The 144,179-nt window shown below is 43.5% G+C and overlaps 3 protein-coding genes across 3 annotated transcripts; all 3 read left to right on the plus strand.

Annotated features, from left to right (window-relative positions):
- Positions 1-48,425: 48,425 nt before the first annotated feature.
- LOC115077511 (vomeronasal type-2 receptor 26-like) lies at positions 48,426-95,656 on the plus strand. The gene is made up of 5 exons (XM_029579802.1): positions 48,426-48,716; positions 65,132-65,953; positions 69,918-70,145; positions 83,259-83,382; positions 94,740-95,656. Exons 1-5 carry the CDS (start codon positions 48,426-48,428, stop codon positions 95,654-95,656), a joined length of 2,382 nt encoding a protein of 793 aa, XP_029435662.1.
- Positions 95,657-111,857: 16,201 nt separating this feature from the next.
- On the plus strand, positions 111,858-118,178 carry LOC115077512 (olfactory receptor 13F1-like). Its single transcript, XM_029579804.1, has 2 exons — positions 111,858-111,943; positions 117,233-118,178. The coding sequence occupies exons 1-2, from the start codon at positions 111,858-111,860 to the stop codon at positions 118,176-118,178; spliced, it is 1,032 nt and encodes a 343-aa protein (XP_029435664.1).
- A 21,646-nt stretch (positions 118,179-139,824) lies between these two features.
- LOC115077513 (olfactory receptor 5V1-like) lies at positions 139,825-140,751 on the plus strand. The gene has a single exon (XM_029579805.1). The coding sequence runs from the start codon at positions 139,825-139,827 to the stop codon at positions 140,749-140,751; it is 927 nt and encodes a 308-aa protein (XP_029435665.1).
- The last annotated feature ends 3,428 nt before the right edge of the window (positions 140,752-144,179 follow it).

A 144,179-nucleotide genomic window follows, 5' to 3' on the forward strand; every position in this document is an offset into this window, starting at 1 on the left:
CTGCATATAGAACCATGAAATGCTGCTAAATGTTAATAAAATCCTAACTTGAATTTATTTATTTTGTTGTTTTTCTTCTTTTATATAATTGACCACAATGAGGGAGATCTCTGCTTCTTTTGACTTACATTATCCAAACCAAAGGGAAAAAAAAATAAAACTCTGGGGAATAACTGGAAATTAAATGCATGCAATACAGGCCAGCAAGGGAGAGGGGAGCTAGTGAGGGCAGTGCCACTTTCTGTAGCTCTATCACGTGCTTCCCTTCATCCTGCACCTGCACCTCCATCCCTCTCACTTGCTGCAGAGCTTCCCCCACCCCTCACTCATCTCCCGTCCCTCATTCACTGCACCCCCTCACTCACACGAGAGCAGAAAGAAAACATGAGAAAGCTGTAATACTAACGGAGGATATTCACAAAACTGCTATGAAACGGGAGGTGCTATTGCTAGGGGATTTCAATCTGGCAGGTGTTAATTGAGACATGCTGGCCATGCTGTCTGCTATAAGCACAGAGATCCTGGATTCTCTGCAGGGAGAATGTTTCCATCATTTGCTTATGGAACCCACATAGGAGGGACAATTCTGATGCTTACCAGTGGGGACAGTGTTTCTAATGTTGTAATGGATGATCTTCTGGGATCCCATGATTACCGGATCATGTGGTCCAATATTAGAGGAGGATACAGGGAACTGCAGGCCACTTAGTCCAACCTCTGTGGTGATCAAATTAATGGAATCACTGCTAAATCACAGGAAATGCCATTTCTGGAATCAAATGGCTTGCAAGATCACAGGCAGCATGGTTTTCCCAAAGGAAGGTCTTCTCAGATGATTCTGATCCATTTCTTTGATTGAGTGACCAGAAAGCTGCTTCAGAGGAAAGCACTAGATATTACATACTTGGATTTCAGTAAGGCCTCCACATAGTTCAATGTAAGTGATTTAAAAATAAACGGATCATGCTGGTATGGCCCTAAAGGGACTGATCAGTTCAGAACCTGGTTGAGCGAGAGGGTGGACAAAGAGTACAAGTAAACTCATTCAGGGCTCCTTGCTCCTCCACCTAATTTGGTTCTCAGCTCTTCCCCCAGTGATGTCAACAGGGGGTACAGGCTAGGGAGGGTCCTTTCTATATTGGCACTGCGTGGAGATTTTTCACAGAGCTCATAGTTAATTGATATTTCGGAATTAGAAACACTCCCCTCCCCCCCCGCCACTTGGGATTGGGGATGAGTCTCCTCCAGTTGGAAGGATACAGGTGCTTCCCTGGAGGGTGTACCCAACCCTGGAGTTGCAGTGGGCTTTACAGGAGACTCTGTGCCTGAGCCTTCTTTTCCTTCCCTGGTGGGTGATCGCTGCAATCCCTGTGTCCCTGGTCCATGGAAAGGAGTGATCAGGGGTGGAAAAGATAAAGGCAAGCCACATTCTAGGGTAAATCCTCAGAGGGCGGGCAGGCTTTGAATTCTAAGAGACAGGCTGCACGTGTGGGCCGGAGCAGTAAAGGGGGGAAGCCCCCCCCCCCCCCCCCCCTTATGCACAGTGTACAAATGTAAGCAAGCAGCATTTGGGTGTTGTGGGTGGGAGATATTTTCAATATGTAGCTAGTTTGATAGCATTACCATTGAAACAAATATTTAATCGATTTTCCTGCTGTGCCCAGCCAGGTTTTTTTTTGTTAACTGGCATAACTGCAGTTTTGGTTTTTTTTTTATTGAACTCACTGTCTCTCTGTGCTCTTTTAATCCAAGACGGCATTGCACAGTAACAGTGGGCACTGGGTAGTTTTTGCAGTCTCACGTATACTGGGACAGCGGTGGTCTCGGAAGGCAAATCCCCAGTGGGCCTCTTTTGTAGTTAGTTAAAACTTTGTTGTGTGCACATACATTACATTAGTGCACATCAAGGCACTGTGCCCGTGGGCAGCCAGTTTTGCAGACTCACGTATATTGGGAGAGCACTGCTCTCTGAAGCCAAATCCCCAGTGGGCCTCTTTTGTAGTTACCACTTTGTTGTGTGCACACACATTACACTAGTGCACATCAAGGCACTGTGCCAGTGTGCCTGTGGGCAGCCAGTTTTGCAGACTCAAGAACATTGGGCAGCAGTGGTCTGTAAAGCCAAATCCCCAGTGGACCTCTTTTGTAGCTACAAGCTTGGTGTGTGCACATACATTACATTAGTGCACATCAAGGCACTGTGCCTGTTTTGCAACATTTGGAATGTAAGAACATAAAAAGCTAACTTCAGATGTTTGTAGCTTGCATAGTTCATATGCTCAATAGTTTTCCTGACATTCTTAATATGGACCATGTTCCTGAAATCTTTCTTAGGTGCCAACAGTAATGTTTCTAATACTATAGAAAACTGGTGGTAGTTGCACTCTAGTTCATTCTCTATCTTCCCATAGTTTACAAAGGCACTATGTAAATCACAAAGTCAACATAGGTTGATATTGTAGATTTGGACTTGAGTAGCTATTTTCTTATTTCTGAGAGCTCTTCATGTTCCTTTGTAATCAGCTGAAGTGCATAAGTACAGTTAATAGCTTCTGGGTATTCACAAATAATCTCCACATCAGTTCTTGCTTCACAAATGTCAGTCTGTATTGCTCTAAAAGCATCCTCTGTTGAATTATCTTTCAGAAATGAAAAAGATGCCATTTTCTTCTGGCAGTAAACCAGTTCAAGAAGAAGTGACAGATCAAACAACAACATACCAGCACAAAGGAAATCCTCGAATGCTGTGGCTGTCCATCCAGGCCTTATGTCCCTAAAAAGGCTTGACCTCTAGCCTCGATTGCTGTGCCTGTCCATCCAGGCCTTATGTACCTACGTGGGCTTGACCTCTAACCTCGAATGCTGTGCCTTTTCATCCAGGCCTTATGTCCCTATGTGGGCTTGACCTTTATCCTTGAATGCTGTGCATGTCTGTCCAGGCTTTATGTCCTTAAAAGGTCTTGACTTCAATCCTCAAATGCTGTGTCTGTCCATCCAGGCCTTATGCCCCTACGTGGGCTTGACCTCTATCCTCGATAGCTGTGCCAGTCCATCCAGGCCTTATGTCCCTTCATGTATGAAGTTGTTCAGATGTAAACCAGAGTGAAGGCTCCCCGCTATACTTCGGTATATAAAAGAATCTAAATAAATGTCCCTTCATGGGCTTGACCTCTATCCTCGATTGTTGTGCCTGTCTGTCCAGGCCTTATGTCCCTATCTGGGCTTGACTTCTATACTCGAATGCTGTGCCTCTCCATCTAGGCTTTATGTCCCTAAGAGGGCTTGACCTCTATCCTCGATTGCTGTGCCTGTCCATCCAGGCCTTATGTCGCTAAAAGGGATTGACCTCTAATACTGTGCCTGACCATCCTGGAGCCCTTTCCTGCTCAAAGGAAAGGGAACTCTCCCCGGGGTAGCTGGCCAGCCTATCTCTTAGTACCTGTTGACCCATGTTAAACCTCTGTTCACAGTGAGACCTCCTCCACGTCGCCATGCTTTGAAGGCTCGTGTTCCACTCTAGGGGCCAACCTATTTTAGGGAGCCCTTTCCTGCTCAAAGGAAAGGGAACTCTCCCCTGGGCCAGCCTGTCTTTCCCCAATGAAAACCACAGGGACCTGACTACCTCAGCTCTTCTAGCTTGTCTTGCCCCTATCAAAACCACAGGGACCAGGCTACCTCCTCTCTACCAACCTGTCTTGCCCCTATCATTTTTCTGTGACTCTGCCTTGCTGCTATACACCAGATGACTCACTCAACTCCTTGTGGTGTTCTTGCCACTCTCATGGTTCCTCAGTGTGTTGGTGCTAGTCTTTCTGCTTGCTATGTTCCCCCTTCATTGTGCTGTAGGATGTTGATGCCACTTGTCTTGCCACTCTGTCTGTCGTGCTGCCTTCACGGGTTCATGCATCTGTTATCGGTGCTCTCTTTTGAAGCTGTGGTGTGTTTTTGACACTGTCGCTGCTGCTTTGCGCCTCTGTTAAAGCACTCTTGCCCCTTTAAAGTGCCTTAGGCTATTCATGCCACTTTGGTGCCACTTTGACACAGTCTAAGTACCTTGGAGCTCTTTTCTAGTTCTGATGATTGCTCCTCAGAAGTTTAATCAGATTTGATAAGAAAACTCCAATTCTGCAGCCAAAAATAGGCTGCAAATACTTCCCCCATTGACTTTAATGGGAAATCAGAAAACAAATAAAACATATCAACAAATTGGTTTCATAGAAACATTGAAACATATAGAAACATAGAAATGATGGCAGAAGAAGACCAAACGGCCCATCCAGTCTGCCCAGCAAGCTTCACACATTTTTTTCTCTCATACTTATCATTTTCTCTTAACTCTTGGTTCTATTTCCCTTCCACCCCCACCATTAATGTAGAGAGCAGTGATGGAGCTGCATTCAAGTGAAATACCTAGCTTGATTAGTTAGGGGTAGTAGGGGTAGTAACTGCTGCAATAAGCAAGCTACACCCATGTTTATTCCCTTTACCCAGACTATGTCATACAGCCCCTATTGGTTGTTTTTCTTCTCTCCTGCCGTTGAAGCGGAGAGCCATGCTGGTTATGCATTGAAAGTGAAGTATCAGGCCCTTTTGGTTTAGGGTAGTAACCGCCGTAACAAGCCAGCTACTCCCTGCTTTGTGAGTGCGAATCCTTTTTTTTTTTTTTTTCTTCTCCCCTGCAGTTGAAGCTATTCTGGATATGCGTGAAGCCTCAGCTTTTCTTATACCCCTGCTGTTGAAGCAGAGAGCTATGCTGGAAATGCTTGATGTATCAGCCTCTCCCATGCCATGAAGCAGAGAGCCATGCTGGATATGCATCGAAAGCGAAGTATCAGGCACATTTGGTTTGGGGTAGTAACCGCCGTAATAAGCCAGCTACTCCCCGCTTTGTGAGTGCGAACCCTCTTTTCTTCTCCCCTGCCGTTGAAGCAGAGAACTATGCTGTATATGCTTGGAAAGTGAAGTATTAGGCTTATTTGGTTTGGGGTAGTAACCGCCGTAACAAGCCAGCTACTCCCCTCTTTGTGATAGCAAATCCTTTTTTCCACATTTCCTCTTGCCGTTGAAGCTTAGAGCGATGTTGGAGTCACAGTAAGCATCTGTATGTTTATTTAATAAGGGTATTGTCTCCGGGCAGTAGCCATCTTTCTGGTGAGCCACCCACTCTACATTGGCGGTCTCTTGACTTTATGGATCCACAGTGTTTATCCCACGCCCCTTTGAAGTCCCTCACAGTTCTGGTCTTCACCACTTCCTCCGGAAGGGCATTCCAGGCATCCACCACCCTCTCCGTGAAGAAATACTTCCTGACATTGGTTCTGAATCTTCCTCCCTGGAGCTTCAAATCGTGACCCCTGGTTCTGCTGATTTTCTTCCTACGGAAAAGGTTTGTCGTTGTCTTTGGATCATTAAAACCTTTCAAGTATCTGAAAGTCTGTATCATATCACCTCTGCTCCTCCTCTCCTCCAGGGTGTACATATTTAGATTCTTCAATCTCTCCTCGTACGTCATCCGATGAAGATCCTCCACTTTCCTGGTCGCCCTTCTCTGTACCGCTTCCATCTTGTCTTTGTCTTTTTGAAGATACGGTCTCCAGAACTGAACACAGTACTCCAGGTGAGGCCTCACCAATGACCTGTACAGGGGAATAATCACTTCCCTTTTCTTACTCGATATTCCTCTCTCTATGCAGCCCAGCATTCTTCTGGCTTTTGCTATCGCCTTGTCGCATTGTTTCGCAGACTTCATATCATTAGATACTATCACCCCAAGGTCCCTCTCCTGCTCCGTGCACATCAGCCTTCCCCCCCCCATCGAATACATTTCATTCGGATTTCCACTCCCCATATGCATGACTTTGCATTTCTTTGCATTGAATCTCAGCTGCCATGTCTTCGACCACTCTTCCAGTTTCCTTAGATCCCGTCTCATTCTCTCCACTCCTTCCGGCATGTCCACTCTGTTGCAGATCTTAGTGTCATCCGCAAAAAGACAAACCTTACCTTCAATCCCGTCCGCAATGTCGCTCACAAAGATATTGAACAGGACCGGTCCCAACACCGATCCTTGCGGTACACCACTTATAACCGCTCTCTTCTCAGAGAAGGTTCCATTTACCATCACACATTGTCTTCTGTCCGTCAACCAATTTGCAATCCAGGTCACCACATCGGCACTCACTCCCAAGCTTCTCGTTTTATTCACCAGTCTCCTGTGCGGAACTGTATCAAAAGCTTTGCTGAAATCCAAGTATATGATATCGAGTGCTCTTCCTTGATCCAATTCCTTGGTTACCCAGTCAAAAAAGTCAATCAGATTTGTCTGACAGGATCTTCCCCTGGTGAATCCATGTTGCCTCTGGTCCATCGATTCTCCGGACTGTAGATTGTTCACTATTCTCTCTTTCAGCAGTGATTCCATTACTTTTCCCACCACCGAAGTGAGGCTAACTGGTCTGTAGTTTCCAGCCTCCTCCCTGTTGCCACTCTTGTGAAGCGGGACCACCACCGCTCTTCTCCAATCACTCGGCACCACTCCCGTTTCTAGGGATCTATTGAACAGGTCACACAGTGGAGCCGCCAGAACATCTCTGAGCTCCCTCAATATCCTTGGATGAATACCATCAGGCCCCATGGCTTTGTCCACTTTCAGGTTCTTTAGCTCTTCCCACACATTTTCTACTGTGAAAGGATTTTCATCTATTCCACTTCCCTCCAGTTTCTTGTTGTGTAGAGATGGTCCTTCTCCAGGGTCTTCTTTAGTGAACACAGAGCTGAAGTATTCGTTTAATATTTCTGCCATTTCTTCGTCACTTTCCACACATTGATCATTACCACCTTTCAATTTTGCTATACCACTTTGGACCTTTCTCTTTTCGCTGATGTATCTGAAAAATGTTTTGTCACCATTTTTTATCTCCTTGGCAATCCTCTCTTCCGCTTGACTTTTTGCCAACTTGATTAATTTCTTTGTCTCCCTCAGTTGATTCAAATATGCTTCTTTGTGCTCCTCCCTTTGGGATCTTTTATATATCTTGAATGCTGTTCTTTTAGCTTTAATTTTGTCAGCCACCTCCTTTGAGAACCAGATAGGTTTCAGTTTCCTTTTGCTTTTCTTTACATTTCTAACATATAGAGCAGTTGCCTTGGTGATTGCTCCTTTTAGATTGGTCCACTGCTGATCCACATCTCTCTCGTTCTCCCATCCTTTTAGTTCTTCCTCCAGGTACTTACCCATTTCCTCAAAGTCTGTGTTTTTGAACTGTAAAACTCGGGTCTTTGTGGTTCTTTTCCCTATTCTTTTATTGATATTAAACCATACCGTTTGATGGTCACTGCTGCTGAGGTGGGCTCCCACCTGGACATCTGAGACATTATCTGTATTAGTGAGCACTAAGTTTCCCCCCCTATGAAACTAATACAATTAATTTGGGTCCTGGCGAAATGAATACCGAATAGCAACAAATTGTTTCCTTCTGCACATCCCTAGCCCCTGTCACATGGTAAGGGCAAAGGGCCACTGGTGCCACTTTGAATACTGGCAGTTGATGGTCCTGGGAGATGGAGATCGCTCTGAGTTGTCTGGTCCCCCACTGGATCACCAGGGATATTGAGTGAGTCTTGGGGGTTTGGGAGGGCAGGGGGATTTCCATTTGGTTAAATGTGAAGGATTGGGGTGTTCTTTTTTTTTTTTTTCTTAGATGTGTAGTTCTTGAAAAATAAAAAAAAACCCAATATTTTTTTTCCCCAAAATGCAATGAAATGGAAATGTTGTCCTTATTTCCTATTTCATTGCAAACAACTGCACATCTCTAGTCTTGTTATTAGCCTGTAATCAATAAGGGATTCTCTTGAGGCACATCTGTCTACTACTTTACTTTCTATTTTGAGGGTCTGTACTTTGTGATCGTTGTTTGTCTATGGGTTGTGCAGTGTCCTGTGCATTCTTCAAAACCTTCAGTATGCTGCATTACTATGATGATTTTCTGTTTGTTGGGCCAAGTCAGTCGGAGTTATGCAATTCTTGTTGACTGGTTTTATGTGGATGGTGAGTTTATTTGGTATTCCTATAGTTAATGAGAAGACAGAGGGACCAGTGGACAGGCTCACTTTTTTGGGCATAGAATTAGATTCTGTTTGTATTGTTTCTTGTTTAGCAGCTGAGAAAGTATGGAAGTTACATGATCTGGTTCAGCCTATGTGTCTTTCCAAAAAAATAACCTTCTGCCAAATTCAGTCGTTAATTGGTTTCTAGAATTTTGGTTGTCGTATCATTTCTATGGGAACAGTGTTTATCAGACAGCTATCAGCAGTCACAGTGGGGATTAATGAGGATCATAATTTTATCAGGGTGACAAGGAGAATTAGGGATGAGTTGGGTGTTTGGTCAGCATTTCTGGAATCTTTCAATGTTGTTTGCATAATGCATGAGGACTTGGTATCCAACTGGGTTATTGAACTTTACATGGATGCAAATGGGGCTTTTGGTTTTGGAGTATATTTTATGGGAAAGTGGTGCATGGAACCTTGGGTGGTTGAGTTGATGGAAACAGAGATCACGCAGAATATAACATTCTTGGAGTTGTTTCCCATCGTGGTAGCCTTGACTATCTGGGTGATCGACCAGGATGAGAAGGTTGCTTTCTGGTGTGATACTTTAGAGGTAGTTCAAGTTATTAATAGGCAATCAGCCAAATGTGAGCATGTTTCAGCATTGTTGTTAACCCCTTCATTTTTTTGAAGGGGTTAATAAACTTGTGGATAAAGATGAACCGGTAGATGTAGTGTATTTGGATTTTCAGAAGGTGTTTGGCAAAGTCCCTCATGAGAGACTTCTAAGAAAACTAAAAAGTCATGGGATAGAAGGTGATGCCCTTTCGTGGATTACAAACTGGTCAAAAGACAGGAAACCGAGAGTAGGATTAAATGGTCAATTTTCTCAGTGGAAAAGAGTAAACAGTGGAGTGTACTTGGAACAGTGCTTTTCAATATATATATAAATGATCTGGAAAGGAATATGACGAGTGAGGTTATCAAAGTTGCAGTTGATACAAAATTATTCAGAGTAGTTAAATCACAAGCAGATTGTGATACGTCATGCAAGTGGCAGATACAATTTAATGTGGACAAGTGCAAGGTGTTGCATATAGGGAAAAATAACCCTTACTGTAATTACACGATGTTAGGTTCCATATTAGGAGCTACCACCCAGGAAAAAATTCTAGGCATCATAGTGGTACTTTAAAATCATCGGCTCAGTGGCTTAAGCAGTCAAAAAAGCAAACAGAATGTTAGGAATTATTAGGATGGGAATGGTTAATAGAAAATGTCATAATGCCTCTATATTGCTCCATGGTGAGACTGCACCTTGAATTCTGAGTACAATTTTGGTCGCCACATCTCAAAAAAGATATAGTTGCGATGGAGAAGGTACAGAGAAGGGCAACCAAAATGATAAAGGGGATGGAACAGCTCCCCTATGAGGAAAGGCTGAAGAGGTTAGGGCTATTCAGCTTGGAGAAGAGAAGGCTGAGGGGGGATATGATCGAGGTCTTTAAGATCATGAGAGGTCTTGAACAAGTAGATGTGAATCTGTTATTTACACTTTCGAATAATAGAAGGACGGGGGCATTCCATGAAGTTAGCAAGTAACACATTTAAGACTAATCGGAGAAAATTATTTTTCACTCAACGCACAATAAAGCTCTGGAATTTGTTGCCAGAGGATGTGGTTAGTGATGTTAGTGTAGCTGGGTTCAAAAAAGGTTTGGATAAGTTCTTGGAGGAGAAGACCATTAATTGCTATTAATCAAGTTAACTTAGGGAATAGCCACTGCAATTAATTGCATCAGTAGCATGGGATCTTCTTAGTGTTGTTGCGGGCGGAGGTGCTGCCTCACATTTTTTGCAGTTTGTTGGATGGTGTGGTGGGCCTGTTAGCATAGCTGATATTGTTCAGTATATTTTATGGGCTAGGCAGAGTGGTTTTTCCATGTCCATTGTTATATCTTACATTGCAGGTTTTTTCTTCTTTCAAAAGCTGGGTGGTTGGGGTAACCCAGCTTTGAGTTTAGTAGTGTGTTAGGAGGATGGGCTAAGGGTCATGGTCGTGTAAATGACAAAAGGTATCTTATCAAGTATTCAGAGCTGGGAGTTATTTCAAGGCAGCTGGGTGTAGTGTGTTGGTCAGAATATGAAGTTTTGCTTTTCTGGGTAGCTTTCATTTTTGCCTTCTTTGGGTCCATGAGTAGGGGAATTAGTTGTGGATTTCAAGGAAAATGCAAACGAAAAGGGACACAGTTAATTTGTGGATATATAGGTATTGCATGCATTCTTGTATTCATAAGCCTAAAGTGCATCAAAGGGGCCAGGGTCATGTGGTTACATTGGTACCTTCAACAGATGTTCTATCTTGACCAGTTTGTTGTACACAGGCTTTTGCGATTGTGAGTCTGTTGGTAGGTGGTTCATTTTCGGTGCACACTGATGGGTCTCCCTTAACCAGGTTCTAATTTGCAAGAGTGCTGTGATTGATAGTTTTGAGCTTGGAATGGAATTCAGAACATAAGAACATAAGAATATTAGAACAGAGGAAATTGCCATGCTGGGTTGGACCAAGGGTCCATAAAGCCCAGCAACCTATTTCCAACATAAGGCAAACCAGGCTACAAGAACCTGGCTGTACCCAAATACTAAGAAGATCTCATGTTACTGATGCTAGTAATAGCATAGGCCATTCCCCATGTCAATTTGATTAATAGCAGTTAATAGACTTCTACTCCAAGAACTTATCCAAACCTTTTTTTAAGCCCAGCTACATTAACTGCACTAACCACATCCTTTTGCAACAAATTCCAGAACTTAATTGCGTGTTGAGTGAAAAATAATTTTCTCCGATCAGTCTTAAATGTGCTACTTGCTAATTTCATGGTGTGCCCTCTAGTCCTTCTTTTATCCAAAAGAGTAAATAACTGATTCACATCTACTCGTTCAAGATCTTTCATGATTTTAAAGACCTCTATCATATTCCTCCTCAGCCGTCTCTTCTCCAAGCTGAACAGCTCTAACCTCTTTAGCCTATCCTCATAGGGAAGCTGTTCCATCCCCTTTATCGTTTTGGTCACCCTTCTCCGTATCTTCTCCAGTGCAACTATATCTTTTTTGAGATATGGTGACCAAAACTGTCACAGTACTCAATGTGCGGTCTCACCATGGAGCGATACAGAGGCATTATGACATTTTCCGTTTTGCAAACCATTCCCTTCTTAATAATTCCTATTATACTGTTTGCTTTTTTTACTTCTGCTGCACACTGAGCTGACAATTTCAAAGTATTATCTACTAAGATGCCTAGATCTTTTTCCTGGGTGGTAGCTCCTAATATGGAACCTAACAACATGTAACTACTGCATGGGTAATTTTTTCCTATATGCAAGAACTTGCGCTTATCCACATTACATTTCATCTGCCATTTGGATGCCCAATCTTCCAGTCTTGCAAGGTCATCCTGCAATTTGTCATAATCCACTTGTGATTTAACTACCCTGAATAATTTTGTATCATCTGCAAATTTGATAACCTCACTCATCGTATTCCTTTCCAGATCCTTTTTACATAGATTGAAAAGCACTGGTCCAAGTACAGATCCCTGAGGCACTCCACTGCTTACCCTTTTCCACTGAGAAAATTGACTATTTAATCCTAATCTCTGCTTCCTGTCTTTTAACCAGTTTGGAATCAACGAAAGGACATCACTCCCAATCCCATGACATTTAGTTTTCTTAGAAGCCTCTCATGAGGGACTTTGTCAAACGCTTTCTGAAAATCCAAATACACTACATCTACTGGTTCACTTTATTCACATTGATTAACCCCCTTCAAAAAAAAGAAATAGATTTGTGAGCCAAGACTTCCCTTAGGTAAATCCATGTTGACTGTGTTCCTTTAAACCGTGTCTTTCTATATGCTCTATGAGTTTGATCTTTAGAATAGTTTCCACTATTATTCCTGGCACCGAAGTCAGACATTTATTGTACAAATTCATTCTATATAGGGGCTGACACTATGGTTGTGGAGATGGGGGTTTCCGAGATCTGATTCGGTTTATAGAGAGGTGGCAATCTGGAGACTTTGCGGTTTATGTTCGAATGTAATTGGCAGGGTTTGGTTTGGGCGAAGCACTGGGGAATGATATAATATTTTGCATGTGTTGTTTCTTCCAAACCTGTGGGGGGTTAGCATTGATCAGGGGTGTGCCTGAATTGTCGGCCATTTCTTTGTTCACTGGGCTCTACACAGGGCATCACAGAGGCTTACTGTGAACATCTTACTTTGGAAGAGAAAAAGAGGCAAATATGTTGGTTTGGTAATCGATAGGGATGTGCAGACAAAACGTTTATTTTCATAAGTCCATAAGTCGAAAAGGGGGGTCAATTTCGGTCAATATGGACATATGGAGAATTCCATAAGTTGAGTCTATGTCCATACGTGCACCGGTTCCCTAAATAAAATTTTAAACCCCTCACCCTCCTTAATCCCCCCCCCAAGACTTACCAAAATTCCCTGGTGGTCCAGCGGGGAGTCAGGAAGCCATTCCTCTATTCCTTTGCGAGGAGCACGTGACGTCCGCGTCACGTCGGAGTGACGCGGCCGTCACGTGGTCCACCGCAGTTCCGCTCCCGGACCCCTCGTTGGACACAAACGGAACTTTTGGGGGGGTCAGGCCATTCCTCTATTCCTTTGCGAGGAGCACGTGACGGCCGCGTCACTCCGACGTGACGCGGCTGTCATGTGGTCCACCGCGGTTTCGCTCCCGGATACAAACGGAACTTTTGGCCAGCTTGGGGGGACCTCCTGACCCCCCCAAGCTGGCCAAAAGTTCCGTTTGTGTCCAACGAGGGGTCCGGGAGCGGAACCGCGGTGGACCACGTGACGGCCGTGTCACGTCGGAGTGACGCGGCCGTCAGGTGGTCCACCGCGGTTCCGCTCCCGGACACAAACGGAACTTTTGGCCAGCTTGGGGGGGCCTCCTGACCCCCCCCAAGCTGGCCAAAAGTTTCGTTTGTGTCCAACGAGGGGTCCGGGAGCGGAACCGCGGTTGACCACGTGACGGCCGCGTCACTCCGACGTGACGCGGACGTCACGGGCTCCTCGCAAAGGATTAGAGGAATGGCTTCCTGACTCCCCGCTGGACCACCAGGGAGTTTTGGTAAGTCTTGGGGGGGATTAAGGAGGGTGAGGGGTTTAAATTTTTATTTAGGATCAACGATTGCGATTTCCAACAGTAATACTGTTTGCTTTTTTGACTTCTGCTGCACACTGAGCTGACAATTTCAAAGTATTATCTACTAAGATGCCTAGATCTTTTTCCTGGGTGGTAGCTCCTAATATGGAACCTAACAACATGTAACTACTGCATGGGTAATTTTTTCCTATATGCAAGAACTTGCGCTTATCCACATTACATTTCATCTGCCATTTGGATGCCCAATCTTCCAGTCTTGCAAGGTTATCCTGCAATTTGTCATAATCCACTTGTGATTTAACTACCCTGAATAATTTTGTATCATCTGCAAATTTGATAACCTCACTCATCGTCTTCCTTTCCAGATCCTTTTTACATAGATTGAAAAGCACTGGTCCAAGTACAGATCCCTGAGGCACTCCACTGCTTACCCTTTTCCACTGAGAAAATTGACTATTTAATCCTAATCTCTGCTTCCTGTCTTTTAACCAGTTTGGAATCAACGAAAGGACATCACTCCCAATCCCATGACATTTAGTTTTCTTAGAAGCCTCTCATGAGGGACTTTGTCAAACGCTTTCTGAAAATCCAAATACACTACATCTACTGGTTCACTTTATTCACATTGATTAACCCCCTTCAAAAAAAAGAAATAGATTTGTGAGCCAAGACTTCCCTTAGGTAAATCCATGTTGACTGTGTTCCTTTAAACCGTGTCTTTCTATATGCTCTATGAGTTTGATCTTTAGAATAGTTTCCACTATTATTCCTGACACTGAAGTCAGACATTTATTGTACAAATTCATTCTATATAGGGGCTGACACTATGGTTGTGGAGATGGGGGTTTCCAAGATCTGATTCGGTTTATAGAGAGGTGGCAATCTGGAGACTTTGCGGTTTATGTTCGAATGTAATTGGCAGGGTTTGGTTTGGGCGAAGCACTGGGGAATGATATAATATTTTGCATGTGTTGTTTCTTCCAAACCTGTGGGGGGTTAGCATTGATCAGTAGGGATGTGAATCGTGTCCTCGATCGTCTTAACGATCGATTTCGGCTGGGAGGGGGAGGGAATCGTATTGTTGCCGTTTGGGGGGGGTAAAATATCGTGAAAAATCGTGAAAAATCGTGAAAAATCTAAAAATCTAAAAATCGCAAAACCGGCACATTAAAACCCCCTAAAACCCACCCCCGACCCTTTAAATTAAATCCCCCACCCTCCCGAACCCCCCCAAATGACTTAAATAACCTGCGGGTCCAGCGGCGGTCCGGAACGGCAGCGGTCCGGAACGGGCTCCTGCTCCTGAATCTTGTTGTCTTCAGCCGGCGCCATTTTCCAAAATGGCGCCGAAAAATGGCGGCGGCCATAGACGAACACGATTGGACGGCAGGAGGTCCTTCCGGACCCCCGCTGGACTTTTGGCAAGTCTCGTGGGGGTCAGGAGGCCCCCCACAAGCTGGCCAAAAGTTCCTGGAGGTCCAGCGGGGGTCAGGGAGCGATTTCCCGCCGCGAATCATTTTCGTACGGAAAATGGCGCCGGCAGGAGATCGACTGCAGGAGGTCGTTCAGCGAGGGTTCCGGCGCCTCGCTGAACAACCTCCTGCAGTCGATCTCCTGCCGGCGCCATTTTCCGTACGAAAACGATTTGCGGCGGGAAATCGCTCCCTGACCCCCGCTGGACCTCCAGGAACTTTTGGCCAGCTTGTGGGGGGCCTCCTGACCCCCACGAGACTTGCCAAAAGTCCAGCGGGGGTCCGGAAGGACCTCCTGCCGTCCAATCGTGTTCGTCTATGGCCGCCGCCATTTTTCGGCGCCATTTTGAAAATGGAGCCGGCTGAAGACAACAAGATTCAGGAGCAGGAGCCCGTTCCGGACCGCTGCCGTTCCGGACCGCCGCTGGACCCGCAGGTTATTTAAGTCATTTGGGGGGGGTTCGGGAGGGTGGGGGATTTAATTTAAAGGGTCGGGCGTGGGTTTTAGGGGGTTTTAGTGTGCCGGCTCACGATTCTAACGATTTATAACGATAAATCGTTAGAATCTCTATTGTATTGTGTTCCATAACGGTTTAAGACGATATTAAAATTATCGGACGATAATTTTAATCGTCCTAAAACGATTCACATCCCTATTGATCAGGGGTGTGCCTGAATTGTTGGCCATTTCTTTGTTCACTGGGCTCTACACAGGGCATCACAGAGGCTTACTGTGAACATCTTACTTTGGAAGAGAAAAAGAGGCAAATATGTTGGTTTGGTAATCGATAGGGATGTGCAGACAAAAAGTTTATTTTCATGTCCATAAGTCGAAAAGGGGGGTCAATTTCGGTCAATATGGACATATGGAGAATTCCATAAGTTGAGTCTATGTCCATACGTGCACCGGTTCCCTAAATAAAATTTTAAACCCCTCACCCTCCTTAATCCCCCCCCAAGACTTACCAAAATTCCCTGGTGGTCCAGCAGGGAGTCAGGAAGCCATTCCTCTATTCCTTTGCGAGGAGCACGTGACGTCTGCGTCATGTCGGAGTGACGCGGCCGTCACGTGGTCCACCGCAGTTCCGCTCCCGGACCCCTCGTTGGACCCAAACGGAACTTTTGGGGGGGTCAGGCCGTTCCTTTATTCCTTTGCGAGGAGCACATGACGGCCGCGTCACTCCGACGTGACGCGGCTGTCATGTGGTCCACCGCGGTTCCGCTCCTGGACACAAACGGAACTTTTGGCCAGCTTGGGGGGGCCTCCTGACCCCCCCAAGCTGGCCAAAAGTTCCGTTTGTGTCCAACGAGGGGTCCGGGAGCGGAACCGCGGTGGACCACGTGACAGCCGCGTCACGTCGGAGTGACGCGGCCGTCAGGTGGTCCACCGCGGTTCCGCTCCCGGACACAAACGGAACTTTTGGCCAGCTTGGGGGGGCCTCCTGACCCCCCCCAAGCTGGCCAAAAGTTTCGTTTGTGTCCAATGAGGGGTCCGGGAGCGGAACCGCGGTGGACCACGTGACGGCCGCGTCACTCCGACGTGACGCGGACGTCACGTGCTCCTCGCAAAGGAATAGAGGAATGGCTTCCTGACTCCCCGCTGGACCACCAGGGAGTTTTGGTAAGTCTTGGGGGGGATTAAGGAGGGTGAGGGGTTTAAATTTTTATTTAGGATCAACGATCGCGATTTCCAACGTATTCAACATAGCTATGTTGAATAAGTTGGAAATCCGATCGTTTTCACCTCATCACTTTTTTAAGTTAAAAAAAAAAAAAGTAGCGTTTTACATATAAGTTCAAAACGAATGCACACCCCTACTAATCGAGGAATGAAATTGGGTCAATTGTTGCTGTTTTTATAAGGGCTGGTTTTGGCAAGGGGGGTTCCAGAAATTATTTTGGTTCATATTGGGGGTAATGATATAGGGGCTTGTTCCTGCAAAGAGTTTGTGGTTAAAAAATATTTTGCATACATCATGAATGGAATGACTTAGACAAGGTTGGGTTGGACTGATATAATTGTCAGATTTAAGTAAAAGAATGAACCTTTTTGGAAGCTGTTAAAAAAATGAATAGGCAAATTAGGAAATGCGTTATAGGTCAAGGCAGCTTTTGGGTAAGACATTGAGTGGACATGGAATGTTTGTGAGGGGTTATACTAAGCAGATGTTGTTCATTTGTCAGTGGTGGGGTTGAATTTGTTTAATATGTGTTTCAGAAAGCTTTTGAAAAATTGATTGGTGAAAGTTAATTGGGCCACACTGGGGGAACAAGGGCAACCAAGGTTGTTTGTGGCAGAAACCTAAGCCCAAAATTGTCAATTTTTTATAATTGAGATATTAAGAGGGGCATTTGGGGGAGGGGGGAGCTACTACATGAGTCAGCTGGTGAGCAGTGGGGGTTGCTGGTCAGGCTGTAGACTTACCCTCGCTAGGATGAAGTGGGGTAAGAAATTCTGAAGGACTGTTTAACTCAGTATGCCACTGGGGCGTGGTGGCATGCAGGTGGGGGTGGGGGGTATAGGTTGATGATGATTTTAATGCATATTAACTAGTTGTACGGACTCAAGTTATGTTTATTACATAATAAACTGCAGCTTTTTCTAAAGCCATTATGTGTTATTGTATTTTGTGAGAAAAGGAAGGGAAAATAAGCGATGCAGAAGTCCTGCATCTCTATGTAAAGAGTGATTAAGTGAAGCTTGAGGAATGGTCTAGACTCTAGAGTCTGGCAGCTATGATTTAATGTTAAAAAATACAGAGTTATGATTTTAGGATACAAAACACAAGGGAAAATGACAGTAGAGGGACTGAAATTCTTCTAAGCATAAAAGAAGAGCTGGATATGGGTGTGATCAAATCTGATAAAGTAGCCAAATAGGTAGATGAGGCCTGGATTTGTCAACAGACACACTAGGCCTGTGCCTAAGGTGGCAAACATTTGAGGGGGCAGCAGGCTGGTTGAAGATTTACTGCCTTCCAGCTGTGCTGAATCTCACTCAGCAAAGAAAGGCCTCTGCTTCCTGATTTATCTCTTCGCCTATCAGGCGGCGTGCAGGGAATAGGATGGGAGGAGAGTGAACATGGCGTACACAGAGCAAGGAGGGATGACAAGGGGAGCAGGCAGCAACACAGTAGGGTCACCTGCTTAATGATCCCTCCCTCAGTGGAGCACCACTGGAGACAAGAGGGCTACTGGTATAAGGAGAAGGTTCCCTCACTCTCCTCCCCTCCCCCCTCATTTGTGCTCAGGTTATATCCTCCAGATCCTGGACACTCCCTTCCTTACTCCCCCTCCCTCAAGATCTTGGAACTCACCCCTAACAAATCTTACTTCGTCCTCCCTTTTTTTGATACCAGAACCCCAGAAATTCCCTCCCTCTCTCCTTTTCTCCTATTCCAGTTTCCAGATTTACCCCCTTTTGGATGATCTTCTCCCATCTCTCATCCTCACCTTCCCCATCCTTTCTATCTCCTCACTCTGTCCTTAGACTTCTTTCCTTCTCATAGTAGGGATGTGAATCGTTTATCAGAAGATATTTTCAATCTCGTCAGATATCGGGGGGTCCCCAATAGCGATAAGAAACCCCTCGATTAATGTTGTGGGTTCTCTTATCATTATGGGAGGGGGGGGGGGGGGAGGAAGAAAGGGCACTTACAAAAACACAGCCCGACCCTTTAAAATTAGTTCTTTAGTATCCTCCCATCCTCTGGACCCCTTGAACCCCCCCCCCCGCCCCAAATTTTTAAGAACCTGGTGGTCCAGTGGGGGTCCCGGGAGCATTCTCCCACACTCGGGCCATCGGCTGCCAGTAAACAAAATGGCGCCGATGGCCCTTTGCCCTTAGCATGTGACAGAGTATCTGTGCCATTGGCCAGCCCCGTCACATGGTAGGAGCACTGGATGGCCCGCGCTGTTTTTAAAGATGGTGCCAGCCGTCCATTTCTCCTATTTATTTATTTATTTATTTAACATTTTTCTATACCGTCGTTTGGTGGAGACCGTCACAACGGTTTACATTCAGGCACATAAAATGAGGCTAATGTATCTTAAGTTACATAGGTGCCATTTAGGGTCGGTAACATAGTTTGTAAATGAAAAAAAATTGGTAGGTGACAGGGTCCGGTCAATGGTACGGATACCCTGTCACATGCTAAGGGCATAGGGCCATCGGCGCCATTTTGTTTACTGGCAGCCGATGGCCCGAGAGCAGGAGAACACTCCCGGGACCCCCACTGGACCACCAGGTACTTAAAAATTGGGGGGGGGGAGGGGTCCAGAGGGAGGGGGATACTAAAGAACTAATTTTAAAGGTTCAGTCTGTGTTTTTGGGTTAGCATCTCGGCACATCCAATTAAAAAAAAAAACGATTGGACCGCGGGAAAAATAATTTCCCGAAGGTCCACGAATCCGAAACCGGAACTGATTCCGGTTCCAATTCGCATCTCTAATTCCCAGTCCTTTCAGCTTCTCATCTCATTCCTAGTCTTCATCCTTTCCTTTCCCATCCATGAATCATCGGGTCACACTAGAGAGATAACGTTCCTGGATGGAATAAATGATAGCTTTATGGAGCAATTGGTTCAGGAACCGACGAGAGAGGGAGCAATTTTAGATCTAATTATCAGTGGAGCACAGGACTTGCTCAGAGATGTAACGGTGGTGGGGCCGCTTGGCAATAGTGATGATAATATGATCAAATTTGATTTAATGACTGGAAGAGGAACAGTGTGCAAATCCAAGGCTCTCCTGCTAAACTTTCAAAAGGGAAACGTTGATAAAATGAGAAAAATTGTTAGAAAAAAACTGAAAGGAGCAGCTACAAAAGTAAAAAATGTCCAAGAGGCGTGGTCATTGTTAAAAAAATACCATTCTAGAAGCACAGTCCAGATGTATTCCACACATTAAGAAAGGTGGAAAGAAGGCAAAACGATTACCGGCATGGTTAAAAGGGGAGGTGAAAGAAGCTATTTTAGCCAAAAGATCTTCATTCAAAAATTGGAAGAAGGATCCAACAGAAGAAAATAGGATAAAGCATAAACATTGGCAAGTTAAATGTAAGACATTGATAAGACAGGCTAAGAGAGAATTTGAAAAGAAGTTGGCTGTAGAGGCAAAAACTCACAGTAAAAACTTTTTTAAATATATCCGAAGCAGAAAGCCCTTGAGGGAGTCAGTTGGACCGTTCCATGATCGAGGGGTTAAAGGGGCACTTAGAGAAGATAAGGCCATCGCGGAAAGATTAAATGATTTCTTTGTTTCGGTGTTTACTGAAGAGGATGTTGGGGAGGTACCCGCAATGGAGAAGGCTTTCATGGGTAATGATTCAGATGGACAATCAAATCACGGTGAACCTAGAAGATGTGGTAGGCCTGATTGACAAACTGAAGAGTAGTAAATCACCCGGACCAGATGGTATACACCCCAGAGTTCTGAAGGAACTAAAAAATGAAATTTCAGACCTATTAGTAAAAATTTGTAACTTATCATTAAAATCATCCATAGTACCTGAAGACTGGAGGATAACAAATGTAACCCCAATATTTAAAAAGGGCTCCAGGGGTGATCTGGGAAACTACAGACCGGTTAGCCTGACTTCAGTGCCAGGAAAAATATTGGAAAGTGTTCTAAACATCAAAATTACAGAACATATAGAAAGACATGGTTTAATGGAACAAAGTCAGCATGGCTTTACCCAGGGCAAATCTTGCCCCCAAATCTGCTTCACTTTTTTGAAGGAGTTAATAAACATGTGGATAAAGGTGAACCGGTAGATATAGTATACTTGGATTTTCAGAAGGCGTTTGACAAAGTTTCTCATGAGAGGCTTCTAGGAAAAGTAAAAGGTCATGGGATAGGTGGCGATGTCCTTTCATGGATTGCAAACTGGCTAAAAGACAGGAAACAGAGAGTAGGATTAAATGGACAATTTTCTCAGTGGAAGGGAGTGGACAGTGGAGTGCCTCAGGGATCTGTATTGGGACCCTTACTTTTCAATATATTTATAAATGATCTGGAAAGAAATACGACGAGTGAGATAATCAGATTTGCAGATGACACAAAATTGTTCAGAGTAGTTAAATCACAAGCAGATTGTGATACTTTTTGTGATTGTGAGCACAATCTTCCTGCTCACAGATTGTGAGCAGGAAGACCTTGTGAGACTGGAAAATTGGGCATCCAAATGGCAGACGAAATTTAATGTGGATAAGTGCAAGGTGATGCACATAGGGAAAAATAACCCATGCTATAATTACACAATGTTGGGTTCCATATTAGGTGCTACAAGCCAAGAAAGAGATCTAGGTGTCATAGTGGATACCACATTGAAATCGTCGGTACAGTGTGCTGCGGCAGTCAAAAAAGCAAACAGAATGTTGGGAATTATTAGAAAGGGAATGGTGAATAAAACGGAAAATGTCATAATGCCTCTGTATCGCTCCATGGTGAGACCGCAACTTGAATACTGTGTACAATTCTGTCGCCGCATCTCAAAAAATATATAAATGCGATGGAGAACGTACAGAGAAGGGCTACCAAAATGATAAGGGGAATGGAGCAACTCCCCTATGAGGAAAGACTAAAGAGGTTAGGACTTTTCAGCTTGGAGAAGAGACGACAGAGGGGGGATATGATAGAGTTGTTTAAAATCATGAGATTTCTAGAACGGGTAGATGTGAATCGGTTATTTACTCTTTTGGATAGAAGAAAGACTAGGGGGCACTCCATGAAGTTAGCATGGGGCACATTTAAAACTAATCGGAGAAAGTTCTTTTTTACTCAACGCACAATTAAACTCTGGAATTTGTTGCCAGAGGATGTGGTTAGTGCAGTTAGTATAGCTGTGTTTAAAAAGGATTGGATAAGTTCTTGGTGGAGAAGTCCATTACCTGCTATTAAGTTCACTTAGAGAATAGCCACTGCCATTAGCAATGGTTACATGGAATAGACTTAGTTTTTGGGTACTTGCTAGGTTCTTGTGACCTAGATTGGCCACTGTTGGAAGCAGTATGCTGGGCTTAATGGACCCTTGGTCTGACCCAGTATGGCATTTTCTTATGTTCTTATGTTCTTATCTCTATTTTATTCTCCAATCATTTCTTAATAATCCCTAGCATTCTATTTGCTTTACTGGTTGCTGATTCACACTGAGAAGAAGGATTCAACATATTTTCAATGAAGATACCTTGTGATGACTCATAATAAGGAACCCTGTGGCTAAATATTTTCATATTTATATGTATTTATTTATAAAAATGTGGATTTTCACAATCTCCAATCAATGCAAATAACAATATTAACATACCTAATGTAAATCAACAAAAAACTAATTTTATTTTCCATGGAAATTCTAACCACTGAAAAAGTAGGTTCATAATCGATGAATACTTTGTAACCCTGGAGGTTTATAAAAGGAGAATATGCACATAATTGCCAGACTATATTTTACTACATAAAAAAAGCATTTAAGCCTTTCAAAGATTATATCTGAAAATGTGAACTGTCCAAATGTGAGTGCATGAGAATTGATTGAATATTTGTGTATGTGAGTGAAGATTTAAATGCACAGAAAAAGATATAGAATGATTCCAATAAAGGATAGCCACTAAAGTACTTCAGTGATACAATACTGTTAGAACCCCTATTCAGAGATGCCAACTGCAGTTTCAAGGTCGCAGTGTCCTTCATCACTGAAACATAATCTAGATAAATTCAGTATCCAAAACAGTCTTTGGAGCAAAACATGTTTAAAAGTTCATTTTTTTCTCCATTGAGTTTGCTGAAATGGCAAATAATATTATTTTATCGAAGCATAGTTTTATCTCCAGTTCTCAGGGGATCTGGGCAAATTTATCATCACTGCTGTCTATATTATTAGCATGTGCCCTGCAATTAGAGTGCAGAAGGGACCAAGGGCAGAGGTACCTATAGCACTTGCTGACATAAATGTCCATTTGAGTGATGAGATGAATCCCTGCTGCTAAGAGAGCAGATGAAACATAATTTAAGAGTTGTCTGTTTTACTTCTGCTCCCATACAGGCAACCTAGGCAAAGATATTTAAAAAAAACCCATGATAGTGGAACCAGTTCAGAAAACTTTTAAAGAGAAAATGATTCTGAGTTCATTGCTTCTGGGATTGAGTAGGGTCTTGGTAATTATTTCTGTAGTAGATACACAAAGCAAGAGACTGAGCTCTATTTGTGCCACAGCTGATTCTTACAAGAAGAGTGTCTTCAGGAGAGGGGACCTGATCCTTGGTGGTATCATTCAGATGTCTGATTATCCCTTGACAATTAATCACAACTTTACAGAGCACCCTAAAAGGCCTATGTGCATAATGTAAGTAGTTTTCCAACTTGGAAATGTATGTTCTAATTAATATGCAGCCAAATTTGCAAAGGCAACTTCTCATACTTTAATCACTATAAATGGGATGGTGCATGCTATTTGCCCTTTTTTTACATTTTATTTTTATTGCTTTTTAATAAAATTACAAAGCATAATATCTTTGTACCGAAAATAGAAGCAAAATATAAAGTGACAGACATGTTAGGAACAAAGTATTAATATTCAGATCACAAATCTTTCTGCTATGGGGGAGGAGCACTAATGGAGCCAGCATAAGAAATTAAATTTAGGAAATGACTTAACTTGTGCGTTTTACCCTTACTCTAGTCTGAGTGATAGAACTCTCAATGGGTGAAGAGCTGCCTCCGACAATGGGCAAATTGTACTGAGTTCAGGGATGGTGTACTGCCCCGAAGGGAGGGAGGTACGAGCCAAACAACACTACGCACAAGCCACCATCTTGGCTCCTCCCCCACTATTTGTTTTGCAACAATTTATTTTTCATTTGTAGATTTGTGCTTGAAAATTTGTAATTAAAGTCATAGATATTGAGTGACAGTGATGCAAAGTTAGGCAGAGCAGCTCATTCACTATGAACGCATAGTTAAACTGCATGCCAAAAACGTTTTCCAATGCATTTTCAAATGTGGTGTAGTTCCAATTTTTGTAAAATATTCTATTGAAAGCCTATGCATGGAATTTCCTACCAATATTACATAAAAACAGGGCATGGAATTATGTGCATGTTATCATATCAGACATGCTGTGCTACATATGGAGAGAGAGAAGATCTTCCTGGTACCAAGAGATGCAATCAGAGTGACATAGACTAGACCCAGTGATATTAATCACCACCATCTTGATAAAAACTTAAGAACTTGCCATACATTCAAAAAGGACTTAAAAACTATATTATTCCGCAAGTTCCTCACTGACGTTTAACCATCTAATCATTCTTTCAACTGAACCCCCTATTGCTTACCCCAAATTTCACCCCTTTCCCCCTTTTCCTACTCCCCTCCCCCTCTACCCTAATTTTATCTCCTTCTGGACTTGATATCCATTTGCTAATACTGTTCAATGGTTCAAATGTCTCTATACTACTACACATTTGTTAAGAATCTGTTTACTGTTCTTACTAATGCTCAGTTTCAAGATATGTATACTTTTGTAAACCGTTATGATGGCTCAACCGAATAACAGTATATAAAACTCATCAAATAAATAAATAAATACTGGGTCAGACTAAGGGTCCATCAAACCCAGATCCTGTTTTCAACAGTGGCCAATCCAGGCCATAAGAACCTGGCAAGTACCCAAAAACTAAGTCTATTCCATGCTACTGTTGCTAGTAATAGCAGTGGCTATTTTCTAAGTCAACTTAATTAATAGCAGGTAATGGACTTCTCCTCCAAGAACTTATCCAATCCTTTTTTAAACACAGCTACACTAACTGCACTAACCTCATCCTCTGGCAACAAAATCCAGAGTTTAATTGTACATTGAGTGAAAAAGAACTGTCTCCAATTTGTTTTAAATGTGCCACATGCTAACTTCATGGAATGCCCACTTGTACTATTATCCAAAAAGGCAAATAACCGATTCACATTTACCCATTCTAGATCTCTGATGATTTTAAACACCTCTGTCATTTCCCTCTCAGCCATATCTTCTCCAAGCTGAACTGTCCTAACCTCTTTTATTTATTTATTTATTGATTGATTTATTGATTGATTGATTGATTGATTGATTTTTACCATAATTACAGGCAATTTTAAGGCAAAATACAATAGGATTTGCAGTTTAACATTCAAATAATTATTCTCACTTATAACAAGAAGAAATAATTGATCAATACTAAAATTGATTTTAACTGCAAATATATTCCCTATGTAATATTAATGTATAAAAAGGCAGTTTCCAAACTTAAGCGGATCTCTTTGAAACAAAATTACAGTAATTAGAGGATCTAATGTTACTTATCTTTGACATATACTGTAATCAAAAATATACTTTAACCTAGAATCTCAAAAGGCCCTGAGTCTAAAAATGTACGCAATTGATCAGGTTCAAAGTATACATTTTTAACACCCTGCTTATTCACTATACATTGGCATGGGAATCTAAGATTAAATCTAGCTCCCTTACCCTCTACTTCCGCCTTCATGGATAAGAATTTTTTCCTTCGTTCTTGGGTGGAACGTGTGATGTCGGAGAACACCCATACTAATTGACCAAAAAATGGTACTTTTCTGTTACCATAAAAGCTTTTAATATCATTTCCCTATCTTGTGCAAATACACATTGTATAAATAAAGTTCCTCTCTTAGTTAAATTTAATACCGTAGAAGTTTCAAGAAATTGTGTTAAATCTATGTCAGGTTCAGATGTTTATTCTGAAACTACTACAGGAGCTATTTTAGTCACATAAACCTTTGTTAAAGTGGGCATCAATTCTTTAGGGAATTTTAAAACTTCCAATATATATTTTTTAAACATTTCTAAAGGAGATATCATTTTTAGTATTGGAAAAGTAAGTTTTGATATCTAATATAATTTTCTATATTTTCTAATTTCTTTGCTGTATCATATCTGATTTAATCAGTTGTTCTTGATTTTTTTTTTTTTTGCAAAGAAATAACCTTAAGATCTAAAGCAGTTATATTTTGAGTATTCCATAGGCTGAATTTTCCCCACCAAGTTAGAAGTGAACATCTACTAAGGAGGATACTGATTTTTCCAATACCATTATTGCAGTCCATATAGAGTCCATGGTAACTTCAGTAGGTTTAGGAATAGCAGGGCGCAATAAATTGAACTCAGTTCCTTGGTTTTCCAGGTGTATTTTTGATTCCCCCGAATTTCTTTGTTCCCTCTAGGCATAGAAGCTCTTACCAATAAGGGAGTTAATGCTTTAATTCCCAACTCTGAGCTCTCTGGAAAACCCACTGCTCCGGGTTCCAGGACAGACCCACTTGTGACAGGCGAGATCGCTCTGTCACCTGTTAGTCCCTTTGTTGTCAAAAGTGGCTTCTGAGGAAAACGGGGGAGGGGGGGGGGAGATAGAGCTCCGGGACTTAAGGTGACCTGTGTACATCTGGCGATCGTTCCATCTGCTCATCTGGACACGATGCCAATGACTTCCGCGGAGTCACAGTATCCACTACAGGAAGCATAAACCTCTCAATTGAAGGTTGCAGGACATCTGAAACCGGGGTTGTTCCCCCAAGTTCTCTGATCCTAGCTTTCCATTTGGAATGTAGCATAGGTATAATATAAATAATCAGAAGGCTCTACTTCCTGTACCTCTAGGCCTAATAACGACTAATAACATTGGAATTGCCTAATGACAGTATTGGGAAAGAGAGAGTTCCAAAAGAACATTTGTACTTACTGAAAATCCAACATTTTGCTGTTAGTTTATTCTGGAGCTCCTGATGTTAAAAGAAAGCCGTGTGCCCCTTTGGCGTGCACAGCTTTGGCAGCGCACTGGCAGCAACTGTGCGCCACAGGAGGGGCGGTTTTAAATCGTTCCGTCTCCTCCTGATGACATCAGCAGGAAATGCCTCTCTTTCTCGGGCCTGGATAGTGTCCTCACCTCCTCCGAGAGTTCAAAGGAATCAGCTGGTATGTATCAATTGGCGCTCCTCTCCGGGTCCTCCACTCTCTCCTTTCACCCGGTCCTAACCTCTTTAATCTTTCCTCGTAGGGGAGTTGTTCCATCCCCTTATCATTTTGGTTGCCCTTCTCTGTACCTTCCCCATCGCAACTATATCTTTTTTGAGATGCAGCGACCAGAATTGTACACAGTATTCAAGGTGCGGTCTCACCATGGAGCGATACAGAGGCATTATGACATTTTCCATTTTATTCACCATTCCCTTCCTAATAATTCCCAACATTCTGTTTGCTTTTTTGACTGCCGCAGCACACTGAACCGACATCTTCAATGTTTTATCCACTATGATGCCTAGATCTCTTTCTTGGGTGTTAGCTCTTAATATGGAATTCAACATTGTGTAACTATAGCATGAGTTTTTTTTCCCTGTATGCATCACCTTGCACTTATCCACATTAAATTTCATCTGCCATTTGGATGCCCAATTTTCCAGTCTCACAACTTCTTTCTGCTATTTATAACAATCCGCTTGTGATTTAACTACTCTGAATAATTTTGTATCATCTGCAAATTTGATTACCTCACTTGTCTTCTTCCTTTCCAGACCATTTAGAAATATATTGAAAAGCTTGGGTCCCAGTACAAATCCCTGAGGCACTCCACTGCCCATTACCCACCACTGAGAAAATTGTCCATTTAATCCTACTTTCTGTTTCCTATCTTTTAGCCAGTTTTTAATCCACTGGACATTGCCACCTATCCCATTACTTCTAACTTTTCCTAGAAGCCTCTCATGAGGAACTTTTTAAAATGCCTCCTGAAAATCCAAGTACACTACGTCTACCGGTTCACCTTTATATACATGTTAATTAACTCCTTAAAAAAAGTGAAACAGATTTGTGAGGCAAGGATTGCCCTGGGTAAATCCATGCTGACTTTGTTCCATTAAACCATGTCTTTCTATGTGTTCTGTGATTTTGATATTTAGAACACTTTCCACTATTTTTCCTGGCACTGAAGTCAGGCTAAATGGTCTGTAGATTCCTGGGTCACCCCTGGAGCTCTTTTTAAATATTGAGGATACATTAGCCACTCTCCAGTATTCATGAATCTCCAGACAGTACTTGCAAGAAATCCCTATTTCAAAACACCACAGAGAAGCAGGCCATTGATGAGACAAGAAGTGTGAAGAGAACCAGGTCATGATTAGGCAAAATTAGTCTACATGGGCACAAATATAGAAAACAGAGATCTACAGTTATTGCCACCATAAAGTTGGGTTTTAGACATAAGAATATAAGAATATGCCATACTGGGTCAGACCAAGGGTCCATCAAGCCCAGCATCCTGTTTCCAACAGTGGCCAATCCAGGCCATAAGAACCTGGCAAGTACCCAAAAACTAAGTCTATTCCATGTTACCATTGCTAGTAATAGCAGTGGTTCTTCTCTAAGTCAATTTAATTAATAGCAGGTAATGGACCTCTCCTCCAAGAACTTATCCAATCCTTTTTTAAACACAGCTATACTAACTGCACTAACCACATCTTCTGGCAACAAATTCCAGAGTTTAATTGTCCGTCGAGCGAAAAAGAACTTTCTCCGATTAGTTTTAAATGTACCATGTTAGCATGGGGCACATTTAAAACTAATCGGAGAAAGTTCTTTTTTACTCAACGCACAATTAAACTCTGGAATTTGTTGCCAGAGAATGTGGTTGGTGCAGTTAGTATAGCTGTGTTTAAAAAAGGATTGGAAAAGTTCTTGTTGGAGAAGTCCATTACCTGCTATTAAGTTCACTGTGGGGCGGATTTTAAGATCCCTGCTTGCCTAAATCCGCCCAAATCCGGGCGGATTTAGGCGAGCAGGGCCCTGCGCGCCGGTGAGCCTATTTTACATAGGCGTACCGGCACGCGCAGAGCCCCGGGACTCGCGTAAGTCCCGGGGTTTTCGGAGGGGGGCGTGTCGGGGGGGTGTCGGGGGCGGGGCCGAGCGCCGCGCCGTTTTCGGGGCGTGTCGGCAGCGTTTTGGGGGCGGGCCCCGGGGCGTGGTTACGGCCCGGGGCGGTCCGGGGGCATGGCCGCGCCCTCCGTACCCGCCCCCAGATCTCGTCCCGGCGCGCTAGCGGCCCGCTGGCGCGCGGGGATTTACGCCTCCCTCTGGGAGGCGTAAATCCCCCGACAAAGGTAAGGATGGGGTTTAGACAGGGCCGGGCGGGTGGATTAGGTAGGGGAAGGGGAAGGTGAGGGGAGGGCAAAAGAAAGTTCCCTCCGAGGCCGCTCTGATTTCGGAGCAGCCTCGGAGGGAACAGGGGTAGGCTGCGCAGCTCGGCGCGCACCGGCTATACAGAATCCATAGCTTGCGCACGCCGATCCCGGATTTTAGCCGATACGCGCGGATACGCGCGTATCTACTAAAATCCCGCGTACTTTTGCTTGCGCCTGATGCGCCAGCAAAAGTACGCCTATTCGCGGTATTTGAAAATCTACCCCTTAGAGAATAGCCACTGCCATTAGTAATGGTTACATGGAATAGACTTAGTTTTTGGGTACTTGCCAGGTTCTTATGGCCTGGATTGGCCACTGTTGGAAACAGGATGCTGGGCTTGATGGACCCTTGGTCTGACCCAGTATGGCATTTTCTTATGTTCTTATGTTCTTATGTACCACATGCTAATTTCATGGAGTGCCCACTAGTCTTTCTATTATTCGAAAGAGTAAAAAACCAATTCACATCTACCCATTCTAGACCTCTCATGTTTTTAAACACCTCTATCATATCCCCCCTCAGCCGTCTCTTCTCCAAGCTCTTCAGTCTTTCCTCATAGGGGAGCTGTTCCATTCCCTTTATCATTTTGGTAGCCCTTCTCTGTACCTTCTCCATCACAATTATATCTTTTTTGAGATGCGGAAACAAGAATTCTACACAATATTCAAGGTGTGGTCTCACCATGGAGCGATACAGAGGCATTATGACATTTTCCGTTTTATTCACCATTCCCTTTCTAATAATTCCCAACATTCTGTTTGCTTTTTTGACTGCTGCAGCACACTGAACTGACGATTTCAATGTGTTATCCGCTATGACGCCTAGATCTCTTTCTTGGTTAGTAGCATCTAATATAGAACCTAACATTGTGTACCTATAGCATGGGTTATTTTTCCCTATATACATCACCTTGCACTTGTCCACATTAAATTTCATCTGCCATTTAGATGCCCAATTTTCCTGCCTCACAAGGTCTTCCTGCAATTTATCACAATCTGCTTGTGATTTAACTACTCTGAGTAATTTTGTATCATCTGCAAATTTGGTTACCTCACTCATCGTATTTCTTTCCAGATCATTTATAAATATATTGAAAAGTAAGGGTCCCAATACAGATCCCTGAGGCACTCCACTGCCCACTCCCTTCCACTGAGAAAATTGTCCATTTAATCCTACTCTCTGTTTCCTGTCTTTTAGTCAGCTTGCAGTCCACGAAAGGACATCACTATCCCATGACTTTTTATTTTTCCTAGAAGCCTCTCATGAGGAACCTTGTCTAACGCCTTCTGAAAATCCAAGTACACTACATCTACAGGTTCACCTTTATCCACATGTTTATTAACTCCTTTAAAAAAGTGAAGCAGATTTGTGAGGCAAGACTTGCCTTGGGTAAAGCCATGCTGACTTTATTCCATTAAACCATGTCTTTCTATATGTTCTGTGATTTTGATGTTTAGATCACTTTCCACTATTTTTCCTGGCACTGAAGTCAGGCTAACCGGTCTGTAATTTCCCGGATCTCTCCTGGAGCCCTTTTTAAATATGAGGGTTACATTAGCTAGCTATCCTCCAGTCTTCAGGTACAATGGATGATTTTAATTATAGGTTACAAATTTTTACTAATAAGTCTGAAATATCATTTTTTAGTTCCTTCAGAACTCTTGGGTGTATACCTTCCGGTCCAGGTGATTTACTACTCTTCAGTTTATCAATCAGGTCTACCACATCTTCTAGGTTCACCGTGATTTGGTTCAGACCATCTGAATCATTATCCATGAAAACCTTCTCCAGTACATAGAAACATAGAAACATAGAAATGACGGCAGAAGAAGACCAAATGGCCCATCCAGTCTGCCCAGCAAGCTTCACACATTTTTTCTCTCATACTTATCTGTTTCTCTTAGCTCTTGGTTCTATTTCCCTTCCACCCCCACCTTTAATGTAGAGAGCAGTGATGGAGCTGCATCCAAGTGAAATATCTAGCTTGATTAGTTAGGGGTAGTAGCCGCCGCAATAAGCAAGCTACACCCATGCTTATTTGTTTTACCCAGACTATGTTATACAGCCCTTATTGGTTGTTTTTCTTCTCCCTGCCGTTGAAGCAGGGAGCTATGCTGGATATGCGTGAAGTATCTGTCTTCTCCCATGCTGTTGAAGCAGAGAGCCATGCTGGATGTGCATCGAACGTGAAGTATCAGGCACATTTGGTTTGGGGTAGTAACCACCGTAACAAGCCAGCTACTCCCCGCTTTGTGAGTGCAAACCCTCTTTTCTTCTCCCCTGCCGTTGAAGCAGAGAGCTCTGCTGGATGTGTGAAGTATCAGTTTTTCTTCTTCCCTACCGTTGAATCAGAGAACTATGCTGTATATGCATTGAAAGTGAAGTATCAGGCTTATTTGATTTGAGGTAGTAACCGCCGTAACAAGCCAGCTACTCCCCTCTTTGTGAGTGTGAATCCTTTTTTCCACATTTCCTCTTGCTGTTGAAGCTTAGAGCGATGTTGGAGTCACAGTAAGCATGTGTATGTTTATTTAATAAGGGTATTGACTCCAGGCAGTAGCCATCATTCTGGCGCGTCACCCACTCTTCATTGGCAGCCTCTTGACCTTATGGATCCACAGTGTTTATCCCACGCCCCTTTGAAGTCCTTCACAGTTCTGGTCTTCACCACATCCTCCGGAGGATGTGGTGAAGTACGGATGTTGGGGAGGTACGGGTACCTCCCCAACATCCTCTTCAGTAAACACAGAAGAAAAAAAATATTTTAATCTTTCCGCGATGGCCTTTTCCTCTCTAAGTGCCCCTTTAACCCCTCGATCATCTAACGGTCCAACTGACTCCCTCACAGTCTTTCTTCTTCAGATATATTTAAAAACGTTTTTACTGTGAGTTTTTGTAAATGCACTTTAATTGAGTAAGTGGGCTTTTGAAAATTGCTATGATAGTTTGTTCCATTTATGCATGAATCTCCTTTGAAAATTAGCTCAGTAGGAAACAATTTAATATTTTTATTTCAACCAGAATATTCTGTTATAAAGTATTAGCACATTGCTTGAACAAGCAAAAGAATAGCACAGAAAGATATAATCAGAACTTCAGTGATTGTATTTTGTGTTGCGGCCCCGGTTGCGAGAGCCGCGACCGGGACCTTACCTTCTGTGTCGGGCTCCGGTTCGGGGGGTGCTGCGGTGGGCACCGGGTTCCAGTCTCGATTCTGGATGGCTGCCATGTGGTGCTGGTGGGCCGACGGGATACATCTTCGGCAGCGTCTCCACGAGGGAGACGCAGTCGCCTCGCTGAATTAGTCCCTCCTCCTTGGGTGCACACGCGTGCGATGGGCTGGGATTTAAAGGGCCTTTCCTGCCTTGGGCGCCCCGCCTCCCTTTCTGATGTCAGACGCCCCGCCTCCTTTTCTGATGTCAGACATCAGCAAATACTTAAGGCTGGCAGCTGCCTCAGCTTACTGACTTGCAACAAGTTTGCTGATCATTACAGTGTGCCTCTGGAGTTCCTGCTTGTGTGAAGCAGTTGCCTGCTTCAGTTCCAGCCTTGATCCTGGTTCCTGTTCCAGTTGCCTACTTCAGTTCCAGTCTCAATCCTGGTTCCTGTTCCAGTTGCCTGCTTCAGTTCCAGCCTTGATCCTGATTCCTGTTCCAGTTGCTTGCTTCAGTTCCAGTCTTAATCCTGGTTCCTGTTCCAGTTGCCTGCTTCAGTTCCTGGCCTTGATCCCTGTTCCTGTTCCAGTTGCCTGCTTCAGTTCCAGTCCTGGTTGTTGTCCGCCTTCGGTGCCAGCCTTGGTCCTGTTCCAGACTTGCCTGCCTTGACCTCGGATTTCTCATCAGATTCTCCTCTCGCCTAAGTCCCAGCGGCCCAGCTCCTATGGGCTCCTCCCGGGGGAGCGCGGGCTTCCAGGGTGAAGATTCTTCTCTTCAATCCATCCAGTATCTGCCTCCCGGCCTGTTCCGCTAGTCCAGAGACTATTTCCATCTTCTCCGTCAGGCCGGCCTAAGAGTCCACTAAACTGCTTTAACAATTTGCAAGGCCATGGACTCGGCGGATTTGTCAGGTATCCATGCAATCGCCGGAATTGCCCAGCGTGTGCAGCAACAGCAGCATTGCATGGATGTTCTTGCAGCAACTGTAGAGCAACTTGTTAATCGTCTGGACGCCATGCCAGATCCAGTGCCTGCACTGCCACTGGCTTCAGTGGTAAACATTGGTTCTATTACTCAGCTACCGGCGCCGTCACGTTACACTGGAGAGGCTAAGACTTGCCTCCAACAAAGGGCAAGAGAACTAAGACCCACTCAACGTACCCCGTCTCTAGCTCTTGTATTCTCCAGACCACTATCTTCGGTCCCCTCTCCAGGAGCAACACGTCCTGATTCTGCTTCTGAGGAACCCATGCAGTTAGGGCGTACTCCGCTTACCACAGAGGAGAGACAGCGCCACCGTACTCTAGGCTTGTGCCTCTACTGCGGTCAAAAAGGCCATTTCCTCGCTCACTTTAAAGAGCGTTTGGAAAACGCCAGAACCTAGGAGGTCGTGAGGAGCTCCTCCTAGGCTGTGCTGGTACCGCTCCTCAATGTACTGTACCCATCACACTCAAATACCCAGGGGGATCATTGAAGACCCTCGCCTTTCTGGATTCAGGAGCAGGGGCAACTTCATCCTGGAGGATTTGGTATGCTAGTTACAGATCCCCACTCGGCCTCGGGAGGTGCCGCTGCCGATTACCTCCATCTGGGGAACACTTCTTCCAGGGAGAATCTCTGCTTCCACGATACCCTTGACTTTACACACCGGGGCGATCCACTCGGAGGAGATTGCCTTCCTTGTTCTGGAGAAGGCTGTCCACCCCTTGGTGTTAGGCCTACCATGGTTACAGACACACTCTCCAATTATCCAATGGGACACATTACAGATCGTGAAATGGAGCCCCTTCTGCTTCGCTAACTGCCTGAAGGTTCCGAGAGTGTTCGTTCTCCCTCTCTTGCACACCACCATTGCCCTACCTGCACCATATGCTGACTTCTCTGACATATTTTCCAAGATGAAGGCAGAGATCCTGCCTCAACATTGGCCGTTTGATTGTGCCATTGAGCTTTTACCAGGAACAACACCTCCTCGGGGAAGAGTATACCCCTTATCACTACTGGAGACTCGGGCAATCTCTGAATACATCTCGGAGAACCTGGCAAAAGCATTTATCTGACCTTCAAAATCTCCAGCAGGGGCGGGCTTCTTTTGTGTAGGTAAAAATGACGGGTCGCTAAGATCATGCCTTGACTATTGGGGTCTCAATGCCATTACCAAGCGGGATCGATATCCACTCCCACTGATTCCTGAACTCCTAGATAGATTACAGGGAGCTAGGATCTTCACAAAGTTGGATTTGCAGGGCACATATAACCTTGTCCGTATTTCACCAGGGGATGAGTGGAAGACTGCTTTTAACACCAGGGATGGGCACTATGAGTACCTCGTCATGCTCTTCGGACTATGTAATGCCCTGGCAGTATTTCAACATCTCATAAACCAGGTACTTTGTGATTTACAGAATACGTCTGTCATCGTGTACCTGGGTGATGCATTAATCTACCCACGGGACTTGTCTTCTCATCGCCTACATGTCCGTCAGGTATTACAGTTACTCAGAGACAACGGATTATATGCCAAGTTGGAGAAATGCTGCTTTGAGAAAGATTCTCTTCCCTTCCTGGGATACGTAGTCTCCGCCACCGGATTCAAGATGGATCCTGAAAAGGTAGCCGCCATCAGAGACTGGCCCCGGCTGACGGGGCAAAAGGCGGTGAAGCATTTTCTCGGCTTCGCAAATTTCTATAGACATTTCATTCCACACTATTCTCATATCGTGGCTCCTCTCACTGCCCTAACTTGGAGAGGAGCTGACGTGGTGGATTGGCCTGATTTAGCCTGTCACGTGTTCAAAATCCTCAAAGAGGCTTTTCTACAGGATACGTGTCTTCATCACCCTGATCCACTTCGTCCATTTGTCCTAGAGGTTGATGCATCGAATGTCGCGGTGGTAGCTGTGCTTAATTAATGCACTGACTCTGGTCAGCTCATGCCATGCTCATATTTTTCCAGGAAATTCTCTGTTGCCGAGAATAATTATAGTATCAGGGATAAGGAGTTACTAGCTATCAAGCTCGCCTTTGAGGAGTGGAGACAATGGTTGGAGGGAGCTATCCATCCCGTTACAGTATATATGGACCACAAGAACCTGGAGTTCCTGTCCCAAGCCCAACGCTTAAAACCTCGACAGGCCTGCTGGTCTCTATTCTTCAACCGCTTCAATTTCACACTACGCTACTGGCCGGCTGCCAAGAATGTTCAAGCGGACACATTTCACGCTCAACGGAGCTGGAGGAAGAGCAGGACCAGCCCCAATACATCCTAGACCCCGCAAAGATCAATCTTTCCAGGACCACTGTATGTTCTCTTGGTAATACGGTGGTTCACCGATGGTCTAGAAAAGGGGTCTTGCTCTGGGCCCACAACTCCCTTACGGGGGGTCACGCTGGCTGCGAGAAGACTCTTGTCTTGGTAAACCGCTTCTACTGGTGGCCAACCTTGAGGAAAGATATCCGCGCTTTCATAGACTCCTGTCCCACCTGTGCGATAGAGAAGCCATGGACGGGGAAGCCTTGGGGTCTACTCCAACTGTTGCCCATTCCAGTGGAACCATGGACCCACATTGCCACTGATTTCGTGGTGGACCTTCCAGCCTTAGAAGGGAATACAGTCATCTGGGTAACTATAGACAGGTTCTCCAAAATGGCCCACTTTGTTCCCCTGTCTAAGTTACTGTCGGCTCTCGAACTAGCCAGCTTGTTCACTCAACTTATCTTCAGGATCCATGGTCTGCCCCAGGACATTGTCTCTGATCACGGGCCTCAGTTCACCACCCGGTATTGGAAGGCATTATGTAAGAAGTTCAATGTGCAACTTAATCTGTCCACCGCCTTTCATCCCCAAAGCAAAGAGCTGACGGAGCGCACCAACCGCTCCTTGAAGACTTTTCTTCGCTCCTTTGTCAACGAAAGACAGAATAAATGGGCGCAGTTATTACCATGGGCATAGTTCTCGTATAACAACCATTCTCATGCAGCCACAGGCAGTTCTTCCTTTTTCATCATTTATGGGAAAACGTTACAACCACCTCAACCACTGCTGCTTCCTAGGGCAATTCCAGCAGTACAAGCATCCGCCCAGCAGTTGCAATCTCTGTGGACGTCCATCCAAGGGAGACTCGCCAAAGCATCCAGGACCATGAAAAATTGGGCAGATTGTCACCGACAGCCGGCACCCATCTTCCTTCCTGGAGATCGAGTGTAGCTCAGCACAAAGAACATTCAACCCCAAATCCCATCCCGGAAGTTGGCTCCGTAATACTGTGGCCCTTTTCATATAGCTGAGCGTGTGGGGGCCGTTTCTTACTGGCTACGCCTACCCTCCTCGATGCGTATACATAATGTGTTCCATGTCTCCTTGTTAAAACCTCTCATCCTCTCCAGGTACCATCATCAAGTTCCTGATGCGGCGGATCCTTCTGTGCCCGATGAGCCCACCTATCAAGTTCGGGAGGTTCTGGATGTCCGCTTCCACCAACGATGATGGGAATATCTACTTGACTGGGAGGGTAGTGGCCCGGAGGACAACACATGGGAACCAGTTCGTAACATTCTAGATAAGGAACTACTGCTCCATTTCCATCGCCAGCATCCCGGTAAACCTGGGCCTTCTAAGAGGGGGTGTAAGAAGGGGGGTACTGTTGCGGCCCCGGGCACGAGTGCCGTGACCGGGACCTTACCTTCTGCGTCGGGCTCCGGTTTGGGGGGCGCCGCGGTGGGCACCTGGTTCCGGTCTCGATTCCGGGTGGCTGCCGCGTGGTGCTGGCAAGCCGGCGGGGTACATTTTCGGCGGCGTCTCCACGAGGGAGACGCCGTCGCCTCACTGAATTAGTCCTTCCTCCTTGGGTGCACACACGCGCAAAAAGCTGGGAGTTAAAGCCCCTCCTCCCTGGGTGCGCACTCGCGTGAAAAGCTGGGAGTTAAAGGGCCTTTCCTGCCTTGGGCGTCCTGCCTCCCTTTCTGATATCACATGCCCTGCCTCCGTTTCTCATATCAGACACCAGCAAATACTTAAGGCTGGCATCTGCCTCAGCTTACTGCCTTTCAACAAGTTTGCTGATCGTTACAGTGTGCCTCTGGAGTTCCTGCTTGTAATTGTTCCAGTTGCCTGCTTCAGTTTCAGCCTTGATCCTGGTTCCTGTTCCAGTTGCCTGCTTCAGTTCCACTTCATCCTGGTTCCTGTTCCAGTTGCCTGCTTCAGTTCCAGCCTTGATCCCGTTTCCTGACATTGAATATGCCATATACGACTTCCTTGATGTAAGTAAAAGAGGCAAGACATGGGAGTACTCATATCTTGGGAGAACTATGGCCCAGAGGAAAACTCCTGGGAACCACTGGCCAATATTACAAACAAGGAGATGCTACACCAATTCCACTTGGCACACCCTCGCAAGCCCAGACCACCTGCAAGAGGTCTTGGAGTAGGCCCTTTGAAGGGGGGTAATGTTGCTTCCTTTGGTTACAGACAGCTGCGACTGCTCTGCCTTACCTCTTTTTCTCCCCTTTCTCTCTCTCTGGGCAATATTGCTGTCTCCGGTGCCGAGTGCTGCAGGCCTTGGCATTCTAGACCAGTATGGGCGTCCCCATCTGCCATGCTTACTCCCGTAGCCTCCTAGGGCGTGAGCGCGCACATCTCTGACACTCAAATACACATCATGGTGGGAACCTCGGGGGCGCCCCCACCGCATGACGTCCTTTCCTCCGGGTATAACTAGCCTCCGCTTCCGCTACCAAAATGAGTTAGCAAAGACTTTGCTTCACTACTCTGCCAGCTCTAAGCTGCCAGCTTAGACGCTTCCTATCACTAAGGGCCTCACTCCAGCAGAAGCTCTAGACACCTGCTCTTCGGGGTCCCTCACTTCCAACTACCCTTCGTGGCCTCACTAACCTAGACAGCCGCTCCTCGGGGATCTTGTCTCTATTTCATTCCAGGATTTTGGACCTTTGGATACACGCTTCTCGAGGGCCTATCTACTTCATATCCTGCACCACGGACCTTCGGTCCCACCTTTCTACTACCAGGAAGACGCTGTCTCTCTGTGAGTACCTCTACGAACCGGCGCTCCAACTCCACCCACCAACCGTGGCCTTGCCCGCACTGTGGGCTCCTGCCTATCATGAACATCTGGGAGAGATTACACTTCTGAGCCTGTTGAGCGTAATGGTACCTCAAGGATCAGTGCCTTACCTTCCTGTATTACCATCTATTACAGCAGTACAATAAAGACTCTATCCATTCTGTGCCTGCTAACTGTGTAAGTCTATCGCAGTGGTTCCCCACGGGGCTCCTCCCTGTGGGCAGAGTCTCCTCCATTGCGACCAAGGGTCCACAATGCCTCAAACACAACAACTGTTTAGCAAGTGACACAATGGGAACAAGTATACATTAAACAGAGTGGCCAATAATGCTGAACCCTGAGGGACTCCTGTTGACAGTTTTATTTTTTCTGAAGTATTATCTCTAATCTTGACAGTGAATGTTCTTTTAGCTAAAAATGATTTAAACCATTTTAAAGTAGTATCTGTTAATCCAATATCTTGCATTCTATTAAGGAGAATAATGTGATCCACTGTATCAAAAGCGGCTGAGAGATCTAACAATACAAGCAGGAATCTTTGGCCTCTATCAAACCCCCTGAGAACAGTATCTGACAGGGAAACTAATAATGTCCCAGTGCTATATAATTTTCGAAAACCTTGTTGTGATGAATATAAAACCTCATTAGTTTCCAGATGCTCACATAACTGTTAATTACTACTTTCTCAATTAATTTTGCCATAAATGGTAAGTTTGAAATTGGTCTATAATATTTTAAGTTAGTGGGATCTAAATCTAATTGCTTCAAAATTGGTCTCACTATTGCATTTTTTAGCAAGGTAGGCATGGTTCCTTCGTTAAGAGATTGATTCACCATAGCTACCAAAAAAGTATTGATTATTTCTACACAATGCTTGAGAGTTGATGTGTTAATCTTATCTAATGGGTGATTAGCCGGGTTTAACTTCCATATCAAATTTTCAATTTCAAACTTCCTAGTATTTTCAAATTTCGACCAGGGTGATATCTCCCTTTTAGGCATATTGATTGTTTTGGAATATGATCTAAAGTCTCAATCAGGTTGTCTACTTTAGTCTTAAAGAATAATGCTATTTCATCACAGCGCGAATCAGATAATGCTTCGCATCTAGAAGGGTCGCTCGAGAGTTTAGTAACGATGTCAAATAAAGTTTTTGGATTACTTGAAAATCTCTGAATTTTGGCATCATAATAATGCTTTTTTGAATTATTGATAATTTTTCTATAATAGGCTAGATAAACATGATAATTATTTAAAGCTGATGGTGATTGGGTTTTTTGCCACTTTCTTTCTTTTCTCCTTAATGCGATTTTTATTTGTCTTAATCCATTATTGTACCCAGGATTTTGTTTTTTTTATTCTTTCACAACTTTGTTTTTTGGGGGTTTATATTATCTGCTATGTCCTCTGTTATACTATTCCTTTCCAGATCATTTATAAATATATTGAAAAGCACTGGTCCTAGTACAAATGCCTGAGGTACTCCACTGTATACCCTTTTCCATTGAGAAAATTGTCCATTTAATCTTATTCTCTGTTTCCTGTCTTTTAACCAGTTTGTAATCCACGAAAGGACATTGCCACCTATCCCATGTGTTTTTACTTTTCTTAGAAGCCTCTCATGAAGAACTTTGTCAAATGCCTTCTGAAAATCCAAATATATTACATCCACCAATTCACCTATATTTACATGTTTATTAACCCCTTCAAAAAAGTGAAGCAGATTTGTGAGTAAATCCATGCTGACTTTGTTCCATATGTTCTATGATTTTTATTTTTATCTATGGAATACTTTCAATTATTTTTCCTAGCACTGAAGTCAGGCTAACTGGTCTGTAGTTTCGTGGATCACCCCTGGAGCCCTTTTTAAATATTGGGGTAACATTAGCCACCCTCCAGTCTTTAGGTACAATGGATCATTTTAATGATAGGTTACAAATGTTAATTAATAGATCTTAAATTTCATTTTTTAGTCCCTTCAGAACCCTGGGGTGTTAACCATCTGGTCCAGGTGATTTACTACTCTGCAGTTTGTCAATGAGGCCTACCACATATTCTAGGTTCACCATGATTTGGTTCAGTTCATCTGCATCATTTCCCATGGAAACCTTCTCCAGAACGGGTATCTCCGTATCATCCTCGTCAGTAAACACAGAAGCAAAGAAATTGTTTAATCTTTCCATGATGGCCTTATCTTTTCTAAGTGCCCTTTAATCCCTCGATCATCTAACGGTCCAAAAGGCTACCTCTCAGGCTTTCTCCTTTCGATATATTTTAAAAAGTTCTTACTGTGAGTTTTTGCCTCTACGGCCAACTTCTTTTCAAATTCTCTCTTCTCCTCAATGTCTTACATTTAAATTGCCAATGCTTATGCACTGTCCTATTTTCTTCTTTTGGATCCTTCTTCCAATTTTTGAATGAAGATCTTTTGGTTAAAAAAGCCTCTTTCACCTCACCTTTTAATCATGCCGGTATTCATTTTGCCTTCCTTACATCTTTCTTAATGTGTGGAATACATCTGTACTTTGCTTCTAGGATGGTATTTTTTTTAACAATGCCCACACATCTTGCACATCTTTTTACGTTTGTAGCTGTTCTTTTTTTTTTCTTTTTTTTTCATTTTATCAAAGTTTCCCTTTTGAAAGTTTAGCGCTAGTGCTGTGGATTTACTTACTGTCCCCCTCCCTGTCATTAATTCAAATTTGATCATATGATCACTATTTCCAAGCAGCCCCTCCACCATTACCTCACTCACCAAATCTTGTGCTCCACTAATAATTAGATCTAAAATTGTTCCCTCTCTCGTCAGTTCCAGAACCAATTGCCACATAAAACTGTCATTTATTACATCCAGGAACTTTATCTCTCTAGCATGTCCTGATGTTACATTTACCCAGTCAATACTGGGGTAATTGAAATCTCCCATTATTACTGCACTACCAATTTGGTTAGCTTCCCTAATTTCCCTTAGCATTTCACTATCCATCTTACAATCTTGGCCAGATGGACAGTAGTATACTCCTATCACTGTACTCTTCCTCAACACACAAGGGAATTCTACCCATAAATATTCAATTGTGCATTTAGTCTCGGGAAGGATCTTTATCCAGTTGGACTCTATGCCATCCCAGAAATAAAGTGCCACCCCGCCTCCCAGATGTTCCTCTCTGTCATTGCAATTTAATTTGTACTCCAGTATAGCACTATCCCATTGATTATCCTCTTTCCACCATGTCTCTGAGATGCCAATTAAGCCTATGTCATCATTCACTGCTATACATTCTAATTGTCCCATCTTTCTTCTTAGATTTCTGGCATTAGCATACAAACATTTCAAAGTGTGTTTTGTTTGTATTTTCATTCCGCTTTTTAATTGATAGGATAAATTGGAATCTTTTAGCTCAGATGAGTTTTTAATTACAGACACTTGAACTACTTTTCTTATTATTGGAATGTCACTGTTGGGATGCCCTAATTGTAATGCCTCATAAGTATCCTTTGAAGATACCTCCCTCTGAACCATGCACTGCTGAGTGACAGTTGGCTTTTCTATTTGTTCTAGTTTAAAAGCTGCTCTATCTCCTAACTAAAGGTTAGTGCCAGCAGCTTGGTGCTACCCTGGTTGAGAGAATGCTACCCTGGAGGTTCTGGATTTCAGCTTTCTTCCTTAGAGCCTAAATTTGGCTTCCAGATCCTCCCTCCCATATTTTCCTATGTCGGTGTCCATATGTTCCATGACAACCGGCTCCTCCTCAACCCTGTCTAACATTCTATCTAGGTGACGCATGAGGTCCTCCACCTTCACACCAGGTAGGCATGTTATCAGGCGATTCTCACTCCCATCAGCTACCCAACTGTCTATAATCCTAATAATTAAATTACCAACTATGATGGCGACCTAACCTTTCCCTCCTGGGCATTAGCACTGGGAGATACATCTTCAGTGCGAGAGGACAATGCATCACCTGGAGAGCAGGTCCTTGCTACAGGATCCTTTCCTGCTGCACCAGGTTGATGCTTTCCAATCATAAGACCTTCTTCCTCCAAAGTAGCAGAAAGGCTACCGGTCTGAAGTTGGGACTTGGCTACTATGTCCTGAAGGTCTCATCTATATACCTCTCTGTTTGCCTCAGCTCCTCCAGATCTGCCACTCTGTCCTCCAGAGATCAGAATCATTCTCTGAGAGACAGGAGCTCTGTGCATTGGGTGCACACATACAACCTCTCACCAGGTAAAAATTCATACATGTGACACTCAATGCAAAAGACTGGGAGGCCCCCCTCAAGCAGCTGGACTACTGCCTTTATCTCAAATACTTTCAGTTTCTAGTTAACTTTTAGGTTGCTATGGAAGTAGGAGTGTGTATTCACTTTATATCTGGTAGTGCCCTGCAAATGATCAAATTCTCAATAAGGTATGGGGAATTCATGAAGTTATAGAGCTAATTTTTTTTTTTTACTGTGGCACCTGCCTATAAATTAAAGGATGAACTAGGGATGGGTGGGAGGGTTTGGAAAATCAACCACACTAACTTGTTTATTAGCTGCTTTACTAACTATTAAAAAAATCAAACCACTAACTTCTGTTTTATAAACACTATTTAAAAAAAAACAACAACACTAACCTCTTTATAAGTTGTCTTACAAAAAAACCCCCAACCATACAAACACACTAATTAACATACCACAATAGTATACTTCTCCCCAGTACTTTTAAAAAATTTCCTAAGCAGAACTTACTGATTCCGTTCAGCCACCAGCAAAATGATCCTCTCCTCTCGGTGCAACGTCTGGATTGTATTAGTCTCTAAATGTGAACTATTAGTGCACAAGTTCAAGCTTCTTATAGTGTCTGAAACATGATTAGAATTTTTATAATCTATTTATTTATATATAATTAATTTTAATCTCTCAGATAGTAAAAACAAAAAGTGTTAGTTGAAATACAGATGCAAATGTGGCCACATCTGTCTTGACAAGTAGCAGAAGGGACCCACAAGGCCTAGTGTTTGTCTATAAGCCATTCTAGTTTTAGGAGATATTTACATTAGGCTCTTATGATAATATTAATTTGTATCTGCATGAGTTTGGCAGATTGAAAGTATAGTAACAATAAGAAGTCTTCGTGTAAAATTCAGAAACCATATTGTATATAATAATGTAATATTATAGTATGGCCAAGAATTAAAGCTGGTGGCATATGCAGGTGATGTTCTTCTTTTCCTCAGTCAGCCCCTTGCTACCATTCCTCTATTCATGCAGCATATTTCATCTTTTGCATGTATTTCTGGATATCATATTAATAAAAGGCACAGCCCTAAGTTGGTTCAAGTCATTCCTATCAAACAGGTTTTACAAGGTCAGAATTAACAACAAGGAATCTGACCCCATCCTATCAGACCAAGGCGTACCACAAGGTTCATCCCTCTCTCCCACCCTGTTCAACATTTACCTCCTCCCCCTCTGCCATCTGCTATCACAACTCAAGCTTACTCATTACCTCTATGCAGATGACATCCAGATCCTCATCCCCATCACAGAATCAATCCAAAAAACCTTCACCTTCTGGGAGAACTGTCTTCAACCAATTAAACAACTACTTTCCAACCTGAACCTGATTCTAAACTCCAGCAAAACAGAGATGCTTCTTATTTCACATAACCCAAACACCCACACAACTAGCATGGCACAATCTACACCTAGCCTTGCACAATCCACATCTTTAAACAAGAATCTCTCTGCAGACGTCAGGAATCTAGGAGCATGGCTTGACAACCAACTTAACCTAAAAAAATTCATAAACACAACCACCAAGGACTGCTTCTTTAAACTACAAGTCCTAAAAAAGCTAAAACCACTCCTTCACTTCAATGACTTTCGCCTCGTTCTACAATCCATTATTTTTTCTAAACTCGATTACTGCAACTCAATCCTACTTGGCCTCCCCTCCAACAGCATCAGACCCCTACAGATGGTACAAAATGCCGCAGCCAGAATCCTAACTAACACGAATAGAAGAGACCATATCACTCCCATCTTGAGCAGTCTCCACTGGCTACCCATCAAACAGAGAATCCTATATAAAACCTTAACCATTATTCATAAAGCAATCCATAATGTCGCACCTATATCACTACAAACTCAACTTCGTCCACACTTATCCTCCAGACCCATCAGAAGTGCCTACAAAGGCACATTAGTCGCAGTTCCAGTTAAATCAACACTAGGAAAAAGAGCACTCTCATCTGCAGGACCACACCAATGGAATGCTCTCCCACCAGACCTACGCCTCGAACCCAGTCTACCAGAGTTCAAAAAAAAGTTAAAAACCTGGCTCTTCAGGCAAGCTTTTCCAGAGTGTAACTAAGCACCTCCTCCTGACTTTCAGATCCATTCATTGCAGCGTATCACTAACATCATAGACACTTAATTTTATTCTTTCTTATTCACAATTTGATCTTAACAAACATAAATCATATAATATATAACTGTATTCTTGTATACTGTATGGTAGCTCAGTTGTCGCTACTAAAGTTCTTTGTAAAAAGTTGAACACACGTACTGTTTCAGAACACAAATTATGCCAAATGTTAAATGTTAAATATTATGGTTACTTTTCAATGTTCATTGTAATAAGCCCAGGTTAAATATTATAGTTACTTTTCAATGTTCCTTGTATTAAGCCCAGGTTGGACCACCCCAACCAGGGTAACTTATTCTTTAATGTAAACCGGATTGATTTGTATTGTATACAGGAATTCCGGTATATAAAAATTTAAAATAAATAAATAAATAAATAACAGGGATAAGTCTGAGTTGATGTCCCTCAATGGTCATGCCATTGGGTTAGCCTCTCAACTTCACCAGTTTCGTTGGCTCCCAGATGGCTTGAAGTACTTTGGTATATATTTGTACTTCTCCTTGCACATCACTTTATCCAAAGTTGGTGATCATATACTTTCTCTTATAATGGATAATGTGCATAAATAGTCGCCTTTGCTCCTTTCATGGTGGGGCTGCCTTGATACGATTATGATGGTGCTTGACCCCCAGATTAATTTTATATTAAGTATGCTGCCTATGTTATTTCCTTCTCCTTTCTACTGTAACTTGATAGCTTACTGTCTCATTTTTTATGGGCTGGTAAGCCTGGACGTTTCTCGCTTCATACCCTTAAATTACCTTGGTAGTTGGGTGGGATAAATTTTCCAGATTTCAGGTGTTATCATTTATCCTTCATATTACAGCAGAGTCTTACCTGGGTTGTGGACTATATTTCCTACCCCTTACTCCCAATGTGGCTGTTCTTGAAACAGGCTATGGTTCACCCATGACCTTTCTCCACCATACTGAGTTTGGCTAAAATGACTCCCTTTCACACCCATCCCATCCTTTTAGCTACATATACTGCTTTTCATGCCTTTGAGAATGCTGTTCCTCACCTATCGGTACTGTGGCTATCATTGGCTTTGGTACTATTATGACGGAATTCTAAATTTCGAATTACTCAAAAGTTTTTGAATTGGCCCATTGGCAAAAAGCTGGTATTTTGTCTCCATCTCATTTGCATCATGATCTCTGCCCATTCTAATTTGTGGAGTTGCAGGTTAAATTTCAATTACCTCCTTCTCAGTTGCTTTGGTGGACCCAGCTCCTTTTCTGCCTTTCTCAGGTTTTCTTGGTACTCAGTTGTTGAGTTAAATCCCTCAGGTTCTCACTGTACTCCGTGGGTTGATAGTCAATGGACACAGTGCTTCCTGCATTTATAAATATTTTAAACTTCACACCCTGCCACGTTGTACAGGATTGGATGCAGTGTGGCCCATGACTTATCTCTCCCTAATGGTTTCTCATGTTCCTTGTTTTGGGATAAACCTCTTCAGGTTTCATTATCTTCCTATCTCACTTAGTCCATGTGCTTCTTGTCACACCGTGTGTGGACTCCCTGGACCAAATTCAAGACCGGTTTGTCTACGATTCATCAGGATTGATCATGTAAGGCACCTAAGGCTGCTCTATCCCATCTTCTATTTCATTGTCCAGCCACCAAGCCTTGCTGGCATGATGTCTGGATTATGATTTCTAAGATGCTGTGTTTGTCTTGTCCACTGTCCTATAATCTTGTCCTCAGATTTCTTGCTCATCAGCCAACTCTTCCACCTTAACAAAGGAAATTACTAGATTGTTACACTAGAAAAATTCAGCTAATCTCAACATCACTTTTTGGTGGCACACTGTGTGTCTTTATTACCCCTATGAGAAGGAGGCAGCGAGACGATACCAATGGACACATAGCTGGGTCACTAGGGGAAAATGTGGATCACTTTCACAGAAGCAGACCCTGGATGAATTGCTGTCCGGGCTGAGCAATGCATCTATTTTCCTGAAGGCTTTTTTGGTTTTTGATTCTATGGAAGCTCCTTCTTCCCTCCATCCCCCTCTTCCCCTCTTTTTATTGTCCCTTTTTGTTTCATTGCCTCTTTTACTCTTTTTCTGTGTTGCTAAGATGTACTTTATGCTTGCCGCCTCTCTGGAGTATCTAAGAATCAATGTACTCCAGAGCTCTGTTGTTTATGTTCTTTATTGCTAAATAATAAAAACATGTTTTGAACTTAGAAATTATTCTGCAGATCACCCAAAAGATCCTTTAAGTCTTCAGTACCAAATTTAACTTTTTTTTCTTTCAATACTATCTCCTCCCTTTCATTTGCTGCTCTTCGCTTGGTAATTGCAGCAGAAACTGTATAACTTTTCCAGTAGTTTCAGACTCAGATTGACTGTTGGTCTGAAATCACCTGCTAGTTAAGCATTTAGAGATGAAATTTAAAATCCCGGTATGTGCCAAACTCAGTAAACATGTGCCTAAGTTGGGCTCAGCATGCCCACCAAATTTTAAAAGCCGCACAAATGTGCATGTATCTCCCGTTTCTCGTACATCTCAAACGTTTTCCAAAAGGGGTGGTGAAAGGGCATGACTTGGATGGGACATGGACATTTCTGGGCATGACCAAGAGATATGTGCTAAATGCTTATGTACCTGAATGTGTGCCCAGATCTCTTGCTGCATAACTTTACTTCTGCTCCGGAGAAGTGCGTTTTAAAATAAAAAGAAAGCCATTACTCAGGGTTTTAAAGGGCCTGGGATAAAGGGGGAGAGTGCATATTATCAAACCAGTGGAGTTTTGAGGACTTAGCTTTTAAATGGGTGAACTGGTGGATGAACTGGCGAAACTGACAATGGCATGGATGCGTGGCCCTTTTTGAATTCCCTGACTTACATGATAGAAGCGAGATATACACGCTTGGCCACAGGCCCACTTAAAATTGGATGCACATATACACATGGTCAGACTATTTTATAACATGCGCTCATATATACGTGCAGGTTGTAAAATAGCCACATATCTGGATGCACGCCAATTCACAGGTGCCATAGTGCACCTGTGTGCTCCATTGAAATTTTCTGTCATAGGGTAGTGTTATTTTGTTGTCAGAGCAATGGCAGGCTAGTGTATCTACTAGAGTAGCACTGTTCTTTGAAAAATGCAATCTTATGCTGTTGGCTATCTTTAGTATGGTGGTGTAGCATTCTCAGACCAACGTTGGAACTAAGCTGGAATCAGATAAGGGGAAATCCTTCCGGCATGGTGTGAGGAATTTCGGTCACTGGAGGCTTTATTGTTGGGGGGGGGGGGGGGGGGGGGGAGGTGCTGGAGATCCAAATCCACTCCATGGTATGCAGATTGGGAGTAGATCGGGCACGAAGGAGGGAAACACATTGCAACTGAAAAAAGTAAATACTGCTGGAATGGAGATTATAATGGGGAAACTGGACCTAACACCGTATTATTTTACATAAAGAAATGAAGCAGCAATTCCTGATATAAATGACAGAGAGCTGAAACACAAAGAAAACAACTAAAATAACTAAAGAATCCAACAGGAATTAAGTAAATTCAGCTGAAAATGAGTCAGCTTGGAGTGCATATTCAGTAAAATGGTGACTAGCAAAAATCACCTGGTAAAGTTAGGAATGTAAACTTTCCAAAATATTGGAACTTTACTGGCAAGATGCACGAATCTTCTGCTGAATAGACTTGGATAAATTTAGGACAGCTATTTGTACAACCAGACTTGTGCACATAATTTTTGCTGGAGAGTTATCATCTATGCATTCACTGGCTAAAAAGTAGGTAATAACTGTAATAAATAAAATTAAAATATTAATTTGCTTACAGAATGAATCTCCAAAACTATCAACATCTCTTTGCTTTTTATTTTGCCATTGAGGAGATCAATGAAAATATTGAGATACTACCTAACATCACCTTGGGCTTCCATATTGAGGACTCCTGCTGTCATACAGGTGTTTCACTATGTAGTGTTCTAAGCATCCTGTCTGAAGAAGAGGACCCTGTTCCTGGCTACAGCTGTCACCAGCAAGGCTGGGTTTCTGGTTTCATTGGAAGTCTCTCATCAGATACATCACATGAAATTGCCAGAATTACAGGGATCTATAGATTCCCACAGGTATCAAAATCATCTGTCTTGTCCTTCTTATTCTAGTCTAGATCAGTGCTGGTCTTATAGTTTTACAAATTGCTAATTGTATATCAGTGCAATAATTTCACGCCTAGGTTTAGGACTATCATAAGAACATAAGAAATTGCAATGCTGGGTCAGACGAAGGGTCTATCAAGCCCAACATCCTATTTCCAACAGAGGCCAAACCACACCACAAGAACCTGGCAATTCCAAATACTAAGAAGATCCCATGCTACTGATGCAATTAGTAGCAGTGGCTATTCCCTAAGTAAACGTGATTAATAGCAGTTAATTGACTTCTCCTCCAAGAACTTATCCAAATCTTTTTTTGAACCCAGCTACACTAACTGCACTAACCATATCCTCTGGAAACAAATTTCAGAGCTTAATTATACGTAGAGTAAAAAAGAATTTACTCAGATTAGTTTTAAATGTGCTACTTGCTAACTTCATGGAATGCCCCCTAGTCCATCTATTATTTGAAAGTGTAAATAACCAATTCATATCTACTTGTTCAAGGCCTCTTATGATTTTAAATACCTCTATCATATCCCCCTTGTTTCAGAAGACCACAGAGAAGAATGTCATAGATGAGACAAGGAATGTCAAGAGAATTAGGTCATGATTAGGCAGAATTACTCTACAAGGACTAGGCAATCTATGGACACAAAATCTATGATCCTAGATGTTTTTTTCACAGAAAGGTTCCCACTTTCACGAGGTGGAGATGTTGCCCTGATAGCAGTCCCCTCTCCCGAAAAACATCACAGCTGTATCATGACATTGTTTAGTCTCACACCGAAACATTGCTGGGAAAAAGGTTAGGCACAACGTAGGCCTCAACTTTAAGGAACTGCCATCACCTTAAAAGCTATGTAGTTAAAATAAATTTAAAAACCCTGCATCAAAAAAGAAAAAGTTAAGTGGGGGTCAAAGCTGAAACTCTGTTCACCCCAGGGCCTCCACTCAAAGCTGCTCCAACCACCAAAAGTTAAAAAAAAATCAGTCATCATGCAACTATAGCCCCCTGCCCCCCAAAACTGTCTGCATTACATAAAATCTCACCAACCCCCTTTCCTTAGAAATAATTTCAGATATTGCTCCCATTTCCCACTCCCCCCCCCCCCCCCCCCATTGCCAACCAAAATATCTGGAGGTATAGGGACTAAATGATTCAAAAAGTCATTGGTTTCAAGTGGTGTTGCACTGTTCATGGACCCTTGGCCCGAGGTAGGGTTGATGCTATTTGTAGGGCAAGCCCCATGGGTCCCCACTGTTGGGAGGCAGAGCAGACCGGGAGATGGAGGCCAACTGGAGCTTCGCCAATACCAGCCCTTGTTCCCTGCAAGTTGAGCCCTATGGTGTCGGGGCTGGCTGGTCTTAGGCGGGCCTCCATCAGACGACTCACAGTGAATGTAGGAGAAGGTAGCCAGGGACAAGCAGAGGTATTGGAGGGACAAAGGCAGGTCCGGATGAGGCAGAGATCCAGAGACCCGGGTGGCAAGGACAGACCAGGAACAAGTTAGGTTGAAATCGGGCAGCAGAAGGCCAAAGCCTAATAAGGCCAAGTTCAAGGAAATTTCAGAGGCATGATCAGAAACAGGCTGGATTCGGGGCAGGTGGCAGAGGTAGGCAAGGTATAGTGGAGCAAAAATCATGGCCAGTAATCAGTCCAGAGCATAGTCCAACAAAGCAAGGGTCCAAGCCAGCAAGTAATCAGTCCTGACAGTACTCCAATGAAGCAAGGGTCAAAGCCGGTAATCAGTGCTGAGCGTGGTCAAATGAAGCAAGGGTCAAAACCAGTAATCTCTGCAAGGCAAGGCTAGGTAGGGATGAGGAACGGAGTCAGGAACAGCAACCAGGAATGAAGTCAAGAACAGGAACCAGGAATGAAGACAGAAATAAGGATGAGCAATGAAGCACATGACTAGTGTGGAGACCTGTTACCAAGGCAAGGCCTGATTATGTCATCAACCTGGTCATCGGGTTAGTTTCCTGCCGCGGCCCCTTTAAAGGTCAGCAAGGCATGTGCATGCCTAGGAAGAGGCGGAATGCTGGATGGCACGCTGACGCGCAGAAACACGTATGCGGCGCCATTAGAGAATGGAACCGAGAGAGGTTTAAGCGCTACAGTATTTATTCAAGATACGTTTGTACTGCGGATGTGTGTTTGGAATTAATATATATTTATTCAGTGTGCTTTCATTTAAGCCCCTGAGGCAACCACTGGAATGTGGCAAAACCCGGCACAAGTCGGGCATTTTTAGCTAATTACATACGTCTCCACCAATTAAAGATTTGGAAAAGACCCTTGGGCATCTATTCTTTGTTGTTTCTTTACCAGAGGTGAGTAAGCCTGGTTGTGGGCCTGTTGCAGGTGGGATACGCAACAGTACCTGCCCTTTATGCCCCCCTCTTGGAGGCCTGGCTTTGCCTTGATCAACTGGGGAGAAAACCTTTTCCCCAGTTTATCCCAGTTTCCTCCTTCTTGTCTGGGTTTCAAGTACAAATAAAACTAGCCTTGACTAGGGCTATGGCTCCATAAATGTCATTCACAAATATCTTGGATACACACACATACACTTATAACCCTCTCCCCTCCAGGTTTTGAGGTGTTGGAGTGGATTCTTGGGTACGGCGGTGATGGCCACTCCTATGGGGAGGAGCCCCATGAGGAACCGCAGTACCAGACTAGACTCGGGACACACAAACTCAGAAGATTTGTCTTTATTATACAGCAAGATGATACCACCAGAGGTGGCAGTAGTGAGGTGATCCAGAAGAAACAGTCCAGGGGCCCTCAGCAAAGGAGACCTGTCTAACAATGATCGATGTTAGCAGCACACGGTAGTAGATGCAGGTTCCCAGTGCTGAGCTGAAGATGAGACAGACTGATACAGGTTAGATTATTCACTAAGGTGGTAGCTGTATAGATGGAGATCCAAGCAGGCAGAAGTAGTTGGATTGCAGGTACCAAGGCAGGGAGAGCAGGCCCTCAAGGAGCGACTACCTGGTATCCCAGATAGGCACCTGAAAAAAATCAAAGGTCCCCTGAGGAGCAGGTACCCAGGTTAGGTGAATAACCCCGAAGGGCTGAGAGAGCATCTAGTGGCAGCTAGGGATGTGAATCGTGTCCTCGATCGTCTTAACGATCGATTTCGGCTGGGAGGGGGAGGGAATCGTATTGTTGCCGTTTGGGGGGGTAAAATATCGTGAAAAATCGTTAAAAATCGTTAAAAATCGAAAAAATCGAAAAACCGGCACATTAAAACCCCCTAAAACCCACCCCCGACCCTTTAAATTAAATCCCCCACCCTCCCGAACCCCCCCCAAATAACTTAAATAACCTGCGGGTCCAGCGGCAGTCCGGAACGGCAGCGGTCCAGAACGGGCTCCTGCTCCTGAATCTTGTCGTCTTCAGCCGGCGCCATTTTCCAAAATGGCGCCGAAAAATGGCGGCGGCCATAGACGAAAAAGATTGGACGGCAGGAGGTCCTTCCGGACCCCCGCTGGACTTTTGGCAAGTCTCGTGGGGGTCAGGAGGCCCCCCACAAGCTGGCCAAAAGTTCCTGGAGGTCCAGCGGGGGTCAGGGAGCGATTTCCCGCCGCGAATCGTTTCCGTACGGAAAATGGCGCCGGCAGGAGATTGACTGCAGGAGGTCGTTCAGCGAGGCGCCGGAACCCTCGCTGAACGACCTCCTGCAGTCGATCTCCTGCCGGCGCCATTTTCCGTACGAAAACGATTCGCGGCGGGAAATCGCTCCCTGACCCCCGCTGGACCTCCAGGAACTTTTGGCCAGCTTGTGGGGGGCCTCCTGACCCCCATGAGACTTGCCAAAAGTCCAGCGGGGGTCCGGAAGGACCTCCTGCCGTCCAATCTTTTTCGTCTATGGCCGCCGCCATTTTTCGGCGCCATTTTGGAAAATGGCGCCGGCTGAAGACGACAAGATTCAGGAGCAGGAGCCCGTTCCGGACCGCTGCCGTTCCGGACCGCCGCTGGACCCGCAGGTTATTTAAGTTATTGGGGGGGGGGGTTCGGGAGGGGGGGGGATTTAATTTAAAGGGTCGGGGTGGGTTTTAGGGGTTTTAGTGTGCCGGCTCACGATTCTAACGATTTATAACGATAAATCGTTAGAATCTGTATTGTATTGTGTTCCATAACGGTTTAAGACGATATTAAAATTATCGGACGATAATTTTAATCGTCCTAAAACGATTCACATCCCTAGTGGCAGCAAAAAGCGCCGAGTAGCTTAGACCGGAGGCATTCCAATCAAATCCAATCCTTGCTAACTCGATTTGTTAGCAAACAAAGGGCAGGCTAAATACCTGGATGGCGTGACGTCACTCAAAGGGGACGCCCCGAGGTTCCCGCCATGACGTGGATAAAGACGTGGGTGGCATGCGCGCATGCACCCTTGGAAGCCCTCAGGAGAAACTTGGCGGATAGCCTTGCCATAGTTGTTCCGGGGACGCTGGAGAGAGTGGCATGAAGATGCGGTGGCAGCCATCTTACCAAGGCTAGCAGGGAGAGCAGAGAGAAAGGTGAGGCACAAAGGTCGAAGCTGTCTGATACCGACAGATGCAACAGTACCCCCGTTCAAAGGGCCACCCCCAGACCCTCTACCTGGTCTTGGTTTTTGAGGATGTGATCGCTGGTATTTACAAAGAATCTCTTTGTCCATGATATTAGCCAAAGGTTCCCTTCTTCAGGGCTTATCCCTCCCATGACAGGAAGTATTCCCAAACTCTGCCTCTCTTTCTTTCATCAAGGATGGCATCAACCTTGTACTCAATGTCTTCTTCTGCATCAATATGAGTAGGTTCAGGTGTCTTGGTGGAAAACTTGCTAAGGACAAGTGATTTCAGTAGCAAGACATGGAACACATTTTTAATCTTCATCGCTGGAGGAAGTTTCAGACTATAAGTGAGCCTACCCAATCGTCAGAAGATGGGAAAGGGTCTGACAAAGTGTGGAGCAAATCGAGCTGATGGTAGCTTGAGTCTCAGATGTTTGGTAAACAGCCAGACCTTGTCACCAGGCTGGAATTCAGGAGCTTTGCTATGGTGAGCATCATAGCCTTTCTCTGCTCTTTGTCCTGCTTTTTGGAGTATCCCTTTAGTCTTTCTCCAGAGTTGTTGGATATGTTTGGCAGTAGATTGAGCTGCTGGGGATGACACTGAAAGTGGAAGTGGTAAAGCCGGTAAGGGTTGTCATCCGTAGACCACTTCAAAAGGTGTTGATCCAGTAGATGATGTTGAATGAGAGCTGATGGCAAATTCAGCCCAGGGCAACAGTTCAACCCATTCATTCTGATGTGAACCAGCATAGGCACGAAGGAACTGCTTGAGTATTCTATTCATTCTCTCAGTTTGGCCATTCGACTGAGGATGGTATGCAGAGTTGAAGTCAAGTGTATGTCAAACTTCTTACACAAAGCTTTCCAGAAATTGCTGTAAATTGAGCTCCTCTGTCAGAGAAAATGTGTTTAGGCATGCCATATAGGCAAAAGATGTGGCTGATGAATAGTTTAGCAAGCTCCATGGCTGAAGGCAAGCCAGGGAGAGCCACAAAGTGAGCCAACTTCAAGAATCAATCCACTGTAACCAAGATGGTATTTTTATTTATTATTTATTTATTTATTCACTTTTTTTCATACCTACATTTGTGGGTACATCATGCAGGTTTACAATATTACTGAAGGAGGAGTGGGGAGAGGGGAGCAGCTAGGAAGATAGGTGTGAGCGAAGAGAGGGAAAACAGGACAGAAAGAGAAAATATAGGAACAGTACCTGACAGAGAGCAAGGTACCGAGATGGGAGAAACAACCTATGAACATTATATATAACATTGGAAATTATACGTTCAAAAAGACAAAATTATACACTCAAATGGCACTAAATCTAAAATTATACACTATATATAAATTATTAGGGATGTGAATCATTTATCTGATGATTGAAAATATCGTTTGATATTTTCAATATCATCAGATATCGGGGGGTCCCCGATAGCGATAGGAAACCCCACGATTAATTTAGTGGGTTTTCTTATCATTATGGGGGGGCGAGAAGAAAGGACACAACCTAAAAACACAACCTGATCCTTTAAAATGAGTTTTTTAGTATCCCCCCACCCTCCGGACCCCTCCCCCAAAACATTTTAAATACCTGGTGGTCCAGCAGGGGTCCCGGGAGCATTCTCCCGTGCTCGGGCTGTCGGCTGCCACTAATTAAAATGGCGTTGATGGCCCTTTGCTCTTACCATCTGACAGGGGCTATCAGTGCCATTGGTCGGCCCCTGCCACATGGTAAGTGCACTGGATGGCCCACACCATTTTTAAAGATGGCGCCGGCCGTCTATTGCTCCTACCATGTGACAGGGACTGGCCAATGGCACGGATACTCTGTCACATGCTAAGGGCAAAAGGCCATCGGCGCCATTTTGTTTACTGGCAGCCGATGGCCCGAGCATGGGAGAATGCTCCCGGGTCCCCCGCTGGACCACCAGGTATTTAAAAAATGTTTTGGGGGGGTCCAGAGGATGGGGGGGATACTAACAAACTCATTTTAAAGAGTCAGCTGTATTTTTTGGTTATCAGCTCGGGTGCAGTCGATAAAAAAAACCCGATCGGACTGCAAGAAAAAAATGTCAGGTTGTGAATCGGAACCGGAATCAGAACCGATACCGGTTCCGATTCACATTTCTATAAATTATACACTCAAAAGGCACTATATATAACATTATACACTATTTATAAATTATACACTCAAAAGGCACTATATATAACATTGCAAATTATACGTTCAGAAAGGAACTATATACAATCTAGCAGATATTGCTATCAGTAAAATTAAGGGGTCTAAGAACAGGGGGAAGAGGAGGTATATACAGTGCTGCAGAGTTATGAGAGACAAAACAGAGTACAAGTAAAGGAGGAAAGGAGAAGGTAAGAAGTACTAGAGATGTGCATCGTTTTTTGTGTTCGTGTCATTTTTCATTTTTTGGCCGCCATGAAAAATGTCGGTTTTTTTCACTTCGGGTCTTTTTTTTCGCGAAAAATCGATTTTTAGTTAGTGAGTGCTAACTCCCCATTAGATTTTGTTACTTTTTGTTAGTTTTTGTTAGTGCGCGCTAACGGGAGTTAGCACACACTAACGGGGAGTTTTCGTGCACTGACTCCTATTCGTGCGCACTAATCGGAAAAATGAATTTTTTGCAAAAAAACAGAAAAATCCTGATCTTTTTCAGGCTCCCTCAAACATGCCAAATTGGACAATTTTGTTGCAATTTTCCAATTCGGCAAAAACGAATGCACATCTCTAATAAGTACGATAATGACAGGGCTCTTTCTCTGGTGGACTAGAAGGAGCAAGAGGACTAAGTAGGATCCAAGTCAGAGTAGGCTGTTAGGATTCTGGCCATATCATTCTGTAACATTTTCAGGGGTCTAATAGTACAGTAGGGGAGGCCTAGAAGTAGGGAGTTACAGTAATCCATTTTTGATAGTACTGTCACTTGTAAGACTGTACAGAAGTCTTAAGTGTAGAGCAAAGGTTTGAGGATGTATTTTTACCTCCAGAAAGTGGAAAGTCCACCACAAAGTCTGTGGCAATGTGGGTCCAGGGCTCGTCTACTACTGGCAAGGGATGAAGCAGGCCCCAAGGACATCTGGGCGGAGGTATCTGTCTGGCACAATTGGAACAGGAAGCTACGTACACAAAAGTGTCTTCCTTCATGGTGGGCCACCAGTAGTACTTGTGCAGTTTAGCCAGAGTTCTTTGTTGACCAGGATGTCCAGCCAGTTTTGAATCGTGACCAATGCTAACAGGATAACTCTCTTCGGGTCGATGATATGCTGGGGATCATCAGGTACGTCTTCAGAGAGAAAAGAGCGAGATAGGGCATCTGCTCTGATGTTCTTATCTCCAGGGTGATATTTCAGCACAAAGTCAAATCTGTTGAAGAACAGGGACCACCTCGCCTGTCTATGGTTAAGGCACTGGGTGTGATGGAGGAACTCTATATTTTTGTGATCAGTGTAAACTAGGGATGTGAATCGTTTTTTGACGATTTAAAATATCGTCCGATATATTTTAAATCGTCAAAAATCGTTAGGGCCACGATACAATACCAATTCTCCCGATTTATCGTTAAAAAATCGTAAATCGGGGGAAGGGGGAGGGCAGGAAAACCGGCACACTAAAACCCCCTAAAACCCACCCCCGACCCTTTAAATTAAATCCGCCACCCTCCCGAACCCCCCCCCAAATGCTTTAAATTACCTGGGGATCCAGCGGTGGTCCAGAACGGCGGCGGTCCGGAACGGCCCCCTCAATTGAATCCTGTTGTCTTCAGCCGGCGCCATTTTGCAAAATGGCCGCCGCAAAATGGCGGTGGCCATAGACCAAAACGATTCGACGCAGGAGGTCGTTCCGGACCCCCGCTGGACTTTTGGCAAGTCTTGTGGGGGTCAGGAGGCCCCCCCAAGCTGGCCAAAAGTTCCTGGGAGTCCAGCGGGGTTCCGGGAGCGATTTCTTGCCGCGAATCGTTTTCCGTAAGGAAAATGGCGCCGGCAGGAGATCAACTGCAGGAGGTCGTTCAGCGGGGGTTCCGGACCGCCGCTGAACAACCTCCTGCAGTCGATCTCCTGCCGGCGCCATTTTCCGTACGGAAAACGATTCGCGGCAAGAAATCGCTCCCGGAACCCCGCTGGACTCCCAGGAACTTTTGGCCAGCTTGGGGGGGCCTCCTGACCCCCACAAGACTTGCCAAAAGTCCAGCGGGGGTCCGGAACGACCTCCTGTGTCGAATCGTTTTGGTCTATGGCCGCCGCCATTTTGCGGCGGCCATTTTGCAAAATGGCGCCGGCTGAAGACAACAGGATTCAATTGAGGGGGCCGTTCCGGACCGCCGCCGTTCTGGACCACCGCTGGATCCCCAGGTAATTTAAAGCATTTGGGGGGGGGGTTCGGGAGGGTGGGGGATTTAATTTAAAGGGTCAGGGGTGGGTTTTAGGGGGTTTTAGTGTGCCGGCTCACGATTTTCACGATAGTTTACACACCCAAACAGCAACAATATGATTCCCTCCCCCTCCCAGCCGAAATCGATCGTTAAGACGATCGAGGACACGATTCACATCTCTAGTGTAAACAGTGATCTGATGTTGTGCACCTTCAAGCCAGAGGCGCCACTCTTCAAATGCCATCTTTATTGCCAGTAGTTCTTTATCCCCAGTGCCATAGTTCTTCTCTGCTGGTGAGAAATGTCAGGAGAAGAAAGAACATGGATGCAAGATTTTAGAGTCACTGGTCTGGCTTAGCATGGCCCCTATGCCTACATCTGAGGCATTGACTTCCACAATGAAGGGCCGTGTAGGGTCCGGATGGCGGAGACATGGCTTACTTGAGAAGGTGTCTTTTAGCTTCTGAAATGCTGTCACAGCTTCCGAAGACCAATTGGCAATGTTGGTACCTTTCTTAGTCATTGCAGTTAATGGAACAGTTAGTGAAGAGTAGTTCTTGATGAATGTTCTGTAGTAGTTGGTAAATCCAAGAAATCATCTAAGAGCTTTTAGACCAGTAGGTTGTGTCCATTTTTTAATAGTGTCAAGCTTCTAAGGGTCCATCTGGAAACCTTTGTTTGAAACAATGTACCCTAAGAAGGGCACAGATTCCTTGTGGAATTCGCATTTAGACAACTTGGCATATAAGCGGTTCTCGCGAAGTCTCTGCAGCACTCTTTTGACATCTTTCTGATGGGTATTCAGGTCCTGGGAAAATATCAAGATGCCGGCTAATTACAAAATGACACATTGGTAGAGTAGATCATGCAGAATGTCGTCACAATTGAATACAACTTATGGATCCACCGTTATTCTCGTAAAAGTTGTAAATTTAAATCCCCACCCCGCGCAAAAATGTAAGTCATCAAATATGTGTGAAAATTTGTCACAATGGGAAACCAAAGGAGCACTTTCTTTGTGATGAAGAAGTGCCAATCGATGTTCAACCAACAGAGTCTTAAGCATCAGAGAAGTTCCCCATTGTAAATCTTCTTGCTGTAATGGTTTGTAGGTCTGTGGACCTTTGGCCCAAGGTGAGAGTTGTTACCAGCTGTGCGGAGGGATCCCACAGGCCTACACAGTCGAGAAGTGAGGTCAGGCACAGCGAAGAGCTCTGGGAGAAACTGTGGAGAGGAACGGGGAAACACTGAAAGTCTCAGTATAGAGCGTAGGCATTGCTCTGAGGAGTGGGGAAGCACAGAGATAGAAATCCCAAGTGGTGAAGGAGTTCTCAAAGGCAGCCCTGAGGAGTGGATAGCCAGCATGATGATGCTTCTGGAAGGCACAGGGCCAGCCTGAGGAGCGGGGAAGGCCAGGAAACCAAGTGCCCATAGAATGCGTACGCTACCCCCTGAGGAGCAGGTACCAGGCAGGGTCCAGAGTCCAAGAAGATCTAGTGGCAGCACCACAGGAACAGCGGAGACAGGAGCTCATTGAGAAGTAATGGAACTTGTTGCCAAGTCAGCTAGGTGGGGGTGAAGTTGGAGTTTAAGTACTCTGATGCAATGTCATTATCAATCAGGGATGACCCCGAGGCTCCCACCGAAGAGACTTTAAAAGAGGGTCCGGTGACATGTACTTATGCCAAGGAAGGCCTGGAGTCAGCGTGGAAGGTGGTGGCATTTCAACTGCCACAAGGAGCCAAGGGGAACGTGGTGGCAGAGACTAGCCCATGTCGTGAGCAGGACTGGAGAGGTAAACAGGATGGTGCAGGACTTGTGTAGATGTGGTCACAGCCGTCTGTGACCTATGGTCATAACAGTACCCCCCTCTTAAGACACACCCCCAGGGGTTTGGGTTTGTGAGAATGATTGGCATGTAACTGGCGGATGAGATCCTTCTCCACAATATTGGCCAGAGGTTTCCTGCTCTTCTCCTCAGGCCCAAAGCCTTCCCATGAGAAGAGATACTCCAATCTTCTTCCATGTTTTCTAATGTCCAGGACATCTTGGACTTCATAAGTGACATCACCTTCTGAGGACAGCGGTTGGGGTTCTGGTGGTTTTTAACAAATCCTGAGAGAACTAAAGGCTTTAGTAGAAAAACGTGGACGGTGTTGTGAATCTTCAGCGAGAAAGGCAACTGAAGTTGAAAAATAACAGGACCCAGAAGGCAGAGCACAAGAATGAGGCCAATATATCTAGGGGCAAAGCGAGATGAAGTCAGCATGATTCGAATGAATTTGGTACCGAGCCATACCTTATCCCCAGGTTGGAACTGGGGTGCTTCATGGTGATGCATGTCAAAGGCCTTCTTCAATCTCAGAGCAGCCTGCTTGAGCAGCTGTTGAGTGTTATACCATAATTGGTGCAATTCTTGAGCAGTTGCTTGAGCTGCTGGTGAAGCCACGGACAGTGGGAGTGGAAGTGGTGGCAAAGGCTGGCATCCATAGACCACCTAGAAAGGAAAAAAAAACAGTGGACGTGGACTGATTGGAGTTTAGTGCAAACTCCGCCCATGGAAGGAGGTCGGCCCAATCATCCTGCCGCAGACTCACGTAGGCTCGCAATAATTGGTTTAGGGTTCTATTAGTCCTCTCCTTTTGGCCATTTGTTTGAGGATTGTATGCCGAAGTGAAATCTAATGAAATATTAATTTTTTTGCAGGGGGATTTCCAGAAGCGTGCAGTGAATTGAACTCCATGGTCTGAGAGGATATGCTTGGGGAGGCTTTGGAGCCGGAACACATGTCGAAAGAATAGTTTGACAAGCTGAGGCTCTGAAGAAAGGCCGGGCAGAGCCACAAAGTGAGCCATTTTGGAGAAATGATCAACAGTGACCCATATGGTATTGTTACGATTGGAGACAGGCAAATCCACTATAAAGTCCATAGTGATATGAGTCCAAGGCTTGCTCGGAATGGCAAGTGATTGCAAGAGTCCCCAGGTTTTTCCTACTGGAGGTTTATGAGGGCGCACATAGGACAGGACTTCACGGAAGCTTGTGTATCCTTTCATACAATATGCCACCAATAGTGTGAAACTCCTGCTTGTCCATCTTAATGGACATGGGAACATTCAATGGAGGAGACAGTGAAGTTATGCCTAGGAATAGACCTCTAGCAAAACGTAGGCCTGGGAATTTCCCAGACAGACTGGACAAGAGGCAATGGCATGTCTGGGTTGGCCGCAGTACAGGCAGAGGATGAATTGCTGGTGACATTGTTGTTCCTTAGGAGAATGTCTGCTCCAACATATCTGCATATGTTCTTCTGCTGGATTCTTCGATGTGTTCATTCTGGGAGACGAAGAACGTCGAGTATGGGATGAACCAGAGGTAGACATCTGGAATGACCTGGACAATTCAGAGCATTCTTGTAGATGATGGTCGTTATGCCCAGTGGGGTCTATCAATGAGTCCAGAGACGAGGGAAATTCGCGAGCCACCAACCCATCCTTAATCCTAGCGCACAAATCTTTGAGGAAGATGGAGCATAGACAGTTGGAATCCCAGTGAAGCTCTGAAGCAAGGATTCTGAACTCAATGATGTAGTCCATTAATGGAGGCATGCCTTGTTGGAGTTGAAGAAAAGATGACCCGGAAACGGCTCTACGGCCAGGGTCTTTGAAGATGGACAGAAACAGGGCCAGTAATCCTGGAAGGTCTCGAAGGATTGGGTCAGCTCGCTCCCAGAGGGGAGATGCCCAGGACAAGGCCTTCCTATCCAGCAGGGAAAGGATGTATGTAGTCTTGGTACTCACTTCTGGGAAGTAAGATGGTTGCAGGCAGAAGTGGATATTGCATTGATTCAAGAAACCCCTGTACATAAGAGGGCTCCCTGAAAAGCGTGGCGGTGCCTGCAAGGGCACCATTGGCCGAGGAACCGGCGTAGAGTTGGAGGTATTAAGCTTGATAGATGTCATGGTGGCAGTCACGGTAGTGTTTAGATGGGTGCTCAGGTTGTCTATGGCAGCCACCAGAGACTCCAATAATTTTTGCTGTTCGCTGATCCTTTATGCCAGGCCAGGAATGGCCTGGAGGGCCAAGACCTCTGCCGGATCCATGGACTTGGCAATCCGTAATGGTTTGTAGGTTTGTGGACACTTGGCCCGAGATGAGAGTTGTTACCACCTGTGGGGAGTGGACCCACAGGTCTACACCTTCAGGAGGCAAGGTCAGGCACAGCGAAGAGCTCTGGAGGAATTGTGAAGAGGTCCTGAGGAGCGAGGTAAACACAGCTAGGAGGGATCCCCACAGGTCATAGGCTGGCTGGAGATCAGTATCTGGGAAGAGACCTCAGAAGGGGATGGTGCTAGGCATGCCCACGGAGCGGGGAGCGCATACAGGAGTTATTCCAGAGAAGCAACCCCAAGGGGCGGAGCTGCACAGCAAAGAAGGTACTGATGTGATGACATAGGCCAACCCACGGAGTGGGGAAGTCCGAGTCAGGTCTCCAGATGATGATGTAGAATAGCCCAAGGAGCGGGAAGTACAGATAATCACCAGTGGTAGAAACAAGAGTACTACCCTTAGGAGTGGGGAGTGGGAATTATTAGAAAGGGAATGGTGAATAAAACGGAAAATGTCATAATGCCTCTGTATCGCTCCATGGTGAGACCGCACCTTGAATACTGTGTACAATTCTGGTTGCCGCATCTCAAAAAAGATATAATTGTGAAGGAGAAGGTACAGAGAAGGGCTACCAAAATGATAAGGGGAATGGAACAGCTCCCCTATGAGGAAAGACTAAAAAGGTTAGGACTTTTCAGCTTGGAGAAGAGACGACTGAGGGCGGATATGATAGAGATGTTTAACATCATGAGAGGTCTAGAACGGGTAGATGTGGATTGTTTATTTAGTCTTTCAGATAGTAGAAAGACTAGGGGGCACTCCATGATGTTAGCATGGGGCACATTTAAAACTAATCGGAGAAAGTTCTTTTTTAATCAACGCACAATTAAACTCTGAAATTTGTTGCCAGAGGATGTGGTTAGTGCAGTTAGTATAGCTGTGTTTAAAAAAGGATTGGATAAGTTCTTGGAGGAGAAGTCCATTACCTGCTATTAAGTTCACTTAGAGAATAGCCATTGCCATTAGCAATGCTAACATGGAATAGACTTAGATTTTGCGTACTTGCCAGGTTCTTATGGCCTGGATTGGCCACTGTTGGAAACAGGATGCTGGGCTTGATGGACCTTTGGTCTGACCCAGTATGGCATTTTCTTATGTTCTTATGTTCTTAACATAGATGCTACCCTGAGGAGCAGGGAAGCACTGACAGTTTCAGTATAGAGCGTAGGCACTGCCCCGAGGAGCAGAGAAGCACAAAGATAGAACTCTCAAGTGGTGAAGGTCTTCTCAGAGGCTGCTCCGAGGAGTGGGGAGCCAGCAGGATGAGACTTCTGGAAGGCACAGGGCCATCCTGAGGAGTGGGGAAGACCAGGAGACCAAGTGCCCATAGAGTACGCATGCTGGTCCCCGAGGAGCGGGTACCAGGCAGAGTCCAGAGTCCAAGAAGGTCCAGTAGTGTCACCACAGGAAGAAAAGAGACAGGAGCTCATTGAGAAGTAATGGAACTCATTGCCAAGTCAGCTAGCTGGGGGCAAAGTTGGAGCTTAAGTACTCTGATGAAATGACATCATCAATCAGGGACGCCCCTGAGGTTCCCACTGAAAAGACTTTAAAAGAGGGTTTGGTGGTGTGTGTGTGTGCCTAGGAAGGCCCAGAGTCGGCGTGGAAGGTGGCGGCATTTCAACCGCTATGAGGAGCCATGGGGAACGCGGCGACAGAGGCTAGCCCACACCACGAGCAGGCATGGAGAGAGAAGCAGGACGGTGCAGGACGTGAGTAGACGCGGTCACAGCCTCTGTGATCAATGATCATAACACATGCAAAGACATTCAATCAAATAGATTACTGGTGTGGAAACACAGGTAGTAATATTTTTAAGTTTGTGAATCAATTGCCTCGATTGTAGAGGTGTACATGGAAATGTGACAAATGGAACAGTTGCCACATGAACTGTGAAAACCTGAAAATTAATTTTGAGTAGAAATTCATGAAAAATCAGACTGCACCAATAAGTTCCGTAGATTTGAGCCTCTAGTAAAGGCAATGTGGGGTGGATCTTTGAAAATGTCGTGTATCTGCAAAACATGCCAATTGCGCATGGTGTATGCTCGTAGCTGTTGAACGGCTGGTGAGAAGGGTAAAATGCACGTGGCTCGTGAAGATGATGTACTAGATGGTGGTAAAAACAATCACTGACGATAACAAAATTTGGCTCTTAAAAACACTTTCCATACCACTTTGCTGGGATAACCATAACATAAAACCTATCCATCATCAATTGTGCTTAGCATTGAAAATCAGTAATATTAGAGCATATCTGACGTAATCTCAAAAATTGACTGACTGGTATGTTATTCGTGTTTATGTTTCCCTTTACTTCAGTGAAAACCTTTTAAATTAGCCACAATATTTTATTTATTTATTTATTTGTTGTGGTTTTTTTTATACTGGCATTCATAGGAAACAACACATCGGTTTACAATTTACATCTAATTGCCAATTATTCAGCTGCATTGCATGGATTTTGCAAAATGTATGCATGCAAATCATATACAAAGCAGCTCATTGTAATAGGGGAGGGAATTTGGGCAGAGGCATGTAAAATATTGTGTATATATCACATGCGTTAGAGTTCTATCGAGGCTTGATGCATCTCCCATAAGGTTTTTATAAACACAGGAAATTACTTCAACGAGAATAGTATGTAAACATTAGCACATTGCTTGATAAAATAAAAGGACAGAAAATACACAGTTGTTTCTTTTCGAAACTTCAGTGCTCGCATTTTGTTCATAAATTGCCTCTGAAAGAGCTTAATGAGCTGAAGAACCAAGACAGGGTTAGCAGCTTTCTCCTGTTACTAAAGGGCAGGCTGGCAAATTTCATATTTTATTCAACTGCAGGCATGGATTTCTAGTGTCAAGATTCTATAGGAAAACAGCAGAGTATTTGCCCGACATGTCCTTTTGGATGCTTTTTTAATGGACAAATTTAACATACTTTTTTGTGGCCTTTTGCGGTTGGGGTGGTGTCTATGCTTCTGTCTGGTTTAGGTATTGTCATTTCTTGATTTTACCACTTTTTAGATTCCAAGGGCTCTATTAGGAAAATAGAGCAAAACAAAAGACATTTATTTAGAAACTTTATATACCGGTATTAGTGGGGACATCATACCGGTTCACATATTATTATTGAGTCCAGCTGATTAGCAGTGTGACCAGTTTCATTATTAGTATGCCAGCTCTTTATCCTAGCAAACAAACAGGTTGAGGTAGGATGAAAGACATGAATCAGAACTATTACCATGCTTTTCTTTTCATCTCAGATCAGTTATGGAGCTATGGATACTCTCTTCAATGATCGGGTTGAATTCCCGTCCTTTTATCGCACCGTCCCGAATGATTATTCTCAGTTCCAGGGCCTGATTCAGCTCCTAAACCTCTTCAGATGGACCTGGGTGGGGATTCTCACCTCAGAAGATGAGAGTGATCAGAGGGGCAGCGAGGAACTGAAGAGGGAGATTATCAGGAGTGGCAGCTGTGTAGATTTTTTAGAAACAATGCCTTTGGCATTTATCCTTACACCTGAGGACTTTAAAAGACTCAAACTGACAGTTTACAAGGTCAGCAAGTCACTGGCTACAGTGATTATCATCTACAGCACTACCAGTGACTTTGCACAACAATTCTGCTTCCCATGGTGGCAAGAGATTGCTGGCAAACAGTGGCTTTTCTCTGCTGCCATCTCTTCCTATACTGGCATTCCCTCCCCAGACAACATTCCAGTTTGCAGCACACTGAACGGTTCTCTACAATTTTCCATTCATAAAGGAAAGATTCCAGGTTTCAAGGATTTCCTCCATAATCTCCACCCAGCCACATTTCCAGACCCCTCTGTTCTGAATCCTCTGTGGAACATTTTGTTCCAGTGTGCACTAACGTATGGGATTGAATATTTAAATTTGTCAGACTGCACAGGGAAAGAGAATCTGTCTAATATTTCACCTTGGCAGTTTGATGTGAATAATTTTCAGTTCACTTACAGCATCTACACCGCAGTCTATGCACTGGCTCATGCTTTGCACAACATGTACACAGCCAAGTCTCAACATGGGGGGAATCACACACTGGAATTTCAACCATGGCAAGTAAGCACTCCTTGATTAATTTCCAATAAGTATATGCTTTTTTCCTTTACTGTAATATTCATTTTGTGTAATATAGTAGATGCTGGAGGTGCAAACCGGTAAACAAGAGAGAGTAAAATAGATCCCTACACAGAACCAAGACTATGTGGAGGGTCTCCTGCAGGTGACCTTTCCTTTTTCCCCAAGGGTGACAGCAGTTTTCGGCAATGGGGCCTCTGTACCCTGAGCCCTCCTCCACTTCAAGCCCCACTGTCTGTGCTTATTAGTCAGGAGTGGAGGATTTACAGTGCTTCATTGTGACCCATGTCACCCCATCTTGAACTGCATAACCATGTGACAACTTCTGGATCTGGAACCCAGCAGGCAATATTGCATGCAATGCAGCATGAACCCTTGGCTGATCAGCAAACTCCCATTAACGTGACTGCCTCATGATTTAACAGACCTACATGACTTGTTCCTAAACAGAAAGGCTTACAATATTTAAAACACAGGAAAAAGAACAATATAAAAATAATCCTGATTCTTTAAAGACAGGCTCCCAGTTTAAGAAGGCTTTTAACAAAATAGAAGTGCTAGGAGTATAAAGGAAGAGGGGAGATAGGGAGAAGCTGCACTTATTCATTCTCTCCTGAATCATTTACCTGTGCTGCTCCATCACCGCTTGTCTCAGCTGCCCTCTGTTTTAGGATCAGACAGATCAGTTCAGGCTACATGAGCACCTCTTGGACAGCTACAAGTCTTTTTGGTGGCCTAGGCAAACCTTCGGCAATTCACCGCCCCACCTCCCTTCTTATCTATTGGCAGCAGCTAAAGAACAGCACTTCCTCCTACCCAAAGCAATTACTCATAGGCTGCGCTCCCTTCTTTGGCAGTAATGGATCTCATACAGGACCCCAATTGTCCTTACACTGATGGGATTTTGCCACTCTCAAAATCTTGGTGTTCTATGCGACTGCATAGCTTGCCTAGAAACATAGAAACATGAAGGCAGCTCTACTGAAGAGTAGTAAATCACCTGGACCAGATGGTATACACCCCAGAGTTCTGAAGGAACTAAAAAATGAAATTTCAGACCTATTAGTAAAAATTTGTACCCTATCATTAAAATCATCCATTGTACCTGAAGACTAGAGGATAGCAAATGTAACCCCAATATTTAAAAAGGGCTCCAGGGGCGATCCGGGAAACTACAGACTGGTTAGCCTCACTTCAGTGCCAGGAAAAATAGTGGAAAGTGTTCTAAACATCAAAATCACAGAACATATAGAAAGACATGGTTTAATGGAACAAAGACAGCATGGCTTTACCCAAGTTAAGTCTTGCATCACAAATCTGCTTCACTTTTTTGAAGGAATTAATAAACATGTGGATAAAGGTGAACTGGTAGATGTAGTATACTTGGATTTTCAGAAGGTGTTTGACAAAGTTCCTCATGAGAGGCTTCTAGGAAAGGTAAAAAGTCATGGGAATGGTGGCGATGTCCTTTCGTGGATTGCAAACTGGCTAAAAGACAGGAAACAGAGAGTAGGATTAAATGGACAATTTTCTCAGTGGAAGGGAGTGGGCAGTGGAGTGCCTCAGGGATCTGTATTGGGACCCTTACTATTCAATATATTTATAAATGATCTGGAAAGAAATACGACAAGTGAGATAATCATATTTGCAGATGATACAAAATTGCTCAGAGTAGTTAAATCACAAGCAGATTATGATAAATTGCAAGAAAACCTTGTGAAACTGGAAAATTGGGTATCAAAATGACAGTTGAAATTTAATGTGGATAAGTGCAAGGTGATGCATATAGGGAAAAATAACCCATGCTATAGTTACACAATGTTAGGCTCCATATTAGGTGCTACAACCCAAGAAAGAAATCTAGGAGTCATAGTGGATAACACATTGAAATCGTCGGTTCAGTGTGCTGCGGCAGTCAAAAAAGCAAACAGAATGTTGGGAATTATTAGAAAGGGAATGGTGAATAAAACGGAAAATGTCATAATGCCTCTGTATCGCTCCATGGTGAGACCGCATCTTGAATACTGTGTACAATTCTGGTCGCCGCATCTCAAAAAAGATATAATTGCGATGGAGAAGGTACAGAGAAGGGCTACCAAAATGATAAAGGGAATGGAACAGCTCCCCTATGAGGAAAGACTAAAGAGGTTAGGACTTTTCAGCTTGGAGAAGAGACAGCTGAGGAGGATATGATAGAGGTGTTTAAAATAATGAGAGGTCTAGAACGGGTAGATGTGAATCGGTTATTTACTCTTTCAGATAAAAGAAAGACTAGGGGGCACTCCATGAAGTTAGCATGTGGCACATTTAAAACTAATCGGAGAAAGTTCTTTTTTACTCAACATACAATTAAACTCTGGAATTTGTTGCCAGAGGATGTGGTTAGTGCAGTTAGTATAGCTGTGTTTTAAAAAGGATTGGATAAGTTCTTGGAGGAGAAGTCCATTACCTGCTATTAATTAAGTTGACTTAGAAAATAGATATTACTAGCAACAGTAACATGGAATAGACCTAGTTTTTGGGTACTTGCCAGGTTCTTATGGCCTGGATTTGCCACTGTTAGAAACAGGATGCTGGGCTTGAAAGACCCTTGGTCTGACCCAGTATGGCCTGTTCTTATGTTCTTATGTTCTTAACCATATAGCCATCTAGTCTACCTATCCACCCAAAACATTTAGCCTTATTAATTAATAATTCTAATAATAGAGCATGGAGGAGTAGCTTAGTGGTTAGAGTGGAGGGCTACCAACCAAGATACCACCATTCGAGTCCTGCTTTGCTACTTATGACCTTGGGCAAGACTTGTGACTTGTGCCCAAGATCACAAGTCTTGCCTCAGGTACAAGCTTAGATTGTAAACCTTCTGGGGATAGGGAAATACCAACAAGATACCTGAATGTAATCCTTTTTGAAGTGCTGAAATAAAGTGTGAAAAGCAGAATCCAAGTAAATAAAAATATGTAATCACCATAATTTCCAGGAGGGAAATTCCCTGAAGATCTGTTTTTATTCCTTCCTCCTCTGTGATGCTAGATCTTTACAGGTTTTATGGCAGTGAAGACTACACTGTGGAAATTATCTCTGCACTGCATTTTCATACTTCTGAAATGTATATTTTCTTAGAGGTAAATTTTAAGACCCGTGCGTTGGCGTATATGTGTGTGTGTTTGTCAGCTCACGCACATGGATGCGGCAATATTAAAGCATACTTGCATATATGAACATACGTGTGCATGTTTTAAAACTGGCTATTCGCATGCACATGTGTGCATGAATTCATATTGCTGTGTGCATATGCACGCAATTGCTGCCTCACTCGCATACGTGGGGTTGGGATTTTACTAGACTTGCACGCCAATGCAAATACCTCTTTTCCCAGTTCATTCCCAGTTCACCCCAGTAAAGTACAGGACTTCCTAACCCCCCTAGCTAACTTGCCTCCCTTTTACCCTATTAGCCCCGACTCTTAAAATCTCACTGACTGCCCTATTTTTTGCAGAAGTAAAGTTACATGATAGGGGACTCTGGCACGTGCTTGTGTGCATAAAGACTTACGTGCAGACTTAACGGTACAGACCTGGCCCACCCATGTCCTGCCCATGTCCTACCTCTTTATGTGAAAAAAAAACTTTGTGCACATATCAGGAGATACGCGTATACTTGTGTGGTTTTTAAAATCTTTGCGGTGTGCACCGGGTGGAGTCACGCACTTATCACCCAGCTTTAAAATGCGTAGGGCTTTTAAGACTGACCAGTTAATCAGGTATCACATATATTCCCATTTTTTGCCTCATAAAAATATATGCAAATATATTGGATATATGGTAATAGGCATACAAGAAGTTGAATTAGCAAAAATTTGAATCAAGCGAGTAGTAGCTCCAATTGCCAAGACTTTAGGTCGACTCTGAAACAGAATTTTCTAACCATTTGTTTTCATTTGAAGCTGAATCAATACATTAAGGAGGTTCACTTTAAAACCTCTGATGGACATGAGATCTTCTTTGAGGACACAGGAAATGTGCCAGCTCACTATGACATTGAAAACTGGGTCATGGAGTCCAATGATTACGTCAGCAGCATCAGTGTTGGAAAATTCAATTCCATAGCTTCAGGGAGCCAGCAGCTCTTTGTAGACCAAAGTGCCATCTTGTGGAATCCTTCTTTTAACCAGGTTTGGCATTTTCTGTCTGTATGCTGTGTATTGCATTCTATAAAAGTAACCAAGAAATGGAGGCAGATACCCTGCTTTCTTGTCAAGTGAAGTCATTGTTTATCTATGTCACATTTTTCCAACAGGAATCCACGATGTGCTATAGGGTCTATGGCAAATTTCTCAGACACAGTACAAAACAGAATGTTTTAGAGCAGTAGAGGTAAAAATCAGAGTACAGGTGATTTTACAGAAGCATATCCCATTTATCAGAAAAAGTGTGTGAAGAAAGCAAGTTTATTACAGTGTGGTAGGGTTTAGATATATATGGATGTCACCAGGAGTGTATAGGCAGTGTAACAGAGAGTAAAGTGTTCAACAATATAACAAAGTGTCAAATATAAAGCTCCAGATGCTGCTATAACAGAATTAATGTCTCTTGTTTCACCACATGGGCTTCCTCAGTGGGTATTTGTCAACTGGGAGAACTTCCAAGATGATGTGATATCTATAAATGAAGTTGTACCAATGTCAAAATGAGGTGTTATGAAAAAAATAATAAAAAATAAACAATATATATATTTATATATATTAAACTATAAACATATTACCCAAGAAAGTTTGAAAATTACCTCTCATGTGTTATTAAGACCGAAGATCTGAAGTGTAGTAGCTCAAAGGCAAAAGTGCCATATTAAGTTATTCATGCTCAATTGTATTGGTATTCATTATATTGTTTAAAAATAGTTTAACTTTCAAAGTACTTGGAAAATCCAAAAGCTAACCAGAAAAAAATGTATAATGAAATTACAGATTTCTCACAAACATATCTCAGAAAATAATCTTAACTCCAAGGTTAATAGAAGACCAATACTCACCAAAATTTCCAGAACATGGTGTTAGTAAAAAAACACTGCAGTTGCGCCATAAAAACAAATTCTATTTATATCAACAGCCAATCGGCTATGGGAGAGCACATTGCATCATTGGTGACTGGACCATGTACATGGAACTGGCGTGATGTCACTTCCTGTTTGAGCTGAGACCTTGCCCTTTAAACTCGGCGTGCAGCGGCGCGCAGCCGACAACGGCGCACACCGAAAGGGGCGCGTGGCTTTGGCTGAGAAATCCCTCCAAAGTGTTGAAAAAAAAAACCCTTTTCTTTTTTGAAGATATTTCATCTCCTCACAGCAAACAGCCCTCACTGAAATATTGAACTGTATGTTAGAAAGAAGTTGGTAAGCAGAACTCATCTTCTTTGTTGCATTGGAATTGTTTTTCTTATTGACAATGCCACATACAAAGAGGAAAAGTAAGGTGAGGGAGGGTATCTCGACCCCACGGCAGCCTTTCCCAATTCAAACAAAGATTAAAGAGTTCTACCCCGCGGTCATGGATGTCCCAGGAGCGTCGGCTGTGTTCCAGGAACAGGAGCAAATTCCAGAACCCTTCGATGAAACATCTTTGAGCCCTGGGGCTCCCGAGACCCCCTCTCCTCCAGCCCATAATAGACCAGCTGATACTGCAGACCCCCCGAGACCAAAGTTGTTACAGGAGGGGGATGTGATCGAGGGAGATACAGCTGGTTTTAAATATGGTCAATTTCAAGGCGAGGAAGTATTGAGCACCTTGAAAGAAATTAACATCGGGACAATAAGTGGTTCTGCTGTAATATTAGCAAGCACCAAGGTAGGGGGAACCACAACGGAAAAGGGGAGTTCAGGAAACATTTTTCAGAGATCTCCGATTAATATACCTAAGATTACATTATTGGAGAAACCAGAAGTTGTAACTTTAGATGTACTATGGAATGCTGTTTCTGTATTTGAGAAAACAATGATTACCTTAACGCAAGGTTTTCAAAGTTTTCAGGAACAATCCACAATAGTTAATCCAGTAGTGTTATCTAATTCTATTAAATTACAAGAGCTGGATTCTCAAATTGTTAAAATTAAAGAAATTCAAGTAAATTTGTTTCAGGGAGACTCTAGAACAGATAAGAGAATAGAAATTCTGGAAAATAATCTCAGATATAACAATCTGAGAATGGTATATTTTCCCAAATGTAAACTTATTTCTCCCAAAGAACAATTAAGTAGGTATATGAGAGAGGTATTGTCATTTCCTTCTACGAGTATTCCAAATACAACTAAAGTATATTTTATATCCGATACTTTAAAGAGAAGAGAAGGGGAAGGTAAACCTATAAAAGATAAAGATATTCCTAGGGGCGAAGTAACGAAACTGTCACCCTTAGAAGACCTATTAGAGTTTTTAGAAACCACAGGAGGAACAGATAGAAAGAAGAGGTATATTATTTGTTTCATTCACAACCCCTGTTGAAAGAGATAATGTACTGAGGAATTTTCTAAGGAACAGAGATAAATTGTACTTGGGAGAAAAAATATGGGTATATCCAGATGTATTAAGATCAACACAAATTCGTAGAAAGAAATTTTTGAACTTATGTTCTAGAGACCATGCTTTAGGAGCGCAAATCCTGATAAAATTTCCCTGTAAATGTGTTATGACGATAGAGAATGTACGTTATTTTTTTTTGAACGGGAGCACTTAGAAAAATTTTTGATATCTAAAGAAGGAACAGCTTGAATTCTGTTGTGTATCAGGAATAATGATTTAACTCGACCACTTTCTATTATGTATTAAACAATTAGATTTAAATGTATGTTGCTCCATTAATTTCCTAAATTGATCTCTCAGATTTCATGGTAACATGGTGTTAGTAAAAAAACACTGCAGTTGCGCCATAAAAACAAATTCTATTTATATCATCAACAGTCAATTGGCTATGGGAGAACACATTGCATCATTGGTGACTGGACCATGTACATGGAACTTGCTGAAAGCACTCTTAAAGTCAAATAAAGAACTAGCAGTGGTTCAGTTGTCAAAAAAAAAAAAAGCAAACAAAGAAAAGGAAAGAAAAATTACTAAAAAGGGAAAGACTAAATATCTGACTGATAAAACAGCAGATTGGCACAGGTGGTTAAGAACCATAAATAAAAATATTAGTAAAAATAGAAAAACTATATTCTAAACCAAATAAACCAAAATGTACAGTGTCCAGAACCCTTCACTAAAACAGGTATCAAAACATAAACCAAAAATCACAGGAACTCTATAATACTAAGTTCGCAAGTTCAAGACCAGGCACAGGAAAATGATTATAAATTAAAATTGAAAAAGGAGAGATCATTAAGGGACAGATTTTAAAACCTACGGGCGCAGATTTGTTTGTGCAAACCGGCGTGAACAAATCTACGCCCAATTTTAATACATGCGCACGCAGCCACGCGCATGTTATAAAATCCAGGGTTGGCGCGTGCAAAAGGGTGCACAATTGTGCAACTTGCGCGTGCGGAGCCGTGGAGCCTGCATCCATTCCCTCCAAAATTGGAGTGGCCTCGGAGGGAACTTTCCTTCCGCCCCCATGCACCTTCCCCTCACTTCCCCTACCTAACCCGCTCTGCAGTCCTACCTAGATACCTTTGTTGAAGAAGTTACGCGCGCCAGCTAACAGCCGGCCCGCGATCCCGGGCACAGCGGCAAATGGCCACTATGCCTGGAAGCTCAGAACATGCCCCGCCACGCCCCCAGACTACCTCCAGACCGCCCCGGACCGCCCACACCCCGCCCCTTCTTGCAAGCCCCGGGCTTGTGCGCGCCGCCGAGCCTATGCAAAATAGGCTCGGTGCACGCGGGGGGGGGGGGGGGGTTAAGGGTTACGTGCGTAACATACACACGTAACCCTTATAAAATCTGCCCCTAAGTGTCTTCCTATTTAAGTGCTTTTATCAACAAACCTGGGTAAAGACTGCATAAACTAAAAAAAATGAAAAAATAAAAATTGAAAAATGAATAAAGTTACAGGTAGACAAATGGAAAATTGATATCAATGAGAGCCATTCTATCTCATGATTAAGTCCAGAAGGGCTTGGGGTATTCCATTGGAAGATGAATCTCTGCTCTACCTGTACTAATATGTTTGAAATGACCCATCCCGCATGTTGGATATCTCCTGAATCACAAAATATTTTAAGTCAGATTCACAATGTTGCTACGTGGTCCAATGGAGCATCTGAAGCTTTATATTTGACACTCTGTTATATTGTTGAACGCTTTATTCTCTGTTACACATTGGGGCAGATCTTAAAACATACGCGCGGGCAGAGATTTGTTCGTGCAACCCAGCGCGAACAAATCTACGCCCGATTTTATAACATGTGCGTGCTGCCATGCGCATGTTATAAAATCCGGGGTCGGCATGCGCAAGGGGGTGCACACATGTGCACCTTGCGCGCGCCGAGCCTGAGGAGAGCCCCGATGGCTTTCCCCATTCTCTTCAAGGCCGCTCCAAAATCGGAGCGGCCTTGAAGGGAACTTTTTTTTTCTGGCCCCCCCAGGCTTCCCCTCCCTTCTCCTATCTAACCCACCCCCCATTCCCCATGCCACACACCCACGGAACGGCCCCGGGCCAGCATCATGCCCACGGCCCCGCCCCCGGAATGCCCCCGAATGCCGTGCCACCCCGACATGCCCCCAGCACGCCCCCAACACACCCCCCAAGCAAAGCCCCGGGACTTATGCACGTCCCGGGGCTTTGCGCGCACCGGCGGCCTATGTAACATAGGCGCGCAGGTGCGCACGTCCCCTGCGAGCGTAAATCCGGCTGGATTTACGCGCACAGGGCTTTTAAAATTTACCCCTGTCTGTTTAGTGAAACATTGTTAGCTTAAATTGAAGTAAAACATCATGTTTTTTCATTGATAAACATATATTGCTGTGTAGTTTGTTACTTGTTTAACATAAGTGTTTCATAGTAGTTTGTAACTCTTACAATGTATGTTGACGTTTCCCTAATAAATGAATGTATGGATATGGATGTGTTAGAAGGTTAGTTTTCATAGTAAGTTGTATTAGAAGACAATATAAGTAATGAACTTGATTTCATTGTACTTGTGAGATTAAATTTATTTGATATATTTTACAAGTTTTCATTGATTATCTACTTTAGAAGATGAGTATACACTATTTCTCTGACTCCTTCATTTTACAGGTGACACACGTTTGGAATTTTCATTATTTACCTGTGTGTTGTATTTTGACTCAGTATGCTTATACCATAAATATGAGAAAATTGCCATCGAACAATATCAATGTATTGCCAGGTGCATAGCATTGTGGGGCTCAGTAGGCCATTAGTTTTCTACTTGTTTCATTAGCATCTCTTTCTGGGTTTTGTTTTGGGTTTTTTTTCAATTATTTTAACTCTAGCATTTGCATAGTTTGCACGATGTTCTGGCTCATTTGTCTTTTTTAAGTAACCAGTGGACTTATTTGTCCCTCCCTATTCCCCTCTATTATTTTATATTATTTTTTATTTGTACACGGACCTTCCTAATACATCTACTGGAAATAGATGTATTAGGATCGCTCCAGGGGTGATCCGGGAAACTACAGACCGGTTAGCCTGACTTCAGTGCCAGGAAAAATAGTGGAAAGTGTTCTAAACATCAAAATCACAGAACATATAGAAAGACATGGTTTAATGGAACAAAGTCAGCATGGCTTTACCCAGGGCAAGTCTTGCCTCACAAATCTGCTTCACTTTTTTGATGGAGTTAATAAGCATGTGGATAAAGGTGAACCGGTAGATACAGTTTACTTGGATTTTCAGAAGGCGTTTGACAAAGTTCCTCATGAGAGGCTTCTAGGAAAAGTAAAAAGTCATGGGATAGGTGGCGATGTCCTTTCGTGGATTGCAAACTGGCTAAAAGACAGGAAACAGAGAGTAGGATTAAATGGGCAATTTTCTCAGTCGAAGGGAGTGGAGAGTGGAGTGCCTCAGGGATCTGTATTGGGACCCTTACTTTTCAATATATTTATAAATGATCTGGAAAGAAATACGAGTGAGATAATCAAATTTGCAGATGACACAAAATTGTTCAGAGTAGTTAAATCACAAGCAGATTGTGATAAATTGCAGGAAGACCTTGTGAGACTGGAAAATTGGGCATCCAAATGGCAGATGAAATTTAATGTGGATAAGTGCAAGGTGATGCATATAGGGAAAAATAAGCCATGCTATAATTACACAATGTTGGGTTCCATATTAGGTGCTACAACCCAAGAAAGAGATCTAGGTGTCACAGTGGATACCACATTGAAAACGTCGGTACAGTGTGCTGTGGCAGTCAAAAAAGCAAACAGAATGTTGGGAATTATTAGAAAGGGAATGGTGAATAAAACGGAAAATGTCATAATGCCTCTGTATCGCTCCATGGTGAGACCGCACCTTGAATACTGTGTACAATTCTGGTCGCCACATCTCAAAAAAGATATAATTGCGATGGAGAAGGTACAGAGAAGGGCTACCAAAATGATAAGGGGAATGGAACAACTCCTCTATGAGGAAAGACTAAAGAGGTTAGGACTTTTCAACTTGGAGAAGAGACGACTGAGGGGGGATATGATAGAGGTGTTTAAAATCATGAGAGGTCTAGAATGGGTAGATGTGAATCGGTTATTTACTCTTTCGGATAGTAGAAAGACTAGGGGGCACTCCATGAAGTTAGCATGGGGCACATTTAAAACTAATCGGAGAAAGTTCTTTTTTACTCAACGCACAATTAAACTCTGGAATTTGTTGCCAGAGGATGTGGTTAGTGCAGTTAATATAGCTGTGTTTAAAAAAGGATTGGATAAGTTCTTGGAGGAGAAGTCCATTACCTGCTATTAAGTTCACTTAGAGAATAGCCACTGCCATTAGCAATGGTTACATGGAATAGAATTAGTTTTTGGGTACTTGCCAGGTTCTTATGGCCTGGATTGGCCACTGTTGGAAACAGGATGCTGGGCTTGATGGACCCTTGGTCTGACCCACTATGGCATTTTCTTATGTTCTTATGTCTCATGTACCACCTCTTTTGTTCTTTTTGTATCTCTTGTAAGTTTGTATTTTTATACTAATAAAAAGATTTGAACTAAAAAATAAAGGGTGTAGGATAATCACAGAGGCCCCCTCTTGGCAAGAGGATAGAAATAATGCACTGGGATTACCATTGTTACTTTACTGGACATTTGTAACTTTCACAGTGTGGCAGTTAAATCCATAAACATCTGGCTTGGCAGATTAGATAGGCCATTTTGGTTGATTATCTCTGTCATATACTGTGACTATGTTGCTGTGTTATTATATATGCCATGCCTCAAGGGATGTTCCTAGAGTCAGTTCTGTATCTTAGTATCACAAAACAGTTAGAAGGGTAGCACATTTGACTTTCTGCAAAGAACTGTAAAATCTGCAACTGAATGAACATGCCTGATAGGGAAGTCAGTATGAAAAGCAACCTTTGAAAGTTCAAGGAGTTGTCAGCAACTTAATCAGCTAAGATACAAAACTAAAAAGCACAGAGTTGCACCTTTTGGGTATAGAAATCCCAGGGGGTGGTGCAATAATGATAAACTGATGTCTGCAGAATAGGAATAAGACCTCACAGAAGGGATGTGTATTTGTTTGAAACCAATGCCAAAAATAGAGCAAAAGAGGCCATTTTTGGTTTATTTCAAAATGAATGAACTAAAAATAGTCTACCATGAATATACCCAAAAATATTTGCATATTTTTATATTTGTTGTATTAAAGAAAGAAAGAAAGAAAGAAAGAAACACGCCTCCAGTTGCCATGACTGAATCTCCATATTCATACCTTGAGCTGGCCTGACACTAAGACCATCCCCATTCTGGCCCAGCACTGGGACTGACATCGAGCAGGGGTTTTTCTGGAGCTAACCCAGCTCTGGGAATTCCAGGAGCAAGATCAACACTGGGCCTGCCTTGAAATAATTCAGCACTGAATGTAACATTATAGCCAGTCAAGGGGATGCCCATGACCAGCCACACTCACTCCAAAAGCTGCTGGACCATGAAGACACTGCCCAGCACCATGACCCACTCATGGCAAGGACATCACCATACTGTCTCCCCTTTGGCTTCTTAGGTGCTGTTGGATTCGTGGACCCTTGAGCCGGATGGGACAGATGATGACACACCGTGGAAAGACCCACAGTGGAAGTTGAAGCTGGGAGGCTGCACAGGGCAGGAGACCGGTGGGATCTTCACCACTGGAAGCCCAAGGTCCCCCCAGGAGGAGCTTGTGAGGACCCGAGCCGCTTGGACTTATGTGCGGTCTCCTGTGGGTTGGTGTCTGAAGAGGAGTTCCAGAGGATAGAGAAGAGTAGAGCTGAAACCAGGAGGCCAACTGGAACTTCACCATTGGAAGCCCGCGCTCCTCCCAAGAGGAGCTCGAGAGGACCCGAGCCGCTTGGACTTAGGAGAGGCCTCCTGGATGAAAGCCATAGTCAGGAACCAGTGGACAAAAGCCAGAATCAGAAGCCAGTGGATGGGCCGAAGTCAGAAGCCAGTAGTTGGAAGCTAAAGTCAGAAGCCAGTGGACGAAAGCCGGAATCAGAAGCCAGTTGATGGAAGCTGATCAGAAGCCAGTAGTCAGAAGCCGAGGTCAGAAGCCAGTAGTCAGTAGCCGAAGTCAGAAGCCAGTAGTCAAAAGCCGAGGTCAGAAGTCAGTAGTCTGAAGCAGCAACTAGTAACTCTCAACAAAGAGTGAACCTCATTGCAAGGCCAGGAGTGGAGTTGGTGCAAGATTTAAATACCCTGGGAGCATCTGACATCACACCTAGGAGGTGCTGTGTATTTCCCGCTCTGGCCCCTTTAAGAGTCGGGACTCCGCGCACATGCATGCCTAGGGGTGCGGCCAGCCCAGACATCAGCGGTGTCTCCCTCACAGAGGGAACGCCACAAAGAAACTTTACCAGCCTGACTAGGCTGTAGGAATGCTGCGGCAGCCACCAGACATCCAGGGGTAGGTGAAGGGCCGGCCTGCTGATCTCCGTGGGTCAGGCCCATAACAGGTGCACAGCATACCTGTACTTATTGGCCCCAAGGAGGGAGCTCTTTTTGCTGGTGCCCTCAGATAGCATCATTTCAGCTGGGTATTTAAACACAACCGTGATATCAGCACACTGCCTTAGCAAAAGGTCATTTTGCTCCAAGCAGTGCATGTTCTTGTCATGTTCCTGTCTTCCTTGCTCCAGCCTTTCCTCATCCTTTCTCCAGCATTGCCTCATCCTTCCTCCAGTTTTGTCCGGCCCTTTCTCAAGCCTGTCTTGCCTTATCTCTTTCCTTACTTTGTCCAGTCCATCCTCGTCCAGCTTTCTCAGCATCATCCTTGTCCCTTGTCTGGAACCCAGTATCTCAATCTGCATGGAATGGGGCTGGTATAGATGAATATCCAGCTCTGTACCAGCCTAGCGTGTGTCCACACCTGTTGGCATGGGCCTAGTGGCTTTGCCTGTAAGGCAGTGTCAACCATGACACAGTACAAGGACTCACAACTGTGTCAAATTGTTGAGGGCATGGACCTGGCAGACTTGCTCTTCACCAGGCCTAATCAAGATACCAGCCTCTTCAAAGGTCACCTGATACATATGTGGTACAGGCTCAACTACCAGCAGCAGCTACCCCAGGGGTCTCTCCTCCAATCATGCTTGCCTATGCTCCAGGGCCCATTCCTCTCTTTCCTCACTGACCAGATATCTCAGATACACCAAGAAGTGCAGAGATGGTCCTTGTTCTTCAACAGCTTTGACTTCTTACTGAAATATCGCCCTGGTGACAAGAATGTCAGAGCAGATGCATAGGGGTAGATTTTTTTAAAAAGCGCGATTGCGTACTTTTGTTTGCACAGCAGGCGCAAACAAAAGTACGCTGGATTTTATAAGATACGTGCATAGCCGCGCGTATCCTCTAAAATCCTGGATCGGCGCACGCAAGGCTGCCGATTTTGGGCAGCCTGCACGTGCCGAACCGCGCAGCCTGCCTCCATTCCCTCCGAGGCTGCTCCGAAATTGGAGCGGCCTCGGAGGGAACTTCCTTTCACCCTCCCCTCACCTTCCCCTCCCTTCCTCTACCTAACCCACACCCCCGGCCCTATCTAAACCCCCCCTTACCTTTGTCCCTAGATTTACGCCTGCGAGAAGCAGACGTAAATCTACGCGCGCCAGCTGGTCCGGAGGCCTGGACCACGCTCTCCTGCCCTGGCCGCGTCCATGGGTGCCGGTCTCTGGGGCAGCCCCAGTCCTCTCCCCTCCTCCCGAAGCAAAAAAAAAAAAAAAGCGAAAAAAAATTGCAAGAGAGAGAGGGGAGAGGACGGGCAGTCCTACGCTCGGGATTGCCAGTCCTCCCTCCGCTCCTCCCGAGGCAGGCGCGAAAAGCAGCCTTGCTCCGGGAGGAGGGGGGAGGGGACTGGCAGTATAAAGCGACTTACTTTTTGCAGCCCCCCATCTGGACATCGGCGAAGACGACCGCAGCTCCCCTCTCCTGCCTCCAGCTGCTCAGGAAGATGGACGTCACGTCTTGAGCGGCCATCAGCAGAAATGGATCGCGGCTCCCCTCCCGGCGAAGATGGACGCCTGTACGGGGGAAAGCGGCCCCTGTGCGTGCAATTGGCCGCTCAAGACGTGATGTCACATGCCGTGACGCCAAACGTCGTGACGTCACGTCTTGAGTGGCCAATTGCACGCACAGGGGCCGCTTTCGCCCGTGCAGGCGTCCATCTTCGCCGGGAGCAACGATCCATTTCTGCTGATGGCCGCCTCCTCCGGAGGGCTGCAAAAAAAAGTAAGTCGATTGGTCGCTTCACACTGCCAGTCCTCTCTCCCCTCCTCTCGGAGCAAGGCTGCTTTTCGCGCCTTGCCTCGGGAGGAGGGGAGAGGGGCTCACAATCCCGAGCGTTGGAGAACTGTCCACTTCCTGGTACCTGTCATTTCAAATGTCATTTGAAATGACATTTGAAATGACAGATACCAGCATGTCCGTGAAGCGTTAGGCCCGCCCACCCAGGTTACTGTATAGGCGCTGTATAGCGCTCTATACAGTAAAACGGGTTGCGCGGGCCTAACGCTTCACGGACGCTTCTTAGACACAGCTTGCATTAGCAAGCTATTTACATACAGGATCGAGCGGTAGGTGAGCTGCACTGTGCGTGCGGCAACCGCGGGTGCGCTGGGCACTAACACAGCTCTTCCTACCGCTCGTTACTGGATTGACCTGAGAGAGAATGAATATAACTCTCAAACAGTTCCTTCGTGCCTACGTCAGTTCACACCAGAATGACTGGGCTGAACTGTTGCCCTGGGCTGAATTTGCCATCAATTCTTATCCAGCTTCATCTACTGGATCTACACCTTTTGAAGTGGTCTATGGACGACAACCTTTACCACCTTTACCACTTCCATTTTCTGTGTCATCCCCAGCAGCTCAATCTACTGTCAAAGATATACAGCAGCTCTGCGGAAAGACTACAGAGATGCTTCAAAAAGCAGGACAAAGAGCAAAGAAAGGCTATGACATTCACAATTGCAAGGCTCCTGAATTCCAGCCTGGTGATAAAGTCTGGCTCTCTACCAAACACTTGAGACTCAACCACTTGTTCTTAGCGAGTTCTCCACCAAAACACCTGAGCCAACACCTGTTGATGCAGAAGAAGACATCAAATACAAGGTACATGCCATCCTTGATGTAAGAAAGAGAGGCAGAGTTTGGGAATACCTCCTGCCTTGGGAGGGATATGGACCAGAAGAAAACTCTTGGGAACCATTGGCTGATATCATGGACAGAGATGCTTCACCAATTTCATCGATCACATCCTCAAACACCAAGACCAGGTAGGGGGTCTGGAGGGGGCCCTTTGAAAGGGGCTACTGTTGCATCTGTCGGTCTCAGATGGCTTCAACCTTTGTGCCTCAACTTTCTTCCTGCTCTCTCCTCAAGCCTTGGGAAGTTGGCTGCCACCGCATCTTCTTGCCGCTCTCCCCAGCATCCCCGGATCAGCTATGGAGACGGCGTTTGCCATGTTTATCCAAGTCATGGCGGGAACCTCGGGGGCATCCCCTCCGAGTAACATCATCACATCCTGGTATTTAGCCTGCCTTTCATTGCTAACAAACCAAGTTAGCAACCTGGTGCGTGCTACTCAACAACTTCTGCCTGCCAGAACAATCACAGATACAGCCTCAGCTTCAGTGAGTACTATCTTCAATCTATCTCAGCTACAGATACAGAGCTACATCCGGGACCTGTTCCTGCTCTCTGAGCTGTCTCCATCTACCACTGCAAGACGGGTTCTCCGTGCGGAAGATCTCTGGACTGATACAGCTGGAGCTAACTACCACCACCACTGTCCGCTCCTCGGGTAGTGCCACCGTGCTGTATAATAAAAGATTATCCTATCTGTGTGTGCCAAGAGTCTAGCCTGGTACTGCAGTTCCCCACAGGGCTCCTCCCCGTGGGAGTGGCCATCACTGTAGTACCCAAGAATCCACTCCAGCACCTCACAACCATAACACCAGTAAGGCAAATGGCCTAAACTGGATCCTGGTAGGCCCATTCCAGTGTGTTCCCCCCCTCAAAGCGACCTAATACTTAGGCTTGTCTAAATAATATATTTCTACAAACAGAAGGGCTACAGTACGGTAACAGTGAGTACACTGGAAGGGTCATTGTATAACTGTGCACAGTGCAGAAAAGTCAGCGTATACCTTTTATACACAGGCTTTACCCCAAGTTTTCTAAGCAAACATATTAGCACAAATTTGATGTGAACTCTTGCAAATTTACCCATTGAAATTTACACCTGCTGTGTTAAGCATGCAACTTATACAGATGAACGTACGCGCACATTATAAAAAATCAAAAGCATACCACCATTTCCACCCTCAAATGTTTCTCCTCCATTTCACATAAAAATATGTACAAAACTGTGTCACATGTGCACTCTCATACATACTGAGCCTGGGGAAATATTAGAACAGCCATTTACGTGCTTTACGCCACATTTTGTGTAGAAATGGGTTTGAAATCAGATCCCAAAAGTTCTGGAAGCAGAAAGATCACAGGCCCTCATTCAGTAAGTTATTTTCCCATAGACTCAAAATGAGAAATAAGCCTCGGTAAATTAGGCCAAAAGTCAATCAGAAAGAGAATCAATTGCTCAGTATGGGATATGGCTATATTTTTCTTTAATTTTTCTGTCTTTAGACCCCTCGCTCTATGTGCTCCGAGAATTGTGTTCCTGGATACAGGAAGGTTCTTCAGAGACAGAAGCCGGTCTGCTGCTTTGACTGCATCCCTTGCTCTGAAGGAGAATTTTCCAATAATGCAGGTAGATAAACTTCACTATATCAGGCAATAATATGGAATATCTGCACTCAGTACAAACAAATACACACCTGCATGCATTACAAATGCACATACAAAATCAATAGCAAACATATAATATGCTAGAAATATCCAGGCAAGTCCATTTTCTAATTAGAAAACCATGTTTCCTTATGTATTTTTTAATGAATTTAATCTTTATTGTGGTTTTGCAGATGAAGCAAAGCTCAATTCTTATATTAAATAAAAGGATGGGAATACAATGCAAGTAAAACCGGGAAATATACAAAGAGCAAAGCAAATTTGCTAGTAAATACCATTAGTCTACAAATGTGAACTTTTGAACCTGGAAGATATTGTAGGCCAGATTGACAAACTGAAGAGTTACAAATTGCCTGGACCAGATGATATGCACCCCAGGGTTCTGAAGGAACTAAAAAATGAAATATCAGATTTATTAGTTGAAATTTACAAACTATCATTAAAATCATCCATTGCACCTGAATACTGGAGAGTGGCCAATGTAACCCCAATATTTAAAAAGGGCTCCAGGGGCTATCCAGGAAACTATGGACCAGCGAGCCTGACTTCAGTGCCAGGAAAAGTAGTGGAAATTACTTTAAAGATCCAAATCACAGGTCATATAGAAATAAATGGTTTAATGGAGCACAGTCACCATGGATTTACCCAAGGCAAGTCTTGCCTCACAAATCTGCTTCATTTTTTTGAAGGGGTTAATAAACATGTAGATAAAGGTGAGCCAGTAGATATAGTGTATTTGAATTTTCAGAAGACCCTCATGAGAGGCTTCTAAGGAAACTAAAATGTCATGGGATAGGAAGCGTTGCCCTTTGGTGGATTTTGGTGAAAATACAGGAAACAGAGATTAAATGGTCAATTTTCTCAGTTGAAAAGGGTAAGTGGAGTACCTCAGGGATCTGTACATGGAGGACCAATGCATTTCAATATATTTATAAATGATCTGGAAAGGAATATGACAAATGAGGTTATCAAATTTGCAAATGATACAAAATAATTCAGAGTAGTTAAATCACAAGGGAATTGTGATAGGCTGGAAGAATGGACATCCAATTGGCAGATGAAATTTATTGTGGACAAGTGTAAGGTTTTGCATGTAGGGAAAAATAGCCTTTGCTGTAGTTATACAATGTTAGTTTCCATATTAGGAGCTACCACCCAGGATAAAGATCTAGGCATCAAAGTAGATAATACTTTGAAATCGTCGGCTAAGTGTGCTGCAGAAGTCAAAGAAGCAAATTATTAAGAATTATTAGGAATTATTAAGAAGGGAATGGTTAGCAAAATGGAATAATGCTTCTGTATCGCTCCATGGTGAAACCACACCTTGAATGCTGTGTACAATTCTGGTTGCTGCATCTCAAAAAATATATAGTTGCCATGGCGAAGGTACAGGAAAAGGTGACCAAAATGATAAAGGGGATAGAACATAGAGATGTGAATCGTGTCCTCGATCGTCTTAACGATCGATTTCGGCTGGGAGGGGGAGGGAATCGTATTGTTGCCGTTTGGGTGTTTAAAATATCGTGAAAATCGTTAAAATCGTGAGCCAGCACACTAAAACCCCCTAAAACCCACCCCCGACCCTTTAAATTAAATCCCCCACCCCAAATGCCTTAATACTTCATCAACTTTGGGAGGGAAGTACTTACTTGCCCTAAACCAATGGCAGGAAAACCGGCACACTAAAACCCCCTAAAACCCACCCCCGACCCTTTAAATTAAATCCCCCACCCTCCCGAACCCCCCCCCCCCAAATGCCTTAAATTACCTAGGGGTCCAGCGGCGGTGTGGAACGGGCTCCTGCAATTGAATTGTGTTGTCTTCAGCCGGGTCCAGCGGGGGTCCGGGAGTGATCTCCTGCCGCGAATCGTTTTCCGTACGGAAAATGGTGCCAGCAGGAGATCGACTGCAGGAGGTCGTTCAGCGGGGGTTCCGGACCGCCGCTGAACGACCTCCTGCAGTCGATCTCCTGCCGGCGCCATTTTCCGTACGGAAAACGATTCGCAGCAGGAGATCGCTCCCGGACCCCCGCTGGACCCCCAGGGACTTTTGGCCAGCTTGGGGGGGCCTCCTGACCCCCACAAGACTTGCCAAAAGTCCAGCGGGGGTCCAGAACGACCTCCTGCAGTCGAATCGTGTTGGTCTATGGCCGCCGCCATTTTGCGGCCGCCATTTTGCAAAATGGCGCCGGCTGAAGACAACACAATTCAATTGCAGGAGCCCGTTCCGGACCACTGCTGGACCCCCAGGTAATTTAAGGCATTTGGGGGGGGGGGGGTTCGGGAGGGTGGGGGATTTAATTTAAAGGGTCGGGGGGGGGTTTTAGGGGGTTTTAGTGTGCCGGTTTTCCTGCCATTGGATTAGGGCAAGTAAGTAAGTTCCTGCCCTCCCCCTTCCCCCGATTTACGATTTTTTAACGATAAATCGGGGGAATTGGTATTATATCGTGGCCCTAACGATTTTTGATGATTTAAAATATATCGGACGATATTTTAAATCGTCAAAAAACGATTCACATCCCTAAGGAACAGCTCCCCTATGAGGAAAGGCTGAAGAGGTTAGGGCTGATCAGCTTGGAGAAGAGGCGGCTGACGCAGATGACGTACAAATTCTCTTCCCCTTTTCTGACTCCATCAATACCGCCCTCCAAACCTGGGAATCCTGCCTTTCTTCCATCAACCTCCTCCTCACAGACATGCACCTCGCTCTCAACCCCCAAAAAACTGAACTGCTCATCATTTCTAACAAACATCCTTCTCCCCCTATCCCACTCACTCACTCCTCCACTTCTTTCCCTTCACACACCCGCAACCTGGGTGTTCTGATTGATAACCAACTTACTTTTAAACCCTTTATTAACTCTATCATAAAAGACTGCTATTTCAAGCTACAAACGATTAAAAAGCTCAAACCTTTACTTCACCTCTCTGATTTTCGTACAGTTCTTCAGTCTATTATTTTTTCTAAAATAGACTACTGTAACGCCCTCCTCCTTGGTCTCCCTTCAACGTATACTAAACCTTTACAACTCTTACAAAACGCCGCTGCACGTACTCTCTCATGCTCCAGAAAAAGAGACCACATCACACCAACACTCATTGAACTTCACTGGCTTCCCATACAATCACGTATACTGTACAAAGCACTTTCCCTCATCCATAAAAGCCTTACAAATGAAAACCTCCACTGGGTCAACCCTCCTCTCCTTCCTCGCTCGACAACAAGACCCACTTGCCCTGTCCTACAAGGAGCTCTCTGCACACCATCAATCAAACACATCAAACTTATCTCTACTATGAACAGGGCCTTTTCCCTTGCTGGCCCTACTCTATGGAATTCCCTACCTCCTGATTTACGTACAGAGACCTCTACTCCTAAATTCAAAAAAAAAATTAAAAACATGGTTGTTCCTACAGGCCTATCCTGCACTCTCTTCCCTTTCCACGAAAAATATTTAACTGCTGACTTTTCAATTCTATGTAGTCTCGCAACTGCCTCTCCCTCCCTCCAACTTTATGCTTCCTCACCCTCCCTTTTTCCTTTCAGTCACCCCAGGAGCCATATATGCTCGTCTACCTTTCCCACCCTATTGTGCCTGTTTTTACCCCTTGTGTTTCTCCAAGATCCTCGTCACGTAATATCTGATGTAACCAGCATCTTACAATTTCCACTCCTAAACCTTACGTAACCAGCATTTCAGCTCAGTCGTTATATGTCAGCTCATTGCAAATGACCACTAGCCCTAAATTTTGGAATTTCCATCACTCTGGGGTAGATTTTAAGAGGCGCGCGAACAGCCTACTTTTGCTTGCGCATCAGACTCAAGCAAAAGTACGCTGGATTTTAGTAGATACGCGCGGAGCCGCGCGTATCCACTAAAATCCGGGATCGGCGCGCGCAAGGCTATCGATTTTGTATAGCCTGCGCGCGCCGAGCCGCGCTGCCTCCCCCCGTTCCCTCCAAGGCCGCTCCGAAATCGGAGCGGACTCGGAGGGAACTTTCCTTTGCCCTCCCCTCACCTTACCCTCCCTTCCCCTACCTAACCCACCCACCCGGCCCTGTCTACACCCCCCCCTTACCGTTGTCGGGGGATTTACGCCTCCCGGAGGGAGACGTAAATCCCCGCGCGCCAGCGGGCCTGCTGCGCGCCGGGCCGCGACCTGGGGGCGGGTACGGAGGGCGCGGCCACGCCCCCGGGCCGTAGCCACGCCCCGTACCCGGCCCCAAAACGCGGCCGACACGCCCCCGAAACGCCGCGTCGACCGGGCCCGCCCCCCGACACGCCCCCGACACGCCCCCCTCCGAAAACCCCGGGACGTACGCGAGTCCCGGGGCTCTGCGCGCGCCGGGAGGCCTATGTAAAATAGGCTTCCCGGCGCGCAGGGCCCTGCTCGCCTAAATCCGCCCGGTTTTGGGCGGATTTAGGCGAGCAGGGCTCTGAAAATCTACCCCTCTATGTACATTGTAATATAGTCTCTTGTATTTTGTAACATAGTTATTTTACTTCTACATTTCCTTTTATCTGCCTTAGATACCCAGTTTATCTGCCTAAGTTACCCAGTTGTCACAGTCCCCCCTTCTCAACTTCTTGAGGTTTTATATTGTTTCTTTCTCTTATGCAATCATTTGTTCTATGTAAGGGCCATGCCCAAAAGTTCTGCGTTGTCTGTAAACCGATACGATGTGCAAACGGCTATCGGTATATAAGAAACTCTAAATAATAATAATAATAATAATAATATGTTAGATTTCTTTAAAATCATGAGACGTCTAGAACGGGTAGATGTGAATCGGTTAAGAACATAAGAAATTGCCATGCTGGGTCAACCAAGGTTCCATCAAACCCAGCATCCTATTTCCAACAGAGGTCAAACCAGGCCACAAAAACCTGGCAAGTCCCCAAACACCAAGAATATTCCAGCTACTGATGCAATTAATAGCAATAGCTATTCCCTAACGGGCGGATTTTCAAAGCCCTTCTCGTGTAAATCCGGGAGGATTTACGCGAGCAGGGCCTTGTGCGCCGGCGCGCCTATTTTCCATAGGCCGCCGGCGCGCGCAGAACCCTGGGATGCGCATAGGTCCCGTGGTTTTCGGAAGGGGGCGTGTCGAGGGGCGGGGCCGAATGACGCGGCATTTTGGGGACGGGGCGAGGCGAATCGGGGACAGGCCAGGGGGCGTGGTTTCGGGTCGGGGCATTCCGGGGGCGTGGCCGCGCCCTCCGGAACCGCCCCCGGGTCTGGTCTCGGCGCGCCAGCAGCCCGCTGGTGCGCATGGATTTACGTCTCCCTCCGGGAGGCGTAAATCCATGGATAAAGGTAGGGGGGGTTTAGATAGGGCTGGGGGGGTGGGTTAGGTAGAGGAAGGGAGGGGAAGGTGAGGGGAGGGCAAAAGAGCATTCCCTCCGAGGCCGCTCCGATTTCGGAGCGGCCTCGGAGGGAATGAAGGCATGCTGCGTGGCTCGGCACGCGCCGGCTGCCCAAAATCAGCAGCCTTGCACGCGCTGATCCAGGATTTTATAAGATACGTGCGTCTACGCGCGTATCTTATAAAATCCAGCGTACTTTTGTTTGCGCCTGCTGCGCAAACAAAAGTACGCGATTGCGCAGTTTTTCAAAATCTACCCCTAAGTAAACTTGATTAATAGCAGTTAATGGACTTCTCCTCCAAGAACTTATCAAAACAATTTTTTAACCCAGCTATACTAATTGCACTAAGTAACCACATCATCTGGCAACAAATTCCACAGTTTAATTGTGCACTGAGTGAAAAAGTATTTTTCCCGATTAGTCTTAAATATTAGGGATGTGAATCATTTTTGAACGATTAAAATTATCGTCAGATAATTTTAAAATTGTCCTAAATCATTAGATTGCACGATACAATACAAATGCCCCCGATTTATCGTCAGGGGCATTTGTATTGTATCGTTAAATAGGGCACGGGAATTATTTGGGGGAGGACGGGAAAACTGGCACACCAAAACAACGCCTAAACCCACCCCGACCCTTTAAAACCAATTCCTTACCCTCCCCCACCCTCCCGAACTCCCCCAAAATGTTGTTACCTGGTGGTCCAGTGGGGGGGGGGGGTGTCCCGGCGCGATCTCCCACTCTCGGGCCATTGGCGCCATTTTGGCTGCAACTAATTAAAATGGCGCCGATGGCCCGATAAAAAAAAAAACCCACCCGACCCTTTAAATCGACCCCCCCTCCCAACCCCCCCAAAACCTTTTAAAATTACCTGGTGGTCCAGGGGGGCATCGGGGGCCTCGGGGAGAGATACAGGGAGGCCGCGGGGAGAGGAGAGATCCAGGGGGCCCTCGGGAAGAGATTTCCCGTTCCCAGGCATCAGCTGTTCTAAAAAAAAAATGGCGCCGATGCCCCTTTGCCCTTACCATGTGACAGGGTATCCGTGCCATTGGCCGGCCCCTGTCACATGGTAGGAGCACTGGATGGCCGGCGCCATCATCAGCCCCTAATATACTATACTCTATAATAGGGGCTGATGAGTAAAGATGGCCGGCGCCATCTTTAAAGATGGCGCCGGCCATCCAGTGCTCCTACCATATGACAGGGGACGGCCAATGGCACGGATACCCTGTCACATGGTAAGGGCAAAGGGACATCGGCGCCATTTTTTTTTTTAGAACAGCTGATGCCTGGGAACGGGAAATCTCTTCCCGAGGCCCCCCTGGATCTCTCCTCTCCCCGAGGCTCCCCTGGATCTCTCCCTGAGGCCCCCCTGGACCACCAGGTAATTTTAAAAGGTTTTGGGAGGGTGGGGAGGGGGGGTCAATTTAAAGGGTCGGGTGGTTGTTGTTTTTTTTAGCGGCGCGGGCCTCCCTAAAAAAAAAATTAGCGATGTGAATTGGAATCGGAAACGATTCCAATTCACATATCTTAACGATCAGATTCCCCCCCCCCCCCCCCCCCCCAGCCGAATCTGATCGTTAAGACGATCTGGCACATGATTCACATCTCTATTAAATATGCTACTTACTAACTTCATGGAGTGCCCCTAGTCCTTCCATTATCCAAAAGAGTAAATAAATTCTTTCTCACTCAACACACAATTAAGAACTGGAATTTGTTTCCAGAGGATGTGGTTAGTGCAGTTAGTGTAGCTGGGTTTAAAGAAGGTTTGAATAAGTTCTTGGAGAAGAAGTCAATTAACTGCTATTAATCAAGTTAACTTAGGGAATATCGTCTGCTATTACTGGAATTAGTGGCATGGGGTCTTCTTAGTGTTTGGGTATCTGCCAGGTTCTTGTGGCCTGATTTGGCCACTGTTGGAAACAGGATGCAGGGCTTGAAGGAACCTTTGTCTGACCCTGCATGGTAATTTCTTATGTTCTTATGGACATTGGAAGAATTTGTTATAACTTTTTGTGTTTCAATATGGAGCTGCTTGCTGTGTATAATAATGCCTGCATCGGGTGCAGCACCTATTTGGATGTGGAAGACCTCACTCCAGCCAGGAATGGATGTAATGCTCTCCTGGGTAGTCTAACTATCATTGATTTATTTGAAGTTCTTATACTGCAATGCAATATTATGCGTGAGAGTTATGTTAAGTTTGTACAAGAGTCTCCACCCTTCTTCAGATTTGAATAACTGTGGAGGGGGCAGAGAGGAGTGACAGGGGTACCCATCCCATCACTAGTAAGACCTGGGTAAAAACTTGTTCTAGAGAGTGAGAAAATAGGTTAGAGTAGAGGGAGACACCATTCAAATTCAGCTCCTCTCTTTGTGGAGTCTGGAATGGTCAGCCCCCTCAAAGTCTATTTATGTGCTCTTCACAGTGAGCTTGGGAGGCAGATCCTTTAGGTTCTCACTGAGTGCAGTGGTGGAGAGAAGCTTAACTTTTGTTGTTTTTCCAGGCACAGTCAACAAAAACATTCTAGCACAGCTTGTGGTTCCTGAACAGAGTCGAAGTGTATTCTCTTTCCACTTCACATCCTGGCTTGTTAAGATTCCCTCTGGGTCTAAGTTTAGAGATTTTTATTAGGAGCCTCAGTGGACACCTGGGCCTGTCATGCATGCAAGAACTGGGGATCCCTGCGTATCAACTGCACAGGGATAGGGAAGATACACCCCTGAAGTGGTGGTGACCTGCTATGAAGAGGGGACTCCACTGTTTTGAATTTTGTTCCTTTTTGGGTAAAGAACTTACGGGCCGATACAGTAAGGAGCGGTAGGAAGAGCTGCGTTAGTGCCGGGCACACCCGCGTTTCAGCACGCACAGTCCAGCTCACCTACCGCTCGATACTGTATTAAAATGGCATGCAAATGCAAGCCGCATCCAAGAAGCGTCCATGAAGCGTTAGACCCGCGCAATCCATTTTACTGTATAGAGCACTATACAGAGCCTATAAAGTATCCTGGGTGCGCTGGTACCTGTCATTCCAAATGTCATTTCAAATGACATTTGAAATGATAGGTACCAGGAAGTGGACGTTCTCCTACACTCGGGATTGCCAGTCCTTTCTCCCCACCTCCGAAGCAAGGCGCAGGGTGAAAATTAAAACAAAAGTGAATAAAGTGTAATAAAAGTAAACTTACTGCGTCTGAATTTTCTTTGAACAGTCCTCGCTCTCCTCCTCCCGAGGCACGCCCGCCGGTGCATTAGCGAACGCCGACGTCACGGCGTGTGATGTCGGTGTTCGCTAATGCACTGCCTTGAGTGCCGGCGAAGGTGAATGAATGCAATTTGGGTGCTCAAGGCAGTGCATTAGCGAATGCCGACATCACACGCCATAACGCCAAACGTAATGACATCACGCCTTGAGCAGCCAAATTGCACGCACAGGCGCACATTCATTCACCTCCGCTTTTTGCCGACGGCTCCCTCCGCCTGGCTGAATGCACGCCTGCTGGCTCCCACCTGGCTGAATGCACGCAGGAGAAGTGGCCGCAGCTCAGTAAAGGATTCTCCAGTGAGCGATCATGTCCGAGGGCCTGTGCAGGCATCCATCTTCGCCAGTGGGGCTGCTTTCACTGCCGGCTGCCCCCGGGAGGCAGGGGGCAGCCCCCAGGAGGCAGGGGAGCTGCAGTGCGTCTCCGGAGGAGGGCTGCAAGAAAAGTAAGTTACACTTCACATGTCGTTTCGCTTTTCTCCTTTTTTGCTTTTCATTGCTTCGGGAGGAGGGTAGAGAGGACTGGGCTGCCCCTGAGACCGGCACCCATGGACGCAGCCAGGGCAGGTAAGCGAGGGCTGGGGGAAAGTTTGCCGCCTACCCTTATCCCTGCCTCTAATGCAGGGGTAAGGATAGGCGGTAAGTTAGCAGGTTAAACGCGCGGCTAAACTGCAGGTTTAAAAAGCAATAATAGGGGCGCGCGTTACTGTATGGGAGAAAATAGCTAATCCGATTGTTTACATCTCATATACATGCCGCGAGCGGAAGGGGTTACCCGTTGATTTAAAGAGGCAGTAAGGATGGGTTTAAAGGGATAGTGAATCGCGGGTTGGACTAACGCGGCCAAATTGTGAGTAGAAAGCGGGTTAGAAGCAGGCTAACCGCGGCCGCACTTTACTGTATTGACCTGTTAATTAGTAAGAGATGCCCCTTCCTTGCTGTTTCAAATCAAGATTATTTTTTGTTTCCAAGAGGATCCTCATCACCAAGGATCCTGAGAGAGTATTAAAGAGAAGGTGTCAAATTCAAGAAGATCCAGAAGACCATGTAATCATGATTAAAGGGTCACTACACCACTTGAGAACACCTATCTGATGCTTCACAACCCGGGGGAGAGAAAGAAAGGATTAACTCTCTATGCCATAGACTTTTTCTAGTTTTTGACAGTTTGGAAAGGGTTTTTCCCAGCTTAGAAGACCCTGCCCATCCAGGAGCTCCACTTAATTAATCCAAGAGAGTGTGAGTTTCCCTAGTCCCAATACAAGTGAGTCCTGCACAGTCAGATGAAAGAGCGGCAAATTATGTGCTGCTGTAGTTTGAGTTTTCTGCCATTCATCGCCAGTGTTAACAGTAAAGACTTTTATTGTGCACGCTAGCAAAGTTTCACACTCACTGCTCCCACATAAATAACAGACACCAACTCCCCAGGGGAAACATAATAAACGTGCAAAGAAACCATCCCTGTCACATCAGGCCCTGGAAGTTTATCTTCCCCCCCACCTACAAAGGATCCAGCCTTGGGAGAAGGAGTGCATGTGAAAGAGTTAGCCGGTGATTGGTTCCAGCTCTGAAGCGTAACAAATTCCTGTGTGTACCCACCCATGCTGGATAGGCACACCGGGGTGGGGTTACATATGAAATGTTAATGCTCAGGGCGCTTGTTCCATAGAACAGGCCCTACAATAAAAAGGGCGCAAGAACCTTGCGTGAAAGTTTTAATGAAGAGACCTAAAAAAAAATATGTACTCTATGTTCCTAATCTATGCAGAGGACTGTAAACTTCTAATAGATGCAGCTAAATAAGTGGGATCACTTTATTTAGTACTTTGCATATCAAAAAACTAATATTTACAATTCTAAACGCTGTGGATATAATATTGAAAATCATAGTTTATGCTTCCTTTTTCTTATAAAGTCTGAATTATTGGATTGAATATGTGTATGAAAATAAGAGTTAAAAGCTGGACTACTGTAATGCCCTCTTCCTTGGCCTACCCTCCTCCACCACCAAGCCCTTACAAATGCTCCAGAATGCCATCGCCAGGGTCATCACCAACTCAAGGAAAGCTGATCACATTACCCCAATACTCAAAGAACTCCACTGGCTCCCCATCGCATCCCGAATTCTCTTCAAAATTCTAACCATAGTGCACAAGTCCATCCACTCGCACAATTCCAATTGGTTGGATGAACCCTTTCGTCCTATACGCACTGAACGACCCACTCGCACTGTCAACAAAGGCACCCTCTCCATTCCCCCTTTGAAAAAAGCCCACCTCTCCTCTACTAGGGACCGTGCACTATCCATTGCAGGCCCTAAACAATGGAACGCCCTCCCTACCATTCTCAGGCTAGAGCCATGTTACGCCAAGTTCAGAAAAAAACTTAAAACATGGCTCTTCCGACAAGCCTACCCTGATTAAGTACACCGACTTCTGCAAGATCTTGCCTACGCCTTGTATATTCCTGTAAATAGTCCGTTGCAGTTTTTATTTATTGCTTTAATTCCTCCACCTCCTGCTCTTTGTATACTCCTCCTTGTTCGCCCTCCCTGTTCATTGTAATTTCTACCTTTAAAGTTACATTGTAAACCGGTATGATGTATGCATACTAATACCGGTATATAAAAGTTTTTAAATAAATAAATAAATAAATAAAATAAAATATATTGTCTTCTACAGATGCTGAGAACTGCATGAAGTGTCCTGATGATCAATGGCCTAGTGAGAAGAAGGACGAGTGCCTCCCAAGAGTCATAGACTTCCTGTCCTATGGGGATCTCTTAGGTGTATTTTTAGCTTCCATTGCTATTCTCTTCTTCATCATCACTGATGTAGTGCTGGGGATCTTTATTAAATACCGGGACACACCCATAGTGAAAGCCAATAATCGGGACCTCAGTTACATCCTCCTCCTCTCCCTCATGCTGTCCTTCCTCTGTTTCTTGTTATTCATTGGCCGTCCTGGAAGAGTGACCTGTCTGCTCCAACAAGTTGCATTTGGGATCATTTTTACCATTGCTGTTTCTTCTGTGCTGGCAAAAACTGTCACCATCATCATTGCCTTCAATGCCACCAAGCCTAACAGCAAGTTAAGGAAATGGGTAGGAACAAGAGTCTCCAGCTCTCTAGTCCTTCTTTGTTCCTTGGGTGAAGTTCTGATATGCATTGCATGGCTGCTAATCGCTCCTCCATTCCCAGAGAATGACACACAGTCTGAACCTGGGAAAATGATCCTACAGTGTAACGAGGGGTCCACCATTGCATTTTATAGTGTGATTGGGTACATGGGCTTCTTGGCTCTCTTAAGTTTCATTGTGGCTTTCCTAGCAAGGAAGTTGCCGGACAGTTTCAATGAGGCCCAGTTCATCACGTTCAGCATGCTGGTGTTCTGCAGTGTTTGGGTCTCCTTCATCCCAGCATATTTGAGCACCAAAGGCAAATACATGGTGGCAGTGGAGATCTTTGCCATCCTGGCTTCCAGTGCTGGGCTGCTGGGCTGTATCTTCTTCCCCAAGTGTTACATTATTCTGATCAGGCCAGACCTGAACACAAAGAGACATTTAATTGGAAAACAATATTCTAAGAAAGCTAAATGAAAAAGGATTTCTTCCAATGACCTTTGGGTTCATGTCCTCTTAAAATATGAGAATCACTTTATGATTTAATAAAACTAATTTTATTTTATAGGCAGTCTTTAAGATTTCCCACATGTGCTATATCAACTCCCTTTTGTGGCTCTGCATGTAAGGAATAATGTTTTGAGCTGGAAGTTAAGGGGAAGTTTTAATGAGAGGCTTGAATAATTTGTAATTCAGAAGAACTGAATATCCAGTCACAGAGTTTTAGATTATTTTTTAAATTCAATAAAGCCAGGCCACATCCATGAAATAATATTTATTTATTTATTTAACAATTTTTATATACCGACATTCGTTTGGAAAACATCACATCGGTTTCCATAGAACAAAAATAGCCAACAGGGCTTTACATTGAAACTGGTTTCAATCCACTGCTGTTTTCTAACTCCCTCTCCCAGAATCACCTATGGGCTGACAGGGCCAGAATATACTTGTACATTGATGAAAAAAGTAACCCAGTTTCATTAATAAATAATCTTCTAGGAATTGTACAATTGCCCAGAATCCCTTCATCAAGTGGGTGCTTATCCGAGGGATTTCCGTGGGTGTTAATCCATAGAAATAACCTCTTTGAAACGTTTCCATATCCTATGTGGTGGAAATGGATTTCACTGAATTTGGGACAGAGATGGGACTGGGGCAGGCATAGTTAGGTGTGCTTGGAGTTTCAGTTTAAAACCCCTGTAGCATTTCCCTTTGATAACTGGCTTGGAGGGCCATGGGTACAAAATATCTATAAACCCATGCCGATTCCACTGCAATCCTATTTTTTCTCACCAGAAGTATTTCTCTATTTTTTCTCTCTGCCAAACGTTATGACCAAACTTTATGAGTAATTTATCTGTTTCCTTGCATTTTTCTTCCCTTTCTAACATATTAATGTTTTTATAACTCATGTGTGTGTGTGTGTGTGTGTGTGTGTGTGTGTGATATAATCAAAGGTTACAAGGAAACCAGGACTCCTTGAGGAAGGAATTAGAAACATAGAAACAGAAGTGACGGCAGAAAATGACCTTATGGCCCATCCAGTCTGCTCAGCAAGCTCCCAAAGTTATCAGTTTCCCATGCCTATCAGTTACTCAGTCCGCCAAGGTTAGGGATCTTGTTGGTTACTGTTTGACACCAATTTCCTCCCCCCCCCCCCCCCCTGTCGAAGAATCAGAGAGCAATGTGCAATGTTGGAATCACATCAGAAGGGTAGCATCAGGCTTTTGGTTAAGGGTACTAACCAGCGCATCAAGCAAATTACTCCCACCAAGCAAGTTACCCCAATGCTCATGTGTGTTTCCAGACCCTACAGTTCATGACTTTGTTGGTTACTGTCTGAATCCAATCCCCCCTTTCCTCTTTTCTCCCTGCCATTGAAGCAGCGAGCAATGATGGAGTTGCATCACATTTTAAGTCTATTTGCCAAGGGTAGTATCTGCCACACCAGCAAGATACCCCCATGCCTTACTTCATTCCCCTCCCCCTTGCCAGTGTTTATCCCATGCCCTTTTGAAATCTTGCACCATTTTTGCCTTCACCACTTCCTCCAGCAGGGCATTCCAGGCATCCACCAGCCTCTCAATGAAGAAATGTATTTATTTTATTTATTTTGAACTTTTATATACCAACCTTCATGTATAAGGATACATATCAAATCGGTTTACAGTGAAACTCAAAAAATGAAAAGAGCAATACAAAGAACAGGGTTGTATGGACCTGGGGGCAAAATAAAAAAAAAAAACATGGGAAACATTAAGTAGCAAAAACAAGTCAATACAATCAAAAAACCAAGGGAAAAAATTATATGAAAGTATATTCATTCCAGTCGAAAATCGGACCAGAAGGAGAGTACATTCCAGAGGAATAGGAGGGAACGTATGTCCTGATAGATAGGAGGATCGCACTTCATTGGGTGTGTGAAACAGCTTGGTTTAGTAATCCTGGATAAACTTTCCTGAGCCCTAAGGATGGCTCACCTGTTTATGGAAAGCCTTGTTTGAAAAGCCAGGTTTTAAGTTTTTCTTTTGAAGGTTATTTGGCATGATTCTGTCTGAAGATCTGGGGGAAGAGCATTCCATTGCGAGGGACCAGCAGTAGATAGGGCACGTTTCCTTAGAGTGGTCTTGAGGGGGGGGGGCATAGAGAGAGCATTTGTGAGCAGATCTGATAGGTCTGGAAGATTCGTGAAAACGAAGAGGTAAGCTAAGATTAAGAGGTAAAAGGTTATGCATGGATTTGTAGATTATCATAAGAACTTTGTAGAGAATTCTGAATTTGGTAGCCAATGTAAGTTACGAAGTATGGGCGTGATGTGCTCTCTTCTGTTGGTGTTGGTCAAGATCCTTGCTGCGGAGTTCTGTACCATCTGCAGAGGTCTGATAGTAGTTGCTGGTAGACCTAAAAGGAGCGAGTTACAGTAGTTGAGTTTTGAAAAAATAATAGATTGCAGCACCGTCCGGTAGTCATGAAAATGGAGTAGGGGTCTTAGCTTTTTCAGGATCTGTAATTTGAAGAAACAGTCCTTTGTAGTTGTATTGACAATTTTTTTTAGGTTAAACTGATTGTCCAGCATGATGCCAAGGCCTCTGACATGCGGGGAGAAATTAAGTTGAGAGGTGAATGGAGTGTTGGTTAGTTTGTTATTGTCGTCTTGAGATATGATAAGCATCTCAGTCTTATTGGTATTAAGGAATAGGTTGAGGCTGGACAGGAGTTGGTTGATTGCTTGTAGGCAATCATTCCAGATGCTAAGGATTTTGGATAGGGAGTCCTTAATTGGGAACAGTACCTGTACGTCGTCTGCGTAGACATAGTGGGATAGTTTAAGATTTGTCAGAAGCTGGCAGAGCGGGAGTAGGTAGATATTGAAAAAGGTTGGAGAGAGCGAGGAACCTTGTGGGACTCCCAGGGTGTAGCTGATGGGGTGAGATTCCTTATTGTTAATTTTTACCTTAGAGCATCTGTTGCTTAGGAATGACTTGAACCAATTGTGTGCCGTACCAGAGATGCCAATGTCTGTGAGGCAATCTAATAGAATAGAGTGGTTCACTGTGTCGAAGGCCACAGAGAGATCTAGGAGAGCAAGTAGGTATGGTTGTCTTTTTTCTAGTCTGAGGATGATAGAGTCTGAGAGTGAGATTAAAAGGGATTCAGTATTAAGCAATTTACGGAAACCGAACTGAGCTGGAGCAAGTATCTTGTGCACTTCTAAGTATTCTGAGAGTTGCTTATTAACAATTTTTTCTAGGAGTTTAGCGATGAACAGTAGGTTGGCTATCAGACGGAAGTTGGCTGGATCAGCTGGTGACAGGTTAGGTTTTTTTAGCAACGGCTTGAGGATTGCGATCTTGAGCGCATCTGTAACAAGGCCTTGTGTGAGAGAGCAGTTTATGATATCAGAAATCGGTTTGGCAATGATTTTTGGGATGGAGATGAGGAGGTTTGACGGTATTGGGTCTGAGGGGTGAGAGGATGGCTTGAGCTTCTTTAGCAGGATTTCAATTTCCAATGAAAACGTGGGCTCGAAAGATTTGAGACTGTAATTTTGCTGCAAAGAGGATTTGTGAGAAGGCAGAGGATGGTTATTGTTGGATTCAAGCGGTGCTACCAGGTTAGTGATTTTGTTTTCAAAGTATGTAGCTAGTTCTGTAGCTTTGGTTAAAGCTTGGTCATCTGGAATAGTTGGTGGGGAAGATTTTGTAAGAGATGCGACGTAAGAGAAAAGGGCTTTAGAGTCAAAGATAAAGTGGTGGATTTTAAGAGTGAAGAAATCCCTCTTTGTTCGGAGGATCGTGTTCCTGTAACGGTGCATAGAATCTTTGTAGGCTGCTTGCATCGAAGAAGAAGGGTTTTTCCACCATTTGTGATCTTTACATCTTAATTCTAGTTTGAGGGCTTTCAGTTCAGAAGTGAATCACAGTTTCCTGTTGTCTGTATTCGGGTGTAAAACTTTCGTGGTTGTAGGGCACGTTAGGTCTGCTACTTTGTTGGTTATTTTGAACCAAGAAGTGATAGCCGCTTCTGCATCAGATAGATCAAGGAGATCTAGTTCTTTGGTGAGGTAGGAGCTGAGGTTGTCTAAGGAGCATGGTTTTCTGAATTGGATGGTAGACTTGTGGGATGGTAGGGGTGCAGTTTTGGATATCTCTAGGGTCGTCGTAATCAACCGGTGGTCTGACCAAGGGATGGGAGAGCAAATGGGTTTAGTAGTAAAGGTGAGGCCCTCATTTAAGAATATTAGGTCCAGAGTGTGACCTCCTTTATGCGTTGGGCTGTCTATGATTTGTTTGAAACCCAGGTATTTGAGTGAGGAGAGAAAGGTTTCACAGTTTGGGGAAATTGGATGAGCGTCGACGTGGACGTTGAAGTCTCCCAAAATTATGGCTGGGATGTCATAGTTAATATATTTGGCGATATGTTCAATAAGTGGGGAAGGGTAAGATTCTAGGAGCCCTGGGGGGGGGCATACATTAGGCATATTTGAAGCTGGGTGGATTTAAAGACTGTGAATTAGAGATTAGCTGCAGATTCTGAGTGTAAAAGTGCACATCTTAGTTCTTTTTTTACCATAAGGAGGAGGCCGCCGCCTCTCTTTTTTTTTTTTTTTAATTTAATTTTTATTGATTTTTCACAATTATATACATCATGAAAATTAGAAAATGTGTACTTCAACATAACACAACTACTTTACAAAAACCCATATTAAATCATCATTTGCATTGAGTACATATCCCATAATTGGGGGAGATCTATACCATTCAAATATTTAAGCAATCTTACATATAATAACAAAAGGTATTCTACCTATTTGTTCTAATATGTATATACGAAATAATTTAAAGAGAAGGGAGATTGATTATTTTTCTGGACATTATTCCCCCTATACCTCAGGTTGACTTTTATCTAGTAAAAATGTTTCTAAATGTGTAGGATCCACAAAACCATATTTATTACCCTGATAGTTAACTAAGCATAGGCACGGAAATTTCAAAAAGAATGTGGCACCTATTGCAAGTACCCGCATTTTTAATGAAAGAAAGTATTTTCTTCTTACTTGTGTGGCCCTAGCCACATCTGGGAATATTTGTAACTTGTGCCCACAAAATAACATATTCCTTAATCTAAAAAACTTCTTAAATATATTTTCTTTATCCTGTTCGGCTATAAATGATATAAAGAGAGTTGCTCTTTTATTAATGATGTCGATTGACTCCTCTAAGAAGGTCGACACCCCCACTGAAGATGGGATTTCCCCAATACCAGTCTGCTCACCAGTGACTCTGGGGGCCTTTTTCTCTAGGTAATACATTTTTGAAACTTTGGGTATTTCCTCATCTTGATATAACAGTATCTCCTTGAGAAATTTTTTAAACATTTCCCAAGGGGACATCAGCCGAGTGATTGGAAAATTTATAATTCTCATATTCTTAGAGCGCAACAAGTTTTCTATATACTCTACTTCCTTATGCATTGTAATACTATCTCGTATAAATACATTTTCAGAATTCTGAGTTAACTGGATCTTATTAGTTAAACTCTGAATATCTTTCTCATGTTTTTCTACAATTTTCACTTGATCATCAATTAACTTCCTATTAGTATTAATAGCAGTCATCAATGATTCATTCATTTTTATAACATTATTATCTAATCTCATTATCATTCTACCCAGGTCAGCCATAGTAACATTGTCGGGTACTACCATCGAACAAATATTACTATCTAAATGAACTGGAGGTAATAATTGCACACCAGAATAAAGAATACTTCCATTCTCGGCCCGAGGAGGTGCCATTTGAATTTCCATTTCTGCACCTCCCTGGGCTGCCCCTATCAGTTCATTGGATGTTACAGGAGATGTAAAAGGCTTTGGCTGTGGTGGGGTTAAATGTCCTGCGCCAGGACTAAGGGAGATTAACGACATACCTCCCAAACTGTCCTCTTTTGGCGTTTCCAACACGTCACTGCCCCTCACGACGTGTTGATCCATGGGGCCTATACGTTGTTGCTGCAATGGGGAGGAGGTAATGATGATCTTTGCCTTCCGTTTCTTACCCATTGAAGATGATACTCAAGGATTCTAGCCGGCTCCCGGTCTCCCCCAGTCTAAGCCGGTCCAAGCCGCGCGCCCCTTCGGCGCGCGCGGCTTAGGCGACGCGCCGGCAGCTGCGGGGCGCCGCTCTGCCACTGATTTTATATCGGCAGTGTTCCTCAGCTGGTGTCACTCAGCTGAGGGTCCGGGTCACGTGGTCAGGGCTCCTCCACTGATTGGCCGGTTCAGGAACCCAGGAAGAGTAGGCAATTTCTTCCTGCTTCAGCTTTTTCTCTCGGCGATTTTACCGGCAGACACAGAGGGTAAGCAAACCCCTCCTTCCTTCTCTTTGCTTCCCGACTAGTGCTGCCCTGCCGCTGATTTTATATCGGCAGTGTTCCTCAGCTGGTGTCACTCAGCTGAGGGTCCGGGTCACGTGGTCAGGGCTCCTCCACTGATTGGCCGGTTCAGGAACCCAGGAAGAGTAGGCAATTTCTTCCTGCTTCAGCTTTTTCTCTCGGCGATTTTACCGGCAGACACAGAGGGTAAGCAAACCCCTCCTTCCTTCTCTTTGCTCCCCGACTAGTGCTGCCCTGCCGCTGATTTTATATCGGCAGTGTTCCTCAGCTGGTGTCACTCAGCTGAGGGTCCGGGTCACGTGGTCAGGGCTCCTCCACTGATTGGCCGGTTCAGGAACCCAGGAAGAGTAGGCAATTTCTTCCTGCTTCAGCTTTTTCTCTCGGCGATTTTACCGGCAGACACAGAGGGTAAGCAAACCCCTCCTTCCTTCTCTTTGCTCCCCCCGCCGCCTCTCTTTTTGAGTCTTGGGATTGAGAATGTATCATACAACTGCAAGGGAAGTTGGTTGATTAGCACTGTGTCCGTGGGTTTCATCCATGTTTCCGTAATTGCGCATATGTCAGGCTTGGCATCCAGTAGGTAGTCGTTGAGAATGTGGGTTTTTTTAGTGAGCGATTGGGCATTAAACAGAGTAAGTGAGAACAAAGAAAGGCCCAGTAGTTGAGTGAGAGGGGAGATCATGATGGGGATCAGCCTTTTAGGTTGAATGTTAGGATAGGTGATGGGTTTGGAGTAGTTTCTGAAGTGGTTGTGGATGATGGGTATTGGGAAGGTGCGCATGCTGGCTGGTGGAATTTGGTGGGTCCGTTGAGTGACCGTCTGCAGCTTAAGTATAATAAGTAGGTTCGTTTGTTGAGTGTACATCTGCTGTTTGAAAAACTGTTGATGGTTGCTGTATGAGTCCGCTGAAAATCCGTCTGCTGAGTGAGTCCTTTGAGTGACCATTTGAGTGAGTCTGCTGCGTGTCCTTCTACTTTACAAGTCTGCGGGTCAGCTGAGTGAACTGGTAGGGAATCGTTTAGCTGGGGTAAGAGTTTGTCTTATGAAGAGGCTGGATGGATAATTGAAGAGATTGGATGATAGCTGGAGTGCTGAGTGCTGGGTGAATATGATAGCTGGAGGGAAGCTGGATGATAGCTGGATGATAGCTGGATGATAGCTGGAGGGAAGCTGAGTGCTGGGTGAATATGAAAGAACGGTAGAAGAGGTTTAATGGATAATGGAGTTGGGATGTTTGAAACAGTGTAGGGATGAAGGGATGAAATATTTACTGACATTGCTTCTGAGTCAGCCTCCTTGGAGTTTCATTTCATGACCCCTAGTTCTATAGGCTTCAGTCCAGTGGAAAAGGTTTGTGTTGTTGATTGTGCATCATTAAAGCCTTTCAGGTATCTGAAGGTCTGTATTATATCTCCTCTGCTCCTCATTTCCTCCAGGGTATACATATTTAGGTCTTTAAACCTCTCCTCATAACTCATTTGATGAAAACCTCTCACCATTTTGATCACCCTTCTCTCGACCACCTCCAACCTGTCCCTGTCCCTTTTGAGATAAGGTCTCTAGAACTGAATACAGTACTCCAGGTGAGGCCTCACCAAGGACCTGTACAAGGGGATTATCACTTCCTTTTTTTTTACTAGATATTCCTCTCTCTATGCAGCCCAGCATACTTCTAGCTTTAGCTATCACATTGTCACCTTTCTTCGCCATCTTTAGATCCCTAAACACTATCACTTCTTTGCATTAAATCTCAGTTGGCATATTTTCAACTACTCTTCAAGCTTCCTTAAATCATGTCTCATTCTCTCCACTCCTTATGGTGTGTCGACTCTGTTCCAGATCTTAGTATTATCCCCAAATAGACAAACTTTACCTTCTACCTCTTACGCAATGTCGCTCACAGAAACTTTGAACAGAATCGGACCCACTTAACACTATTCTCTCATCAGAGTATGTTCCATTTGCTATCACACTCTGTCTTCTATCTGTAAACCAGTTTGTAATCGATGCCACCACCTTAGCACTCACTCCCAGGCTTCTCATTTTGTTCACGAGTCTTCTATGTAGGACTGTATTGAAGGCTTTACTAAAATCCAAGTAGATCACATCAAGCACTCTTCTCTGATCCAATTCTCTAGTCACCCAATCAAAGAAATCAATCAGATTCGTCTGACAGGACCTATCCCTGGTGAATCCATGTTGGTACTGATTGAGCAAGCCACCATATTGTAGGTAGTTTATTATCCTTTCTTTCAGCAGAGTCTCCATTAATTATGGCAACTAAAATGTTACAAGATCTGCATCGTAAACAATAGTAAAGAGGCAAAATGCACTCAAAACATTTTCTTAGGAGGAAAGAAAGTGTAGGGAAAACCTTGAGAAATAGTCCAATATGTGTCTGACATTAATAAAATATGTGAAGCTGATATTTTCTACAGGAAATGGAATTTATTAGAGATGTGCATTGTTTATTTTTATCGGTTTGAGCTTTGTTTTGGGCTCCCATTGGAAATTTCATTTTTCCTGTAGTTCGGGAGTTTTTCTCGTGGGTCCCGATTTTCTTCTTATTGCGCACTACGGATTTTTCCAAAATTTTGGAAAAATTCAGTTTGTTTTTCAGCACCCCCAAGCCATGACAAATGCACATGCCTAGAATGTATACATGATTGGGGCAGTTACCGAAGAAGGGTAAGGACAGCAGTGTTAAACAGGAGAAAGGAAGTAGGGGACTGAATATTTGTTGAGTTGTTCAGAAGGCAAAGATATAAGCCACTGAGAAAAGAATGGCGGTGCAGGTGTATCAGGCTTGCAAGAAGGTGGGTAAGTAGCTTGCATGAAGCAGGTGTGGATCCGACCCAAGAATCAGCATTATGGCTGTGTAGGCTTCCAAGGATGCTGGGGGACACCTGCATGGAGCGGCCATGGTGATAGCTCTAACACATGTGGTATGGCTGCACTAATCTTCCAAGGTTTTCTTTCCCTTCACTATTATTTATTCACAGATGTTATACAGCCAGTCTTTCTATTAAGAAAGGTGTGCAGTTTCATATCAATAAAACTGAAGTCTTATGGATTAGAAATTCAGATCCTCATCCTGATTTTAAGATTCATCTGAATTTTACCACTGCAGCAGAAAGTAAAGAATGTTGGAATTTGGCTTGACAAAAAGCTGTGAATGAATGTGCAGGTCATTTTTGCAATAATTTGTAGCTCTTACCACTTTAGTGTTATCTGCCAATGCCACCTGCTTTTGCATCCACCAGATTTGACCTCAGTGATCTAGGCTGCAGTTTTCTCAAGATGAGATTACTGCTATGATGATTACATTGGTCTCCCACAGAAATCTCTGAAATGATTACAGATTTTACAGAATTACAGCTGAAAGGTACCTTGGAGGGTTATCTTTGAAAGACCAAGTTTCTCCCCAGCTTAAAAATCTACACTGACTGATACTTGTAGAATTCTGGATCAGATTCAAGATTTTGTTTTAAAAATATTCCATCCTATCTATCCATATGATTTTTCTATGTACTAGGTAGATATGCATATCAGTTCCCTCTCTCCACATCTTTTATACAGCCTCCCCACCCTTTTCTTCCCATTCCATATCCTCCCAAGCATGCCCAGCTGTGATGGTATCTACCATATCTGCTAGTAGGCTCCTTCCTTTTTAACATTTGGCCTCCCTGCACTCATTAAAATATGTGTATATGCATGGTCCCCAATGTAGGCCCCCAGCCTTCCTAAATACTCATTTCAATTATACCTGTAGATCTGATTATAAAGATGACATTGTGCTAGGCTACCTTACTGATTGTGTGGTTCCATATATTCCCCAATATATCATCTTTTTAGGATGATCTCTTACTTATTCCCTCACCAGCAGATGCAGGGTTAAAACAAGATCAGAGAAAGGGCATCCTCAGTAATAGCCCTAAAATGTGGATTAGTCTACCTAAACAGATTTCTTTACAACAGAACTATCTTCATTTCATAAAGAAGTTAAAACATGTATTTTATTTTATGTTTTTTTGCAATCATCTGTTGAGCCAAGTCTGGCTAACTATTGGGATAACAGTCGATTAGGGATACACATTCATTTTTTCAAGAGTTGCAAAAGATTCATTGAATGAGGCCATTTTCAGTTTCCTCTGAATATTATAATCTGGAAATAGCTTTTTGAGGAAAATACCTGTTTCTTTTCCTTGTTTAATGAACAAAACCAAAGAAATCCATTTGAACTGAATAAAAATGAAAACACCCTGACGCATCAAACAAAAACGAGAAAATAATATAAAATGTTGGGATTGCACATCCCTACTACTGATATTTACATTTAAATGTTTCTGCATGTCATTGGTTAAACCATTCTTCACGGCTTTAACTAACTTCCCATATGTACTACTCATATAAGTCACATAAGGTAATCCTCATACATGGTCCTTATCCACGGGTCAATCTACATAGTGCTGGAATGATGGTGCTTGCAGTTGTGCAGACACATCCTCCCCCCTCCCAAGCCAGGATCTGATTGGAGCACGGCGCTGGGACCCTGTGGGGGAGGAGGGAGGATGTGCCTGAGTGACTGCAAAGTCGTCGTCATCCTCATAACAGCAGCAATGGAACTGGAGGGTTTTTGGGGAAGAAGTTGTCCTACCCCTACACTGGGAGACCACAGGAGAGGAAGAAAGAGCAGGTGCTGTTGTTGTCCAGATAGGAGAGGGTGAGGTAAGGAATCGGGAGGGGGGAAGGATTCAAACAGGAGGGGCAACCATGGGGGGAGGGAGGGAAGGATTCAGACAAAAAGGGACAGCTATGGGGGAAGAAAGGAAGGACTCATACAGCAGGGAGATTTTCTTAAGTGGTTAAAATGTTTCTTATGAGACACTTTATTCTGCATTTAAAAAATAAAGTGATTTTCTTATTAGTTTGTTTCTTAGTATGATTTCACCATTTCACAAGCCCCATAGGATTTAGCTTCAACTTATCCATGTGTGACAGATAATTCTTGATTTTGGGGCCCAAAATATACCCTCAACTTTACATGAGAACGACTTATACATGAGAATATTCAGTAGTTAAAATATGCTTTCTCTCTTTTAACTGTTCTTATATATTGTACAATTAAAGGCTATTTTTTACCTATGTATAAAATGTATTTTAGTTATGAATGTAAAATTGTATGATTATAATATTAATTTTTATAAAGTCTGCTTATCCTGATTTCAAATTGTATAATTTTGATTACTTAAAGCTGTTATGTAATTTTATGATGTTATACATTGCTATGAGTTTTAATGAGTACAATGATCTACAAAAGTAAATATAGATAAATAAATAACCTCTTCAGTTGTTGCATCTCACATCAATGAGCCTTGATTGACTGAATGCTATGGATAATAGTTTCACTAGTTTAGTGACTATGGGCCTCATTTTCTAAACTATCACAGGCCTGCAAAACTTTAGAAAATTGCGCTACTGGGGGGCGGTCCTGTGCTAGCTGGCAGGAATCGCACCGCCACGGTACGATCGCTGCCGGCATTGCTCCCAATAACTACACCATAGAAGGTGTAGTTATTGGGTGCGAAATAGGCAGCAAAAAGGCACTTACATTTTCACTGTGCGCGCCGTCGTCATGGAGTCGGCCCCGGTGATTCCCCATCTCCTCCTCTTCCGGGGCCGATTCCGTCCCGATTTTAGTACCGCAGGCCTGCGCTACTTTCGCTAGCTATCGCAGGCTTGCGCTAACAGCGCAAGCCTGCGATAGCTTTGGAAAATGAGGCCCAATATGGATAATTGCTAATCCTGGAGGACATAAGAGTCATGTGATTATAGGGATTAAATCAGAAACTTTTCATAATTAAGCAGGAAGATCATAAGCTTTAGAACATCCTTCTACCTAGGCAAGAAGCACTTACTACTGGTAAAAAATTAAACATGTATGGATTTAGAGGGCAGTGGTTGGGTAAATGACATGGAGTGGAGCTGTGGTTGGTAAATTATAGGAACTTATCCCCCCCCCCCCCCCAAAAAAAAAAAAAAAAGAGTTAAGTAACTTGGTAGAGCGGATAGGACACATGGTCTTCATCTGCCATTGTTTAAAATACTAATGTGCTAAACTCCCTGACTAAAGATTAACCCAACTTGTACAGGATGATTTATTTATGTATTTATCAATTTGTTTTATTTGGGGCTGGATTTTCTAAGTTCGCAGAACTTAGAAAATCTGGTGGTAACGGGGTGCAGGGGGGGGAAAATGGGGGGGCGGTCCTGCGCTAGCCGGCAGCGATCATACCGCCGTGGTGCAATCACTGCCAGCATCACGCTGAATAACTACACCATAAAAGGTGCAGTTATTCGGCACGAAATAGTCAGCAAATAGGCTCCTTACCTTTTCGCTGTCCACGCCGTCCTCGCAGAGTTGGCCCCGGTGACACCCTGACTCCTCCTCTTCCGGGACCGACTCTGCCCCGATGTAGGTAGTGCAGGCATGCGATAGCCTTAGAAAATAAGGTCCTTAGTTACATGCTCATCTCTTAACTGCTTAGATAAAGAAACAATAAACTACACCTTTATTAGAAACTTAAATCCAGCACCTTAAATCCAACCTAACAATTCCCATCATAACCAATCTACCTTTTCTTTCAAGCAGTTTTTTATGTGGATCCTTAAAATTTTGATCTGTTTTTCTTATTTTATTGATTTTCACATTGTATGCTTTGTTTTATTTTTGTACTGTTTTATATTTTTATTGTTAATATTTTATACTATGATTATTTTTATTGTAATCACTCAAAAACAAAGTGAAACAAAGAGGGAAATAGTGTATAAACCTATTACCACAAATCTTATTACAACACTAGAGACAATATCATCAGCACATGCTCAAAGTGATTTAATCTGCTGTCTCTCGCCCGCAATGGGCCGCAGGCAGTTTTCAGCCTTATGAGCAATATTCATATAATCATTTATTGTCTCATATCTCATAATACGCCTAATCCAACCCAATATTTACTAATTCCATTATTCGTTTAACTACTAAAATTTACTTTATTAAAGCATCTACTAAACTAAGCATCTACTAATTCTAAAGAAGCTCCACTGGAACTCAAACTTCTATCAATCATCCAGAAAGCCATTCACAACACTCCACTGGACCTCAGGATTCCTCTTCAACTTCACACTTCCTCCCGTCCGCTAAGATTAGCACAGAGAGGCACTCTGCACGTACCTCCTATCAAAACATCTTTAAGAAAAAGAGCTCCCTCCACCGCGGGCCCCAAACAGTGGAATTCGCTTCCACCTGAGCTCAGGCTGGTACATTGCCCAATCACGTTCAAAAAAAGACTCAAGACATGGCTGTTCGGCCAAGCTTTCCCATAATTTCAAGATTCTTCCACAGCTTCCACAGCTTCCCCCTTCCCAGGGCCTATGTTCATGTTTTAATCAGCCATAGTAACTTGTCTCCCTCTCCCCCTCCATTAGTCAACTTCCCTCCCCAGTCGGCTTGATATCCGTCAAGTCCACTTCCTTTTATCTGTACACATTATTTTTATATTATGTTTATCCAAGTTGTTCTCATCCTTGTTCATTGTAAGACATACTCTGTCATTATTTATTGCCTGTTGGAATGTAAACCGGAGTGATAAGTAACTCTGTTACCTGAACCTCGGTATAAAAAAGTTATAAATACATAAATAAATAAATAAATAAATAAATAAATAAATAAACCCGCTGTGTATCAGCCTAATACAAATATTTATAAACGAATACTTAGCCAACTTGAAGATCACTTAGAACCCAAACCCGACATGGGCCATGTTTCGACTATAAAAAGTCTTCTTCAAGGGAAACAAATCTTTTTCATAGTGATGGCAAAATATTCTCTGATCCTAAAAATAAAAAAAAAACATAAAAATCACACACACATATTTTTTAGAGATACTATACCCTCAAACCACCAATTAGTCACGGTAAAAGACTTTACTACAACTGTAATGTCATCATTGCATCACTGATATCTTATAGTCCTGCTCATGAATTCACAGATATTTAAACCCACAGGAAAAATCAATAAGCTTACTGGGACAATATTGAACGTCCCTCAGGATCTTGACATGGCGTCTCAACGTCTAAATCACCTACCCAAACACACACCTCAAATTTAAATCCCCCTCCCGGGATACGTCACCGGAAGCTGTAGTTCATCAACCCCATCACGAACTACTTGACCCATCATGCAATCTTACTACTCTTCCCAAATACGTCTATTGAAACAATAGCATTCAAACCAACACCACAAATCCAAACCATATATTAAATCCTTCAGCATTGTTATTATTTCAACACAGCCTCTCTTAGGACCTTATACTTTTTGTGTCACCAGTCCTGTAGAATTACAACCTGGCATGGTCTCACTGTAATTCTACAGGACTGGTAACACAAAAAATATAAGGTTCTAAGAGGGCTTTCTGCACCTATACATATGATAGCTTTTCAAAGAATCATCTTCTCTGGGATTCCAATGATTAAAAAGCCCTAGTGCTTCTAGAGCTGTACATAACAGGTTGTAGCCCCTAGTGGCACTATATGAGGTTTCCCCAGAGATTTAACAAACATCCCCTCGCTTTGTTTTTTGAGCTGAATCTCTTGCATTTTTGATATTTAAATATTTTCAACGACCTTGGATTTCTTATTCTTTGCAAAAAAAAACAAACAAACATGTTTTCAATTTCCAATGAAAGGACAATTATCTGAGTTCCATAAAGAGTTAATTTTGCTAATGCCATCTCTAGAAAAATCAACAGCGCTTTCTGAAATGATTGTAACCATCTCAATGGAGAATAATCTTGCAGTAAATCTGCTAAATACATAGGTTCTCTTCAACAAAAGGCTTTAAAGATCACTCATAATGGCTGTGTATATTCACATCGTTTATCACCCAGGAGTAACCCCACAGCCATTGTTTTAATAATCTGAAAATGCTTATCCTCTTTATTAGGTAAGTCCCGCCATAAGATGTTGCAATAACCTATCCTATTCATTACCATCAAAAGAAGAACTATTGCTAGGTCTTGCTCCCTCAGTGAAGGCTATTGTGAATCGGCCAAAAATTAAAAAATAATCCACATGTCATAGTGCTACAGATAATTCTGGCTTCAAATAGATACCTAAGATTTTACCTTAAGGGTAGATTTTCAAAGATGTGCGTGCATGTCCATGTGAGTGCGATTCCCGGCGTGCACTCATGGTTGCACCAATATATAATATGCACGTGCCCGGGCAGTGCTTGGCTGTGTCTCAGCCGGTAGGCAGACAGGAGGTCCCGGGATACCTCATTTTTCCTTTTTGGCCATTTTGGGGTTTGTTTTTTAATTGTTTGATTCATTTTTTTCTCATGAATAAAATTAATCAAACACTCCATGGACCAATATTCGTGGGAAAAGACCTCTCAAAAATGAACCGAAAATGAAAATGATTCTTTTTCCCCTGCACTTCCGTACCGACAATTCTTATGGGCCACAGTGCTTCTCCTCTTACTCAAGCTGCAGGACATAGTGATCTTCCTCCTTCTCAGGGCATCTCTTCAGGTGATTATAGATGCCAAAACATTCCTCCTTCTTCTAAGGCCCTGCATGCAATTCCGACGGGGCTGCACTGCTTCTGATGACAGTGATAGCAGACAATACTGGCAGCACTAGGGTGCCCTTCCACTAGTGCCACCTACGGTTGAGACCATATTGGCCATAGGTATGCACCCGCTCACTCAGAGTGCCTTAGATGGCAGACTTGAGCGCAGGAAACCATGCAACTGATGAATCCAGAGGTATGGTGCATCAGACGCATGGCTCAGGGCATCATGGAAGGTGAGCCAATCCTGCTGGTCAAATTATTTGTTTAGTTAGTCATTTTATTTATATTATAGGGGTGGAAAGATAAATAAAAATGTCATTTCATTTTTTGCTTTGTTTTTTTTTGGGGGGGGGAGGGCCCACTAATTTAATTTTATTTAATGATTATTTGATTTAGTATTGAAAAAAAGGAATAAATATTTAAATTTTAAAAATGGAAAAAAAAATAAACAGGGTCTCCCAAGGCCCCCTGCTCCCACCATTCATACCTCCCACCTGAAAAAATGCCAGTGCAAGGAACCTCCTTTGCCCCTACTTACTGGTTCATTAGCGACCAGATGACAAAGCCTAGGGCTAGGGCAAGTACTCATCCTTGCACAGGCCTAAGCCACAATAGGTTGCCGTGACCTCCCCTAGGACCTAAGAAGGCCTAAGCTTCAAGGCCTGGTCCTGATACTGGGACATCAGCTTCAGCCTAGATCCAGGCCTGATACTAAGGCTCAATCCAAAGAACATGTCCCAATGCCTGGACCTCAGCCCAAACCCAACCCAATGCTGGAGCCTGTCCCGGAAGCTGGGTCCTGATGCCTAGACCTTGGCCCGGTCCTAAGCCCAATGACAGAGCTTAATCCAGAAAATGGGTACTGATGCTAAGGCCTGGCCTGGACTGAGGCTTGATGTTGCAGCTGGATCCAGATGCAAGGTGAAGATGCCTTGACCTGGGCCTAGGCCAGGCCCAATGCTGGGGCCTAGACCTGACCTCATGGCCTTGGCCCAATCCCAGGCCCAAGACATGAAAATGGTGCCCTCTTTTGGAAGGATGTGCCAGAGTTAATTTACCCCAGTGCCTCCAGAGCAGATGTTGCCATTTAAAAAGCAAAATGAGAAGAAAAAGTATAGAAAAAGGAACTTGCCTCCAGACTAGGCCCTACATTGGGTCTGGGCCTTGGCAACGATGTTGGATCCCCAATGGAGCAGGTAATTTTGGACAATTTTTGCTGTCTCAGCTGAGACCTCGCTATCACACACGGGCCTAGGCCAAGGCTACCACGTCAGTCCATGACCTACGCATAGACGAGTCCTCAGCCTCATGCCTAGGCCCAGGACCCAGTCCCAGTGTCATGCTCATGCTTATACTTGTTGGATCACATGAAAACCAATGAAATTTCATTTTATTTTCAATTGTTTCACTTTGAGAATGAAATGAAATGAAATGAAATATACAATTTTATCTTATTTCCTGTTTTGTTTCTCACAAATGCCCATCCCTACTATATTCCTTTATTATATAAATTATGAGCTGTTGGGATTGTTATTATTTATTTATTTATTTATTTATTTTTTGTATGGGTCTATAAAATACAAAAATAAATAAATAAAATAAATTGTGGAGGCCAGCTTTGCATTCCATCGATGCCCACAGGTAGGCATTTATTTATTTATTTATTTCGGGTTTTTATATACCGGCATTCGAGAACGCAGTCCCATCATGCTGGTTCACATAAAACAGGGCTGCATCGTAAACATAAACTAAAAACAATGGTGCGGAAAAAGCAGTTACATATAACAGGGTGATTGGAACTTGGCGGAGAGAGAAGAGAAAGGACAGGTTATTAATTCAAACATGTAAACAATAGTGGAGGTTAATCATGGTGTAGTTGGAGATAAGGCATGGTGTTTCATCCCTCCCCTCCCCCTTGCCTGAGCAGTGCCAGGGCAAGGAGCTGGACATTTATACTACTGCTTCAGTTTTCACTATATCAAACTCCCAAGGTCAACAAAACTTCTAATCATGGTCTTTGAAATGAAACTTACTCATGAACAGAATGAATAAGACAAAGTTAATTAAAACTCAGGAGAATAATGTATTATTCTTTGAGGTCCTGTGCCATGTCTCTTGTCTCCAATAAACAGATCCCAGAAGCTTTACCAATCTTTATTACCAGGCTGATTCAAAATCCGTTTGAGGATAAACAACTGTCTGTGCTACAATTGCACACTGTAAGTCAATTCAAACTTACTTTCTAGAATTAGTTTTTCCATTTAAGTTGCACACATGGATTTAATTTAGCTACATTGCTCATAGAGTAAGAATTATCTTTTTGCAAAATAAACTAAAATATGTTAGTCTTATTGACGGTGAATATGTCATGCATTATAGGGAATAGTTATCTACTCTTTCAGATAGTACAAGGACTTGGAAAAATGCTATGAGATTAAGAGGTAGATGATTTACGAGAAACTAGCAAAGCATTTTTTCACTCAACACAAAACTAAGCTGCAGAATTTGTTGTCAGAGGATGTGACCATGCTATTGAACATACCTACGTTTAACAACAGTTTGGACAATTTCCTGGAAGAAAAGTCCATAAACAATTATTAGACAGACAGACAAGGGGAAAATCAGCACTCTTCCTTGGGCGTGGGCAACAGGAAATGGATCTGCTCTTTGTGATCTGCCTGGTATTTCCTAGAGACACAGATTGGTCACTGACAGAGACAGGATGATTGTCTCGATGGACCCGTATTCTGACCCAGAATGGCACTTCTGATGATCTCTTGTTCTTATATGCAGCATGCATATTAGTAATAAACCAGAATCTATACTAATGGTGCATCTATAGGCATGCTGATCTCAGATCAGAAATACAGAGTGAATTACTAATCCTTTTAGGACAAACAAAGATTGTGAGTTCTCTGGGCTGAAGGGAAATACTTCCTGTACCTGAATGTAACTCACCATGAGTAACCAATGAAAAGGCATGAGCTAAGTACACAATGAATTACAATATTCACTGCACATGAAAGGTAAGAGTTTATTCTTGCTCTTGAACCATTACTATAGCCAAAATCTAGGAGCATGGTTTCCAAATCATTGTTCATTATTACAGAAAGCAAGTTTCTGCTATCCAAGGATACATTGTTCTATGTTTTGATGAAGTTGAAATGAAGGATGCAGTTTGCAGTAGCAGATGGTGAAATAGATTATAAAATAGATGGATTATATGGAAAATTTTCTCAGGGGTTCCAAGCTTGAAAGAAAATAGCATATGTGCACAGACGGTAAGTAGCACGTGTGCAAGTACATCCTATTTTCTAAATTTGAGGAAGAAGCACATAGTTTGGTTTCATCAGGAAAACAAGGGGCAGACTAGGGCACTACCGGGCAGGATTCAGAAGTGCATGCTCTAGTTGCAATTTTTTAAAATGTCTTCACGAATAAATTACCAGAATTATTTGAACACTCCTTAATCTGCTGATTGATTCACAGAAGTTTGGGAGGAGGTTCGGTTGATCTGGTGGGGGTTCAGGGGAGAGCGCTAGACGGTCTAGGTGAATTGGTGGAGGTATCAGTAAACTGGTGATTCCAAGTTCACACACAAATAAGTATTTTCAGACTGGTATATGTGCATAGTTTATATGATATCTGCCTCATATAAATCTCGGTTATTATTTCATTTTTTACGTGCTTAAAATATGCACGTGCATGTTTGTAAAATGGGTAGAGAAAGGGTACGCTATCTTCCTTTGGAAACACAGGTGCACTCTTGGAGCAGGAATATGCTGTCGTTTATAAAGTGTGCAGCTTCCATTCAACCAGTGACAGAGCAGCCATTTGCTGACAAGTTTTCATTACAGACCAACAATTTTATTGTTTTTAATATTCCCTGGAGCATCCATTGAGGGAAATAAATACAAAGGGCAAGGGTTTACAATCTTTTATGTTTTGGAAATTGCCCCCTAAAAAGGAATGTCTTAAAATGTTCCCATAAATAACCTAGATAAAATGACTCATGGGGGTTCCCTAGCACACAAACCTGTAACTGGGATTCCTAAAGGCATGAGTTGGATGCTATTAAGAAATAGTGCACAGCGTCACATTTTCAAACATATCCATGCAATGTCCCTGTCAAATCTAGAGGGGAGGTGCCTTTTGTTTTCATATGATTCATGATTTTTATGATTTGGTTTTAGTGTTACAGTGCAGCTGAATCATTTTAGCATTCTAGAGAGCACTAAACTGCAAAACCAAAACAGTTGTTTTTCTATGGTTTCAGAATAGAAAGGACATGAAATAAAATGCTGTTGTTTTCAATATTGTTTTAAACAACTGCCTATTAAGGATGTACATGTTATTTGTTTTGTGTGTTTGCGCTTTTTCTTTATATTTTAACTTTGTTCTTTAGAAATCAAATAAAGAGCATAGCAGAAATGACAAAAGGGGAAAAAAGCACAAAAGCAAAACCAAAAGAAAGGAAAGAACCTTCCCACTAAACAATTTAGAACCAACATTTAAAAATTAAACCTCCTGCAGGTCTTCACCCACCCACCCCGGACACTTCTTACCCCATTCTGGAGTCACTTTAGCACTCACTTAAGGGAGTCTGATACCATAGTTAAAGGATGGAGCATGAGGATAAGTGGGCATCACCCCGGTTCTTTGGACCTATAGACCAAATGAGAAGGGTAAGTAGGGGCCAGGAAGAACCACTGACACAGCTCTTTTTAATAGAGAGGAATGGGGATTTGAGGACCTTGGGGAAGCTCAGCCTAGCCAGGTAAGCTTTGGACAGAGACATATCTGCTGGGTGGGAGGTGGGCAAAAGGGACTCGGGGGTGAATTTTTTGTTGATCATGAAATGGAAATATCTCAAAACTTTTGGAAATTTTCATGCAAGGCCATTTTCAATTCATTCTGTTCTGAAAGAACTGAAAATGTCATGGTCATTTTCATCTCAGATGTGCAATTTCTTTGAAATGAATGCACAGACTCATCTATAGGGATGCAAGACCCTTATCATAATTGAAAAAATAAGAAACCAAATTCTGAATTTTATAAGGAAAAGGAAGTGGGACAGGGGAAAAGCTCAGTAAAATATATAAATGATATTTACATGACTCAACACATGTTTTATTCATTCATCAATCTCCCTCAAAAGATCTCAGATGAGAGCTCATCTCTCCTATCTCTATAAATTTCCATGCCCATGAATTGTGCTGTGAACTGCCTCATCTCTCATCTGCCCGAGAAGGTGATTCTGAGTCTTCACCTACATGAACATTTTAACTCTCCTCTTGCTCCTTTTTTAGTTGATTTGAAGGGAGGGATCACATGAAAACTGAGAGGGCAATGGATGATAAGTTATTTAAAACCAGTAACTGCAGATGTTGATGATTTTGAGAAGAATCAAATGACTCAGTGGTTTTCAACACTTGTAGCCAAATCCATGCTTGGAACTATTGTTTAGTGAAAAATATATTATTCTTTCAACTAAAATGTTTAACCTTTTTCTTTATGTTCAGATTAATGGTCACTAAAACAATGGAGAAGGAGAATAAGACATCAACATCAGGATTCATTATTCTGGGATTTTCTAAACATTCACATCACGAAATCTTTATTTATATAATAGTTTTACCAGCCTTCTTTATCTCTATTCTGGGAAACCTTGGGTTTTTAACATTAATGTGGTCTGACCATCATCTCCACAAACCCATGTACTTCTTCCTCAGTAACCTGTCCTTCATCGATATCTGTAACACCACAGTCACTCTCTCAACATTGCTGCAAAGTCTCTTGAAAGGGAAAACATTAATTTCCTTCTCTTTATGTATGTCGCAGCTTTACTTGTTCCTAATTTTAACAAGTACTGAATACCTCCTTCTAACTGCCATGGCCTATGATCGCTATGTGGCAATCTGCCACCCCTTGCGATACCCACTCATGATGAATAAAAGGATCTGTAGCTTACTGGTGGCTGCTTCATGGATAGCTGGATCTCTGGATGAAGTTCCTTTAGACATTTTCATATCTCAGTTCTCTTTTTGTGGCTCCAATGAAATTAACCACTTCTTCTGTGACCCCAATGCACTGCTAAAATTATCCTGTAGTGATACTCACAACTTTGAAATACTTGCACTGTCTGAAGGAGTATTTATGGCTCTTATCCCATTTCTTCTAACTCTGTCATCCTACATCTTTATCATTGCAGCCATCCTGAAAATCCATTCTTCTGATGGTCGAAGCAAGGCCTTCTCCACCTGCTCCTCCCACCTCACAGTCGTACTTTTATTCTATGGGACATTAATGTGTGTCTACATGAGGCCAAGTTCAATGCAATCACCGGAGCAAGATAAAATGTTTGCCCTCCTGTACACAGTACTCACCCCCATGCTAAACCCCTTGATTTATAGTTTCAGAAATCAAGAAGTGAAAAATGCCCTCAGAAAAATCATCATAAGAAAATAAAATTAGGGGAAACAAACTTCTTTCTGTTTTCCAACTGAAATTCCATTTGGAATTAACCCTTATCTGGTACATCTTTATTTTAGTGATTTTTTTTTTTTAACTTAAGATATGTTGTATCCTGGGCTCTGCACAGTTTGTGCCAGGGTAAAGGTAGACATACAGTATATACTGACAGTGCAGTTATGGACTGCATATAGAACCATGAAATGCTGCTAAATGTTAATAAAATCCTAATTTGAATTTATTTATTTTGTTGTTTTTCTTCTTTTAAATAATTGATCACAATGAGGGAGATCTCTGCTTCATTTGACTTACATTATCCAAACCAAAGGGAAAAAAATAAACTCTGGGGAATAACTGGAAATTAAAAACATGCAGTACAGGTCAGCAAGGGAGAGGGGAGCTAGGTTGGGCAGTGCCACTTTCTGTAGCACTATCATGTGCTTCCCTTCATCCTGCCCCTGCAGCTCCATCCCTCTCACCTCCTGCAGAGCTTTCCTCCCCAGCGTCAGCCCCCTCACTCATCTAACCCTAGATTCATCAAAATGTTATAATATTACATGCATAAAACCCATGGTATAGTTTTTGCACCCCACAATATTTCTATTTCATGAGAGAGAAAGAGGGAGAGAGAGACAGGGAGAGAGAATGAGAGTATTTATAAGGGCCTCATAGTAGTCAACTATTTATATCTCTATAGGAGGGCCAGCTGATAGCTGGAGGTGAGGTGTCAGTGTAGTGGCTAGGGTGAGAACATTGTAGATATTTCATCTTTGTGAGACTTTCCTCACTTCAAATGTTTTCAAATCTTCACCGAGATGTATTGTGCTGTTTGTACATCTCATTCTGCATGTAAAACTGGCCCCTAAACCACCATCAACACCTCACCTTTAGCTATTAGCTGGCCCTCCTATAGTCATATAAATGAATACTGTGAAGGCCTTCACAGAGGCTCTCTTTCTCTTTCTCTCTCTCTCTCTCTCTCCCCCCCCCCCCCCCCCCCCCCCCCCCCCCCCCAAGCCCAGAAAGGGCCAAAATGCAGATTGCAAAATGTATCACAAATTGCGTTAGGGCTGTTTTGGGCATATCACACAGCTTAACACCAGGAAAAAAAGTGTAGTTATGTCCGGTGTTAAAACCATGTAATATTGTCCCCTCCCTAATCCTGCCCCTTCCAAAAATTTGCATTTGTGCCATGCTATAAACTATTATTGCATGCATTATGGTGTTAGCACCATAACGCATTTTGATGAATAACCCTATCAGGGCCTCATTTTCCAATATCACAGTGGTAACGCATGAGGGCGCGTGTCCCATGCAAATAAGGCATTTTTCGTGCAGCGGGGACACATCGCGTCACGCGATGTGTTCGCCATTTGCGGAACTGGATTCGCAAATCGCAAAACCATCGTGCAACGCGATAAAACAACCAATGAATCTTCGCAGTACACGAAAGTGTCCAAACAGCCTATGTCCACTCTTAGGTGCTGCAAGCTGTGGGCAACATTCTCTCCACCTAGCTTGTTGTTGCCCAGGTAGAGTGTCCATCAAGCTAGGTTGAGAGAACTTTGCCCAAATCTCTTCTTGGAGTGAGTTTCCTCACTCCAACGGCCAGCAAATCTTCACTAGAGACCACTGTTCTTTCCGTACGTCTCATGTTGAATGTGAAAGTGGCCCCCAACCCCCTATGCTCATACCTAATCCCCACCTCGAGTTACTAGGTGGCCCTCCCATAGGGATACAAATACCTGTCTAGGGCATAGGCACAATAGCAAGTTTCTCTCTCTCTCTCTCTCTCTCTCTCTCTCTCTCTCTCTCTCTCTCTCTCTCTCTCTCTCTCTCTCTCTCCCTCCCTCCATATACTCCGCCCCCTGAATATACAATTGTGAATTTATCTCCCACGATAACACCTTGGAAAATGACCCCCCTTTGATCCTTTATTCCTCTAAGATGGGAAGGAAGCGTAAACCAAAGGCTTCTTACCCCGCAGAACCACTGGTGACCGGCCCGATGGACGCCCATGTCACACGCAGTGCCAGAGAACCGGGAGACCAGCCGTTGCAGAGTGGGGGAGGGGAAGTTGAGCTCCCCTCTCTACTAGGCTCACTTTCACCTTTGAGTCCCGGTGAGAGGACTCCACCTATTAATCCAGCTGCCAGGAGAGAGGCATTCTACCCAGGGGAAGGAATTTCCAACCAAAGCGTGCAGGAAATTTCTCCAGCGAGGCCGGGCGAAGCCCCGACGGCAGCTTCTAGCCCCATAGAAGTGCTGGGGCAAGGCGGTGAAGAAAATGGTGCCACGAGAGGAGAAGTTACAGCTGCGACTGCTACTATTCCCGCAATAGAGATACCATCCTTGGTAAGACCGCATGTGTTTTCTTTTGAGACTTTGTGGGAAGCCATAAATGAGATGAGAACTAATGTTTTACAACAACTTATGCCTGTAACAGAACAAATAAAAGGGCATGAAAAGAAATTGGAAGTGCTTGAAAAGGCAAATGTGGAGTGGGACCAACAAACTGCAACTATTCGAACTGAGATAAAAACAATTCAACAAACACAATTAATGTTGATGAGAGACAATAAGATCATTGTTTCAAAGATAGAAAATTTGGAAAATTATGCAAAGAGTCGGAATTTAAGATACATAAACTTTTCTCAACTACCTATGAGATCACCTAAGGAAGTTTTAAATAAAAATATGATGGAAATACTGAAAATTCCAGAGGAACAAGTACCACCGGTTGTAAAGATATTTTATTTGCTGAAAAAAGATGCAGTAAACCAAGAAGGAGAAGCTGAGAATATGGCACCTATTGTTGATCAACTTTTGAACATAACTGCACTCCTAGAAACATCAGATACGGAGATGGCTGTTCCTGCAACCCTAATTGTGACTTTTTCCTCAGAGATAGACAGGGAAAAGATTCTGAAATTAAGTATAAAGCATAGAAGTATAGATTTTTGGGGCTTATGGTCAGAGCTTTCCCTGATCTTTCTCGTGAAACACAAAGGAGGAGAAAAGGAGGAGGAGAAAAGCTTTTTTTACTCCTGAGACCGCAGGTTTTGTTAATTGGGGCAAGATATTTCCTTAAATACCCTTGCAAGTGCGTGGTAAAACACTCACAAAATACATATGTTTTCTTTGATCCACCCCAGTTAACCCAATTCTTAGTGGGAAAGTCCCTGGTAACAGCTGAAACACCTCACGAAGAGGCTCTAAGTCCTCCTTGAAAATGTACTAGCACTGCATTTATCTGGTAATACTTCATTTAGTTAATACTATTTTTCCTTTGGGTTTGGATGATCCTCCCCCTCCATTTTGTGGATCTCAAGAGGAACCGTAAAAGGAGTTTTGTGGGTTAAGGTTCAATTATGAAAAAAAAATTGTATTTCAATACAGCTTGTATAATTGTACGGTTACCTTTTTTCTGTACAAGATTTAAGTTCTTGAATTACTGTAAAAATTGCATAAATACAAAAGAAAAAGAAAAAAAAAAAAGAAAATGACCCCCTTAGTTTGTTAAAATGAGGGTGATTTTTCAAAATGCAATGGGCTGTTATCTCATGCAATAATGCCCTAATGCATGCAATAACTACCGTGTCTGCCATCGCAACTTTATAATTTAAATGAGGGAAAGGGGAGGGGTTTGGGCAGGGTTTAAAAAATGTAGGGCCCGGTAGCACTGTGGGCAATAATTTTTTATACATTATCGCCAGCAGTACCGCCAGAAATAACTATATTTATAGTGGAATGAAAAATATAGGGCAATGATAAGAAATAATACATTGGATGTATAACCAACAGATCATTATGTTATTAGCGTATTAGTGCATCATTGGATAAAAAAAATAATAGCACAGAAAAATATACAAGACACCATATTCAGAGGCATTTAGCTGAAAAACATGCACGTTATCCAACTAAATGCTGACATTTTACTTTTTTGGGCAGTTATCCATCTATTACCCGGATATCTCATTATCTGGCAAAAATGTAGGAATTATTAGGAAGGGAATGGTTAATAAAACAGAAAATGTCATAATGCCTCTATATCGCTCCATGGTGAGACCGCACCTTGAATACTGTGTACAATTCTGGTCGCCGCATCTCAAAAAATATATAGTTGCAATGGAGAAGGTAAGAGAAGGGCAACCAAAATGATAAAGTGGATGGAACAGCTCCCCTATAAGGAAAGGCTGAAGAGGTTAGGGCTGTTCAGCTTGGAGAAGAGATGGCTGAGGGGGGATATGATAGAGGTCTTTAAAATCATGAGAGGTCTTGAATGAGTAGATGTGAATCAGTTATTTACACTTTTGGATAATAGAAGGACTAGGGGGTACTCCATGAAGTTAGTAAGTAGCACATTTAAGACTAATTGGAAAAAATTCTTTTTCACTCAATGCACAATTAAGCTATGGAATTTGTTGCCAGAGGATGTGGTTAATGTAGTTTGTGTAGATGGGTTCAAAAAAGGTTTGGATAATTTCTTGGAGAAGTCCTTAACTGCTATTAATCAAGTTGACATAGGGAATGCTACTACTAGCATCAGTAGCATGGGATCATCTTGGTGTTTGGGTACTTATCAGGTTCCTTTGGCCTGGTTTGGCCTCTGTTGGAAACAGGATGCTGGGCTTGATGGACCATTGGTCTCACCCAGCATGGCAATTTCTTATGTTCTTATGGATAAAAATAGGACTGTGGGAATTATAAGCTTTGCCAGCAAGCCATTTCACCAGGGTTAAACACTAACTTCCCTTCTCCCTGACCTTTGCCTGAATAAAAGCATCACTTGTGCTTAAGTCTCTGCCTAGGAGAGGATACCTGACTTCATGTATTTCTCTGGCTTATAATTAACCCTGATAGCCTGAAAGAAGGGCTGGGTTTTCCCTAGTCAGAGGCAGGACAAAGACAGGAGGTATAGAATTCAGCAGCCAATGAAATGATCCGTGCACACCCCCTGAGCCAAGCCAATAGTGTAGAGACTCGTCTGTTGCTATGGGGAAAGTAGCCAATCATGTGATGACACATCATCTGCCTTTGTATGAATGTACAATAAAAGAGGGCTCTGAGGTGTGCTCAGCCCTTCCTTTTTCCTGCCTGCCATGAAAGCTGTCTGATGCGTCTTCATCGCTGCTACATAGGACATTGAAAGGGCATTTCCAGGAGGAGTTATCTTGATAAGGGGGTCATTTATCAAAGTGCTTTATGGCATTTTCACATGCAAAAAAATGCCTTTAATGCATGCAAAAATGCCATAATGCATGGTGTGATGCAAATTTGTAAAATGGGAGAAGTTTGGGGCGGGATTTCTGGCCAAGTGGGCTGGCTTCCCAATTTGCTAAGCCATATCGCACAATTTTAACACAGGAAATAACTACACCTTTTTAATTTTGTGTTAAGCTATGCAATATGGCCTTATCACACTTTGTTAGTTGAGTTGAGAGACATTGTACAAATCTCATCTTTGGGTGAGTTTCCTCACTCCGAAGGACCATCAAATCTTCACAAGAGTGAACTGTTTTGTTCATATATCTCACTCTGAATGTCAAAGTGGCCCCTAACCCCTACACTACTACCTAAACCTCACCTCGAGGTATAGGTGGGCCTCTTATAGAGGTATAAATACCTACCTACTCTAAGGCCTTATAGCTAGGTGCTCTCTCTCTCTCTCTCTCTCTCTCTCTCTCTCTCTCTCTCTCTCTCTCTCTCTCTCTCTCTCTCTCTCTCTCTCTCTCTCTCTCTCTCTCTCTCTCTCTCTCTCAGTAGGAATTGTGACACTTACTGCAAAGTGTGAAAAAGTTATTGTACTCTGCAGTAATATCTATGTGAAGTGTTAAGGTAGTGCATTTTGTGATAAACAGGTCTAAGTTATCTGATATTCAGAATTAGTCAGAAAACGTATCCAGCTATCCTAAATATAAGAACATATGATTTGCCATACTGGATCAGACCTAAGTTCCATCAAGCCCTATATCTTGTTTCTACCAGTGGCCAATCCAGGTCACAAGTACCTGGCAGCATAGTTCCCTCTAAGCTGAGTGCATGAACATATTGCTCATATATTTTAGAGCATCATTCACGGGTTTTACATGGTTATTCACATAATATTTTCTTCAGGCTATATACAGAAATGCAATGCTAATACTTTCACTCAAAAATTGTTGGTTTTAAAAAACTGTTCCTCACAGGAAAAAATATTTGCACAAAGCTATTTACTCCTTGGAGGGAGTATTGCCTGATAGGATCCCAAAAGGTCAATGGATTCCATGTTTCCTATCCCAGGAATTAGCAGTGGATTTTAATAAGTCCACCTTAATATCTTTAAGATAATGGCTATATTCAATTGTGCCACTCCACGCCTGAATATTGCTCCAAAATTCAAGTTTATCAGATTAACTTTGCAATCCAGCCAGTGACTGAATATTATCCTCTGATTGTTTTGGGTTTTGCTCAGAAAATGCCTCACCAATGTTCTGGAATAAATGAATATTATTGGAAACATGAATGCACAATTACACATAACTTATGAAAACATAAAACATTTTTGTGAGGCACCAAACTTGGAGATTTATCAACTGATATTTTCTTGTAAAATTCCCCACCCATTGTCATCATATGCCAGTCTTTTATATATTTGTCATTAAGTGATAATTCCATTTTCAAAGATGTGACTAAAAACTCAAAACTATGGAAGAACTGAAGACATTGTTATTACCAGCTGTTTCCTTTTAATTTAGATACAAAAGGATCCAGCTATGTAAAGAACTCAATGTAAACTTACTTTGCAACCGTCATACATAGCCTCAGTAGTATATTGGCTTATAGTGTCAAGCCCTTGCAACTCTGGGCTTGAATAATCATAGGTTGCTGTAAGGATTTAGGAAACAAACACTGTGTCAAAACTACAAATGTTTGCTCTTGACGTTTTCCACCAGCCAGGGGAGTAATGTCTTACTACCTGAAGTGCACGCTCCGTTTTCCACCAGCCAGGGGAGTAATGTCTTACTACCTGAAGTGCACGCTCCCACGGCAGTGTTTCGGAGTGTCAGACTCCTTCCTCAGGGAACTTCAGGGAGGTGATTTGCTGGTATAATTCTGTGTGGAGCGTGCACTTCAGGTAGTAAGACATTACTCCCCTGGCTGGTGGAAAACGGAGCGTGCACTTCAGGTAGTAAGACATTACTCCCCTGGCTGGTGGAAAACGTCAAGAGCAAACATTTGTAGTTTTGACACAGTGTTTGTTTCCTAAATCCTTACAGCAACCTATGATTATTCAAGCCCAGAGTTGCAAGGGCTTGACACTATAAGCCAATATACTACTGAGGCTATGTATGACGGTTGCAAAGTAAGTTTACATTGAGTTCTTTACATAGCTGGATCCTTTTGTATTTTGATAGTTTCTGATTTTCAGCTATCCTGAGTTGTTTAAAAATCCTTTTAATTTAGGGCAGGCTGAGGCAGTCCTTGCTTTATCCCATTGCATGCATGGATACCTTTCCATTGGATTATCTTAATATAGCTTTGTGTAGCCTTTGGGTTATTTGCCTCCTTATGGTGCAAGTATTGTCATTTCTTGGTTTTACCACTTTGGGCTTCCAAGTTCTCTAATAGCAAAATAAAGTAGGGGTGTGAATCGTGTGATCGATCGTCTTAACGATCGATTTTGACTGGGGGGGGAGGGAAATCTGATCATCGTGTTTTTCTTTTTTTAAATATCGTTAAAAATCATAAATCAGGGGAGGGCGGGAAAACCGGCACACCAAAAAAACCCTAAAACCCACCCCGAACCTTTAAAACAAATCCCCCACCTCCCAAACCCCCCCCAAATGTTTTAAATTACCTGGGGTCCAGTGGGGGGGTCCCGGCGCGATCTCCCTCTCTCTAACCACGACTGCGTTAAGAGAAATGGCGCCGGTGGCCCTTTGCCCTTATCATGTGACAGGGCAAAGGTAGCACCGGCGCCATTTTGGTTCCTGGCTCCCGACGTCACGCGTGCAGGAGATCGCCCCTGGACCCCCGCTAGACCCCCAGGGACTTTGGCCAGCTTGGGGAGGGCCTCCCGACCTCCACAAGATTTGCCAAAAGTCCAGCGGGGGTCCGGGAGCGACGTCCTGCACGAGGGCCGTATTGCCTGCTATTAAGTTCACTTAGAGAATAGCCACTGACATTAGCAATGGTAACATGGAATAGACTTAGTTTTGGGTACTTGCCAGGTTCTTATGGCCTGGATTGGCCACTGTTGGAAACAGGATGCTGAGCTTGATGGACTCTTGGTCTGACCCAGTATGGCATTTTCTTATGTTCTTAGATATAGTGCTGCTTTGCTGTGCATTCTATAATCTCACTCTAAACCATGGGATACCAATGGAAATACTTCCAGACTACCCCCGGATCCTCCATGTGCACCCACACAAGCCAAGGACACCATGCTGAGTGGCAACAAGCTTTGGCAAAGTTTCATAGAATGCTATTGTTATGACTTTGTTGGAAATAGTGAACCCTGGGCCAAGATGAGCAATGTCTCCGCCCTCAGGGAGGAGCCATGTGGGCCTCACCATTGGAGGGCATGGTCTCAGCGACGTAGGACACAACTGTAAAGATCTTTTATTAGGGAGAAAAGATAATGTATAACCTGAGGAGTGGGAAATGCAATAAGACAGTTCTTGAGCAGGAAATACTCAAGGTAGTACTGTAGATGTGAAGGTTCGGTAGTTGCCTGCAGCACGGGGTAGACCAGGAGATTCCTGTAAGCTGGTAGAGATACCTCTGAGTGCAGATCTGGTAGCGGCAGTGTGGGGGAAGCCGAGGATAGCTGGTCAGTAGATGAAGTAGCAGAGGTCTGAAGATACAGGAACCAGGTAGACGATCTTGTGACATGGTACAATACCCTGTAGATCAGGATAGACGGAAGAGATATGCTGACGAACGGTAGTGGCCCAAGGTATGGGGTACACCGTGGAATCCCAGCAATGTAGACAAAGTAGGAAACTGAAGAATGTACTCACAGAAGGAAGTTCCAGGAGCTGAACCCAAGGTTTGGGTTAGGCGAAGTCCAAGGCAGAAAGGCCCTCCAAGGAGCAGATAGCCGAGACCCGGAAGGGCCCCCGTGGAGCGGGTACCCAGAGCGTCCCAATGCCATGAGTAGAACTGGAACAGACGATCCCAAAGTGGAGCGGATTTAACAATGAGAGAACTCCTTTCTAGCTCGTCTTAACAGTGGCCAGTCGACTTAAGTATACCAGCGGGTTGATGTCATCGGGAGGGGAAGCCCTCAAGGTTCCCACTGTGACGTAAACAAAAGGTGATTCCAGAAGTAAGATGGTAGCACCCAGATCGTCCCGGGAATGCCGGGGAGGTCGGCGAGTGGCGGAGGTAGCCACTCTTCTAATGATTGACAGTGCAGGAAAAAAAGAGGTGAGCATGAGAGGTCACAGCCGTCTGTGACTGATGGGTGCAACAGCTACTTTGCCTATTACGCCTCTACTACTCCTTCCCCTTCCATTGAAGGGAGGCAGGTAGAATGTTTGCACATGCTATCCTCAATATCACCTTTCTTTCACTCACTGCTCCTCTGTCTGAGTCAGTGTGTAACAGAAAACACATATGCCTACTTTGGCTTTATCTTGACAATAAAGCAGTGAACTGTACTTGAAAAATTGTAGTCAAAGTAAAGAAAACACCAAATACATGTATCTGGCCTCATGTTTTCTGACTGATAGTGAGTCTAAAAGAGTCATGTGTCACCAGAGAGTTTGTGTAGGACTGTCGACACAATGTCTATAGCTTGGCCTCCCCCTTGGTTGCTGTCCTAGCCGACACATGTGGGTGAGATAGAGGCATTTCATTTCATTTCATTTAATAAAATGTATTAATTGTTTCACACAAAAGGCTGAAGCAAATTACAATAAAACATACATAAAATAATAAAGCGGACACATAAAACTAAAAAACCTATATACATAAGTACATCCTCTCAACAGGGAGCATACTATACCATCAAAAATATCATCACCAGTTAGATGGAAATATAGTCGGCTGATTATTAGACTTGAGAAGCCTGATGTAAAAGAAAAGCCTTAAGATCACGTCTAAAAGTTTTACTATGGAGATTTAATCTTAAATTGGCCAGTAAGGAGTTCTACAGAAAAAGCTGCCACAGAAAAAGCTGATTTCTCTTAGAGAAGATAAGCTAGCATATCTGACTGAGGGTATGTCGAGCAACACACACTAAGATGATTGCAGTTGATGTAATGGTTGATGCACTTTCAACAAGGTGTTAGCCCATAGAAGGTCTGGATTTAGCAATTTAGCTTGGTGTGATGGGACTCCAGCTGGGTCTTGAACATGGAGAGCAACAGCTCTAGAAATCCTATAAATCACAAGTTGCTCTGAAGCATTAAGGCACAGCCTAAAGCTACAGGTAGACAGTTCAAGCTATCAAAAATAGCGCAATACAAAGTCCACCACCAACCTCATACCCTCAGGACCCTCACGACCTTATTGCACACCTGATATGAAAGATCCTCTCTTGATCCCCTTCCCATGGTTATGTCCTTTAACATGGAACACGGTCTCCTGTATACTCTACCTGTACAACTCAATCTTATCAACTATTCTGCAGTACTCGCACCATTTATTTAAGTTATTAATCAAAACATTTTTTGTCGTCTATTCTATATTTTATATATTTTATTTCACAATTATTACTTAATATTAATTGATTTGCATTTTTTGTTCAATATTCTGTTGACTGTTTAATGTAAAGATACACGTTCCCTGTTCAATACTATGTTTATTGTTCAATGTAACGCCACTGGCGTCAGTTCAATACTATGTTTATTGTTCAATGTAACGCCCTGGCAACAGTTGTGTTATATGGAAACCGACTTGATTTGATATATATATATCAAGAAAGGCGGTATATAAAAACCCTAAATAAATAAATCAGTCACAGAGTTCCCATTTTACAGCAATTGGCTTATATATGAAGCCAATATAGCTCAGGGCTTGACTAATCATAGGTCGCAAGAAATGCTATTCTGCGTCCGGAGCTATAACTCAAGATAAGGCACTAGATGTACACTTAGCTTGAATCCACTGTCAACGTGTATAATCCTGAAGATGATCCTATTAGAGATATGCATTCATTTCAAGTGAATTTCAAAAAGCAAAAAATTATGGCAATTCATTTCATTTGGGGGCCTTGGAATGAATCGGGAGTCGTCCCCCCCCCCCCCCCCCGAATTAAACAAACTTTATTTGTTGCAACTGTTAGAAAAGAAAGCATTGAGCCAAATCCTAGGCCCAAAGCAGGGGCCTTGCCTAAGACATGGGAAGATGTCCAAAGCATGGGTGGAGGCCTTTTCCCTAGCACTACACTGACACCCTGACTAAGTCTACGCCCAAAGCCAGGTCCTCGCGTAGGGCATGGATCAAAGCCAAAAGTAGGGGCCACGACTTATGCCTCAGCGTGATATCACAGTCTCTGCCTAGGCCCAGTCTGACATTATATAGTGCTGTCCACTAGGATGAATGTGCTGGGGTTAATTATCTCTGGGCCAACTCCAGCAACAACATCAGAAGATGACATGGGAGAGGCTGTGAGACATGGCCTCCAGGCCTGGTCTTGGGCCAATGCTGAGGCTCATGTGGCAGGACCCAGCTTCCAGGCCTGGACCTGGCATCAGGCCTTGGTCTGACCAAGGCCCTGGTATCAAGACCTGGCCTCTGGGCCAGGTCACGATGTCAGGCGTGGATCTGAACCGAGGCACCAGCTTCAGGACCTGGCCACTGGGCTGAGTCATGGTGGCGGGTCTGGGTCTGGGCTCCAACCTAGGCTGAGGTCAGGTATTGGGACCCATTCTCCAGGCCTGGTTGCAGCATCAGGCCTGGTCTGCCATGGGTCTGGGCTCTGGTCTAGGCCCAGGCTGAGGTCATGGTGACATAAAGCTTCCTCAGCCTATGCAATGCTGAGGCCTCGGCCTAGGCCTTGGCCTCTTCAGCGGATCCCTACTGGACTGGGTATGGAGGGACTGGGGGGATCTTGGCCCCTGTCATTTTTCTGGTAGGTGGACGGGAGGCCCCGGGATGCCTAATTTTACCTTTTTGGCCTTTTTGGGGTTTGATTGATTCATTTTCTTCTCATGAATAAAATTAATCAAATACTCCATAAACCAATATTCATGGGAAAAAAATCTCAAAAATGAACCAACAATGAAAATGAATAATTTTCCCCTGCACTTCCGTGCGAGCAATTCTTATGGGACCCTTACTTTTTAATATATTTATACATGATCTGGAAAGAAATACGACGAGTGAGATAATTAGATTTGCAGATGACACAAAATTGTTCAGAGTAGTTAAATCACAAGCAGATTGTGATGAATTGCAGGAAGACCTTGTGAGACTGGAAAGTAGGGCATCCAAATGGCAGATGAAATTTAATGTGGATAAGTGCAAGGTGATGCATATAGGGAAAAATAACCCATGCTATAATTATACAATGTTGGGTTCCATATTAGGTGCTACAACCCAAGAAAGAGATCTAGGCGTCATAGGGGGTAACACATTGAAATTGTCGGTTCAGTGTGCTGCGGCAGTCAAAAAAGCAAACAGAATGTTGGAAATTATTAGAAAGGGAATGGTGAACAAAACAGAAAATGTCATAATGCCTCTGTATCTCTTCATGGTGAGATCGCACCTTGAATACTGTGTACAATTCTGGTCACATCTCAAAAAAGATAAAATTGTAGAGATGTGAATCGTGTCCTCGATCGTCTTAACGATCGATTTCGGCTGGGAGGGGGAGGGAATCGTATTGTTGCCGTTTGGGTGTGTAAACTATCGTGAAAAATCGTTAAAATCGTGAGCCGGCACACTAAACCCCCCTAAAACCCACCCCGACCCTTTAAATTAAATCCCCCACCCTCCCGAACCCCCCGCCAAATGCTTTAAATTACCTGGGGATCCGGCGGTGGTCCAGAACGGCGGCGGTCCGGAACGGCCCCCTCAATAGAATCGTGTTGTCTTCAGCCGGCGCCATTTTTCAAAATGGCCGCCGCAAAATGGCGGCGGCCATAGACAAAAACGATTCGACGGAGGAGGTCGTTCCGGACCCCCGCTGGACTTTTGGCAAGTCATGTGGGGGTCAGGAGGCCCCCCAAGCTGGCCAAAAGTTTCCTGGGAGTCCAGCGGGGTTCCGGGAGCGATTTCTTGCCGCGAATCGTTTTCGTACGGAAAATGGCGCCGGCAGGAGATCGACTGCAGGAGGTCGTTCAGCGGGGGGTCCGGACCGCCGCTGAATGCCCTCCTGCACTCGATCTCCTGCCGGCGCCATTTTCCGTACGAAAACGATTTGCGGCAAGAAATCGCTCCCGGAACCCCACTGGACTCCCAGGAAACTTTTGGCCAGCTTGGAGGGGCCTCCTGACCCCCACAAGACTTGCCAAAAGTCCAGCGGGGGTCCGGAACGACCTCCTCCATCGAATCATTTTTGTCTATGGCCGCCGCCATTTTGCGGCGGCCATTTTGAAAAATGGCGCCGGCTGAAGACAACACGATTCTATTGAGGGGGCCGTTCCGGACCGCCGCCGTTCTGGACCACCGCCGGATCCCCAGGTAATTTAAAGCATTGGGGGGGGGGTTCGGGAGGGTGGGGGATTTAATTTAAAGGGTCGGGGGTGGGTTTTAGGGGGTTTTAGTGTGCCGGTTTTCCTGCCCTCCCCCTTCCCCCAATTTACGATTTTTTAACGATAAATCGGGGGAATTGGTATTGTATCGTGGCCCTAACGATTTTTTGACGATTTAAAATATATCGGACGATATTTTAAATCGTCAAAAAACGATTCACATCCCTATAAAATTGTGATGGAGAAGGTACAGAGAAGGGCTACCAAAATGATAAGGGGAATGGAACAGCTCCCCTATGAGGAAAGACTAAAGAAGTTAGGACTTTTCAGCTTGGAGAAGAGACAGCTGAGGGGGGACATGATAGAGGTGTTTAAAATCATGAGAGGTCTAGAACGGGTAGATGTGAATCAGTTATTTACTCTTTCAGATAATAGAAAGACTAGGGGGCACTCCATGAAGTTAGCATATGGCACATTTAAAACTAATTGGAGAAAGTTATGTTTTACTCAATGCACAATTAAACTCTGGAATTTGTTGCCAGAGGATGTGGTTAGTGCAGTTAGTATAGCTGTGTTTAAAAAAGGATTGGATAAGTTCTGGAGGAGAAGTCCATTACCTGCTATTAACTTCACCTAGAGAATAGCTACTGCCATTAGCAACGGTAACATGGAATAGACTTAGTTTTGGGGTACTTGCCAGGTTCTTATGGTCTGGATTGGCCACTGTTGGAAACAGGATGCTGGGCTTGATGGACCCTTGGTCTGACCCAGTATGGCATATTCTTATGTTCTTATGGGCCACAGTGCTTCTCCTCTTACTTAAACTGTGGGACTGTAGTACTCTTCATCCTTCTCAAGGCATCTCTTCAGGTGATTATAGATGCCAAAACACTCCTCCACATTTTAAGGCCCTGCGTGCAATTCCAACGGGGCTGCTCTGTATCTGATGACAGAGATAGCAGACAATACTGGCAGCACTATGGTGCCCTTCCACTAGTGCCGCTCACTCAGAGTGCCTTGGATGGCATACTTGAGCTCAGCAAACCATGCAACTGATGAACCCAGAGATATGGTGCACCAGACACAGGGCACAGGGCATCATGGAAGGTGTGCCAATCCTGCTGATCAAATTATTTGTTTCGATAGTCATTTTATTTTTATTATAGGGGTGGGAAGATTGAAAAAAAATGTCATTTCATTTTTTGCTTTGCTTTTTTTTTTTTTTGGGAGGGGGGGGGATTCCCCACTAATTACATTTTATTTAATGATTATTTCATTTATTTAGTATTGAAAAAAAGGAATATATATTAAAATTTAAAAAATGGAACAAATAAATAAATAGGGTCTCCCAAGGCCTCCTTCCTCTACCATTCATACCTCCCACCCAAAAAAATGTCAGTGCAAGGAACCTCCTTTGCCCCTACTTACTGTTGCAGGAGGGATCGGATGACAAAGCCTAGGCCTAGGCCAAGTTCTCATGCTTGCGGAGACCTAAGCCTCTGTAGATTACCATGACCTCCTCTAGGCCCTAGGAAGACCTAATCTTCATGGACTGGTCCTGACATTGGGACATCAACTTCAGCCTAGATCCAGGCCTGATACGAAGGCTCAATCCAAAGACCATGTCCCAATGTCTAGGCCTCAGCCCAAACCCAACCCAATGCTGGAGCCTGTCCCAGAGTCTGGGTCCTGGTGCCTAAACCTTAGCCCGGTCCTAAGCCTAATGCCAGAGCCATATCCAGAGAATGGGTACTGATGCTAAGACTTGGCCTGGACCGAGGCTTGATGTTTCGTCCAGATCCATATATAAGGTCCAGATGTCTGGACCTGGGCCTAGCCCAGGCCCATTGCTGGGGTCTAGACCTGACCTCAGGACCTTGGCCCAATCCCAGGCCCAACACATGAAAATGTTGCCCTCTTCTGGAAGGATTTGTCAGAGTTAATTTACCCCAGTGCCTCCAGAGCAGATGATGTCATTTCAATAGCAAAATCAGAAGAAAAAAGATAGAAAAAGGAAGACCTCCGAAGCTTTGTGAACTTGCCTCCAGACCAAGCCCTGCATTGGGCCTGGGCCTTGGCAGCGATGCTGGATCCCCAATGGAGGAGGTAATTTTGGACAATTTTTGGGATCTCAGCTGAGGCCCCACCACCACACTCGGGCCTAGGCCAAGGCTACTGTGTCAGTCCATGACCCATGCCTAGTTGAGTCCTCAGCCTCATGCCTTGGCCCAGGACCCAGTCCCAGTGTCAGGCTCATGTATACACTTGATGGATCACATGAAAACCAATAAAATTTCATTGTACTTTCAATTGTTTCGCTTTGAGAATAAAATGAAATAGAAAATTGTATCTTATTTCCTATTATGTTTCTCCCAAATGCCCATCCCTATTATATTTTTTTCATATATAAATTATGAGCTATTGGGAGCGTGAAGGCCAGCTTTGCATTCCATTGATACCCACAGGTAGGCATAGTGTTTCATCCCTCCCCTCCCCTTACCTGAGCAGTGCCAGGGCAAGGAGCTGGACATTTATACTGCTGCTTGAGCTTTCACTATATCAAACACCCAAGGTCAACACAACTTCTAATCATGGTCTTTGAAATGAAACTTACTCATGAACAGAATGAATAAGACAATGTTAATTAAAACTCAGGAGTATACTTTATTATTCTTTGAGGTCTTGTGCAATTTATCTTGTCTCCAACAAACAGATCCCAGAAGCTTTACCAATCTTTATTACCAGGCTGATTCAAAATCCGTTTGAGGATAAACAACTGTCTGTGCTACAATTGCACCCTGTAAGTCAATTCAAACTTACTTTCTAGAATTAGTTATTGCATTCAAGTTGCACACTTGGATTTAATTTAGCTATGATGCTCATGAAGTAAGAATGATTTTTTTGCAAAATAAACTATCATATGTTAGTCTTATTGATGGTGAATATGTCATGCATTATAGGGAATAGTTATCTACTGTTTCAGATAGTACAAGGACTTGGAAAAATGCTATGAGATTAAGAGGTAGATGATTTATGAGAAACTAGCAAAGCATTTTTTTTCACTCAACATAAAACTAAGCTGCAGAATTTGTTGTCAGAGGAAGTGACAATGCTATTGAACATACCTAAGTTTAAAAATAGTTTGGATAATTTCCTGGAAGAAAAGTCCATGAACAATTATTAGCCAGGCAGATATGGGGAAGACCATCTTTTATCCTTGGGAGTGGGCAACAGGAAATGGATCTGCTCTTTGTGATCTGCCTGGTATTTCCTAGAGACACGGATTGGTCACTGTCAGAGACAGGATGATTGTCTCGATGGACCCATATTCTGACCCAGCATGACATTTCTTTTGATCTCCTTTTCTTATATGCAACATGCAGACCTCATAAGATGTAGTAATAAACATAATCTATACTGATGATGCATCTATAGGCATGCTGATCTCAGATCAGAAAGACAGAATGAATTACTAATCCTTTTAGGACAAACAGAGATTGTGAGTTCTCTTAGCTTAGAAATACTTAACACACCATGAGCTAGCAATGAAAATGCATAAGCTATGTACACAATGAATTACAATATATACTGCACATGAAAAGTAAGACTTTATTGTTCTTGTTCTTGAACCATTACTATAGCCACAATCTAGGAACATGGTTTCCAAATCATTGTTCATTATAACAGAAAGCAAGTTTCTGCTATGCATGGATACTTTGCTCTGTGTTTTGATGAAGTTGAAATGAAACATGCAGTTTGCTGTAGCAGATGGTGAAATAGATTATAAGATAAATAGATTATATGATATATTTTCTCAGGGTTTCCAAGCTTGAAAGAAAATAGCATATGTGCACAGTCGGTAAGTAGCACATGTGCAAGTACATCCTATTTTCTAAATGTGAGGAGGAAGCACATAGTTTTGGTTTCATCAGGAAAACAAAGGGCAGACCAGGGCACTGCTGGGCAGGATTCAGAAGTGCATGCTCTAGTTGCTATTTTTTAAAATGTCCACAAATAAATTACCAAACTTTTTTGAATACTTTTATGTCTGCTGAGTGACAGAAGTTTGGGGGGAGGTTTTGGGGATCTGGTGGGGGTTCAGGGGAGAGTGCTAGAGTGTCTAGGTGAATTGGTGGAGTTATCAGTGAACTGGTGATTCCAAGTGCCCACACAAATAAGTATTTTCAGAACAGTATATGTGCATAATTTATATGATATCTGCCTCCTCATATAAATCACGGTTATTATTCATTTTTTTTAAATTATTTCTTTATTGAATTTTTAACAAACTTACAAAGTATCCACTTTGAGTAAGTAATATGGTTTGACAAATTAAGGAAATTACAATTCCAGAAATAACATCACAATCTTCTATATTCAGAAAATCACATTATAATTATATCAAACCCTTTAGACCCCTATCTCCTGTTGGGGAGGAGTAACTGCAAATTAAAGGAGACAAAAGGAAATACAAAAAGAAAGGGATGAATTCTCATAAGGAAAAACGTCATGCTAGGCCAAATACACATTATAAAGACTATATATTGCCTATTACTGATGGTGTTTTCTTTGCTTCTATAAAATTCTTTAGCTGTTCGGGTTGATAGAAAATATAATTATTCCCTCCATGTTTTATCACGCATTTGCAGGGGAACCGCAAAAGGAAGGTTGCCCCCACTGCTAGCGCTTCATTTTTCAATGTCAGGAAATTTTTTCTCTTTGCCTGAGTCACTTTAGTCAGATCGGGGTAGATCCTTACATTTCCACCCATGAATACGACTTGGATTTTTTAAAAATAAGCACGCATTATCTTCGCCATATCCAACTCGTTAAAGAAAGATATTAACAAAGTTGATCTTTCAACTATCTCAAATGTAGAAGTTTCCAAGAATGTTGTCAAATTCTCTAAAGCATTTGATGGCACTTGCACTTGCTGGGTAGTACGAACCGGGAGGAAATATACTTTATCCAGAGGTGGGACCTGGTCAGAGGAAATTTCTAAAGCTTCTAAAAGATAGCGTTTCAAAGTCATTCTGGGCAATTCTACCATCACCCTGGGGAAATTTAAAACCCGCAAGTTTAAATGCCTCAAATTATTCTCAACAAATTCAAGTCTTCTATTTATATTTCCACAGTCTTGAATTAATGTTGCTTGAACTTGTTTAACCTGTTTTATTTCCATATCCAAGTTTTTTACTATCCCAGTTGTTTCTTGTTTATATTCTGAAAAGCAACTACTTAGCTTGTCTACTTGTTGAGACATTGATGTTATTTTGCCAGAACAGTCAACTAAAGCTTTTACTAGAGCAGATGTCACTTGCCAGATTGCATCTAGCGTTACAACCTCCGGCTTAATAATATTAAGAATGGCGTCGGGTAATAAAGGAGGGCTTTGTGCGTTCCTCTCACCTCCACTGCTCTGGTCACCTCCTCCTTCTTGATCTAATTCTCCTTCGCCAATCTCTCCGTTGTCCAGGGCATTTAGTGAGAGGGTCCTCCTCTCTGTCGTCCCCTCAGGCTGGAGAAATCCGACCCCTTCGGTCGTCCCTTCAAGCCGCGGCTTTGAGGTTCCTCTCACTGCCGGTGGAAGCCGTTCGTCTAAGGGGCTTAGGGTAACCTCTTCCGAGGTCGGGACACGGTCTCCTTCCTGTGTCCCGACAGCCGGACCTCCTAGCTCCACATTTGTTGGCCTTGAGGTGCACTGCTCTATCATTCTCTGCCCGGAGGTGACCGCAGGAGCAGAGGGGTAGTTCCGTGGTCTCCCTTTCCTCTTTGGAGGCATTGTAACAAAGAAGGAAAAAAATTTGCTTGTGGAAAACGCCGGCACAGGTAGGAGCATGCACCCTCTCATGACGCCATCTTGACTCCTCCCCCCATCATTATTTCATTTTTTACGTGTCTAAAATATGCACATGCATGTTTGCAAAATGGGTAGAGAAAGGGTACGCTATTTGTAGCTCCCCCCCTCCTGTCTTTCCCCAATTACAATTACCTCCCCTTTAGAAACCTCTATTATCCTGAATCCAGTCTGTATTATTTTCCACCCGATACCACCCCTCCTCCTACTGCGTTGTAAATATTTTAATATATCTTTGTATTGTATACACAGTTCAATTTATTATTTACTTCTTTCTGGGTTATTGTTATTATGAAAGCAGTTCATTGTAAATCTCACACGTTGCCTTTTCTTGTTCCATCTAAACCAATATGATGTGCCTACGAATGTCGGTATTAAAAAAAACCTTTAAATAAATAAATAAATAAATAAATAAATAATAAATAATCTTCCTTTGGAAACACAGGTATACATTTGGAGCAGGAATATGCTGTAGTTTATAAAGTGTGCAGCTTCCATTCAACCAGTGACAGAGCCCCCTAAAAAGGAATGTCTTAAAATTTTCCCATAAATAACCTAGATAAAATTACTCATGGGGGTTCTCTAGCACACAAACCTGTAACTGGGATTCCTAAAGGCATGAGTTGGATGCTATTAAGAAATAGTGCACAGCGTCACATTTTCAAACACACCCATGCAATGTCCCTGTCAAATCTAGAGGGGAGGTGTTTTTTGTTTTCATAGGATTCATGATTTTTATGATTTGGATTTAGTGATACAGTGCATGCTAAATCATTTTAGCATTCTAGAGAGCACTAAACTGCAAAACCAAAACAATTGTTTTTCTATGGTTTCAGATTAGAAAGGATAGGAAATATAATACTGGTGTTTTTAATATTGTTTTAAACAATTGCCTATTATGGATGTACATGGGAATAATTGTGTTTGTTATTTGTTTTTTGTTTGTATGTATATTTTCTTTATTTTTTATTATGGTCTTTAGAAATTAAATAAAGAGCATAGCAGAAATAACAAAAGGAAGTAAAAAGCACAAAATCAAAACCAAAAAGAAAGGAAGGGACCTTCCCACTAAACAATTTAGAACCAACATTTAAAAATTAAACCTCCTGCAGGTCTTCACCCACCCACCCCGGACACTTCTTATCACATTCTGGTGTCACTTTAGCACTCTCTTGAGGGACTCTGATACCATTTTTAAAGGATGGAGTATGAGGACAAGTAGGCATCACCCTGGTTCTTTGGACCTATAGACCACATGAGAAGGGTAAGTAGGGGCCAGGAAGAACCACTGTCACAGCTCTTTTTAATAGAGAGGAATGGGGGTTTGAGGAAGCTGCAGAGGCTCAGCATAGCCAGGTAAGTCTTGGATCCACACATTTCTGCTGGGTGGGAGGTGGGACTCCGGGGTGACTTTCAGTTTTTGTTGTGCATGAAATGGAAATATCTCAAAACGTTTGGAAATTTTCATGCAAGGACATTTTCAATTCATTCTATTCAGAAAGAACTGAACATGCCATGGCCTTTTTCGTCTCAGAAGTGCAATTTCTTTGAAATGAATGCACATCTCTAGTGTGTATTCCAAACAAATTTTATACATAGAGTCATGTATGGGATGCAAGACATTTATCATAATTGAAAAAATAAGAAACCAAATTCTGAATTTTATAAGGAAAAGGATGTGGGACAGGGGAAAAGCTCAGTAAAATATGTGATATTTGCATAACTCAACTCATGTGTTTTACTCATTCATCAATATCCCTCAAAAGATCTGAGATGAGAGCTCTCCTGTCCTATCTCTATAAATTTCCATGCCCATGAATTGTGCTGTGAACTGCCTCATCTCTCATCTGCCTGAGAAGGTGATTCTGAGAATTGTGTCTTTACCTACATGAACATTTTAACTCTGCTCTTGCTCCTTTTTTTTAGTTGATTTGGAGGGAGGGATCACATGAAAACTGAGAGGGCAATGGATGATAAGTTATTTAAAAGCAGTAACTGCAGGTGTTGATGATTTTGAGAAGAACCAAATGACTCAGTGGTTTTCAACACTTGTAGCCAAATCCATGTTTGGAACTACTGTTTAGTGAAAAATATATTATTCTTTCAACTACAATGTTTAACCTTTTTCTTTATGTTCAGATTAATGGTCACTAAAACAATGGAGAAGGAGAATAAGACATCAACCACAGGATTCATTATTCTGGGATTTTCTAAACATTCACATCTGGAAATCTTTATTTATATAATAGTTTTACCAGCCTTCTTTATCTCTATTCTGGGAAACCTTGGGTTTTTAACATTAATGTGGTCTGACCATCATCTCCACAAACCCATGTACTTCTTCCTCAGTAACCTGTCCTTCATCGATATCTGTAACACCACAGTCACTTTCTCAACATTGTTACAAAGTCTCTTTAAAGGGAAAACATTAATTTCCTTCTCTTTATGTATGTCGCAGCTTTACTTGTTCCTAATTTTAACAAGTACTGAATACCTCCTTCTTGCTGCCATGGCCTATGATCGCTATGTGGCAATCTGCCACCCCTTACGATACCCACTCATGATAAATAAAAGGATCTGTAGCTTACTGGTGGCTGCTTCATGGATAGCTGGATCTCTGGATGTAGTTCCTTTAGAAGTTTTCATATCTCAGTTCTCTTTTTGTGGCTCCAAAGAGATTAATCATTTCTTCTGTGACCCCAATGCACTGCTAAAATTATCCTGTAGTGATACTCACAACTTTGAAATACTTGTACTTTCTGAAGGAATATTTATGGCTTTTATCCCATTTCTTCTAATTCTGTCATCCTACATCTTTATCATTGTAGCCATCCTGAAAATCCATTCTTCTGATGGGCGAAGCAAAGCCTTCTCTACCTGTTCCTCCCACCTCACAGTCGTACTTTTATTCTATGGGACAATAATGTGTGTCTACATGAGGCCAAGTTCAATGCAATCACCGGAGCAAGATAAAATGTTTGCCCTCCTGTACACAGTACTCACCCCCATGCTAAACCCCATGATTTATAGTTTCAGAAATCAAGAAGTGAAAAATGCCCTCAGAAAAATCATCTTCAGAAAATAATATGAATGGAAAAATGTTCTCTCTGCTTTCCAACTGAAATTCCATTTGGAATTAACCCTTATCTGGTACATCTTTATTTTAGTGATTTTTTTTTTTTAACAAGATATGTTGTTACCTGGGCTCTGCACAGCTTGCGCCAGGGTAAAGGTAGACATACAGTATATACTGACAGTGCAGTTATGGACTGCATATAGAACCATGAAAGGCTGCTAAATGATAATAAAATCCTAACTTGAATTTATTTATTTTGCTGTTTTTCTTCTTTTATATAATTGATCACAATGAGGGAGATCTCTGCTTCATTTGACTTACATTATCCAAACCAAAGGGAAAAAAAAATAAAACTCTGGGGAATAACTGGAAATTAAATGCATGCAGTACAGGCCAGCAAGGGAGAGGGGAGCTAGTGAGGGCAGTGCCACTTTCTGTAGCACTATCATGTGCTTCCCTTCATCCTGCACCTGCACCTCCATCCCTCTCAGTTCCTGCAGATCTTTTCCCCCCAGCTTCAGACCCCTCACTCATCTCCCATCCCTGATTCACTGCACCCCCTCACTCACATGAGAGCAGAAAGAAAATGTGAGAAAGCTGTAATAGGAGGTGGACAGGAGGCAAATGAGAGCTCTGAAAGAGGAATGGATGAAAGAGAAGGAGGCAGGGGGTCAGATGAAGAGAGGATAATGAGAGAGCATTTGTACAGGTGAAGGACGGTAGGGAGAATGTTGTGGAGGAAGGAAGAAGAGTTAGAGGGCAGCTGGATATACGTTTTTGGTTTTGTAGGTTTCATGGACCCTTGGCCCGAGATGGGGGTTGACACTACCTGATGGGTTGGGCCCCACATGTTCCCACCATCGGGAGGCGAGGTTGACTGGAAACAAAGGCAACTGAACCATGGCTGTGGCCCAGCAGAGAGAAGGTGTAGGAGAACTGCCTGTGTCACATCCACGTGATCACAGGCGGCTGTACTGTATCAATATTGTGGGGTGCCCCGAGGAGCGGGGACAGAGAGAGTCAGTTCAATGATATCAAATTGCTGGGCAGGTCTGGAGAGAAGATATTTATCTTTATTTTATATTTATCTAACTCTTTTCTATACCGATATTCATGATCTCGATCCTATCAAACCGGTTTACAAGGAACAAGGGGCAAGAACATTATCATAAACAATAGAAGAATAAACCAAAGTTACAATAAACAGGATCGTAGGAACTTGGGAGCTAACATAGCTAGAGGCTACGGCTAGAGGAAGAGAACTTGTCAAAAATTAACAAAGGTGAATTGAAGATGCCTTGAGCCATGTATGGCGAGTTCTGTCTTAATGGCATTTATCAATAAAGTTAGCTTGAATGAGACAGGCTGAGGCTTGGGGGATGGGAGTAGGAAAGGGAGGGAGGGGCAGGGATGGGAGTGGGGTAAGGGAGGAGTTAGTGCGGAGGTTAGAAGGGGGGAGGCTGAGTTAAGGGAATGCTTGTTGGAACAGCCAAGTCTTGAGATTTTTCCTGAATGTCAAATGGCAGGGTTCCATTCTGAGGTCCGGAGGAATGGCATTCCAGATGGCTGGACCCACTGTCGAGAAAGCCAGTTCTCTGATGGCTGTCTTAAGGATGGTTTTGGTTGTGGGGCTGTGCAGAGTTCCTCTGTATGCCTCTCTAATAGGTCTTGTAGCTGTGTGGAGTCTAAGTGGGATCTGAAGGTCGAGAGGGAGCTGATTGTGAATGGTATTGTGGATGATGGCAAGGGCCTTGTGCATGATTTGGTAACTTATTGGGAGCCAATGCAGGTTCCTGAGGATGGGAGTGATGTGTTCTCTGCAGTTGGTGTTTGTCAGGATTCTGGCTGACGCATTCTGGAGTATCTGAAGTGGTTTGGTGGTGGAGGTGGGGAGGCCCAGTAGGAGAGCGTTGCAGTAGTCTATTTTGGCGAAAGCGTGGCTTGGAGAACTGTCCTGAAATCATGGAAATGGAAGAGTGGTTTGAGTCTTTTTAGAACTTGTAGTTTGTAGAAGCAGTCTTTGGTTGTGTGCTTGATGAATTTTTTTAGGTTCAAACGGTTTTCGAGTCTCGCTCCCAGGTCTCTTACTTGAGTGACCATGGTATTGGGAAGAGGCTGTGGAGGCTGGTCAGTGTGGTTGGGTGTTATGAGGAGGAGTTCCGTCTTGCTTGAATTGAGGACAAGGTTTAGACTTGAGAGGAGGAGGTTGATGGATTGGAGGCAGTTTTCCCAAAATTTGAGTGTATTCGTTAAGGATTCTGTTATGGGAATTAGAATCTGTATGTCGTCGGCAAATAGATACTGTTTTAATTTTAAGTTGGTTAGCAGCTGGCATAGGGGAAGGAGGTAGATGTTGAAGAAGGTGGGAGACAGTGATGAGCCTTGGGGTACTCCTAGTGATGAATTGATGCTCGGGGATTCTTTGTTCTTAATTTTAGCTTTGTAGCTTCTATTGCTGAGGAAGGACTTGAACCATCTAAAGGCCGTAACTGATATACCAATGTCAGATAGGCGATTTAGAAGGATGGAGTGATTCACAGTGTCAAATGCTGCTGAGATTTCGAGAAGTTCTAGCAGGAATGAGTGTCCTTTCTCAAGGCCCATGATGATATGGTCTGTGAGGGAGATAAGGAGTGTTTCCATGCTTTGTGGAATCCATATTGAGTGGGAGATAATTTTGTGGTCTTCCAAGTAGTCTGTGAGTTGAGTGTTGACCAATTTCTTCATGAGTTTGGCAATAAAAGGAAGGTTGGAGATTGGATGGAAGTTGGTGAGTTCTCCTGGGTCAAGGTTTGGTTTCTTCAGCAAAGGTTTGAGGGTGGTGAGTTTTAGCCTGTCTGGATAGATTCCTTGTGATAAGGAGCAGTTTATGATGTCTGCCAAAGGTTTGGAGATAGTGTCAGGGATCAATAAGAGCAGTTTTGTCAGGATGTGGTTGGAGGGGTGGGTAGAAGGCTTCGATATCTTTAGTAAGGACTCGATCTCCAAGGTGGACATGGGTTCAAAGGAATCAAAGTTAGCTCCAGCATAAGATGGGGTAGCGATAGGGATAAGAGGAGAGGTTGTGTTGGTGGGAAGGAGTGGTAGCAGGTTGGAGAGTTTTTTCTGAAAGTGGGATGTGTGATCATTGGCCTTCGTTTGTGCTTGGTCATCTGGGATGGCTGGGGCAGTGGGTTTCGTGAGTTTGGAAACATAAGAGAACAGCACCCTGGCATCGAATTGGAAGTCATAAATTCTAAGGGCGTAGAAGTCTTTTTTTGTACATAGGATGGAGCTCCTGTAGCAGTCGAGGGAGCATTTATAGGCGGACAAGATAAGATTGCAAGGGGCCTTGTGCCATTTGCTTTCCTTGTGTCTGAGGTCTTGTTTCAGATTCTGAAGTTCGGGGGAGAACCAAGGTTGTTTTCTTTTCTGGGTCTGGTTGATTATTTTGACTG

This window comes from Rhinatrema bivittatum, chromosome 16, assembly GCF_901001135.1.
Source record: "Rhinatrema bivittatum chromosome 16, aRhiBiv1.1, whole genome shotgun sequence".
NCBI classification, from domain to species: domain Eukaryota; kingdom Metazoa; phylum Chordata; class Amphibia; order Gymnophiona; family Rhinatrematidae; genus Rhinatrema; species Rhinatrema bivittatum.

Excerpts from the sequence above, each read along its gene's own strand:
- LOC115077511 (XM_029579802.1), top strand. The coding sequence starts at position 48,426 with ATGAATCTCCAAAACTATCAACATCTCTTTGCTTTTTATTTTGCCATT. Across the intron at positions 48,717-65,131 it reads GGATCTATAGATTCCCACAG|ATCAGTTATGGAGCTATGGA; the intron begins GTATCAAAATCA and ends TTTTCATCTCAG. Across the intron at positions 70,146-83,258 it reads GGAATCCTTCTTTTAACCAG|ACCCCTCGCTCTATGTGCTC; the intron begins GTTTGGCATTTT and ends TTCTGTCTTTAG.
- LOC115077512 (XM_029579804.1), top strand. The coding sequence starts at position 111,858 with ATGGCAGACTTGAGCGCAGGAAACCATGCAACTGATGAATCCAGAGGT. Across the intron at positions 111,944-117,232 it reads GGCTCAGGGCATCATGGAAG|ATTAATGGTCACTAAAACAA; the intron begins GTGAGCCAATCC and ends CTTTATGTTCAG.
- LOC115077513 (XM_029579805.1), top strand. The coding sequence starts at position 139,825 with ATGGAGAAGGAGAATAAGACATCAACCACAGGATTCATTATTCTGGGA.